The sequence below is a fragment of the Oryx dammah genome, unplaced genomic scaffold (genome assembly GCF_014754425.2).
Source record: "Oryx dammah isolate SB20612 unplaced genomic scaffold, SCBI_Odam_1.1 HiC_scaffold_17, whole genome shotgun sequence".
NCBI classification, from domain to species: domain Eukaryota; kingdom Metazoa; phylum Chordata; class Mammalia; order Artiodactyla; family Bovidae; genus Oryx; species Oryx dammah.
In genome coordinates, this window is record NW_024070201.1 from 79,744,240 (window position 1) to 79,863,337 (window position 119,098).

Consider the following 119,098-nt stretch of genomic DNA (forward strand, 5'->3'; position numbering starts at 1 on the left):
GGGAATCTGTGCTCTGTGAGCACTTTGAAAGTTTTAAAAAGTAGAGTATAGGCACAAGGCATTGTTTCTGGATTATCGAGTCTGATATCCATTGACATTTATAATTCTCCTATCTGTATAAAAATTCCCTAACACCTCAGTTTTTAATTTCTTATTCTAAATCCCAGAGATGAAGATAAAAAATCTGCAGCCCAGTCCCAGGTCCAGGTGTTGACTGAACGTAACATGTGTGGCACACATAGCGTGCACACGCACACGTGTGAGCGTGCCTGTGTGTGCTCTCACTTTAATAAAAATATTGGATGTTTGCTTCTCAGATTCTAATCAGAATATCATAATGTAATAAATAACCATGCAGGCTCTTCACTTCAGGAAGCCCACAGAACCTTCTCGAGGGGCTAGTTAATATTAGCTTCTTTTTCAATTTAATAAACCCATTTAGCTTCCATATGGTGTAGAGCATTTCTAAAAGGGCAATGGTACCATAGTTTTTTCCACAACAAAAACAACGTGCTGGCAACTTCCCTGGTGATGCGGTAGTTAAGAGTCCGCCTGCCGCTGCGGGTGACACAGGTGTGATCCCTGGCCTGGGAGAATCCCACGCGCTGCGGAGCAGCTGAGCCCGTTCGCCACAACTATTGAGTCTGTGCTCTAGAGCCCGTGAGCTGCAGCTACTGCGCACCACGCCCTGGCTGCTACAGCCTGAACTTCTAGAGCCCGTGCTCTGCAACTCGAGAACCACCGCAGGGAGAAGCCTGTGCACACAACCAGGAGCAGCCCCTGCTCCCCACAAGCAGAGAAAGCCCGTGTGTGCGGCAAGGAAGACCCCGCGCAGCCAAACACAAGCAGGTAAACTAAAGACACACTGCGCTCTGACACAGTGTTGAACATACTGGAGAGACCCGCTGTTTACCGAGCGCTCTCACACACACGTAGGTGACCGTACTGGAGCCCTTTCTTTCTGCAGATGATGGTGGAAAGAAGGCTCAGAGAAGTCTCCCTTCATTGCACGGGTATCTACCCAGCATCTAGCTTACTGTCCCGAGGGGCATGAGGGTCTACACACGTCCCAGAGCTCTCCAGCTAAATTAGAGTCAGTCAGACTCGTGGGGGGTTACTAGAGTTTTACAAGGGAGTTACTTCAAGCATTTCTCATGGAGTGAGTCAACAGGCACGAAGAATGGATCAACTTCTAATTGTTTGGCCAACAAGAGGGAACCATGAGAACTACTGTTCTTGCTTTTGTCTTGGAATTTATGGACGAGATCCATGGCATTTCTTTTTTTTTTTTTTTCAGGTTTTAAAACTTTTTATTTGCATATTAAAAAATTGTGCATTCCAATAATTAAAATCATTTGAACAACAACAACAACAACAAAAAAAACCGGCACTCTGATTAAACTGCATTTTACAGCCCGCAGAACACCTTGGACCAGCTTTTTACTCTAGATTTCACTGTTGTCCCACCCAGCTTCCTCCTTCACCAACATGCAAGTTTTTTTCCTTCCCTGCCAGCCACACACGCGATGGGAGAGGCAGGCCCGCCCTACGTAGTCAGTGGTTCTCCATCCTTTGATGTGAAAAGGGGTAGCACAGTCATTTAAACTCGATCCAGCCTCTTTGCATCTTACAAAGTTAAACAACTAAAAGAAGTAAAATAAGAAGGCAATGCTTGTGGAATGTAGAGTGCATGCTGGCAGCACACGCTTCATTACGACTTGCCTGCTTGCTTCTCCTGTTGAATCGTTTCTTTGGAAGGCAGTGGATTTTTCTCTTGCGTTTCCGTTTTCTTCAATTTCGACTTATCGAACTTCTCCATTTCAGCCATATCGAGTTTGTCAGAGGGTGCAGAGCGAACTGCGATCGAGTGAAGTCGGGTCTGCGCTGTGGCCGCCGCCGAGTGCCCCGTGGTATTTCTATGAATGTTGCCACCGTAGTAAATGAACCCCCATTGTGGCTTAGTCAAGTTATTTTCAAGTCTGTTATTCTAGACCATGCTGTGACAAACATCCTTAGTCATACCATTTTGGTACTGTTTTGGTATTTCTATTGGGCAAATTCCAAAGAAAAATCACTGGATCAAAGGGATGTTCATTTAAAATCATTTTGCCTCATAAAATTGCATACAACTAGCCTTCACCAACAATGTATGAGCACGACTGTTTATACACACCCTTTCTGAGAAAGGATGTGAAAGTTCTTTTAGAGCTTTCCAATTTGACAGGTGAAAAACCGCACCTCATGTCATGTTTATAACAGGACTTTAATACAGAATTGCCTCTGACTCAGTTTGACCTGAGGCCCCAAGGTATGTGATAATTCCTGTAATTCAGATCGAGGAGTTGAGCTTCCTAGTCTGGACTTATTAATATAAAGGAGCTGATAGGGACTGGCTTTGCTATTCTTAGCTACTCACTCTCCTCTCGTGTGTAGTTCGTTACTCAGTCACGTCCAGCTCTTTGGGAACCCATGGACTGTAGTCCGCCAGGCTCCTCTGTCCATGGGATTCTTCAGGCAAGAACACTGGAATGGGTTGCCCTTTTCTTCTCCAGGGGATCTCCCTGACCCAGGGATCAAACCCCCGTCTCCCGCATTCCAGGCAGGGTCTTTACTATCTGAGCCACCAGGGAAGCCCCAGTCTGTAAGAAGCACCAGAAAAATTAAAAAAGGCAGGGGAAACTGGTGACTACAGTAAGGGTTTCTCTGGACAGAGTTGATATGCTGTGAGTTTCACTTCCCTCCCGGCTGGCCAGGGATGAAGTGCTCCGTGAGGCTCAGTGAGCACCAGTTCAAGGTCATCTCGTTGACACAAGACTGGGAAAGTCTGTGTCTGGAGGCCGACCAAAGCAGCCTGCGGCTTCAGAGGAGAAGGAAGTGGCCACGTTTGCACTGATGTCAAGTCAAAGGTGTGGCCGTGCTGTTGGCCGGAAGTGGACCCCCGTGCAGGGCGCAGTTCGAAGCTTTCTCGCGTCCCGGCCAGCAGGACCCCTTAGAGAGGCGAGAGGAGAGAAGCCAGAGGAGTGGTACCGGTGGATGGCCAGGGCCAGCGAGAGAGTTACAGGCAACAGTCAGCTGTTCAGCAGAGGTGGACGTGCCGCAACAAGGCACCTGAGATGCCCTCCGCAGTCAGTGTGTGTGTCCTCTGAAAGCCCCGTGAAACACCACGAGGAGAAGAGTATACTTTAAAGTGTACCCCGGGTGACTTCCCTGGTGGCCCAGTGGTTAAGACTTTGCCTTCCACTACCGGGGGTGTGGGGTTGATTCCTGGTCGGGGGGCGAAGATCCCACATGCAACCCGGGCCAAAAAACCAAAACACAAAATGGAAGTAATATTGTAGCAAATTCAATAAAGACTTTGAAAATGATCCACATTAGAAAAAAAATCCTGAAACAACTATCTCCGACCCAGTGGAATTCTGTAACAAAGTATCCCAGACTGGGTGGCAGAAACAATAGAAGGTTACTGCCCGGAAAATCCCATGGACGGAGGAGCCTGGTGGTCTGCAGTCCATGGGGTCACTAACGGTCGGACACAACTGAGTGACTTCATTTTCACTTTTCATTTTCCTGCATCGGAGAAGGAAATGGCACCCCACTCCAGTGTTCTTGCCTGGAGAATCCCAGGGATGGGGGAGCCTGGTGGGCTGCCGTCTCTGGGGTCGCACAGAGTCGGACACGACTGAAGCGACTCAGCAGCAGCAGCAGCAGCCCGGCTGTTCTGGTGCCCAAGTGTGCAGTCAAGGTGTCAGCCGCCTTGGTTTCTCCTGAGTTGTGGCAAGGGTCTGCTCTAAGCATCTCTGCTGGGCTGGCAGATGGCCGTCCTCTGCCTGTGTCTCTTCATATCGTTTTCCCTCTACGTTGGTCTGTCATGTGTCCAAAGCCCCACTTTTTATAAGGACACTAATCTTATTGGATTAGGGCATAACCGTGGCTACCTCACTTTAACTTGATTTCCTCTGTGAAGATCCTCACTCCAAATAAGGCATTTTTAGGTATTGCTGGTTAGGACTCCAGCTTACCTTTACTAGGGGGAGAGGAGGGTACAGGTCAGCTCCTAGCAGGGGCCATGACTGTAAGCCATCCCAAAGGGGTCAGAGGTAAGGAGGGGTCAGGGGCAGGAAAGGTCTTAAGTGTTGGTACATGTGCAGAAATGAGAACTAAAGGCCCCTCCCCTTGCTTCCATTTTTGTTTTCACTGCTCTCTCTCTGGCTGAAACTGAAAGAGGAGAGCAGCTTTACTTTTAAATGCAATTCCAAGTTTCAATCATTACACTGTTCTGGACATTTTAGTTACTGAAGTCAATATGTTTTCTGTGACTGGGACTGACAATACAACTCTTTTTTTTTTTTTTTTTTTTTAAATCAAGGAGTGTGGAGAAAACGCAACAAAACGGCCTTCCAGAGTGAGTCTGGATAAGCAGTAGCAGGCTAAGCTGTAGCTGATTTCCGACGGCACTCTCTGGGCTCTGCGTAGTGGCATTGCTTGCATCCCAGTTACACACTCTGCACATTATTTTTGGCTGCACCCTGCTGCGTTCGGGGGTTCCCTGACCGGGGACTGAACCTGGGCCCCTGCCTTGGGAGCGCAGAGTCTTAAACACTCAACCACCAGGGAAGTCCCTAATTTGCAATTTAAGAAAATTACTAGAGATGATGAACTGTTCTCATCTTTTTGGTTTCATATCTTTTTGTCTGTTTTTCTGTATGTGTGATTCACTTTTTTGTGTGTTTTCAGTTTCAATCACACTGTTCATTTTTTTTCTTCCAGATTCAAAGCTGCTTGTTGTGTATATTAACTCCTGTTCAGGTGTATGTGTTTTGATTTTTTTCATCTTTCAGCACGTCCTTTAACTTTTTTGAGGCGTGATGATTATAATTTTTTAAGCAGTAAAATCTACCAGTAATTTTAAGAGGTTTTGAGACTGATCATATGATTATAAGGGATAGAGGTAAGGCTCTAACACAATTCTTTTCCAAGTTGAAAATCCTCATTTGATATGTGACTTTATAATGTACTAAATTCCCACGTTTTCATTTTTTGAGTTCCTTCTGACATCTCACTCCACTCCCATAGTCTCTCTGTTCTGAAGCCAGTGCCGCAGTGTTTTAATTATTGTTACTTTAGTACACATTTCTACACGTGTCTGGTCAAGTTCTTCACTTTTGCACTTTACTCTGCGAAAAAATATTATGGCACATTTTGCATGCTTGGTCTTCAAGATAAAATTTAAAACTGTTCTTTTCTTTTTTTTTTCATTTCACGTTTATTTTATTCCTCCAGGTATATTATTAGGTCCTTTGAAAATATGAGAGGGTAGGTTTTTTATTTATTTTTCTTTTTAAAAAAGTTTATTTATTTTTAATTGAAGGGTAATTGCCTTACAATGTTGCTCTGACTAGAGATTCCAATACTACGTTGAATGAAAGGGATGAGAATGGGCATCTTTGTCTTTCTGAGCTTGGAGGAAGTGCTTTCAGTTTTTCATGGTTGAATAAGATGTTGGCTGCAGGACTGTCGTATACAGCCTCCATCATACTGGGGTCTGCTCCCTCTATTTCCACTTTGTTGGTTCCATAGTATTTTTGAATGGGGGATAGTATTTGGCAGCAATCTTCCTTCTTCTTTCCCTTGCATCTTCACAAAAGTAGTTAGGCACAACGGACCCCTTCCTGACTACTTCTGAACTGTGGTGTTGTAGAAGACCCTTGAGAGTCCCTTGGACAGCAAGGAGATTAAACCAGTTAATCCTAAAATAAATCAACTCTGAATATTCATTGGAAGGACTGATGCTGAAGCTGAAGCTCCAATACTTTGGCCAGCTGATGCGAAGAGCTGACTCACTGGAAAAGCCCCTGATGCTGGGAAAGATTGAAGGCAGGAGGAGAAGGGGACGACAGAGGATGAGATGGTTGGATGGCATCACCAACTTGATGGACATGAGTTTGAGTGAACTCCGGGAGTTGGTGATGGACAGGGAGGCCTGGAGTACTGCAGTCCCTGGGGTCGCAGAGTTGGACACGACTGAGCGACTGAACTGAACTGACCACTTCCTGTGGGAAGCAAGCTCAGCCTTTACCAGCCATGACCACTAGAGGTCACAAAAGCAGTTAATATAGTCACTGAAACACCGGAATGCAGTCTGGAGCATCAGCGGTTATGCAAAAATAAATCCACACTGATTGCATTTAATTAAGGTACCTTCTCAAAGTGGAATTGTGATTCCTCATAGCAGACTCATTGCCAGCCTCACTCCCCTGTCCGCTACCCCTGCCAGTACAGATGAACACAGGTAATCACTAGTGTGCTGAGTAACATCAGTCGTGTAAACCCTCTGTGACTCTGTGGACTGTAGCCCACCAGGCTCCTCTGTCCCTGGGATTCTCCAGGCAAGAATACTGGAGTGGGCTGCCAGGCCCTCCTCCAGGGGGTCTTCCCGACCCAGGGATCACGCCCACGTCTTATGTCTCCTGCATTGGCAGGCGGGTTCTCTACCCCTAGTGCCACCTGGGAAGCCCACTCAGTACTAGGCAGGTAGTTAAAATGAGGTTTTCATACATGAAACCAGCCTAGGATCCTTGCTCTTTGCCTTCCATGCCCCTCTTTTGCCTTCAGTGTCAATCATTAGAGCAAATGTTGGGTGCGGGACTCACACACACACACACTTTCCTTTGTGTGTGCGTGCAATTGTTGAGAAAAGGTCGTCTTGGTCTGATTTTTAGTTTTTGGCTGTGCCATGCAACATGTGGTATCTTACTAATAGTTCTTCGACCAGGGATTGAACCTGTGTGCCCTGCATTTGGCAGGATGCAGTCTTAACCGCTGAACCATCAGGGAAGTCCCAAAGTCATCTTTGTTTAAAATTTCCCCCCATTTTTCACTGCTCAACTATTATGCGTTGAATGGAGAAAACTTAGAAAACAGAGAAACAGACAAAAATTGATCACTAATCATTCTATGATGCAGAGGTAACCACTACCACACCCTGGGATGGATGGTACTCGGATGCTGTGTGGTCTAATTTCTTCCCTGGGCTATGCATGGATGTCTTTTCATGCTATCAAGCATTCATCTTCAACATGAATTGTAGGGACTTTTAGGATCCCATCGTGTAGACCCACCGGGGTTCGCCCGTTTTCTCTGTTTTTGGATATACAGAGGGCTTCCGTCTTCCCCGTGCTGCAGACATTGTGATATGCATGTGTGTGCGCGCACTCAGTCGTATCCGACTCTTTGAGACCCCGTCGTCTGCCAGGCTTCTCTGTCCATGGAATTTTCTAGGCAAGAACACCGCAGTGGGTTGCCGTTTCCTACTCCAGGGGACCTTCCCGACCTAAGGATCGAACTCGTAAAAACTCGCAACAAATTAAAGAAGAAACGTGCATGGGCGTTAGGTCGTGTCAGTTGTCTGACTCTCTGCAACCCCGTGGACTGTAGCCCAACAGGCTTCTCTGTCATGGGGTTCTCCAGGCAAGAATACTGGGGCGGGTTGCCGTTTCCTATTCCAGAGGATCTTCCCGACCCAGAGATCGAACCCACGTCTCTTACGTCTCCGGTGTCGGCAGGCGGGTGCTTTACCGCCAGCGCCACCTGGGAAGGGCATTTTCCGCCACTCCCTGAGGGCTTCTTCCAGGACGGTGAGGGTCTGGCCGTTGTCTGGGATCCTGTGACTTCCCTGACAGCTGTGAGGGGTGGGGACCTGGGCCTGCTGGCCGCGCTTCTCTCCTGGGGGCCAGACTGCTGCCAGAGGGCAGGTGCTTGCTCCGAGATGCCAGCAGGGGTGGCCCGTGGCGCAGCGGCAGTTAAGTCTGCCCGCGTCCGGGGTCCAGTCTTAGGAAGTCTGTTGAGGGTGCACAGCTAAGGCTTCTTCTCTAATCGTCCCAGCTGCCTTTTATAAAAGTTTATTTTTAAATGTAAAGATAATTGCTTTCCAGAATCATGTTGGTTTCTCCCAAACATCAAGATGAATCAGCCATAGGTATACACCTGTCCCCTTCCTCTTGAATGTCCCAACTCTCTCCACATTCCACCCCCTAGGTTGTTACAGAACCGGGTTTGAGTTCCCTGAGTCACACCCAGCTGACGTTTTGATTCTTATATGTATGTGTCCTTTCATGCTTTTCCCCTTCCTATAAATTTCAGAATTGGGAATTTTGGGGGTCAAAGTGAGTATATCTTAGGTCTTCTGATACATGTTTTCATATTCTTCTCTAGAAAGTTTGTACCAATATTGACTCCAACAAGCAGAGTTCAGAGTTTCATTGTCTTAAATTTTCCTCCCAAAGATCTGTAACTACTCCAGTGTTCTGGCCTGGAGAATTCCATGGACTGTATAGCCCATGGGGTTGCAAAGAGCGGGACATGACTGAGTGACTCTCACTTTCACTTTTCAGGTGCGTATGTGTACATATATATACATATGTAGGATAGGGTGAGGTTATCGATACATACCTATATTTTACATCCAAAATATTATATGTATTATTTATGGAGCACAGTTACAGATATATATCTACCCTTAATATATGACACATATTATATGCTAAATGTATATGAATATTAAATATAACTATGCATAAATATAAATTACATAAAATATATTTGAAATGTGATTTACCCAGAATAAATATTGGAAATGGAAGGGGAGAGTTGTGATATAACATCATTGGTCTAGTTGTGAACCTTCTGGGAGTTTCATATGGAATAGTTTTTGTCACATGTATGGATGAATGTATTTGTGTGTGTGTGTATATGTTTATAACAGGTAATTTGACAAGGAGTACTCGGTATAGATATAAAAAGTTTTTTTAAAGATTTCCTTTATAGAAGAAAAGACTGTGTCAGTTCAACAATCAAGAAAAGATCAGAATGGCTTCTGATATATCAGCCGGGGGCCCCTTTTCCCTCACCCTACATTTAAATGTCTCACCATCATGGTCGTGAAAAACCAGACTTCTTTCACGGGTCACAGACGTTGAGACTCCAGCGATTTGCTTCATTTATTTTACATTGCGGTTTCCATATTTTAACCAGTAATACGGTAGCGTCGAAAATACCCACTTTGGGGGGGCATAGATTTCAAACGATGTGAAAAGACACTTCCAGCCATCCGCTGGGGGACGTTTGGTGGAGGCTGCGGCCGCCTCCTCTTAGTACTGTGTGAAGTTGGCTGTGATGTGCTCGTGGTTGAAGGGTACGTAGTCAGCGACTCCTGCAGAGAACACCCAGAAGTGACCACGGTGCCCGCAGTGCCCGCGGCCCGCCCGCCTCCCGCAGGCCCCACCCGTTACACTGGTTGCCAGTGGGCTGCCGAGTCGCTCCGTCGTGTCCGACTCTTGGTGACCCCACGGACTGCAGCCCGCCAGGCTCCTCTGTCCACGGAGTCTGCAGGCAGGAGCACTGGAGTCAGCTGCCATTTCCTTCTCCAGCTGCGTCTCTCAGGCCTCCTGCATCGGCAGGCGGGTTCCTCACCACTAGCGCCCCTGGGCAGCCCCTTACACTGGTTAGGGGTAGGGGAGCCAGACCCCACTCCAGTACTCCTGCCTGGAAAATCCCAGGGACGGAGGAGCCTGGAAGGCTGCAGTCCATGGGGTCGCGAAGAGCCGGACAGGACTGGGCGATTAGCAGCAGCAGCAGCAGCAGCACGGCCCCAAGGTCACCATCGAGTTGACCAGTATGAAGGAAGCATGGAGCTGAGATTGTGAGGTCTTGTTTTTCAGGCCCTCAGCTGTCACGTGGAGCGAATCTTTGCCCAAGCCCCTTAGATTGTGCCAGCCCCCTTCCCTCCTATATACAAGCGGACTATGAGTATTCATGCTGAAGAATTATTTCCAGGATTAGAGGGAATGACTGCCAAGTGTCTAATACAACATCTAACACATAATAAATGTGTAGGGAAGTTGTGACTATGGATGCGCTGTAGGTGCGCCAGAGTTAGAGCATTCAAGTTGGGAACTCACACACTTTGGAGGACTTAAAGAAGGTCAGCTGGCTGAGAATTTTGTCTTTCTGGGCAGGGAACACAGATCAGGACATAACTGATGATTAAGTTTGAAGTAACCAGGCGTCAGAAAGCTTGACAATTCCAGGCCCAAATCGTTTTGGATCTCAGAGGACATTCCCCACCCCCGACCCCCCCAGAGAAGAAAAGTAACTAGCAGACAGGAGAATAAGCCTGACTTAAGTTTCCAGGGCAATTAAAGAGATGGAAACTCTGAGAGGAATAATGGACAATAGTGATACGCAGTTTTGAGCAAATAGGAGGCAAAAGGCAGTGACCTTACTCCTCTCTAATCCTCAGTTCAGTTCATTTCAGTTCAGTCGCTCAGTCGTGTCCGACTCTTTGCGACCCCATGAATCACAACACGCCAGGCCTCCCTGTCCATCATCAACTCCCGGAGTTCACTCAGACTCACGTCCATCGAGTCCGTGATGCCATCCATCCATCTCATCCTCTGTCGTCCCCTCTCCTCCTGCCCCCAATCCCTCCCAGCATCAGAGTCTTTTCCAGTGAGTCAACTCTTCACATGAGGTGGCCAAAGTACTGGAGTTTCGGCTTTAGCCTCAGTCCTTCCAAAGAACACCCAGGGCTGATCTCCTTCAGAATGGACTGGTTGGATCTCCTTGCAGTCCAAAGGACTCTCAAGAGTCCTCTCCAACACCACAGTTCAAAAGCATCAATTCTTCAGCACTCAGCCTTCCTCACAGTCCAACTCTCACATCCATACATGACTACTGGAAAAACCATAGCCTTGACTAGACGGACCTTAGTCGGCAAAGTAATGTCTCTGCTTTTGAATATACTATCTAGGTTGGTCATAACTTTTCTTCCAAGGAGTGAAAATTAGAGATACCAAGGGAACATTTCATGCAAAGATGGGCTCAATAAAGGACAGAAATGGTATGGAGTTAACAGAAGCAGAAGATATTAAGAAGAGGTGGCAAGAATACACAGAAGAACTGTACAAAAAAGATCTTCATGACCAAGATAATCATGATGGTGTGATCACTCATCTAGAGCCAGACATCTTGGAATGTGAAGTCAAGTGGGCCTTAGAAAGCATCACTACAAACAAAGCTAGTGGAGGTGATGGAATTCCAGTTGAGCTGTTTCAAATCCTGAAAGATGATGCTGTGAAAGTGCTGCACTCAATATGCCAGCAAATTTGGAAAACTCAGCAGTGGCCACAGGACTGGAAAAGGTCAGTTTTCATTCCAATCCCAAAGAAAGGCCATGCAAAAGAATGCTCAAACTACTGCACAACTGCACTCATCTCACATGCTAGGAAAGTAATGGTCAAAATTTTCCAAGCCAGGCTTCATCAATACGTGAACTGTGAACTTCCTGATGTTCAAACTGGTTTTAGAAAAGGCAGAGGAACCAGAAATCAAATTGCCAACATCCGCTGGATCATGGGAAAAGCAAGAGAGGTCCAGAAAAACATCTATTTCTGCTTTATTGACTATGCCAAAGCCTTTGACTGTGTGGATCACAATCAACTGTGGAAAATTCTGAAAGAGATGGGAATACCAGACCACCTGACCTGCCTCTTGAGAAATCTGTATGCAGGTCAGGAAGCAACAGTTAGAACTGGACATGGAACAACAGACTGGTTCCAAATAGGAAAAGGAGTACTCCAAGGCTGTATATTGTCACCCTGCTTATTTAACTTCTATGCAGAGTACATCATGAGAAACGCTGGACTGGAAGAAACATAAGCTGGAATCAAGATTTCTGGGAGAAATATCAATAACCTCAGATATGCAGATGACACCACCCTTATGGCAGAAAGTGAAGAGGAACTAAAAAGCCTCTTGATGAAAGTGAAAGAGGAAAGTGGAAAAGTTGGCTTCAAGCTCAACATTCAGAAAACGAAGATCATGGCATCTGGTCCCATCACTTCATGGGAAATAGATGGGGAAATAGTGGAAACCATGTCAGACTTTATTTTTTGGGCTCCAAAATCACTGCAGATGGTGACTGCAGCCACGAAATAAAAGACGCTTACAAGGTCACGTGACTCTAAAATCTTTCTTATATGCTTGGCTGCGATTCCACAGATTCTGACAGGCCGGATTTTGTTAAATTCATGCCACGTGCTGGGGAAATATCTCTCTTGCTGTGGTCGTGGACAGTGAAGCAGCTCGACCAAGCTTCAGTCTGACCCTGCTGTGCCTCTCCTGACTTCACAACTGTGTGAAGGGATGGTCGCATCTCTGGGAACATCGGGTTAACTTTACATCATCCTTAGACAAAGTAGACTAGTGCTCTTTAAGGCAGAGACTATTTTAGCGTTTGTGCAAACACTTTGGAGATAGTTAAGGTTTTTGCTGAGTCTGAGTTTCATTCTTTGCAATTTCTCCAAGCAAGCATTCTTCATTTTGGCGATTTTTAAAAACACTAGTGAAAGAAGGTGAAAGATGGACCCTGAGGGAAGCTGTGGACGTGATTCCTGCTCCACCACATTCTACGTGTGTGCCTGGGGGGAGTCTCTTTTTCTTTCTGAGACAGTTTTTTTCTACTTAAAAGGAGAGTCACTAATACCTACAGGGTTGATGTGAACAGGAAATGAAATAACATCACGGCATTGATAGCTGTTATTTTTATCCCTCTCACCGATCTCCTCTGGCTGTGAGTGTGCTGTTCTTTCGTTTCACGCATAGACGTCTTTTAACCCCAAAGTGGCCATCTTCTTAGATCACACACTTGTTTTTTTTTTGTTTATGTCTTTCTGTTTATGTCTTTCTCACATCTGCTTTTTCTTTCTTTAGCTCTTATTACTTTAGGTCAATCCACTTTTCATCACTGAATATTTTTTTTCCACTAGCTCAGAGTGATGTTAGAATTCTTGATTTTTTTATTTGTTGTTTTTTCTGAGCCACATAGCATATGGGATCTTAGTTCACCAATCAGGGATCAAACTCTCGCCCCCTGTAGTGGAAGTGTGGAGTCTTAACTGCTGGACCACCAGAGACGTCCCAGGATTCTTGATTTTTTAAAAAAACTATTTTAAATAACTACTCATTTGTTATCCATTTGTCCATCTAACATTACTGTATATTCATGATATATGTGCATACGTACTTGCAAAGCTGTTATATATACAACTGTTGTATGTACACACACTCTCACAATTATTTACTGACTAAATAAATGAATGAATTAAATATGGAGATGAAAGAATTTAGACTTCAAACAGTGGGAAAAGTGCCTACATTCCTTTTCTTCACTCACCTTCTATTAAAGGTGTTTTGCCACTCAGGAATTGCCAATATGTCTTGTCATTAACATTTCCAGCGATATTGTTAATTGAAGAGACCTCAAGTCCCCAGGATGTCATTGTGGTTTCAAACCTGTGAGAATAATATCATATGTGATTAATGCCTCGCTCCAAGTCAGGTAATAAGAAAAGATGAAGGGCCAGAGACTTTCTAAATGCTTCAAAGATCAGAAAAAGATGCCTGAGAGAGAAAGTGCAGATGACTAATGAGCAGACCATTCACTTCACTTGGAATTAAATAAAAGTACGAATGGGTTTTCAAAAACATCAATAAGCAAATTAAAAAATGTTAATGTCCAACAATGGGCAAAAAAATTAGATGAGTGATGGAATAAATATCCAAGATTGACTCTTTGGCAGTTATAAAATTCATATTTTTCAATACTTTCAGTGACATGGAAAAATGCTTATGCAATAATATTAAGTGAAAATGTCGGGTACACATTGGATGAGAGATATTTATCTATCTCATGTATGTATGGATCACAAGTATTTGTAATACACATGGAGAAAATACCTGTAAAATTATACAAAATACCAACAGTGATTAGGTTCTGGATTGACTATGGATGCTTTGTTTTCTTCTTTATGCTTTTCCCCCCACAAAATTTCTCCTATATATATTTACTACATTACAGTTAGAAAAATAAAATTCAGGCAACATTAAAGCTAAGATTGGAGAGGAAGTAAAGTATATTCAGAAGACTGTTGGCAAATTAAGTATTCTAGAAATGAGATCTTTATCCTGACCTGTTCTACAGAAGCTGGAGAAGTTCTGGAGCTGGTCTGCGAGCTGCAGACACGTGTACTTATCCTAACCCTGCGCAGCCGCTGCCGAGTCACTCATTCGTCAATTCCTTGGCCTTTGTCAGTCTTTCTCCTGGACGTCTCTCTGCAGAATTTGGATTAGGTCATCTTTCCTCTGAAAGGAACTCATCTTTTCCTCCCACGACTTAGCATCTTCCCCTTCCTCCCCTTACAGCTTAGCATCTCCATATTTCCCTGCTGTTTCCTTTTCTGCAAACTATAAACATTCCCCAAAGCTTAATGTTCTCCTTCTAATTTTATTTTTCCCCCCAGTTGGGCAGTGGAAAGAACGTGGGCTTCGGAATCAGTCAAATGTGGCTTCAGATCTCAACTCTACTAGTGACATGTTTTGTGATCTTCAGAGCATTACTTAACGATGTTGGATCTAAGTGGTTCCATCTGTAAAATGGGAAGAACTCTGTCTCAGGTTTCAGCGGAAGCACTGTATCTGCACCTACGACACTGTCCTTAACTTCCATCATCGCCTCCGTCGGATGAGAACCCGGTCTCCTTTGCTTACCCTGCCTTCTTTTTCTAGGACTTCTTTTATACCTCCCAAAGCTTCCTGATGACTCCGTTTCAAACTCAGACAACTGAACTTGTCCAAAGGGATTGTTTTTCTCTGAAGGATATTCTTTCTTCCTGACAGTCCCATCAACAGTTCTGAAGCTTCTTTCTCTTGCCCGCCCCCCCGCCCCCACCACCAACGTCCAGCCCCTCACAAGCCCTCGGGCATCTTCCTTGGCATGAGTGCGTTTCTCCTAGATAAAGTCCTCCTCACTTTGTATAACAGCTCCGTTTCTGTGGTCACGCCCTGGCTTTCCTCCTAGTCATTCATTCTCCAACCCAATTAACGTTTTGCAACACTTTTCTTTCTCAAAAACTTGCAACGCTTCACCACACGGTGAAGTCCCATTTCCTCAGCCTGGGATTTCGGCCGTCTTTGGTGTCACTCAGTTTATCCCCTTAGGCACCGTTCATTTAGTTCAGTCCTGTATTCTGTCTCTAGTCAAGCTGGTTTATTCATTGACCCTAAATTCCTTGCTCAGTTCTGTCTCAAATGCTTCATCCTCCTCTAAGCGTTAGAGGAATTTATACCCAACACTCGTGAACTCTGGGGTGACAAAATCCCCTCTTCTTGGAATAGCATTCTTTCATATCTGCTGTGTAAGCCCTCTTCTTCGAGGCGATCCAAAAGCCACGAGACTTCCTTGACCCTTCTAATCCACTCTGTGCTCTCTCTCCTTTGAATTCCTGTTTTGAAAACTCCATTATCATCTATTTAATTTTTATGAGGGCCTTTCCTCCTTACTAGATCACGGGCATCTCGAGGGGCTATTCGATAAAGATTGGTTACTTTATAAGAAGGGGAAAAAGCAGGAATTTGAGGAAGGAGAGAGAGAGAGAGAGTGGCAATTCAGACTGAACTTGGAAGGAGCGGCAAACGTCACTGGAGCACTCACTTGAACTTGGGGTTTTGGCGCTGTGCTTCCTCTAGGACAACAAGCAGCACAGATCCTTTCTTCACACTAACACTGATGGTCACGTTGAAGAGCAGCTCCACACCCCTCAGCTGGTTACTTATGGTGTAGACGACAGTGATGTTGGAGGCTGAGGTGGGAACAGGGCTGGGAAAGTCGGGCTGAGTTTCGGACTGAGTTGGTTGCACCTCTTGATCTGTGAAGAGCACAGAGGCCAAACTCAATAAGGATTGTGGAGTTCGCAGTCTAGGTGCAAAATCTCTGTTATTGGCAGAGCATCCCAGAAAGCATTTCAAGAAATAACAATGGTTCTGTGTCTTTTGTGGAATGTTCTGAGAAACTTGTGTGATCTATGAAGCCGTCTCCCATCCTAGAGAAATGGTCACAGCTGAAGAACCGACAGCTCCCTTAATAATGAACGTTTCTTTTCTTAAAAGAATTGGTGAGATGAAGGGAGGACTGTAAGCCCTGAGTCACATATTGTACACGGCACTCCCTGTTCACCTGGGGCTTTTTGTTAACCCAAAGAATCTGGAAGCAAAGGTAAGATGTTTCAGACCATTTAACAAAATCCCTGGGTATCTAGTGTGGAATCCTAGGAAGGACTCTATGCCCACCTTGTTCAAGCTGGGAAATCTTTGGTAAGCAGCCTAAGGAGTTAGGTGAGTGTGGCTGTGTTTGGTACAATTGGGATTGGATTGCTTAACTGTGCTCTCTGTAGATTCTGTCCTGAGACTGACAAGGAGCTTGCTAATCACTGCTTGTACCAGGAAGTTCAAGCAATGTAAGAAGAATCATATTTTATGTTAGTATGTGATTAGAAAGAAATATATAATATCTCTGTGCCAGGTTTTCACCCCACCCCTGTGGTGCGCTGTGAGCATATTTTTATATCTCTAAGTCTTGACTGTAAAGTCAACTTTGTTCTTCTCCTGAGCTTCCCAGGCAAACTCAATGATTGGTCAGACTTTCTTTGCTTTTGCACCGTGTGACGCTTCTATTTCTACTCAATACTTCTTTCTTTTTAAAGATTTTTTTTTGATGTGGACCATTGTTTAAAGTCTTTGCTGAATTTGTTACAATTCTGGTTTCATTTTATGTTTTTTGGCTGCTAGGTGTGAAGGGCAGGGAAGCCTGGCATGCTGCAGCCCATAGGGTTGCAAAGGGTCAGACATGACTGAGCGACTGAACACATATGGGGTCTTAGTCCCTTAATCAGGGATCGACCCTTCACCCCCTTCATTGGAGGATGGAATCATAACCACTGGAGTGCCAGGAAGTCCCTACTTAATATTTATTTCACTCTTCCAAATGCTGTAGTTTTTGACTGCATTTTATCTCCTGGCTTTGCGAAGAGCAGATATGATAAGATAGCATCATGTTTGGTGTGCTTGTCAAACGGATGAAGGAAGTCATGCGAATTTGTTAGGAGCATGGACCGTCTCTCTCCACCAGCAGCCCACAAGAGGCCTTACCTATAGTAGGTGCTCAATACATGTGTGCTCAATGACGTGGACATGGGACTGAATTCCAAGGGCAGGACAGCACGGCTGCATGCTAACACGCAGCTCTGGGGGACCGGACGTCAGATGTGGCTCTGCCTGCCTGGAAGTCACAGGTATAACAAGCCCTTATGCCACTTACAATTGGCCCAATTAGGTCCACCTGTCATTCCTGGCTTAAGACGCCACTTTATAGGGAGAGACAGATGTTCAGAGTCCTTACCAGGGCTGCAAGACACTTGGGGCACGTCTAGGTAGGTCTTGCCTTTCAGTGAAGGCAGGATTTGGGCAATGGACATGGGGTTTTGGAATTTCCCCTCCTTGATCTCGTCCAGTACAGTGTCCACGGTCTGCTGGCAATCCCACTGCTTGTTAGGCCTCTCAGGTGTCACGGAGAGAGCCTGGAGCCAGGGGGAAGAGACACACACACACACAGAGGTTAGGTATAGCTGAGACACACACACACAGAGGTTAGGTACAGCTGAGGGCTGGCCTTTATAACTCCTGTAACGGTTAGACTCGGTCACCGATCTTTGTGATCAGCCAGAGGTTCCGGACGATGTCTGCCTCATTCCTGGCTATGTCCCCACTGCTTAGTGCAGTGTCTGTCACGTAGCAGTCCCTCAATAAACATCTGAGCTACAGTTAGACTGAGGCTTCCCAGGTGGCTCAGCGGTAAAAAATCTGCCTGCCTATGCACGAGAGGCAGGAGACCCAGGTTCAGTTCCTGGGTCGGGAAGATCCCCTGGAGGAGGACACGGCAACCCATCCCAGTATCCCTGCCTGGAGACTCCCAAGGACAGAGGAGCCTGGTGGGCTGCAGTCCATGGGGTCGGATTGAGCTGGACACGACTTGGGGACTGAACGACAATAACACTTACGTCCAGGGAGTGCTATCAGGGCGGTGGTACTTGCTCACGGTACTTAGATGAAGAAGGGCGAGGAGAGCTGGCAAAGCAAGCGTCTGGGGAGCTCTCGTCTAGGACAACCTGGCCGTCTCACCATGTGAGACCTCTTCCGCTCTCTGCTCTGCACACCCTTCCGGGTACTGGCCCCTCATTTGATCAGACAGGACCACCAGCCAGAGGTTCCTTAGCCCTGGCCACGGCGGAAGATGCAGGGGTGGGGCTAATCACCGCGTGCGTCCTCTTGGTGACGGTGATTCATGGACTCATGCGCCAATCAGAGTCCTTCGCTGATATACAGACACCCGGAGGGAGAGGCCTCTTCTCTTCTCCTTCCGGGTTAGTAATCACTAAGGCGTTAGTGAAAGAGGAGAGTGAGAGAGCTGGCCTAAAACTCAGTATTCAGAAAACTAAGATCATGGCATCGGGTCCCATCACTTCATGGCAAATAGATGGAGAGACAGTGGAAACAGTGACAGACTTTACTTTTTGGGGTTCCAAAATCACTGCAGATGCTGACGGCAGCTATGAAATGAAAAGACGCTTACTCCTTGGAAGGAGAGTTATGACCAACCTAGACAGCATATCAAAACGCAGAGACATTACCAACCTTTGCCAATAAAGGTCTGTCTAGTCAAAGATATGGCTTTTCCAGTTGTCATGTATGGATGTGAGAGTTGGACTATAAAGAAAGATGAACGCCGAAGAATTGATGGTTTTGAACTGTGGTGTTGGAGAAGACTCTTGAGAGTCCCTTGGACTGCAAGGAGATCCAACCAGTCCATCCTAAAGGAGATCAGTTCTGAATATTCACTGGAAGGACTGATGCTGAAGCTGAAACTCCAATACTTTGGCCACCTGATGGGAAGAACCAACTGATTGGAAAAGACCCTGATGCTGGGAAAGATTGAAGGCAGGAGTAGAAGGGGACAACAGGATGAAATGGTTGGACGGCATCACCAACTCGATGAACATGAGTTTGAGTAAACTCTGGGAGTTGGTGATGGACAGGGAGGCCTGGCGTGCTGCAGTCCATGGGGTCACAAAGAGTCAGACATGACTGAGCACCTGAACTGAACTGAACTGAAGGCACTGGTGACCATCTTTCTCAGACACTTTGAAGAAGCAGGGGAGAAGCAGAAAAATCAGGACTGAGAGATGATAGAGTGATCCCTAATGTCTTATTTGAGACCTTTATTCTGACTAATTCTGAAATCACCTGGATCCTCTAGTTTATGTGAAATAGTAACTCTCAGTTTTGTTTTGTTTTTTTCCTTAAGCAGAAATTGTTGGGTTTCTGTTATTTGCATAATGATTCTTGATGAATACACTGTACAAGTCGCTCTACTGAGTCTTCTATCTCATTGGTAAAATAGAAACCATAGCTCCTGCCCTACCTTTGGAGTGGTCATTGGAGGATCAGATGGGATGCTATGCAAAAGCATTTTTTTTTTTAATAAAAAAAATTTTTTTTTTAACCAAGTCTCCTGGGATCTTAGTTCTCCAACCAGGGGTGGGATCGGTGCCCCCTGCAGTGGAAGCGCAGAGTTTTAACCACAGGCCTGTGGAGGAAGTCCCTGCAGCAGCGTTTTGTGATGTATGGTGTGGAAGCTGTCCTTCCGTCTCCCTCTCTTCAGGGTTGTACTGGCTGCAGCCGCCAGAGCATGTTAATGTGCTGGCGTTGCTGACAACTGATTCACCTGAAGCTTCGAATGAAAAATGGGAGATGGGAGAGGGGAGCCAGACGTGGATGTGAGCTGGAGAGAACAGTGTGAGAAGCAGGCAGTTCTGACAGGCACTGTTGACGTCCACAACCACAACAGTGGCTCTTCCCAGAGTCCACTTTACTGGGATCTGTGGTTAAAGGCCATGTTAGGTTTTCCCAGACACCACACCTTGTCTGCTAGCCACGTTCCCCTCCCAGACCCCGCTAAGCGATCTGTATCCCTTTGGGATAAAACATCACGAACACCAACTCTTTAGAAAGGAGTGATGCATTAAGCAAAAAGAGAAGGGGGCAGCAGAGGATGAGATGGTGAGATAACATCACTGACTCAGTGGACACGAATCTGAACGATCTCGGGAAGACAGTGGAGGACAGAGGGGCCTGCTGCGGCGCGTGGTGCTGCAGTCCGAGGGGTTGCGGAGTCCGACACGACTCAGTGACGGGACAGCAACATCAATGCGCTACTTGTTAGAAGTCAATAACAGCTTGGCAGCAGAAGTTTACAGCTTGGCAGGAGAGCTTTACCTCTCCAAGTTAAGTTCTTGCCAGAGGAACCTTGAAAGCATTGGCATGTTGATGGAAGAAGGATCAAGGATTCAGGAACAGAGGGAAGGCCCCATGAGTGCCCCTGGGAAGCAATGTGAGTGATCTAGGTCACTTGAAGGGCAATGATAGCAGGCAGAGGTGACTGAAGGCTGCAGAGGAAGCTTAATTCACCTTATTCCCTTGGGAGAGACCACAATTATTAAAATCCACATTATATCTGTAATTCTTTTATACCTTTGCTATGATGGGGAAAATGAAATCCCAAGAGAGTCATTTTCCCATATTTGCCCAAGATTGTGGTCAGTCTGGGCAAGCTCAAGTTGTTAGAGCTTTAGAAACCTTGATGCTGAAGCTCCAATACTTTGGCCACCTGATGCGCAGAACTGACTCATTGAAAAAGACCCTGATGCTGGGAAGGACTGAACGCGGGAGGAGAAGAGGGCAACAGAGGATGAGATGGTTGGGTGGCATCACCAACTCAATGGACGTGAGTTTGAGCCAGCTCTGGGAGTTGGTGAAGGACAGGGAAGACTGGCGTGCTGCAGTCCGTGGTGTTCGACACGACTGAGAGACTGAATGGCAACAGAAACACTTGGCTTTCGACACCAGAATATTTCAGATTAGAACAAGTTTATATAGTAAACACCTGGTGGTTTCAGACTTCAGATTGCCTGGGTAAGAAACTGGCGTGATGGGGTTAGGCAGAGGCAAGAAATCCACCTGACCTTTGATATTTGGATATGAATGAGGCCCTGCCTTTTTCCAAGGACAACGTCAACTCTCAGGTACAACTTATCACTGTGTACCTTGCCAAACTGACAAACCGAATTAGCAAAAGCAAACACCTGTCTCTCTGGCACTAAGGAGAGCAAGGTTATCGTAAGTGAGTCATGAACAAAACACCATAGATTTCTTCCAGACTTCCTTTGTTCCACTACAAAGCTTTCTAGACCAGAGCCCTGGGAATACTCTTGTGTGATTCAGCCAGTAAAACAGTGTTTTGTTCTCTGGCAAAATTCCACTGACCGCAACATGATGTAGAAACTGATTTTATTTTCATTAGTTGGTTCCATGGCACACAGGGGATTTTTATCCACTCTTATGTGTAACATGAAAGAACTTCTAGTCTATTTATGCCCTTTGCTGATTTTTATCTTAATTTTTAAAATATTAAAAAATTGAGATGTAATTGAGATGGAACATTATATTCGTTTCAGGTGTACTGTTTATCGTGACTGCAGTATAGTCTAGCCATCCATTGCCACACATGGTTTCACAGTGTTTATACTGTGATGAAAATGTAAGATTGACTCTCTTAGTAACTTTTAAATATATTATATAGTATCATTAACTATAGTCACCGGGCTATACATTGCATTGCTAATTTAATATACAGAACACCAAAGCCTTCTGTACATCCTCCTGCACTAATCCAGAACTAAATTAGATTTAGGGCTGGCATCATAACACCGTGATTCTGTTTCTTTATTTTTTATTGATGTATAGTTGATTTATGGGCTTTCCAGATGGCTCAGCTGGTAAAGAATCTGCCTGCAATGTGGGAGAGCCGGGTTTGATCCCTGGGTTGGGAGGATCCCCTGGAGAAGGGAAAGGCTGCCCACTCTAGTATTCTGGCCTGGAGAATCCCATGGGTTGTATAGTATTATTTTAGTTTCAGGCATATAGGATAGTGCTTCAGTATTTTTGCAGATTATACTCTATGATAGGTTATCACCAGATAATGGCTATAAAGCCCTGTGAGCACAGCATAGCCTTGTTGTTTGTCTGTTTTATACCTAGTAGTTTGCCTCTGCTAACCCCATGCCCCTGATTCGTCCTCCCGCTCCTCTCTCACTTTTGGTAACCACAAGGTTGCTCTCTGTGTCTGTGAGACTGTTTCTGTTTTGCATATACATTCACTGTATTATCTTTTAGATTCTACATGTAAGTGATGCCAGACAGCGTTTGTCTTTTTCTGCCCGTTTAACTTCACTAAGCATAAGATTATGATTCTCTGGCTCTTGGGCGTTCCATGTTGGCAAGGCCATGGTGCAGTTTTTCTCTTACTCCTATAGGGCTCAGAAGGGAAAGAATCCGCCTGCAATGCGGGAGAACCAGGTTTGATCCCTGGGTTGGGAGGATCCCCTGGAGAAGGAAATGGCTACCCACTCCAGTATTCTTGCCTGGAGAATCCCATGGACAGAGGAGCCTGGCGGGCTACAGTCCACGGGGTCGCAAAGAGTGAGACAGGACTGAAGCGACTTCACTTCACTTCACTTTATAGGGCATTTCGAGGTGATTTGCTGCTCTGGTTGGTTCTCTCTCCCTGCTATGTTATTGGAGGCTGCTGCCCTAATCCGTGGAGGGAGGTGTGTGTGTGTGTGTGTGTGTGTGTGTGTGTGAGAGGTTGTGTTTGGAGCTATATCAAGCAGCATCTTACAGCATCCGAGCCCGAGACTCTACCCAGGGCAACACCGCACAGACTGTAGACTGGATGGCCGGACGCGTCTGGCGTTGCCATGCAGTAGGGATCTTTGTGAGGCTGAGTTGACATCAAGAGAGTAAAACAGCTTGACAAAGATTAGATATCTAGGCAGCTTTGGCTTATTTTCATTAATCCTTTTGAATATGATCCCACATTTTTTTGGGATCACGATACCAGGCTGATAAAAGAACATTTGATTGGCAAGATGGAATCAGAAAAGTCAATGTAACTTGAGGACTTACTCGAATAACCTTAGTTTTTAAAATATACCAAACTCTCGTTCGAAGTCATTTCACTTGTGTCTGAGGCACTTTTCGACCCCGTGGACTGGAGCTTGCCAGGCTCCCCGTCCCTGGGACTCTCCAGGCAGGAACACCGGAGTGGGTTGCCATTTCCTTCTCCAACGCGTGAAAGTGAAAAGTGAAAGTGAGGTCGCTCAGTCGTGTGTGTCTGACTCTAGCAACCCCAGGGACTGCAGCGCTCCAGGCTCCTCTGCCCACGGGATTCTCCAGGCAGAACACTGGGGTGGGGGCCATGTCCTTCTCCAGGGGACCTTCCCGAGCCAGGGATCGAACCTGCATCTCCTACGTCCCCCGCATTGGCAGGTGGGTTCTTTACCACTAGGGCCACCTGGGGATTTTTATGAACAAACTGATCATTATTAGTAGTAAATGAATACATTTCTTGGAGTTATTATTTTTCCCCAGGGAAACAAAGAGCGTTCATGTATATTTGTTTTTATACTTTACCGGTGAAGTAGAGGGGAGTTAAGGCTTACCTGCATTTTTTGGGTGGGGGGCAGGCATGTGGGGCCTATTTTCCCGACCAGGGCCTGGACCCGCCTCTCCTGCAGGACGCGTTTACCTGCATGGCGAGGCCGGTGCTGTAGATGTCTCCGATGATGCCATTGTCTCGGATCCTCGTGCTGATAGACTCCACGATCTTCTTTAGCAACTGAGAGAACAGGGCACGGTACCCATCCTCTGAACCTATGGGGATCCTGTTGTACATACAGGTCAGAGCCAAGGTCGCCACTGCGCCTGCGTCTGTGAATCACAGCAGAGGGTAAGACCACCCGTCCACACTTTGAACAACCAACATTTTACTGTTGGACTGCTGCGTTCAATGGGGGCTTTCCTAGTGGCTCAGTCGGTAAACAATCTGCCTGCAGTGCAGGAGACCGGGCTTGAGTCCCTGGTCAGGAAGATCCCCTGGAGAAGGAAATGGCAACCTCTGGCACTCTTGCTGGAGAATTCCATGGAGAGAGGAGAGGGGCAGGCAGCAGTCCATGGAATCGCAAAGAGTCGGACACGACGGTGGGGCTAACTTCGGTTTTTCCCTTTGCTGCGTTCAGTAACCTCCCTGACCCTTCAGGACAGCCTGTGAGACAGGCTCTCTGATTGTGTGCATTTCAGGGAAGAGGGTATGGAGACTCAGAGAGGTCAGGGAACCGCCCAGGGCGGCATAGCTGGTAAGGAGCAAGGGCCTGAGAGCGGCGCCGCAGGACGCCACGGCTCACGCCTCGAATGAAAGCCGACTGGCAGCGTTTTCAGCCCCACGTTGCATGTCCCAGCGTTTATCTGTCAAAAAGTCAGCGCTTGGCAAATCCCAGCCGTCCTCACTTCTCAGCGAAGCCTCCTCCGTCATCCCGGCCAACAGGCGCCGTCTCTCCTCTGAACTCCTCCAGCATGCGCTGTTTGGACCTGCTTTGTCCTCTCTGCCCTCTCTCCTTACCCGGCCGGGAGCTCTCGGATGGTGGCGGGGGAGCCTGCCTTCTCCGGGGTACCCCGTACAGGGGTCCTCGGCCCTTTCCTTCTTATTATGTGTGAACTAAATGGACAAACTCTGGCACAGTGAGACCAGAACAAACCAGAGACTCGCCAGATGGCATTTTTTCCTCACTAATCTTTTCCTCCGCACCCTAGTCTCTACCCCAAAGTTGTGTCATCTCGCTGAGGATGACAGTGTTGGCCAAGAAGTCCCAATTTCCTGAACTGGCAGAGACGCCCCAGCCATGAGAAGGTCCCTGATGAGAAACAGAGGCCAGTCTGTGTTTGACCCACAGGTAAGATACCTGAGCAAATACCGACCTGAGTGTTGGTCTAGTAGGGACTGAAATGAGAGAGGTCTCTGAAGCAGCATATGTAAGGGGTGAAAACGTGAGCTGATGCTGTTGCTTCGACAGTGGCGGAGGAGAAAAGGTGACCACAATGAGGGACCTCACAGAGGGCATTGTGCCGAGAAGGGGTCATTATGTGTGATGGGGGAGGAGACAGTGTCCATTCACAGGCAGCCTCGCAGGATGCAGGAAGAAGGTTCCAGTGCATCCTTGAAGGAGAGCGTCAAGGCTTTAAGGTTCAGAGAGGAGCTGTTTAATGTCAAGAGAATGTTTGGACATTGTAAGGAGAAGCCCTGAGAAGAATAGAGTGTGGACGCATCAGTTCAGTTCAGGCGCTCAGTCGTGTCCGACTCTTTGCACCACAGCACGCCAGGCCTCCCTATCACCAACTCCCAGAGTTCAGTAGGGATTAAAGAGGAGGCTCAGGGTAGGGCTGAGTCTAGACATTGGTTTAATAATTTAACTGCTGTTGGGACAACTCCTGACTTGGATGACATGCTTATTGGTTCCAGTGGAGATTCTGGAACTGCCAGGCACATCAAGGTTTGCCCTGGTTTTCTGTTTTCCTTCTCTCTTTCATGTGTACCTTATGTTTTATTTATCCCTTGCACGTCCACCGCGTGTCTGCCCAGCATCTCTCACCTGCTGACCTCTTCCTGGCCCTCCATCCTCCTCCATGGAAAGCACCCCCCACCACGGTTCCCCCAGTTCTACCCTCAGTGACCTTGGTGTTCCAAGCTCAGGGAAGTGTTTGAAACCAGTGACTTACCCACATCAAAGGGAGAGGAGTTGGCCAGCAGGGTCTTGGCAAAGCGGGCTGCTATGGGTAAGGTCGTCTCTGGGTTGTTCTGGCACAGTGCCAGGATGGCCAGACTGGGCCCATAGAAGGTGGAAGCATAGGAATCGAGGCCTTGAGAGAGGACAGGAGCCTGCGTAAGACTAAAGTTCACCATAAGGAAGGCATTTGTGAAAAAGGAAAAGCCAGACTTTTGAAAAGGACGTGGCTAGAAATCCTGTCCAAGAAGAAAGATGCTGTATTGGCAAGAGACAACTCCTGCGTCTCAGAACAAGAATGGCACCTGGCAGGGAACCGAATCAAAGGGAGGCTGCTGTCTGCAGGGGAAGGCACGCATCAGGTCCTCCCGGGAGGGCAGTCTTTTCCAGTTGGCTGGACCGAAGTGGGGATCTCACATGGCGATTATCAGAGTGACCTGAGTGGAGGAACCCCAGGTCTTTTCCCTCCACGTCCACCCTCCCCTCCTTCTCTTTAAGATTTAAAATTCTCAGGAAGGGCCATTGGCCTCATTTCCCCAGTCCCTTCTGATGAGGTCTTACTGGAAGGTGTCCAGTTCTCCATTTGGGTCCGAAGAGTCGATATTTTGTCCCCAGGGTCTCGGCAGGAGGAGGTGAGGGCCATGATGGTGAGGGCGAGCTGACCAGCGGTCAGGTCTGTGGAGGAGAGAACAGTACTGTTAAACAAAGGCATTCTCAGAGGGGAGAGCTCCAGTGGTCAGGCTGAGCTCTCTGCTTCTTTCCATGTCATTTTGATTTTTTAAAAAATGATGTGATCAGATAGTTTTTTGACCTTTCTTAAGGAAAGAAGCATGGGAAGACTCTGTAGGAATGTTTAACCTGGTGACTTCTATGTGGTTTGACCACCTCATTCGGATTTCCTGGTATCTGTTTAGAAAAGCAGCAAGAATACCCTGCAAGTTCATATGGAAACATGTCTAGTTACAAGACGCTTTTAACTCTACTCAAGTTTCTCTAACTTGGACCTCAAGGCAACTCCTGTGAGGTAGGCAGAACAGAGATTTTATTGCTTTTGTTATTATTGGTGTTCGTGTTTAAAGTGTTTATTCTTTTTGGTCATACCATATGGAATATGGGGTCTTCGGTTCTCCCCCAACCAGGGATTGAACTTGCGTCATCCTGCATTGGGAGTGTGGAGCCTTAACCACTGCACCGGCAAGGAAACCCTGCTATTAGTGTGATTGTTACTCGAATGACCTGCCTTTTGTGAGCGACGGAGGTGAGGTTGGTGGGAATCTGTGAGCCCTTCAGGGTCCCAGAGTTAGTAGGTGGCAGAGTCAGACCTGGAAGCCTGCTCATTTACGTTTAATCTGAGCTCTTTCTGCCTTGCTGCCCTCCTATGTGAATGCGCCAACCCGAGTTTCCATCCTTCCGGGGATGCAGGGAAAGGTGCTTGGGTGACTTAGGCACCGTCACAGGTAGCGTTGGGGTGGAGGGACTTGGGGAGGGGGTCTGGGAGTGGAGGTTCAGGGAGCCCGCCAAGGGGCTCTGGTTTCTCACCGGCTGTGTCACTGGCCATGAGATCAAAAGTCAGGAGCTTCTGGGCCTCCACGTCGAAGGCTCCTGCCAGGTTCATGGCAATCAGGATGCTGGGATTCGGGAAGGTGGAGTTGATCACCGAATTCTCCATGACAGCTTGGATGCCATCGACCCAGGGCTGTTCTGCTGAGGGAACAGCTGCGAAGGGCAAAGCCATTTACTAAACCCCTCATCCTCACTCTCTCTTCGCAGAAATGCTTTCTGCATCTCTTAGGAGAAAGCGTCTTCTAGCTTTGGTATCCTTGGGGGTACCCGCATTGGGGGTGATTATTAAAGAGAAATGGAGAAAACACCGAGGTTTCCTTTTGAGGCCAGTTCGTCCCTGCACACGTGCTTAGTCACGTAGAAGTGTCCAACTCTTGTGACCCATGGCCTGTGGCCCGCCAGGCTCCTCTGTCCATGGGATTCTCCAGGTGAGAAGACTGGAGTGGGCTGCCATGCCCTCCTCCAGGGGGTCTTCCCAACCCAGGGATCGAACCTGAGTTTCTTGCATTGCAGGCAGATTCTTTACCATCTGAGCCCCCGAGGAACCCCAGTTAGTCCCTACATCTTTCCAAAGAACTCTGGTCTTTAAGAAAGTGATTTTTTACTTCCGACATCAAACGCTGTGGCTCACAGACATTTCACGCTGTTTCCAGCATGTTCCCAGAAATCACTGATTCCCTTGCATCCATCCTTTTCTCACTTTTGCATGAGATGTAAGAAGGATCTGGGCTATGACCTGTCCTCAGCAGGCTCCCAGCATTCTTACCACCAGTGGTTCATGGTGGTAACAGTCACTGAGGGTCTCCCCCCGAATCATCAACCATCATTCCTGCAACAGCATTTCAACCTCTCTTAATGTAAAATGCAGAGACTTGCCTCTCAGAACTCAGGCCCCTAAGTCGGGAGAGATGAAGCGCACAGACTCACACCCTGCAAAGGGCCCCGTCACGACTGCTACTTTCAGGCTCATCACTAGATGCCAGTGTCTGAGCTTTTTGCCAGTACCCAGGGTAACCACTTCCTGACCTCCCTGGAAACAATGCCCTACTCACAGCATGAGCTTCGGGTCTGGGTGCTGGTCCTCGTCACAGCCCAGAGAAGGGTCAGGAGCTGGAGGGCAGCCCGGGCCATGCTTCTGCCTCCTGGCGCGTCCCCGTCTCCTGTCCCCGAGTCCCGCTGTGTGCAGGCGTCGTGTTTCCCTGCTTCCCCTTATATATGCGGCTCTTTGTAAAGCAGCCTGCCTGCTCCCCAGCCCAGCCACTCCTAAGCGCTTATTCTGTTTGCTCATGCAAGCTTGCCTACTCCAGAGCCTCCAAGGCGTCTGAAGGTCATGTCTCGGCAGCAGTCAGAGGAGACGCTTGGGACTTCGTCTGCGATGAAGGCCAAGTGTCCTTTACTAAAGTCCCGGGAGGCTGGCTAGTGTGCGAGTCTTAAGGGGACTTTCTCCTAAGCCTTTCATACCCAGAAACCTCTTGGCTATTTTTCAGCAACCATTTCATTGAAGTTGGGGTGATTCCTAAGGCCCTACCTCACCTACAGTTCATGGGGTTCTCATGGCAAGAATACTGGAGTGGTTAGACATTCCCTCTTCCAGTGGACCACATTTTGTCAGAACTCTCCCCTATCACCCATCTGTCTTGGGTGGCCCTGCACAGCGTGGCTTCATTGATTTATGCAAGCCCCTTCGTCACAAGGAGGCAGTAATCCACGAAGGGGAAACTTGGGCAAACTCTGGGAGGTGGTGAGGAACCAGGAGGCCTGGCGTGCTGCAGTCCGTGGGGTTGCAAAGAGTTGGACACGACTTGGTGATGAACAGCAACGCCTCACTTACAACGCCTCGGGGGCACTTGTTTTACGAGAAGTGCTCTGAGGCTCTCAGGTAGCATGGGCCAGGTGAGGGCTGGCTTTATGCAGTGAAGTAAACCATCACGATTTGGGTTCCAGCCCATGGGCAAACAACGGACCGCAGTTCCCCAGAATTTTTTATTTTTTAATTTCTTTTTCCTACCTAGGGAAGAAAGCATTTCAAACACCCAAGGATTTCAGATGTTGTTTTTTAAAGTAAGTAATTGGAAAACGTGGAATCAATGAACTATATTAAGCAATATGTATATATTAATCTTTTTAGGATTGTGGCTGTATAAGAAAGCAAAGTAAGCCTCCCTATCATGGAGAACTGAAAATAATGAGATTATGAAGGAGGGAGCTATGTTTTTTCTTTTCTAACGACCTATTTTTAAGTAGCTTCTTTTAGGAGGCCATTCTCCAGTGACTCCCAACTTAAAATAAGATTCAAAGGCCTTCAAACACCCTCCGGCCCTGTGAGGTCTGCCCTCTGGCTCCCTCCTGGACCTCACCTCCATCCACTGCCCCCTTGCCCTGGCAGCTTCTGCAGCACCTCTTGTTCCTCGCATCCGTCGGCCCCCTTAGCTCTCGCTGTCCCCTCTGCCCGGGACATCTTCACTCCAAATACTGCACGATGGCTCCCTCGCTTCTTTCATCACTCTGCTCCGAGGTCAGTTGGTTTTGGTTTTAATTTTCTTTATTTTTTTCACTTTTGTGGTGCTGGATCTTGGTTGCCGTGCGGGCTTTTCTCCTGCTGCGTCGAGTTGGGGTACTCACTGCTGGTGGTGTGCGGGCCTCTCCCTGTGGCGGCCTCTCTTGCTGAGGAGGGCGGGCCCCGGGGCACGTGGGCTCAGTTGCTCTGTGACACGTGGGATCTTCCCGGATCAGGAATTGAACCCCTGTCCCCTGCGTTGGCAGGCGAATTCTACACCCCTGGGCCACCAGGGAAGCCCGAAGGCCAGCTTTTATTTGTTTTCCGTTTCATGTTTCATCCTTTCAATGGTAAACTTTCAGTTGGAGTACAGCTGCTTTACAAGGCGCTCGTTCCTGCTGTACTGCAAAGCGAATCAGCCACGTGTGTGTCTGGCTCCCGCCCTGGGGTCTCCTTCCACAGGTCACCGCGGAGCTTTGAGTGGAGTTCCCTGTCACAGGTCTGCTCTCAGACCCAGGCCCCTGCGTGAGAGACGGCCTCCCCCGCCACCCGCGGCCCCGTCTGCCACAGGCCCTGCCCCTGGTCACACTGTGCGCTCCATTCACTGTCTGCCTCCTTCCCCACAGGAGTGCCGGCTCCGTAGCGCCAGGGGCTTCCTCCATTCTGTCCACTGCTTGTCCCAGGTACGTGAGATGCTACCTAGCTCCTAGTCGGAATCAAAGGAACCCTTTACAAGCTTTAAATTTTGTCTTTTTATTGAAATATAGTTGATTTACGACATCGTGTTAGTTCCTGGCGCACAGCGGAGCGACCCAGTTATACATATGTGTGCTCTTTTTCATATTCTTTCCCATCATGACTTGTTACAGGGTATTGAACACAGTTCCCTGGGCTACAATAGGGCCTTTACCTGTTTTATCTATAGCACGTGCATCTGCTAATCCAACTCCTGAGCTATCCCTCCCCACCCCTTATCCCCCTGTGGTAATAGTACGCTTGTTTCCTAAGTCCCTGAATCTGGTCATGTTTTGTAAATAAGTCTATTTGCATCACATTTTAGATTCCGCATATAAGTGATCTCATGAGCTATTTGTCTTTGTCTGACTTAGTGTGATCATCTCTGGGTCTCTCCATGTTGCTACAAACAGCATTATCAAATGAACACTTTTTGAATGAGTGAATTAATGAACAAATACATAGCATAGGGGATAAAGCATTTTTTTTCTTTCTTGGAGAAGTCGGTGGTGGTGTGGGGTGAGAACACAGGCTACGTATTAGGGTGTGATACACGTCTAACATCATCTTATGTTTCCACCTCCTGGCGTTCATGCCCTTATATAATCAGTCCTCTTGAGATGGTTGGATGGCATCACCAACCCAATGGACATGAGTCTGAGTAAACTCCAGGAGTCGGTGATGGACAGGGAGGCCTGGCATGCTGCAGTCCATGGGGTCGCAGAGAGTCGGACACGACTGAGCGACTGGACTGACCTGAGCTTCTCTATGAGTTGACCTTGCTTCTGATAATCATAATACAGCAGAAGTGATGGGATGAGGTTGCGGAAGACCAGCTCCATCTGGCTTGCAGTCCCTGGCTCTTCCTGCTTCTTGCTCTGATGAAGCAGCTGCTGTGTTCTGAGGTTCCTTATGGAAGAGCCTGTGTGGGGAACAGCTGAGGGCATCTTTCAGCTCGCAGCCAGGCAGGGCAACAGGCACATGAAGAAGCCTGAAAGCAGATTCTTCCCCAGTTGAGCTTTGAGATGAAGGCAGACATAGCCAACATTTTTTTTTCTTAATTTTTTAAAAGTTGATTTGTTGTATTTTCATTTCTATTCAGTTCAAAATTTTTGTGTTTGTTTTGGCTGCACAGCATGTGAAATCCCAGTTCCCTAATCAGGGACCAAAAACATGGCCCCTGCAGTGGAAGCTCGGAGATCCAGCCACTGGGACTCGAGGGAAGTCTCTCCAGCTGACATCTTGATTGCAGGCTCATGAAAGACTGGAAGCAGAGGACTCGGGCAACCTGGCCCTCCATTCCTCACCCAGAGAAACTGAGATAACTGTTGTTGTTTTAAGCCATTAAGTTTCAGGGTGTTATGCAGCAATAAGTAACTAATACACAGGATTCGGTGGGCAGTATTTCGGGCTGCATGGTGGAGAGCCTTGTGCACCATGTGAAGGAGTATAATAAAGTCTGACACTGTTTCCACTGTTTCCCCATCTATTTGCCATGAAGTGATGGGACCAGATGCCATGATCTTCGTTTTCTGAATGTTGAGCTTGAAGCCAACTTTTTCACTCTCCTCTTTCACTTTCATCAACAGGCTTTTTAGTTCCTCTTCACTTTCTGCCATAAGGGTGGTGTCATCTGCATATCTGAGGTTATTGATATTTCTCCTGGTAATCTTGATTCCAGCTTGTGTTTCTTCCAGTCCAGCGTTTCTCATGATGTACTCTGCATAGAAGTTAAATAAGCAGGGTAACAATATACAGCCTTGACGTACTCCTTTTCCTATTTGGAACCAGTCTGTTGTTCCATGTCCAGTTCTAACTGTTGAATCCTGACCTGCATACAGATTTCTCAAGAGGCAGGTCAGGTGGTCTGGTATTCCCATCTCTTGAATAATTCTCCACAGTTTATTGTGATCCACACAGTCAAAGGCTTTGGTGTAGTCAATAAAACAGAAATAGAAGTTTTTCTGGAACTCTCTTGCTTTTTCCATGATCCAGCAGATGTTGACAATTTGATCTCTGGTTCCTCTGCCTTTTCTAAAACCAGCTTGAACATCAGGAAGTTCACAGTTCACGTATTGCTGAAGCCTGGCTTGGAGAATTTTGAGCATTACTTTCCTAGCGTGTGAGATGAGTGCAATTGTGTGGTAGTTTGAGCATTCTTTGGCATTGCCTTTCTTTGGGATTGGAATGAAAAACTGACCTTTTCCAGTCCTGTGGCCACTGCTGAGTTTTCCAAATTTGCTGGCATATTGAGTGCAGCACTTTCACAGCATCATCTTTCAGGATTTGAAATAGTTCAACTGGAATTCCATCACCTCCACTAGCTTTGTTCGTAGTGATGCTTTCTAAGGCCCACTTGACTTCCCATTCCAGGATGTCTGGTTCTAGGTGAGTGATCACACCATCATGATTATCTTGGTTGTGAAGCTCTTTTTTGTACAGTTCTTCCGTGTATTCTTGCCACCTCTTCTTAATATCTTCTGCTTCTGTTAGGCCCAGACCATTTCTGTCCTTTATTGAGCATGTCTTTGCATGAAATGTTCCCTTGGTGTCTCTAATTTTCTTGAAGAGATCTCTAGTCTTTCCCATTCTATTGCTTTCCTCTATTTCTTTGCATTGATTGCTGAAGAAGGCTTTCTTATCTCTTCTTGCTATTCTCTGGAACTCTGCATTCAGATGCTTATATCTTTCCTTTTCTCCTTTGTTTTTCACCTCTCTTCTTTTCACAGCTATTTGTAAGGCCTCCCCAGACAGCCATTTTGCTTTCTTGCATTTCTTTTCCATGGGGATGGTCTTGATCCCTGTCTCCTGTATAATGTCATGAACCTCCGTCCATAGTTCATCAGGCACTCTATCTATCAGATCTAGTCCCTTAAATCTATTTCTCACTTCCACTGTACAATCATTAGGGATTTGATTTAGGTCATACCTGAATGGTCTAGCAATTTTCCCTACTTTCTTCAATTTCAGTCTGAATTCGGTAATAAGGAGTTCATGATCTGAGTACAGTCAGCTCTTGGTCTTGTTTTTGTTGACTGTATAGAGCTTCTCCATCTTTGGCTGCAAAGAATATAATCAATCTGACTTCAGTGTTGACCATCTGGTGATGTCCATGTGTAGAGTCTTCTCTTGTGTTATTTGAAGAGGTGTTTGCTATGACCAGTGCATTTTTTTGGCAAAACTCTATTAGTCTTTGCCCTGCTTCATTCCGCATTCCAAGGCCAAATTTTCCTGTTACTCCAGGTGTTTCCTGACTTCCTACTTTTGCATTCCAGTCCATTATAATGAAAAGGGCATCTTTTTGGAGGTGTTAGTTCTAAAAGGTCTTGTAGGTCTTCATAGAACCGTTCAACTTCAGCTTCTTCAGTGTTACTTGTTGGGGCATAGACTTGGATTACCGTGATATTGAATGGTTTGCCTTGGAAACGAACAGAGATCATTCTGTCATTTTTGAGATTGCATCCAAGTACTGCATTTTGGACTCTTTTGTTGACCATGATGGCTACTCCATTTCTTCTGAGGGATTCCTGCCCGCAGTAGTAGATATAATGGTCATCTGAGTTAAATTCACCCATTCCAGTCCATTTTATTTCGCTGATTCCTAGAATGTCGACATTCACGCTTGCCATCTCCTGTTTGACCACTTCCAATTTGCTTTGATTCACGAAGCTGACATTCCAAGTTCCTATGCAATATTGCTCTTTACAGCATCGGACTTTGTTTCTATCACCAATATTAGTGAAATGCTCGAGGAATGTTATTCCATTGACCTTCTTGTCTGTTTCTGAGATTGAGGCCATTTCTAGGAGACAGCAGTGTTACTACCTTCTACTTAGAGACCACTGACTGGGAGAAACTCATCTTTCTCTGCCAGAAATCGAGGCTAGCTGTGCTAAAGGGAAGTGTTGGAAAGCACGGTCCATAAAGTGAGGTTTGATACTTTGCCCACTCAGAATTAAAAGACAATTGCAAAGAAAATGACTTTCATGCTGTGATGGCATAGTATTTGATTCCATGTAGATATACTGAGGAGATTAATTTCTTATACCACTTTTGGGAAAATCAGTCTAAAGAAATTGGGTAACAGGCAAACTTGGCCATGGAGTACAAAATGAAGCAGGGCAAAGGCTAAGAGAATTTTGCCAAAAGAATACACTTGTCACAGCAAACACCCTCTTCCAACAACACAAGAGAAGACTTTACACATGGACATCACCAGATGGTCAACACTGAAATCAGATTGATTATATTCTATGCAGCCAAAGAGGGAGAAGCTCTATACAGTCAGCACAAACAAGACCAGGAGCTGACTGTGGCTCAGATATGAACTCTTTATTGCCAAATTCAGACTTAAATTGAAGAAAGTAGGGAAGACCACTAGACCATTCAGGTATGACCTAAATCAAATCCCTAATGATTGTACAGTGGAAGGGAGAAATAGATTCAAGGGTTTAGATCTGACAGACAGAGTGCCCGAAGAACTATGGATGGAGGTTCATGACACTGTGCAGGAGACAGGGATCAAGACCATCCCCATGGAAAAGAAATGCAAAAAGGCAAAATGGCTGTCTGAGGAGGCCTTACAAATAGCTGAGGAAGGAAGAGAAGTAAAAGGCAAAGGAGAAAAGGAAAGATATAAGCATTTGAATGCAGAGTTCCAAAGAACAGCAAGGAGAGATAAGAAAGCCTACCTCAGTGATCAGTGCAAGCAAATAGAGGAAAACAACAGAATGGGGAAGACTAGAGATCTCTTCAAGAAAATTAGAGATACCAAGGGAACATTTCATGGAAAGATGGGCTCGATAAAGGACAGAAATGGTCTGGACCTAACAGAAGCAGAAGATATTAAGAACAGGTGGCAAGAATACACAGAAGAACTGTACAAAAAAGATCTTCACGACCCAGATAATCATGATGGTGTGATCACTCATCTAGAGCCAGACATCCTGGAATGGGAAGTCAAGTGAGCCTTAGAAAGCATCACTACAAACAAAGCTAGTGGAGGTGATGGAATTCCAGTTGAACTATTTCAAATCCTGAAAGATGATGCTGTGAAAGTGCTGCACTCAATATGCCAGCAAATTTGGAAAACTCAGCAGTGGCCACAGGACTGGAAAAGGTCAGTTTTCATTCCAGTCCCAAAGAAAGGCAATGCCAAAGAATGCTCAAACTACCGCACAATTGCACTCATCTCACACGTTAGGAAAGTAATACTCAAAATTCTCCAAGCCAGGCTTCAGCAATACGTGAACTGTGAACTTCCTGATGTTCAAGCTGGTTTTAGAAAAGGCAGAGGAACCAGAAATCAAATTGCCAACATCTCTTGGATCATCAAGAAAGCAAGAGAGTTCCAGAGAAACATCTATTTCTGTTTTATTTACTACACCAAAGCATTTGACTGTGTGGATTACAACAAACTGGAGAATTATTCAAGAGATGGGAATACCAGACCACCTGACCTGCCTCTTGAGAAACCTGTATGCAGGTCAGGAAGCAACAGTTAGAACTGGACATGGAACAACAGACTGGTTCCAAATAGGAAAAGGAGTACGTCAAGGCTGTATATTGTCACCCTGCTTACTTAACTTCTATGCAGAGTACATCATGAGAAATGCTGGACTGGAAGAAGCACAAGCTGGAATCAAGATTGCTGGGAGAAATGTCAATAACCCAGATATGCAGATGACACCACCCTTATGGCAGAAAGTGAAGAGGAACTAAAGAGCCTTGTGATGAGAGTGAAAGAGGAGAGTGAAAAAGTTGGCTTAAAGCTCAACATTCAGAAAACGAAAATCATGGCATCTGGTCGGTCCCATCACTTCATGGCAAATAGATGGGGAAACAGTGGAAACAGTGTCAGACTTTATTTATTGGGCTCCAAAATCACTGCAGATGGTGATTGCAGCCATGAAATTAAAAGACGCTTGCTTCTTGGAAGAAAAGCTATGACCAACCTAGACAGCATATTAAAAGGCAGAGACATTACTTTGCCTACAAAGGTCCATCTAGTCAAAGCTATGATTTTTCCAGTGGTCATGTATGGATTTGAGAGTTGGACTATAAAGAAAGCTGAGCACCAAAGATTGGATGCTTTTGAACTATGGTTTTGGAGAAGACTCTTGAGAGTCCCTTGGACTGCAAAAAGATCAAACCAATCAGTCCTGGGAGATCAGTCCTGAATATTCATTGGAAGGACTGATGCTGAAGCTGAAGCTCCAGTACTTTGGCCTCCTGATGTGAAGAACTGACTCATCAGAAAAGATCCTGATCCTGGGGGAAGATTGAAGGCAGGAGGAGAAGGGGCAACAGAGGATGAGATGGTTCAACAGAGATGAGTTTGAGTAAGCTCAGGGAGGGAGTGAAGGACAGGGAAGCCTGGCGTGCTGCAGGCCGTGGGGTTGCAAAGAGTCAGACATGACTGAGCCAGTGAACAGTCTTAAGCCATTATTCTCCAACTTCACGTAGACTGTAGAGTCTATAAAGATATCTGATAGCGGGCACCCCGTGACAGAACCGTGGAAGTCCCCCTGCCTCTAACTGAGTTTTCAGGATGTCACGCAGACCCCAGAGGATGGAATCGATTGTTGTCCAGCTGAGAACTCTTTCACTCCCAGTTCATGAAGACCAGGGCAGAGTTGAACCTGAGAGTCGACGATCAGTGCCCGCAAGCAGTGAGCAGGAGGAACGTTCAGGCCCTGACCATAAAGCAGGTTGGCTGGTGGTGGGGAGGGAAGAAGAGAATCTTGAAAACACAAGGAGAAATGAGGGAGATGTTGCTGAACTAAGTTCCCTAATTCGGCCTGCAGGTCTCTTCCTTTTGGAAGCTATTATCACATTTTTTAAAGATTTTTGTGTGTGTGTGTGTGTGTGTGTGTGTGTGTGTGTGTGGACCATTTGTAAGGTCTTTATTAAATCTGTTATAATGCTGCTTCTGTTTTCGCCATTTGGCCATGAGACACGGGCGGCCTTAAGTCCCCACCCAGAGATCGAGTCTGCGCCGCTGTGCTGGAAGGTGACGTCTCAGCCTCAGACCGCCAGGGGCGTCCCGTGCAGGCGACTTTAAGTGGGTTGCTTTGTGCTTCACCTGAAGTACCTTTGGCATCTTAAAGGCGTCTCTGGTTCGTACCTGGATGTGCCCACAGCTCAGGTACTCAGTATACGGTGTAACCCAGTTCAGGTTTAGACATGATTCAACTTTTTTTAATGTAAGTTCTGCTGAACTGAACATTGGAGTCATTTCTTTTTTTGCATGTGGATTTAGTGATGTGCCTATGAGAGTGATTTTCATGGTGCAATAGGAGAAGAAATAAGAAATAAGATTTTCATGGTGAAATGAAAGAAGTGGGACCTAGGGGAGGCAGCTGGCGATGGGGATGAAACGGTTCCTCAAAGCTTGTGTGCTGACTTTTATGGATAGGCCTCCCATTTTACTTCATCCAGGGCAGTATTTTTCCCTCTACCCACCCACTGTATGAGGCCAACGTGTCTCCTCAGCTCCTCCCTTGCCCCCGGGTCTCAGAGACCTCAGTCTCCCCGTGAGCCGCCTCCTCGATCTCACTGGTTGCTGCTGCACCATTTGACTTAGAACCTTCTCTCCATCTCCCCCAGTTGCCCAAGGTCACCTGGAGAGTTAGCAGGGGAACTGTGAGCAGAACTCAACTTCTTAGACAGGGGGGTCTAATCTTTTTCGCTTCGCTTCCTCCGGAGGTAGTCTTCCCTCTAATAGTAATTCCCTTTGGTATTAAATGAGTAGAGCGTGCTCTTTTTGTGTAGCTGTTGGTCTTTTATTGGACACTCAAAGAGAGAAGTAGAGGTTACTGAGGTGCTGTGAGGATTGAGATATAAATGAAAAGGAACCTGTAAGATCAATTTCCACATAGAATTGTCCCACAAAAGGCTCAGAGCCAGCTGAGGAAGGTTTGAATTTATTAGTATTTGCTCCAACGAACCTCCAAATTGTCTCCATTTTGGACAACATGACTCCCAGCTCCTGAAAAGGAAGAAGGAGACGTGGGTCCAGTGATTTGATCACCAAATCATCAAATAATGGATTGGGCTCTCCCAGACCCTTGGAGAAGGAAACGGCAACCCCCTCCACCACGTGTTCTTGCCTGGGAGATCCCACGGACAGAGAAGCCTGGCAGACTGCAGTCCATGGGGTCCCAGAGAGTCAGACCCGACTGCGAGACAGTACACTCTCATACCCTTGGCGTGTTCCCCCCGAAGCACACACACTCACATGCGACCGCTCCAGGCGCCTCACTCTGCAGGGCTGTTTCTCGTCCTCCCCCTTACCTTGGGTCAGTGGCTGGCCATTGCTCAAAAGTTTCCAGTAGGTTCTGTCCTTACTGCTGGCCCTTATGCCCTGAACAGAGGTGACGAAGGGGCCCCACGAGGTCTCCTCCACTGTGAAGCTGTGGGGAACAGCGAGTTGGTACATGGATTCAGGATGTTCAAAGGCAACTGTCCCGGGGGCTCTTCTTTTATGCACCTAAGAATCACTGGGAGATATTACACAGACCTCCCGGCCTTCTTCCCAGATACTTGATTCTGGAGATCTGGGCCAGAACCAGGAACCTGCACGTTTTATCAACATTCTAGGCCATTCTGAGGCAGGCAGTCTACAATCCGTGCAAATTATAGAAACACTGCCTGTGGTTTCTGCCCCTCTCTCCTGCCATAGTAGACACTTTGCCATCAACGGTTCCTAATCTTCTACCCAAGACAGTAACGGTTTGAAGATGCTAAACAGTCAAGAAAGTGTTAGCCAGTTGTCCTAGAGGTACTCAGGAAAAGGAAAGGATAACGTAATAGCTCGTGTTTACTTATTAAGAAGTGACACAATCGACATTTGTTTCATAGTCTTTAGTCAGATTTTTCTGTCTTCCTGGGAACACTTGAAAACAGGCTTTATAAGGACATATACACACAGATACATGTTTTCCTCTATGTGATTTTCTCTGTTGCATCTTAGAGCATGTTATTAGACACAATAAATGCCAGTTAGGCTTAAGGATCCATTTAAGCCGTATTTTTCAGAGGTGAAGCCAATATCTGCATTTTAATATTTAACCTCTCTAGGCCAGGGAGCCTTAACTGAGGAGTCCCTGAATCTCCTATAAGGTGGAGGCGGCCTGGAGAAGCTCCCCAGTCTCTGTGAAACCTCAGATTTAAACAACAAGTCTTGCACTCACAGGTTTAGAGAATGAACTCATGGTTACCAGGGGGAAAGGGTGGCTGGTGGAGGTGGGGTGGCGTAGGCTGAGCATTTGGGATCGACATGTACGTGCTGCTGTGTGTAAAACAGACCAACAGGGGCCTGCTCACAGCACAGGGAACTCTGCTCAGTAGTCTATAGTGGCCTAGATGGGAAAAGAATTTGCAAGAAAATAGATGCTTGTATGGGTATCTGAATCACTTTGCTGTATACGTGTAACTAACACATGATTGTTAATCAGCTACACTCCAATATAAGATAAAAAAACAACAAATGGCACCTTTATGCATTTGTTCACTTTCTGGGATGAGAATTCCACTCAACTGACTTTCAAAGGGGTCAGTGATTAAAAACCAATTAAAACCCTCTATTCTAGACACAAAATGTGTGACTTAGATTCTGTTAATTGAAGGAGTTCTAGTGACAGAAGAGAGACCCCTGGTACTTATTTGTCTGTCTATTAATATCTGCTATGTGCTGGAAGAGGAAATATTTCCCCTCCCTTTTTAAAATCCATGTGCTGTGCTATGAGGATGAGCAGCGAAGCTACTAACTGAGAAGTGTTTTAAATGTACATTGTACGCTGGTGTGGATGTATTCCTGCTGAGTCATAATCACATTAAATTCCTTAACCTTAGGTTATCTATTGGGCTTCCCTCACAGCTCAGGTGGTAAAGAGCATGCCTGCAATGCAGGAGAGCTGGGTTCGATCCCTGGGTTGGGAAGATCCCCCGGAGAAGGGAAAGGCTCCCCACTCCAGTGTTCTGGCCCGCAGAGTTCCATGGACTGTGTAGACGTACCGAAATAGAGTCTTATTTTTCTCCTGAGCAGCCTTCATCACGTCGAGGAAGACAGAACCCTTTCTCACGGTGACTTCGGTGTGACTTGTCTTGTTGATTCGCACAGAATATTTGACTAAGATATTCAAGGGTGCAGTTGTGGGTGGCACAGTATCAGGCTTTTCGGTGGAAACGCTGAATTTGACTGGCAGAGACAGGAAAGTAGAGGAGAATTATTATTCAGAAGAATAAAAACGATGTCAGAGTCTGCACACCTCTCCAACCCTATGCAACAACTCTTTCCCCGTTAACGCGGAAGAGGGTTTATACCAGGAGCCCGGATCAGCAATCGGGGGGTGGGGGGTGAGTCTCTCAGACAACTAAAGCACAAATTAAAACCAGATACTCACCGGCTTGTGAAGGCTTGTGTTTGCCTCAACTTCCAGCTGTTGCAGCAAATCAGTTGCCCCATTTCCCGTTTCTCACAGAGGTTCCTGATTGGTTTTTTTTTTTTTTGCATTGGTGCAGCATACAATAATGCCCCACCCCTTTTCTTTTCTTTTTTTGAGTGCTTGCTGATTTTTTTCCTTTTTGTGATTTTAAAAAATAAGTCATTTATTAATGTGTTTGTTTTTGGCTGTGCTGGGTCTTTGCTACTGTGGGCCTTCCTCTAGACGCGGTGAGTGGGGTGGCTGCCTCTAGCTCTGAGCTGGGAACGCTCCCTGCCCCTTGCTGTGGCTTCTCTGGTTGTGGCACAGGCTCCGGGGCACGTGGGCCCTGGGCGTCGCGGCGCGTGGGCGCTCCTCAGCACGTGGGGTCGTCCCGGGCCGGGGACTGAGCCCGGATCCCATATGACTGAGCCACCAGGGGAGGCCCCGGCCTTTTAAGTTTTTACTGAAGTATTGACACATTGTGTTAGTTTCACAGGTGAAACACGACTCGACATTTATATGCATGAGGAATCGATCAGCACTGTGACTCTAGTAACCATCTGTCACCATACGAAGTTACTACAATACTGTTGACTGTATTCTGGATGCTGTACAGTATATTGCCATGAAGTATTTATTTTATGACGGGAAGTCTGTCTCCTAGCATCCTTCCCCTATTTTTCCCAACCCCTGCCTTTTTATTTGTTAACATTTATAGAGAGCGTTACGTGCCAGGGGCTGTGTGCTATTTTGCATGAACTATCTTCTTCAGTCCTTACTAGCGCCTGCTACATACATTGTCATTGGCATCTCTTACAGTAGAAAACTTTTAAGCTTAGGGTTTTGTCTAAGTTCCCTAAACCCATACGTGGCTGAACCAGAAATGACCAAGACAGAAGGAAAAGTCTCCCTTCTTTATACCTTGTTGCAAAATCAGTGGTTTGATGAATGGTTCAAGCTGTAATTTTCTTATAACACTGCCACATTCTTTCCCGTTGACATCATGTCTCTGGGTGCTCACGCATCGAGCCCAGTGAAAAGCCGGAGACGTTATACTTTTTAGGTTGAGAATGCTGCTCAGAAAATCTCTCTGCAGTCAGAAAGCACCTCTTGAGAGACTGACACCCTTTAGTCACTTTCCAGCTGGCTTCATGGCAAAGAATCTGCCTGCCAAAGCAGGAGACACAAGAGACGCTAGTTTAATCCCTGGGCAGGGAAGATCCCCTGGAGCAGGAAATGGCAACCCACTCCAGCATTCTTGCCTGGAAATTTCATGAGCAGAGGAGCCTGGTGAGCTACAGTCAGGGGGTCCCAAAGAGTGGGATACAACTCAGCAAGCACGTTTGTCCGTTAATCAACGCTGCCTTGTTGTCAGTGTTTGAACCAGGAACAGCGTCTACTACCCTAATAAAGACAAATCCTCTGGCAGGTTTGGTCCCCGATGGCATGGAGGCTGAGTTCTGTCTGGGAACTGTTATACTGTTCCCAGACAGGTTTAACTGGTTACTTCTGGTTCCCAAGGACATCTCAGCCTTACACACTTTGGGTGTTATGCTGAAAGGCAAAACTGTTCATTAGTGCTATACCTGGATTGTGGCCACAAGAAGGGTTGATGACATCCAGATAGGTCTTTCCCATCAAGGCAGGTAAGATCTGGGCTGCAGCAATCGGCAGGTAAATTACTCCCTGAGAAATGTTGTCAAATACTGCACGTAGAGTTTCTCGGCAATTTCTTTCATTTTTGTAATAGTCCGATGAGACAAAGAGAGCCTAGTGTGTGTGTATGTGTGTGTGTGAGAGAGAGAGAGAGAAAGAGAAAGATGGGGAGAGAATGAGAATGAATGGGAGAGACTTCACATTGTGGGAAAGCTTGAATCTAATTTAGTAAATCTTTTTTGTACATTGACTACATGGGAACCACCTTAGACTGCTAAGGTACCTTTCAAGAAGCTTATAAGCTAGTTTGGGTGGGGAGGTGGGGATTGTTTAATCACTCAAGCTTTCATAGCATCAGTGAGAACAGTCTTTCTCTACCGTATTTACTCTTTATTGCTGACACTGAAACCATACGAGATAGTCTTAACTATGAGATAGTGTTAACCAAATAGCGTTAACAGATTCTTGTAAAGGAATCCCTAAGATGAAGGCCCTAAGACCGGTGTCTCCAACCCCCAGGCCCACCCGGGGGACGGCACAGCAAGGGGTGAGCAGCAGGCAGATCAGGGAAGCTTCCCTTACTCCTCCCCATCGGCCGCCTTACCTCCTGAACCTCCGCCTGCATTACTGTCTGAACTGTCCCGCCCCCACTTCTGCAGAAAAATGGAATTGTCTTCCATGAAACTGGCCCCTGGTTCCAAAAAGGCTGGGGACCTCTGCCCTAAGAGAAGGGCTTCCCTGGGGGCTCAGCTGGGAAAGAAGCTGCCCGCAGTGCGGGAGACCTGGGTTTGATCCCTGGGTTGGGAAGACCCCCTGGAGGAGGGAATGGGAGCCCACTCCGGTATTCTGGCCGGGAGAATCCGGTGGACAGAGGAGCCTGGCGGGCTACAGTCCGTGGGGTTGCAGAGTTAGACACGACTGAGCGACTAAGCACAGCACAAGCCTGAGAGAAGCGTCTAGCAGCACGGTCTTCCTGAAGGGGAAGAGCTCTTACACATCAGTGAGACGGAGGAAGGCTCGGCAGAGAAGGCGGCAGGCGAACAGGGCTCGGAGCTGTGACGGCGTCTCAGTAGGGACACACGGAGGTGAGCATGTGACTGAAGGGGACAACGTAGGGACGGCCAGGGCCGGGCCTGTTTGTGGTGAGAGGGTCTGAGTTTCAGTAAGACCCCCAGAGGATGCCTCTTGGCTTCAGAGGACCGGTGTAGAGAGGACGCACAGAGCATGGCGGGAGCCAGCCTGGAGAAGAGCGTCGGAGCCGGGTCGGCAGGCCCTGAAGGTCCTGGGGTGGTTGCTGGACAGTGGGAAGTCTAAGAGGTTCTTGAATAGAAACTCTCCAGGCAGCAGGTGTAAACTGGACTCAAGGGGCAGCATTACAGGGTAGGAAAATTTAAGAGGGTATTAATTAATTTCCTGGGAAATCCCATGGATGGAGGAGCCTGGGGGCTACAGTCCATGGGGTGGAAAAAGTTGGACAGGATTCCTTGACTAAACAACGACAAGAGTAAGACAAGGACTAAGGTGGACTGAGCTTGAAGACGTTGTTCTGCAGTTCCTCGAGGAAGGGCAGTTCCCCTTTCTGTCTTTTCTTGAAGACTCTTAAAGGTAACCAAGTGGTCAATCAGGGTTTTTTTTTGTGTGTGTGTGAGTTATTAAAAACAGCACAAAAAGAAAACTCATTAGGGACTTCTCTGGCGGTCCAGGGGCTAACACTCAGTAGGGGGGAGTGGTTGAAACCCCGTGCTCTGAATGCATGGAGCACAGGTGTGATCCCTGGTCTGGGAATTAAGATCCCACATACTTTGGGGCATGGCCAAAAAATACATAAAAATTAAACAGGTCACCCTAAAAAAACTCATCACATGATATCTTCTTTTATAAACAGCGTGCTGGGTAAGCAGCTCTTGATGCTGCCACGGATGAATCCCAGCTGTAGGCTGACCAAGACCGAGCCCGCGCTCCACACCTGAACTTGTGTGTCACCAATTGGTGTGGGATGTAAGCATTAGTACTTTCTAAAAGCTCCTCTCCTCTAGGTAAATCAGATGTGCTCCCAGAGCAGGAAGCCACTGCTTCATGTTAATTTCTAGCATAGCAAGTGTAAAGAGGAGCGACAACACGGACAGCGTTTAAGACTGGACCCTTATTTCCATCGTCGTCACCTTGTCGTTTTCCGTAGGCGCCCAGTGCCGCTGGGCTGAGCCCTCTGATCTTCCTGAATTACGGGATGCACCTCTGCGCTTTCGTCCTTGCTTCTTTTCTCCCTATGAAAATCCTCTCGTCCCGGGTCAGCCTGGCAGACCCCGATTCATACCAAAGACTTGGTGAGATCCCTTTTTCCCTATGTGCTTTTCCTCATCTCTTCTTGTATCTACCCCTTAGAGTTGAGCTGATCAGTGACTAAACTCAGGAATAAATTCTTGGTCTTCAAAGAACACACACAGGACAGTGCAAGCATTGAGTGTGAGTTCTGACACCAACTGTTTTGGTCCCATCGCCTCTCCATCACTCGTTGGCGTTGTTCTCTTGGGCGATTGGCTGGTACTCTGTGATTCATGCTGTTATTCTAGGAAATGGAGGTAATAATTCTTTCTCCATTGGGTGGTTGTACACTGGTGACTTCATGTCAATAATTCTCAGCTGCTGTTACTGCCGCTGCTACTTCTTATTTCCGTAACAATAACGTGATTTGGGAGGTAAGACGAAACACTGAACAACGGTATGTGGTAAAAAGAACAACAAAGCAGCCTGCAGCAGGCACTAGCATTGAATGCAGGCAGGAAAAGCTGCACAGAAACCCTGGGTGTGGAGGGTAAAGGAGAGGGGTACCTTTCAGGCAGGGGAGGGAAGCATGTGATTAAAACAAAGTCAGGTGGATAGTTAGTCCTCAGGAGACCAAGAGGGAAGGAGGAAGATGCTGCTTTCTGCCATGACCCCGCTCTCTGTCTCCTGGCTTGCCTTCTGACTTACCTGCATAGCCTCTCCCGTGCTAAATATGTTTCCAAAGAGGCCCTGTTTTCCCTCGGCCTGGATCTTGTTTGCCAGTGATGCTATGTAACCTCTGATTTTACCCTTTGTATTTGCGTCCATCTTCTTTTGTGTATTCCTCTGCACACACGTCAGAGCAAGAACAGCCATCGCTCCAGTATCTGTCAGGAAGCAAAACACTGGTGACCGAGTGACTAACCCTCCTGGGTTCACCCTGGACTGAGTGGTTTCCTGGTACGTGGGACTTTCAAAACGAACAAAGGAGGACTCCAGGCAGAACGGGGTGCTTGGTCATGCTAGTTAACGATGCAAGAGAAGAATTTCCAGAGACAGTAGTCATCCTCTCGCCCTGACCTCTCAAGTATGTCAAGATTCCTTCCTTATGTGGGTAGCCATGAGCCTTGCACGCAGGAACTCGCATCTGGGTCATAGAAACACAGTCGGTTTGTCGTGCAAACACACAGTCTGCTTTTAGGTCATGGGTGTTCTCATCTTTTTCATCTTTCAGCCACGTTGGCAAAGAAATTGAGAAAACTGAGGATGATACACCAAACAAAAATGTCTCTACCTTTCCAAGTTTTTCCTTAGACTGATTTGCAAATAGCACTTAGGAGAACTGTTTATTCAATCAACACCCTTAATGGGGAGGATATGGCAAGAGATGAGAAGAATGAGGATAAGACCTGTTTTTCTGGCTCATTTCTTGGTTCCTTCTGTTTTCTTTAGGTCTGTTGCCTTCCCTCCCATAGAAAGAGAAACATAAGAAATTCACATTATCCTTATTACTCTGAGACACTGGATGGTGACTTTCTTAGAGCTTCTTGGAGAAAAATGAGTTTGTGAATCTGTCTAAAAGGGACTCCTTTTTGGATGTGTAAGCTGATCCAGTGGGAAATTTCTGGTCCTTTTCCATGATGGATACACACGTTATTGATCAAAATATTGCTTCTTACCACTGGGGAGAGTGTACTGTTCAAGTAAGCCCACGCATCCAGCTGATTCCAGTGGGTTAGAGAAAGATGCCAGGTTGAGATAGGTGAATTCCGCCGCATCCCCTCTCTCTAACATTTATGCTTCCTGAGATATCTTATCTGATAATCCTCATGATCTATCCTCATTTTACAAGTGGGAAAATTAAAGTTGAGCACTAACATCCATTGGCTACTCAGAGAAAAGGGGGAGAAGGAACTGGGCCCTTTTACTGTACTGCACATCTACAAAGAGGCTTAGAAACCATCCAATATCCATTCTTCTAAAAAAATCCTCTTCTGAGAAGACTAGGGTAGTGAGGAAAGAAAAAACTCAAGTGCTTATTGGTAGAAAAATATAAAAGACAAGGCCTCCTGATGCCCATGTCCTTGAAACCAAGGGAACTGGGTTTAATGACTTACCTACTGAGAACTGGTCCTCAAAATAATAGTTCTTATTTTCAGGAGTGAAGTAATAAGTCACACTGGTGATTGAGTATCTCCCGTTGAACAGACACAAGGCCAACAGGGCCAGACTGAGCTGGTAATAGTTAGTCAGTGGGCTGCCGCCGTGCGCCTCTGTCAGGGAGGGAAGGAACAGCTTATTCACGCAGGGGGTCCTGGAACAGTACATCTTAAGCTTATTTCTACCTACTCTGTCTCCAGTTCTTTACACTGAAAGAGAGGCGAATAAGCAAGGGGAGAGATTGCTCAGAGAAACAGCAAGCTTGAGGCATTAAAGGCTTTTCAGGTCCACCACGGGCTTCCCTGGTGGCCCAGACAGTGCAGAATCTGCCTGCAATGCGGGAGACCTGCGTTAGACCCCTGGGTCAGGAAGGTCCCCTGGAGAAGGGAACAGTTTCCCACTCCAGCCTTCTTGCCTGGAGAATCCCACGGACAGAGGAGCCTGGCGGGCTCCTCCATGGGGTCGCAGTCAGACATGAGTGAACAACTAGCACTTTCACTTTCAAGGGCGACCAAATTCAGCTCAACTCCTTTTATTTTATGCCTGAGGCAATTTGGCATTAAAGAAATAAAAATACTGTTCTCCCAGCAACCCCGCTCCTGGGCATGTACCCTGAGAAAACACTGGTTCAAAAAGATATGTGCACCCCAGTGTTCGTTGCAGCACTGTTTACAATAGCCAGGACATAGAAGCAAGCGACAGAGGAATGCAGAAAGAAGGTGTGGTACACATATACAGTGGAATATTACTAAGCCATCAAAAAGAACAGAATAATGCCATTTGCAACAACATGCATGGGCCTAGAGATTATCATACTGACTTAAGTCAGCACAGAGAGACAAGCAGCATATCCTATCACTTATGTGTGGAATCTGAGGAAAAGGTACAAACGAACTTACTTACAGAGCAGAAGTAGAGTCACGGGTATAGAAAACAAGCTTATGGCTATACCGAGGGATAAGAGGTGGGGAGGGATGAATGGAGGCTGGGACTGACACACAGACGGTCACATCCAGCTCCTGGCAACCCCGTGGACTGTAGCCTCTGTCTGTGGGATTCTCCAGGCAAGCATACTGGGGCAGCAGTGGCAAGACTGCACCCAGGCCTGGCACATGGTGTGTGCCCAGTCACTCAGTCATGTCTGAGTCTTCACAGCCCCCTGGACTGTAGCCCTCCAGGCTCCTCTGTCCTTGGGATTTTCTAGCCAAGAGTACTGGAGTGGGTTGCCATTTCCTTCTCCAAGATTAAGCCATGTCTCCTGCATTGCAGGCTGGTTCTTTCCCGTATGAGCTACCAGCCCATAGCCACACTACTGTATATAGGATAGATAACGAACACGGACCTGCTGTATAGCACAGGAAAGCCCACTCAACACTCTGTAATGGCCTGTCTAGGAAAAGAGTCTAAAAGAAGAGTGGGCAGATGGCTGTTAATATACAACCAATTCATTCTGCTGTGCACCTAAAACTAAGACAATATTATAAACCAGCCACATTCCAATAAAAATTAAAAAGAATACTGTCCTGATGTTCAGATGGTTACAGAGCTAGAACTGGAACCCAGAAACGCGTCTCACTAGTAGCCGCGGCGCTCAGCCTGTGTTTCGGCGCTTTGGCCATCTTTGTTCTTGTACTAGAATCATTAAGTGTGCACTTTGGTACTTATGACACAATGTCTCATCTGGATCAGCTATTTCTGGTGTAGTCTGTTCAAAAGCCAAGCTTCTGCAGAGAACTGTCACCTGTGTGTTTGCATGTGGGTGTGTGTATTTATCATCACCCAGGGCAAGTAAGCTTGACGTAGGGTCAATGCTTAATTGAACATATTGGACAAGAAAACTCAAGACACATCTGAAAGAAAGAAGAAGGTGCAATGGTCTCCGAAGGTGCAGTGGGATGAATGGAGGGAAGAAGAGAAGGATCGAGCAGCTAGAAACTGCACACAGCTCTCAACCAGTGGAGGGGAGACAAAGACACCCAGGGCCTCTGAGCACGTTATTCTCACCCATGTTCTGAATTTCTGCTTGGAATTTGGCTCCAAGTTTGCTAACCAGACGAGCACCACGTATGAACTCTCTATCCTGATTTTCACATGCTCCCAAAGCCAGAATATCCAAGGCAAGCTGTCCCGAGGTTAACTCCATCTCTGAAAAGGAAAGTATTCAAGTTAAATGAGGTGCATGTGTGTGATTTTTTTGCCTCCTGCCTTCCTTGCGACTTATATTGCTGTCACTATTTTGTCCTGTTCTACTCTTTATTAACGTTTTACTCTCCTCTTCTTTACGCCGCCCCTCCCCCAAACAGAGCCTTTTCTAGCAGTGCTGTATAAATGCAACCTAGATCTTAGTCTTTCCCATGAAGTTGCAGGCTCTTTTTGGGATCAAGAAATCCTTGAACAAAGAATAGAGATAGATAAATAATAAAGCCTTGGGATCTTCCTCCTTGAGGGTGCCGTCTCACCAGGATAGGGATAATTGACTCGTATTTAAAATATCCGAATTCTCAGGCTCCTCCTATCCTCACAGTAATATCGTTGGGTAGGGAGGGGTGGCTGTGTCTTCCCCTTATACTCAATGTTGGAATGAGAGTTCCAGTGTGGACTCGGGGCTCAATTCCAATCCGTATCTCCACAACTCGGAGGTCACCTCTCTGCTGTCAGCTTCCTTGGTTGTGGCCCACACTCTTGTCTGGTCCTGAACTCAACTTAATGATGTAAATCTTAATGGATGAGAGTGTGTGATTTCTTTTGCTTTTCCTATTTTCAGGGCCCAAAGAAGGAAAGCTTCACTCTACAGTAAGCGGCAGGGGATTGAGAGTTTGAGGTACTTTTTGTCACCTCAATTAAAAAAATTTTATGTGAACTTTATTTTGAAAAAACCCCACTACATACTTGGACTAGATTAAAAAACAATTAGGTAACATTGGTTTATAACATTATATAAGTTTCACGTGCACAATATTTTATTTCTACTTCTGTTCATCTCAAGTTTTCTACAGCTAAGATGGGTGTACCAGGGATGACCTGGACACACACTTTTTAGGACTCACTGGAGATCGTCTTCATAGATGGGTACGCCTTTCCCTAAATATTCCGGGGAATATAGGCACTCACCTCTGCTATTTATGTCTTCTTTGATTTGTTGACTCAGCTGTTGTTCTAGGCTTTGACTCTTAATCCCAACAAGTCTGAAGGTCATCAGGACGTTGGCATCTTGGAACCCTTCGGTGTACTTTGCGTTTAGCATCGTGTTTATCAGAGGTTCTAGATGCCAGAAGTTTGTTTCATTTACCCCTGTGGAAGGGAGAGAGGAAATAAGAAAGACACACATAGAATATTAGGGCCAAGAGCAGGAATGGTATTAAAATATTTAGTAGCAGATATGGCAGAGACACAGACCCACTTGGTGGCCACTGGCAATGTTGCTGGAATGAGACAAGGGAGGTCTGGAGCCCCACTCTGCCATGTATTGTTTTTTTGCCAACCAGCATGTTAATGTCTAAACAACTAGATCAGCCTTACCAATACACATCTTCCGAGGCCCCGCCTGTAGCCCAGTCTGCTTTCTGGATTCAGTCATCTTCTCCTCCGTCTTCTTCTTATTCACCTGGGTTAATGCTGACAGGAAGGAGAGAGAAGAGAAAGAAGGCAAAAGTTTTACCTGTCATTAGTGATTGACCCCAGAGCTGCATTGCCTGATTGCCCAATTGGCCAGGCATCAAGATCAAGGCATTATTCAGCAGGGAGGACCCTTTGAAAAACCTTCCAGTTTTAGCCTACAATGTGTCCAAGTCCCAGGGGCAAGGATGGAGGGAGTCCTTCTATACTGTGGAATTAAAAAGAGAATCCAGAGCTCCCAAGAAACCTGGAGGAGAAGAAGAATTAACCATCACTGAAAATATTTCTCAGCATACTTTGACCATCACCTAAGAAAATCCTTCCCATCTCCAGATTATCTCATGGGTTTGGGGAACAGTGAAAAGTCTGTGAACCTTGGGCTCAGCAAGATGGTTCCTGGGGTCTTCATTCCTTAACTTATAACTGGGGGTAAGTTATGTAACTTTCCTGACTTCAAGAAGTCAAGAAATAGCCAAAGATAATGGACAAGAAACCACCAAATAAGCTATAAGATACTGTATGTGCTATTACTTCTAGCTAACTCGAATTTCTGTCACTATCCTTAGCGAGTCCAGGAAATGTTATTTTTCTTGCCCACCTACCTTGAATAGCAAGAGTTAGGAAGACCTGAACGGAGTGATTGAAAAAGGTCGTGGTTTGTTACGGGCATAATTGGACAATTGTGAGTCACCTCTGAGATTCGGCTCAGCAGATTTTTTGGCACTTGAAATAGACTTCTTTAGTTCCTGGTAAAGGAACAACTCAGGTCAACTTCCTTAACTACTAAAAGCAAAGTTAATTATTTTGTACTGTGAATGAAACCTCAAAAGCCTGATGGAGAACCCCTGTTCTTATGCCACAACTGAGGAAATGACAGGCCAGGAGAAAGAATTAAGAGCTGGCAGATTCGGAGCTTTCATCTTTCCACTGTGGGATGGCTTTCTTCTTGTAGGCTAGAGAGACCAGGGAGATATAGCTGCAGCTGGTGCCACACAGTAGCGTTACCTTTGGCCTGGTTTGAAGCTCAATTCCATGGTAAAGAATTCCAATAGAGAAATTATGAACTTGTGAGCTATATAATACTTTAAGAAATCACCTGCTTCAACAACCTTCTTTGGTTATTCCTCATTTATGGATGAAGCTAAAAGGATTCATGGGACTTCCCTGTCAGTCCAGTGGTTAAAATTCTGTGCTTCCAAAGCAGGGGGTCCAGGTTCGATTCCTGGCCAGGGAACTAGATCCCACATGCCACCACTAAGACCGAGCACAGCCAAATAAACAAACAAATAAATGTTAAAAAAGCACTGGTTCACTCAGTTACTAAGGGGTCACACTAGACCTGAGACCAGCTTTTCCTTTACTCACTTAGTATTTTTTAATAGAATCACACAGTTTCTGGAGCCTCTACCCTAAGGAGAGATGACGGCTTTTTACCCATGTCCCGTGGGGAAGAGTTGAAAAGAGGAAGATGTACAGCTTAGAAGATCTAAACTCGGTCAGGACAAGAGAGCAACCTTCATTATTTGAAAGACATTATTAACATTACTTTTTTCTGTGTAGTTACAAGGAGTTAACCCCAAACCTCTGGGTTGAACTTCTTAAAAATAGATTGTATCTCAAAGTCACAAGATATCTTTCCACGATCTGAAAACTTTTCTGAGGTCATGAATTTTCTGTTCTTAAAAATGAAAGAGAAAAGACAGTCCCTTGAGAGGGCTGTTGTGATAGAAAGGATCTTAGCCTAGGAAGAAGAGTGAAACAAGTTCGTACTGGATCTCTGAGCCCTCTTAGAATAACACGCATCGCAGAACTGTCCTCACCGTCTCCTGTCACCCTTTAGGTCACTCATAGAGCCCAGCGGCATCCAGCATCAGAACCGGGCCTCTTCTCAGGTAACTACACAGTAGCCTCCAGGAGACTGCCATAGCTCAAAATGCTCCAAGTTTAGAGCAACTTTAGCTCGAAGCATACTCACCATGCATCTGGCATAGTTGACTTGGAATAAGAGAGAAGACTAGCAGCCCCATTAGGGCGAGCTGGCGTGACGGTCTCATCTCTCCAGCCGTGCTCGGGAGTGGTGCGGCTGGGCTGGCTCTTTATGGGTGATGGACAGAGGGTACTGGGAGCTCCTCCTTCCGTTTGCCTCAATCTCTTTCACTCGAGCAAACATTGAGTAATGTCAGGAGGTGCGGTCAAGTGCTTTTGCCCAAATAACATAATAAACCAGGAAGACTTGAAAGGTATGGCTGGGGAGAGTGAGGAAATAACATTTCTTTGTTTCCCATCTTAAATCATTAGGGTTCAAATTCCCTTCAGTCCAACGAGAATAAATGATGTGAATGACTGTTTTCAGTAATGTTCCCTCTTTCCCATCTCACTCTGGATGTAGAAGCAAATTATGTCTCCTGAGAGACTAAATGTGATGGGGGCAGGGCTTACAACATATAAAAATGGAAGCAGAAGTTGTAATCCTGAAGTTGGAACAGGCAGGATTGGGGAGCTTGGCATATGGGAAGGTCTTTGGCATAGTTCTTTTTTTTAGTTTTTAAAATATTTTAGGCATAGTGGTTTTTGACCTAAGATTTTTTTTTTCCCAAGAGTTTTCCCTGAGAGTTTTCTGGCCCAGGAGGAAAACATTGAGATATACATCAGCTGTGGATTTTGAGTGCCAGGAAGGATGCTACATGCCATGTGTAAGAAATGTCCATCCTAGTTCCTCCAAAAACTATTAACAAATACTCTGGCTTTAAAATGTTTGCTCAGGGTCAGCAAGGTGGTGGAATACAAAGTCTCTGATCTATCCCCCCACAGAAATGGTAATTTTAGCAGTGATTCATGGACAAAAGTTCCCACCTGAAAACTTTAGGTTTCAGGTAGGATGTTGTAAAACCCCAGTGGAGTCCTTGAAGAGGGCTGTATTGAGAAAGCAAACCAAAGGAAACGGACTCGAGTTTCCAAAGAAGCAGGCAAATATGACACCACCAGATGAACCGGTAAACAGGCCTGACAGATGTACGCGAAACACAGGCAGGAAGAAGCTCCTTGACGTTGGTCTTGGCAATGATTCTTTTGGATATGACACCAAGAGCATAAATAGTAAAAAGAAAAATAAACAAGCAGGACTATATCAAACTGAAAAGCTTCTGCATAGCAAAGGAAATCATGGGCAAAATAAGGAGGCAGCCTAGAGACTGGGAGAAAAAGTATTCATTAGATACTTTATATCTGGTAAGGCTGTTGTTGCTGTCGTTCAGTCGCTATGCTCTGTCTGACTCTGTGACCCCATGGAGTGTAGCACGCCAGGCTCCTCTGTCCTCCACAGTCTCCAGGAGTTTGCTCAAATTCATGTCCATTGAGTCAGTGATGCTATCTAATCATCTCATCCTCTGCTGCCACTGTCTCCTTTTGCCTTCAATCTTTCTCAGCATCAGTCTTTTCCAATAAGTCAGCGCTTTGCATCAGGTGGCCAAAGTATTAGAGCTTCAACGTCAGCAATAGTCCTTTCAATGGATATTCAGTGTTGATTTCCTTTAGGGTTGACTGGTTTGATCTCTTTGCAGTCCAAGGGACTCTCAAGAGTCTTCTCCAACACCACAGTTCGAAAGCAGCAGTTTTTCGGCACTTAGCCTTCTTTGTGGTCCAATTCTCACATCTGAACATGACTCCTGGAAAAACCATAGCTTTGACTAGACGGACCTTTGTCAGCAATGTGATGGCTCTGATTTTTAAACCTAAATGCTGTCTAGGTTTGTCATAGCTTTTTGTTATGAAAAACAGTATGGCATTTTTTTGTTTGTTTTGTTTTTAATTTAAATTTATTTATTTTAATTGGAGGTTAATTACTTTACAATACGGTATTGGTTTTGCCATACATCAACATGAATCTGCCACGGGTGTACACGTGTTCCCCATCCTGAACCCCCCTCCCACATCCCTCCCCATACCATCCCTCTGGGTCATCCCAGTGCACCAGCCCCGAGCATCCAGTATCCTGCATCAAACCTGGACTGGCAATTCGTTTCATATGATATTATACATGTTCCAAGGCCATTCTCCCAAGTCATCCCACCCTGTCCCTCTCCCACAGAGTCCAAAAGACTGTTCTGTACATCTGTGTCTCTTTTGCTGTCTCGCATACAGGGTTATCGTTACCATCTTTCTAAATTCCACATATATGTGTTAGTATACTGTATTGGTGTTTTTCTTTCTGGCTTACTTCATTCTGTATAATAGGCTTTTTCTTAAGAAATCAAAGAGAGAACTATTGTCTGATTCAGCAATCTCAGTTTTGTGTATACATCCAAAGGAAATGAAATCAGTATTGTTACAGAACTCAGGCTCTGTTGCTTGTTGCTCAAGAAACCTTATTGAGAGACAAGTGTTGGGTAAAGGAAAAGTAGCTTTATTTTAAGGAAGTTTGCAACCTGGGGAGATGGTGGACTACTGTCCGAAAGAACCAACTCCCAACCCCCCAGGTGGGATCTGGGATTTACAGAAGAAGGGAAGCAGGAAACGGCTGCAGGCCATGTGCTGGGGCTATGCTGCTCTTCTCATCACGAGATGCCTTGCTGATGTTGGAACCGAGTGTGGTCCTTACACTGTCCAGATCAGCACATTTTGTTCTATGGGTCAGTGGTCATATATTTCCCGAAAAACAGGAGCAAAAGAAGGAAGAAAGCAAGAAGGTCTAAGTGAAACAGGAACCAGTCCGCCAAACCCCTGAGCTTTAACTATTAGCAATTCTTCGGTTGTGAAACAAGCATGATTACAGTACCTCAAAGTGATTTCTGTATCCCTATGTTCTTTGCAGCATTGTGGACAATAGCCAGGATTATGGGTCAACCTGTCTGTCAACTGATGAATGAATAAAGGAACTGTGGTACACACACACACACACACACACACACATGCACACACGCACACAGACACAGACACACACATGCATACACATGCACACACACGCACACACACACGCACACACACATGCACAAACAGGCACACACACGCGCACACAGATGCACACACACGCACACACATGCGGACACATGCACACACACACGCATACACACACATGCACACACATGTGCACACACAGGCACACAAACACGCACACACACATGCACACACGGTTACACACATGCACACACACGCACACACACACGCACACACATGCGGACACACTCGTGCACACATGCATGCACACGCACACACACACACACTCAGGCACACACACACACATGCGCACACACACGCACAGACACAGACACACACACAAACACACCCGCACACACACACACACATGCGCGCATATAGACGCACACACACGCACACAGGCACACACACACGTGGACACACACATGCGCACACACACACAGGGATATTTTTCAGCCATGAGAAAGAGGGAAATTCTGCCATTTGTAACAAAATGAATGGGTCTTGAGGGAATTATGAAGTGAAATAAGTTAGAGAAAAACACACTGTACGTATCAGTTATGTGTGGCATCTAAAAAGAGTCACACTCACAGAAGCGGATGGTAGAAGGGTAGTTGCCAGGGGCTGTGGCTTGGGGGCAACAGGGAAATGTTGGACAAAGGGTGCAAGCTTTCAGCTATGAGATGAATATGCTCTGGGGATCTAATGTACAGCATGGTGCCTGTAGCTACTATTAGATTGTAAGCTTGAAATTTTGCCAAGAGTAGATCTTACATGTTCTCCCCCTCACATACAAACAATGGTGACCATATGAGATGATGGATTTGTAATTACTTGACTATGGTGATCATTTAATAATACATGTGTATATCAAATCATCTTGTTGGTCACCTAACTGTATATATACAACTTTTGTCAATAAAGTTGGGAGAAATAGAATCTATCAGCTTAGCTATGGACTTAATTATGACATCCTTTCCTCCATTTTCTCCCTCTGCTAATGCTCATGTGGTGCTTGTCCCTGGGTTTGCCTCAGTTCCCATTTTCAGTGGACAGGGTCACTTACTGGTCATATCCTACCCGCTCTGTTCATTTTGTCTGTATTACTTGCACAGTTCTCCAATCTCTTCAAAATACGATTTTAGAAATGCGTCATGCTTTCCTAGTTACTATATCAGGAACAATGTCCTGCAGCTACCAACTACTTTCTCATTTCTGTCTTAAAACTATTCTGTTCAGACCTGAAACCCCTACCCCTTCTCTGAACCTGGGGTGTGGCGGGGTGCTCAGGTCACAAGGTCACATGTCACTTCCACACTGCTGTGTTCAACATGCCTTTAAAATTCTCATTTACCTCGCCTGACAATTGATGACTCTTTTTCTCCTTAGATACTTACTCTAACAGTCTGGAGCACCATCCTTTTACAAAGTTTCCCCCCTAATTTTCTGATTGATCCTTTTTGGTTTTCTCCCACTGGTGTACCCTAAGATGGCTGATTTTCTAAAAGTTGTAATATTCTAGGGTTCAGTTCCCATAATTCTTCTTTTTCCTTTAGTGATCTCATTAAATCTCAAGGCTTTTTTTTTTTTTGATGTGGACCATTTTTAAAGTCTTTATTGAACTTGTTATAATATTGCTTCTGGTTTATGTTTTGGCATTTTGGTCACGAGATATGTGGGCTCTCACCTCCCCAAATAGGAATCAAATCTGCACACCCTCTGCATTGGAAGGGAAGTCCCTAAATCTCAAGGCTTTAAGCAACACCTGGATATGAATGTTTGTAAAATTTATATCTTCATACCAGAGACCTGCTTAATTCTAGACTTGAATTTGAGCTTGGTCATATAAATTACTTGGGTCCACAGGAAGTCAAAGCTATAGTTTTTCCAGTAGTCATGTACAGATGTGAGAGTTGGACCATAAAGAAGGCTGAAGGTCAAAGAATTGATACTTTTTAAGTGTGGTGTTGGAGAAGACTCTTGAGAGTCTCTTGTACAACAAGGAGATCAAACCAGTCAATGCTAAATGAAATCAACCTTGAATATTCATTGGAAGGACTGATGCTGAAGCTGAAACTCCAATACTTTGGCCACCTGATGAGATGAGTGCACAATTGTACTCATCTCACATGCTTGCAAAGTAACGCTCAAAATTCCCCAAGCCAGGCTTCAACAGTACATGAACTGTGAACTTCCAGATGTTCAAGCTGGATTTAGAAAAGGCAGAGGAACCAGAGATCAAATTGCCAACATCCATCGGATCATCAAGAAAGCAAAAGAGTTCCAGAAAAACATCTACTTCTGCTTTATTGACTACGCCAAAGCCTTTGACTGTGTGGGTCACAAAAAACTGGAAAATTCTGAAAGAGATGGGAATACCAGACCACATGACCCACCTCCTGAGAAATCTGTATGCAGGTCAAGAAGCAACAGTTAGAACTGGACATGGAACAACAGACTGGTTCCAAATTGGGAAAGGAGTACATCAAGGCTGTATATTGTCACCCTGCTTATTTAACTTATATGCAGAGTACATCATGAGAAACGCTGGGTTGGATGGAGCACAAGCTGGAATCAAGATTGCTGGAAGAAATATCAATAACCTCAAATATGCAGATGATACCACTCTTATGGAGAAAAGAAGAACTAAAGAGCCTCTTGATGAAAGTGAAAGAGGAGAGTGAAAAAGTTGGCTTAAAGCTGAACATTCAGAAAAGTAAGATCGTGGCATCCAGTCCCATCACTTTATGGCAAATTGATGGAGAAACAGTGGAAACAGTGGATGACTTTATTTTGGGGGGCTCCCAAATCAGTGCAGATGGTGACTGCAGCCATGAAATTAAAAGACACTTCCTCCTTGGAAGAAAAGCTATGACCAACCTAGACAGCATATTAAAAAGCAGAGACATTACTTTGCCAACAAAGGTCCATCTAGTCAAAGCTATGGTTTCTCCAGTAGTCATGTATGGATGTGAGAGTTGGACTATAAAAAAATAAATAAATTTAAATTAAAAAACAAAACAAACAAAAAGAAAGCTGAGCGCCAAAGAATCGATGTTTTTGAACTGTGGTGTTGGAGAAGGCTCTTGAGAGTCCCTTGGACTGCAAGGAGATCCAACCAGTCCATCCTAAAGGAAATCAGTCCTGAATATTCTTTGGAAGGACTGATGTTGAAGCTGAAACTCTAATACTCTGGCCATCTGATATGAAGCACTGACTCATTGGAAAAGACCCTGAGGAGAAGGGAACAACAGAGGAGGAGATGGTTGGATGGCATCACCGTCTCGATAGACATGAGTTTGAGCAAGCTCTGGGAGTTGGTGATGGACAGGGAAGCCTGGCGAGCTGCAGTCCATGGGGTCGCAGACAGTCAGACACGACTGAGCACCTGAACTGAACTGAACTGAACTGATGCGAAGAGCTGACTCATTGGAAAAGGCCCTGATGCTGGGGAAGACGGAGGAGGGGATAAGAGAGAGGACGAACTGGCTTGAGGGCATCATCAACTCAATGGACAGGAATTTGGGCAGACTCCGGGAGACAGTGGAGGACAGAGGAGCCTGGGGTGCTGTGGTCTGTGGAGTTGCACAGAGCCGGACATGACTGAGTGAACACCAGCCCGTTCTGAAGTCTTTATTGAACTTGTTACAAAAGTGCTTCTCCTCTGTGTTTGGTCTTTTGGCCTCAAGGCACGTGGGAGCTCACCTCTCGAAGCAGGAATTGAATCCACACCCTCTGCACTGGGAGGCAAAGTGTTAGCCACTGAACTGCCAGGAAAGCCCCGAAATCTCAAGGCCTTAAGTGATACCTGGACATGAATGTCTGCAAAGTTTATGTCTCCGGACAGGAGATTCTGCCTGATTCTAGGCTTGAATTTGCGCTTGCTAATGTGAATTGCTTGGGTCCACAGGAAGTTAGAAAATGTGATGAAAGAGGACGGTTGAAAAATTGCTTTTGCACTGAGTTCTGTTGTGTGAATCTGAAGACCTACTATGTGTGGATAAAGCTGGCCTACTGGAAGGACCATATGGTGAGGAACTGAGACAGTCTAGCTGTCTGTCTGCCAACTCCTGAGTTGGAGAGAGGTGATTTCAGATCATTTCACATCAGCGGAGCCAACAAATGAAGAGAATAACATGAACAACTATTTAGCTAAACCCAGAGCAGCTTGCTGACCCATGCCTTTAAGAGAACGATTGTTGATCCACTAGGGTTTGGAGTTAGCTATGCCACAGTATATAACCGATACCATGCTTAGATTTTTTTCCAGTTACATAGTTCAAGCAATACTTTCATGAGCTGACCATCCACTTCATTTCTAGCTACTTCATTATTCATTAAATGATGTCTATCAGGCAAAACACTCTCATCATCACTCTGGTTCTGCTACTAATTATAGTGATCACTCCAATCTTGTCTTTGATGGTTAAGTACTGTCATCTAATCGTGGCTAATTTAGGATCCCCTAAAGCGTTCAGTTTTCTCCTAACTTGACCACATTTTTAAAAAACAGATTTTTTTTGGGGGGGGGAGATAATTTACATCCTATACAATTCAGCCATATAAGGCAATTTCAACAGATTTTGGTTCAGAGGTCTTCCGTGGATTCAGATAGTACAGCCATCACCACAATCAATTATAGAACATTTTCACCACTCCAAAAAGATCCTTTGCCCATATTTACATTGGATCATTTATCTTTTCAGTATTTTGTTGCAGAGTTCCTTGTATACTCTAGATACAAGTCCCTTATCAGATATATGATTTGCAAATAACTTCTCCCATTCTGTTGGCCGTCTTTTCTACCGGAACTCTACAAGCTGTGGATATAACTGATGTTCCAATTTGAGACACATTTTCCCACATACTTCTTTAGCAATAGCACCGACCTCCACCCTGAGTGTCCTCCTTATTTTTCTTGACTGCTCCTTCTTTGTACTCACTATATATATTTAAACTTTAAATGCTTTATGTTCTCAGAGCTTTGTATTAAACTATCATTTTTTCTCATGCTACAAATTCTAGTGTTCTCACATCCAGGTTGAATCCTTTAAATATTCAAATATTTCCCAAATTTTCATTGCTGTCTTAGATTCCCTTCTGAGCCCCAACTTATAGCCAAATGTTTTCTCCACATTTCTGCTTGCATAACTCATAAGAATCTCAAAATTAGAATATCCAGAGTTGAAATCTTTTTCTTCTACTGCTGACTTGTTCCTTCTTTAGTGCGACCGTCTTTGCTGTGCTGCCCTGGGGGCTCAGACATAAAGGGTCTGCCCACAGTGCGGGAGACCTGGGCTCGTTCCCTGGTTGGGAAGATCCCCTGGAGAAGGGAACGGCTACCTACTCCAGGATTCTGGCCTGGAGAATTCCATGAATAGAGGAACCTGGTGGGCCACAGTCCATGGGGTCGCAGAGAGGCGGACACATGTGAGTCTTTCATTTTCATTTCACCATCTTTGCTATTTAGCAGCTGTGTGATCTTAGGTACGTGCCTTAACCTCTCTGAGTCTCCGTTTCCTTGTCAGTAAACTGTAGATAATAATAGCTCTTGTCTCCTAAGATTTGTAAAAATCTGATTGGTTACCATAAGGGTGATTAGAATAGTACCTAGTATGTAAAAGACGATGCATAACTGTTAACTCGTTTTCTCACTAATAACTATCAACTCAGTTGTATATACCTGAAATCTCATTGTCAAGCCTGGCAACCTCTGTCTTCCTTAATCACTGATCTCATCAGTGTCAAACACTGTACCTTGAGGAGCCTGCATCCTTCAGCCTTTGCTGCCATGACTCTGCTCTAAATTACCATAGTTTCTGCACCCTCACCATAACTTCCATATTTTTGTCTTAGCCACTTGCTCAGTTCAGTCGCTCAGTCGTATCCGACTCTTTGTGACCCCATGGACTGCAGCACGCCAAGCCTCCCTGTCTATTACCAACTCCCAGAGTCCACCCAAACCCATGTCCATCGAGTTGGTGATGTCATCTAACCCTCTTGTCCTCTGTCGTCCCCTTCTCCTCCTGCCTTCAATCTTTCCCAGCATCAGGGTCGTTTCCAATGAGTCAGTTCTTCATATCAGCTGGCCAAAGTATTGGAGCTTCAGCTTCATCATCAGTCCTTCCAATCAGTATTCAGGACTGATTTCCTGTAGAGTGGACCGGATTGATTTCCTTGCAGTCTGAGGGACTCTCAAGAGTCTTCTCTAACACCACAGTTCAAAAGCATCAATTCTTTGGCACTCAGCTTTCTTTATACTCCAACTCACATCCATACATGACCACTGGAAAAACTGTAGCTTTGACGAGATGGACCTTTGTTGGCAAAGTAATGTCTCTGCTTTTTAATATGCTGTCTAGGTGGGTCGTAGCTTTTTTTCCAAGGAGCAAGCATTTTTTCATTTCATAGCCACTTGTACACCCTTCCAATTCATTCTCCATCCAACTGCTAGAGCAGCAATTCTCAAACTTGGCCAACATATAGACACCACTTAAAGGAAAGGATTCTCAAGGAACATGGTTTGACATACACTCCCCAAAGGCTTTTAACCTATAAAATGGCAGTTTTGAATTTCCCTCGTTGAAGAGATATTTTATCATTGTGCTGACCTAGTTTGAAAATGTTCTTTAAATCCCCTTACAATCAAAAATATGTCTGTGACTCTTTGGGCTTGGAGTATTCAGTTTCACACCTAAACCCATAACTTTTCAAAACCATATTTCTGATTATTTGCATCCTGGTTAAAACCTTGAAGGCTTCTGTTGCTCTTGAATAAAACTCCATGTTTTACTTTTTCATTTTGAGTCTGGTTTTATTGAAATACAGTTATTTACAATGTTGGATTAATTTCTGGGGAACAGCGACGTGACTCTGTGTAAGTACATGCAAACATTTTTAATGCCCTTTTCTGTTATGGTTTATCCCAGGATATCTAACAGAGCTCCCTGTGCTGCCCCGCAGGACCTGCTGTTCGCCTACTCCACATGTAATAGTGGCTGCTACCAAACAGACTCCCACTCCTTCTCTGGCCCTCCCCGCCCCGTGGCAGCACGAGTCTGTTCTCTGCACCTGTGAGAGCGCCGTGCTTTACGCGTGGCCTCTAAAGAGCTGTGCCTTCTGGCCTTGGCCTGTCTCTCCCGCGTGCCCTCACTCTCCGCATGTCAGGTCGCGGCCTCACTCTCTCCACTTTTTCTGTTGGGCCACGTTTCTTCCTGCCTCAAGGCGTATTTGCACGCGTGCCTTTCCTCCTTAGAATGCTTGCTTTCACGTGGTGATGCTTCTTGTTCTCTCCACTGGCCCGCTCCTGTGTGAGTGCCTGGTTGCTCAGCCGTGTCCCACGCTTTGGGACCCCATGGACTGCAGCCCGCCAGACTCCGCTGTCTGTGAGATTCTCCAGGCAAGAATACTGGAGTGGGTGCCATGTCCTGCTCCAGGGGGTCTTCCTGACTCAGGGATCAAACCCGCGTCTCCGGCATCTCCTGCTTTGGGAGGCAGATTCTTTGCCACTGAGCCACCTGGGAAGCCCAACCTTCAGCTTAACTACCGCAGTATTTGACCCCGCTGTAGGTTCAGTCGTGTCTGACTCTTTGTGAGCCCACGGACTGTAGCCTGCCAGGCCCCTCTGTTCATGGAATTTTCCAGGCAATAACACTGGATTGAGTAGCCATTCGCTTCTCCAGGGGATCTTCCAAACCCAGGGATCTAACTAGGGTCTCCTGCATTGCAGGTGGATTCTCTACTGTCTGAGCTGCCAGTATTTTCAGTTACCTGTGATCCCATAGTATAAAAATGGCAAGTGGAAAGTTCCAGAAATAAACAACTCATTAGGTTAAAATTGTGTGCCCTTCTTCATAGCGTGAGGAGCTCTCACGGTAGCTCCGTCTTGCCTGCACCTGGCCCACCCTTTGGCAGGTGTCCCTGGCCCATCAGTCGGCAGCCAGCAGGGTTCCCAGACTGACCGTCATGGTATCACGGTGCTCCTGTTCGAGGAGCTCTTGGTTTATTTAATGGTGGCCCCAAAGCACCAGGGTAGTGATGCTGGCCATTCCCGCATGCCAAAGGGAAGCTGTAAGTGCTTCCTTTAAGTGAACAGATAAAAGCTCTCGGCTTAATAAGGAAAGAAAAAAAATCGTATGCTGAAGTTGCTAAGACTGACAGCAAGAACGAATCTTCTACCCGTGAAGTGGTGAAGAAGGAAGAGAAACTCGTGCTAGTCTGGCTGGCACATTTCAACCTGCCAAAATTAAGGTCACAGAGCACACAAAGCGCTTCGCTAAAATGGCAAAGGCATAATGTTTGTGCAGGATATTCTGAAACAGAGAGAGACGGAGAGACCACATTCACGTACTTCTTACTTTGGTATGTTGTTGTAATTGTTGTATTTTATTATTTCTGTTCTTAATCTTTTATTGTGCCTAACCTATACATTCGGAGAAGGCAATGGCACCCCACTCCAGTACTCTTGCCTGGAGAATCCCAGGGACGGGGGAGCCTGGTGAGCTGCCGTCCATGGGGTCGCACAGAATTGGACACGACTGAAGTGACTTAGCAGCAGCAGCAGCAGCAACCTATACTTTTAACTTTATTCTACATGCTGTGCTTAGTTGCTCAGTCGTGTCTGACTCTTTGCGATCCCATGGACTGTAGCCCCCCAGGCTCCTCTGTCCATGGGATTCTCCAGGCAAGAAACTGGAGTGGGTAGCCGTTCCCTCCTCCAGGGGATCTTCCCGACCCAGGGATCGAACCCAGGTCTCCCGCATTGCAGGCAGATTCTTTACCATCTGAGCCCCCAGGGAAGCCCAACTTTCTTCTAACAATGTGCATATAGAGGAAAAGAGTAGATATGGAGTTTGAGACTATTCTCAGTCTCAGTCTTCCACTGGGGGCTTGGGACACGTCCCCTGTGGTGAAGGGGGGCTGTACTTCCTCAGGGTCGCTCTCTCTGCCTCCTAAGACTCGGTTGTGTTCCCCTGTTATCGACTGTCTGGGTAGTCGGTGCTTCCCTTTGCAGCACTTATGAGAATTACAATTAGTTATCTGCAGAATTATTTAACTGTGTTTATTTAATGTGTACCTCTCTGCCAGACTGTGAGTTCCTCAAAGGCAAGGTTATATCTTTCTTCTTTTTCTAATTTTATTTCTAATCGGGGCGATAACCGCTTCACACTGTTGTGCTGGTTCCCGTCACACAGCAGTGTGACTTGGCCACCAGGATGCATGTGGCCCCTGCCGCTTGGAACTCCCTCCCACCTCACCCCATCCACCCCTCTAGGTCTTCACAGGGCACCGGATTCGAGCCTGTCATGCAGCCCCTTCACGTTAGCTAGCTATGCACACATGTGCGTGCTTCCATGCTCCTCTCTCAGTTCACCCCGGCCTCTCCTCCCCTCACCGTGCCCCCAAGTCTGTCCTCCATATCTGCATCTGTATTCCTGCCCTGCAAATAGGCTCAAAACCTTTCTTGTTCACCACTGTATCTCCTGTTGCACCATGCAAAATGCCTGCCATGTGAGAGGTTGTCAAATATTTGCTGAAAGGAACTGCCCCAGATGCTTAAGCCAAATAATAAATTAATAACATGTATTGGCTGATAATTGCATTGGAATACATGTTATATGTTTACTAGAAAATAAAAGACTGAGGTGGCTTCCAGCAAGACTGAGAGAGCATTCAGGCTGCAAGCATCTGAGGTTTGGAGTCAAGGTCACCCATTACTAGGAGTCATCTATCACTTGGTATTTGTTCATCTAATCAAGCACATCCACTTGAGATAATCTGTACTCTGAACTCCTTTTGTTCTGCTTCTGTACATGTTGATAAATAGGACTTACGTAATTCTGGTTATTTGCTTGATTGACTAGAAGTGAACATTGAGGAGTGAGCCAAGATATCTAGTAAAACCCAGATCCTTCAAGGTCATTGGCTGAGCTACACAAGACCTTAAGAGCTTCCAGGTTCAGTTCAGCCGCTCAGTCGTGTCCGACTCTTTGGGACCCCATGGGCTGCAGCACGCCAGGCCCCCCTGTCCATCACCAACTCCCGGAGTTTACCCAAATTCACGTCCATTGAGTCGGTGATGCCATCCAATCATCTTATCCTCTGTCATCCCCTTCTCCTCCTGCCTTCAATCTTTCCCAGCATCAGGGTCTTTTCAAATGAGTCAGTTCTTCACATCAGGTGGACAGAGTATTGCAGTTTCAGCTTCAGCATCAGACCTTCCAATGCACATTCAGGACTGATCTCCTTTAGGATGGACTGGTTGGATCTCCTTGCAGTCCAAGGGACTCTCAAGAGTCTTCTCAACACCACAGTTCAAAAGCATCAATTCTTTGGCACTCAGCTTTCTTTATAGTCCAACTCTCACATCCATACATGACTACTGGAAAAGCTATAGCTTTGCTGAAGAAGCTGAAGTTGAACGGTTCTATGAAGACCTACAAGACCTTCTAGAACTACTGAGATTGTCAATTCCCAGGCAGGTTGATAAGTAGCCCGGGGGTCCCCAAGGAGAGAGGGGTCTGGGATTCTCAAGGAGGAAGAAAGGACAAACATCTTTTTTCCCTCTATGTTCCTTAGTCACATAAAATGGTTTTTTTCTTTAAGTCTGAAACTGATGATTACACAACAAACAACTCCGTTTAAACTCTGTACTAGGGATTATACAACAACAATGTATCCTGCTTGAGGACAGTTTCTCCTTCCTGAAAACCCTGGTATTTTAGAATGTATATTATGGGAGTAGGTCTGGTAGTTCTAATCCTATTGCCTTAAAATGTAAATTGTGGGAGTGGATCTGGTAAAATTTTCATAAACTTGAGACATTCTTTTCATTTATTGTAATAACTAATTAAAAAGTATATAACTCCTTTGCTAACACTAGCTAGGGGTCATTCTCCCCCTTCTGATGTCTGTGTCAGAAGCTTTCTTTGTCCCTTTTATACTTTAGTACAACTCTGCTATACAAAAGCTTTTGAGTGATCAAGCCAGGTCCCTGGTCCTGAAGCTAAATCTTCTTTGGAGATCAACAGTCTGACACCTTTCACGGTAAGCAATCAGTTCAGTTCAGTTCAGTCGCTCAGTCGTGCCTGACTCTTTGCGACCCCATGGACTGCAGTGAGCCAGGCCTCCCTGTCCATCACCAACTCCTGGAGTTTGCTCAAACCCATGTCCACTGAGTCAGTGATGCCATCCAGCCATCTCATCCTCTGCCACCCTCTTCTCCTTTTGCTTTCAATCTTTTCCAGCATCAGGCTAGTGTGAGAGACTCTTTTCTTTCAGCCACTGATAATATGTAAATGAATGAGAATGTCTGCGTTTCAGCAAGACTTTTTAAAATCGACACTGAAATTTGAGTTTCATATAATTTTCATTGTGGGGCTTCCCTGGTGGCTCAGAGGTAAAGAATCCTCTCCTAATGCAGGAGACATAGGTTTGATCCCTCGGTCGGGAAGATCCCCTGGAGGCGGGCATGGCAACCCACTCCAGTATTCTTGTCTGGAGAATCCCATGGACAGAGGAGCCCGGCGGGCTACTGTCCACAGGGTTGCAAGAGTTGGACACGACTGAAGTGGCTGAGCACGCATAGTTTTCATCTGTCATGAGATACTCTTCTCTTGGTTTGATTTCACCCACTTAGCTGCAGCCCTCCTCTCTGCATAGCCTAGTTCTATATTTTACACAGTACATCTTTGTAGGGTGAGCATCTGGCAGGTTTATTTTGTTTTATTATGCTGCAAGTGCATTAAGCTTTTGATAACAGAGGTATCCTCTTCAAAGACGGAGATCTCGACTAAACACACTGCAGATGGGGTCAGTCCTCACCTGTGGCTGACTTAAACAACTGACCATTTGGCCGCTTCAATTCCTGCTCTTCTGCTATAAATTCATCTTTAAAGGGTGTGTCTGAAGAAAACCCTGGGTCCCCCATCAGGGATCCCAGTGCAAGCAGACCTCCAGGTCCAGGCTCTCTCTCCCTTTCAACTAGACATGCTGAGTACCCTCCAGGACCTGTGAGTAAGAACCCTCATCTTTCAAACTTTCCAGATGGTTACTGCTGAGGGAACCTCGCAATCCTAAGAAAGACCACAGTGGTGGGCCAGCCTCCACCTTGGCTCTGCAAGGGGAGACGCCCGTGGGAAGCGTGTCTAGCCATCTCCTCACTGTCCTGGGGAGGGCAGGAGGCAACCAGGCTGCAGGCGTCACCCTCGAAGCTAATGAGGGATGTGTGTTCATCCCGCAAGAAAGAGCAGGTGGGAGTGTCCGTGAACCGAAATGGAGACATGTTGGAAATGGAAAGCACAATAAATACTTTACAGTAAGACTTTTGGCATCACTATTGCTCTTCTCTCAGGTCACACCCAAAATACTCATTTCAAGCAACAGTTTGACTTTGACCAGCCATATGTGGCAGTGTTTCATCGGCATCTCTAAGCGGAATCTTTCTCTTTTTTTAAAAAGTCCTTCTTCGTAGCATTTTATAACAGCTAATTTTCATCCTAAACTTATTCTTGGCAAGTTGTTGTTGCTCAGTTGCTCAGTCATGTCCGAATCTTTGCAACCCCACGGACTACAGCACTCCAGGCTTCCCTGTCCTTCACCATCTCTGAGAGTTTGCTCAGACTCATGTCCATTGAGTCGGTGATGCCATCCAACCATCTCATCCTCTGTAATCCCCTTTTCCTCTAGCCCTCAATCTTTCCCAGCATCAGGGTCTTTTCAAATGAGTCAGCTCTTCACATCAGGTGGCCAAAGTATTGGAACTTCAGCTTCTAATGAATATTCAGGGTTGATTTCCTTTAGGATTGACTGGTTGGATCTCTTTGCAGACCAAGGGACTCTCTAGAGTCTTCTCCATCACCACAGTTCATAAGCATCAATTCTTCAGCACTCAGCTTTCTTTATAGTCCAACTCTCACATCCATACATGACTACTGGAAAAACCATAGCTTTCACTAAATGGACCTTTGTTGGCAAAAGTGAAAACCCTTTGTCTTTCCTTTTTAACCTGCTGTCTGTGTCTTTCATAGCTTTCCTTCCAAGGAGCAAGCGTCTTTTAATTTCAGGCTGTGGTCACTTCTGCAGTGGTTTTGGAGCCCAGAAAATAAAATCTGCCACCGTTTCCACTGTTTCCCCATCTATTTGCCATGAAGTGATGGGACCAGATGCCATAATCTTAGTTTTCTGAATGTTGAGCTTTAAGCAAACTTTTTCACTCCCTTCTTTCACCCTCATCAAGACCTGATTCATATTAATGTTTGACAGAAAACAACAAAATTCTATAAAGCAATTATCCTTCAATTAAAAAATAAACAAATTTTAAAAATTAAAAAAGGAGGTCTTTAGTTCCTCTCCAATTTCTGCCATTAGAGTGGTATCATTTGCACATCTAAGGTGGTTAATATTTCTTCCTGCAATCTTGCTTCTAGCTGGTGCTTCATCCAGCCTGGCATTTGCATGATGTACTCTGCATATAAGTTAAATTAGCAGGGTGACAATGAACAGCCTTGACGTGCTCCTTTCCCAAATGTGAGCCAGTCTGTTGTTCCACGTCTGGTCTGCACTGTTGCTTCTGACCCACAGGTTTCTCAGGAGACAGGGCAGGTGGTCTGGCACTCTCATCCCTTTAAGAATTTTCCACACTTTGTTGTGATCCACACAGAAATTTTAGCATAGGCAGAGAAGCAGAAGTAGATGTTTTTTTGGAATTCCCTTGCTTTCTCTATGATCTGAGGAATGTGGGCAGTTTGATCACTGGTTGCTTTGCCTTTTCTAAATCCAGCTTGTACATTTGGAAGTTCTCAGTTCATGTACTGCTGAAGCCTAGCTTGAAGGAATTTGAGCATGACCTTACCAGTATGTGAAAGGAAAGCGATTGTCTGGTAGTTTGAACATTCTTTGGTGTTGCCCGTCTTTGGGACTGGAATGAAAACTGACCTTTTCTAGTCCAGTGGCCTCAACTCTTTCCAAATTTGCTGACATACTGAATGCAGCACTTTCACAGCATCATCTTTTAGGATTTTACACAGCTCAGCTGGAGTTCCATCACCTCCACTAGCTTTGTACATAGTGATGCTTCCTAAGGCCCACTTGGCTTCACACTCCACGGTGCCTGGCTCTACATGAGTGAGCAAGCATCACGGGTCTCCCGATCGTCAAGACGTTTTTGGTACGGTTCCTCTGTGTTTCTTGCCACCTCTTCTTTATCTCTTCTGCTTCTGTTAAATTTCCGTGTCTGCTCTTTTTTGTGCCCAATCTTGCATGACATGTTCCCTTGATCTCTCCAGTTTTCTTGAAGAGCTCTCTAGTCTTTTCCATTCTATTGTTTTCTTCTACTTCTCTGCATTGTTCACTGAAGAAGGCTGTTCTCCGAAACTCTGCATTCGGATGGATATATCTCTCCCTTTCTCCCTTGCTTTTCACATCTCTTTCTTCAGCTACTTGTAAAGCCTCCTCAGACTACCCCTTTGCCTTCTTGCATTTCTTTTTCTTTGGGATGGTTTTGGTTACTGCTTCCTGTACAGTGTTACAGACCTCTGCCCGTAGTTCTTCAGGCGCTCTCTCTACCAAATCTAATTTCTTGAATCTATTCATCACCTCTGCTGTATAATCATAAGGGACTTGATTTAGGTCATACCTGAATGGCCCAGTGGTTTTCCCTAATTTCTTCCTCTTAAGCCTGAATTTTGCAATAAGAAGCTGCAGTAAAGATCCATCCCCTTCATGGATCACAGCCCTCTAAAGGGGCTTACATAACTCAGTGAAGCTATGAACCATGCCATGCGTGGCCACCCAGGATGGATGGGCATTAGTGGAGAGTTCTGACAAAACAGGGTCCACTGGAGGAGTGACTGGCAAACCTCCCCAGTATTCTTGCTGTGAGAACCCCATGAACAGTATGTAAAGACAAAAAGAACTTCCTGGACCCTTTAATGGAAAAATTGAGAGTCAACAGACATGATGAGCATTTCAAAGAACACTCATATGGCATCAGTTTCTTGGTTTAAATATGCAGAAGCCTCTCATGACATATGAGGGAACTTCCATTCAGAATTTCTGTGTTCCATCAGGTGTCTGCAGATAGACGTTTTTAACTGTCCTGCAGTACATTCCAAGGAGCTGAACATGGATTTTTAAGTTGTATCTGACATGGAAGACTTCCTAGTGAGTCCCACAGAGCAATTAGCTTCTTCTTTAACTGTTGGCAGCCTCTGATTAAATGTCAAGTTTCAGAGAAGGCCGGGTTTCAGCCGCAGATGGTGTGTATCAGAGTAGATTGTACATCTCTTTAGTTTTTCCCAGTTGAAGTTGAGTTGATTTACAATGTTGTGTATCTCAGGTGTACAGCAAAGTGATTTAGTAAAACACACACATGTATATGTATTTTTTTTAGATTCTTTTCCCTTGTAGATTATTATAGACTATTGAGTATAGCTCCCTGTGCTATATAGTCAGTTCAGTTCAGTCACTCGGTTGTGTCTGACTCTTTGTGACCCCAAGGGCTGCAGCATGCCAGGTTTCCCTGCCCATCACCAACTCCGGGAACTTGCTCAAACTCATGTCCATCAAGTTGGTGATGCCATCCAACCGTCTCATCCTCTGTCGCCCCCTTCTCCTCCTGCCCTCAATCTTTCCCAGCATCAGGGTCTTTCCCAAAGAGTCAGTCGTGTGCTATACAGTAGGTCCTTCTTCTCCTGTTCTATATACTAGATATACACGATTCTATAATAATGTACACAGCCTCATCCACTAGTAGGCAGGATGCCTTAGACCCCAAACCCGTAACCTCCCCTGGCCGTGGCTTGGTCCACAGACAGCCGGGACCTGGCCTCAGACACCAGTGTGCAGACACTAGACCCAGAAATCATGCTGCCAAACTCAGCTGATAAAACAGGCTAATCAAAGGGTTTTGGGGGAGGGAGAGAAAAGAGCAGAAAAGGCACGGGCATAAAAGGAGCATGATAGAATAAAAAAGGAGACAATACTTTGATATCTATACTTCCACAGTGATTGGCATGAGGAGCAAATGTTTCCTAGGAAATATTGCTACAGCGAACATAAGGAATGGTAGAAAGTCTGAACCTATAGCACAACAGTCCCCCCGAAGCGAAGTGAAAGTACTGTGTCTGTACAAGAACAGATGAAGAAATGTTTATAGCTTTATTCATGATAATCTCAAACTGGAAACAGCTTAAATGTCTACTAACTCACACATGGTTAAACAACTAGTGGTGCAGTGATTCCATGGAAGACTCCTCAGCTGCAATGAGAAGCTTCGGTCACCCGTAACAGTCCAGACTGAATGAATCTCAAAAGCATTATGCTAAGTAAAGGAAATAAGACACGAAAGAGTACAAACTATGTGATTCCATTTAAATGACATTTTGGAGGGCGGTCCCAAGACAGCGGAGGATAGGACGGGGAGACCACTTTCTCCCTCACAAATTCCTCAAAAGAACATTTCAACGCGGAGCAAACTCCACAAAACAACCTCTGAATGCAGGCAGAGGACATCAGGCACCCAGAAAAGCAGATCATTGCCTTCAAAAACAGGTAGGAAAAAATATAAAAGACGAGAAAAGAGACAAAGGAGGAGGGGAGGGAGCTCCATCCTGGGAAGGGAATTCTAAGAAGAGAGGTTTCCAAACACCAGGAAACACTCTCCCTGCTGAGTCTGTGGCGAGCCTTGGAAACACAGAGGACAACATAACAGGAAGGAAAAACAAATAACTAATTAAAACCAACAGATTACAAGCCCAACAGTAACTCCCCCAGCGGAAAAGCCGCGCAGACGCCTGCAGCCGCCACTAGCAAGTAGGCGCAGGGCAGGGAGGCGGGAGGCGTGGGCTGCAGCGCTTTGTAAGAATCGGGCAGGAACGCCCCACGTGTAACCAGAGCGACCGAACTTGGGCCAGCAAACCAGACTCGGGGAGAGCTACCACGCAAAAAGCCCGACCATAAGACCCCGCCAGGACCGCGCACAGAACAAAGGACGGAACGGAAACAGCCGGCGGCAGACCAGCCCCCGCCGGGGGCAGGCAGCCAGAGCCGTAAGGGCTGGAAAGGGGCAATCGCAGCCCCGGAGAGACTTTACCGACCAAACTGCAGGCAGGCTTCTTTGCTGAGACTTCTGGGGGTGCTGGGCAGTCACCATCCGCCTCACAAGGAGCGCCAGCAGTGCACCCAGAAAACCGAGCAGCAGAGACAGAAAAGGCGACAAGTCGCGGCGACCGAGCTCACCAAACGCCTGAGCTACTCGGTCCTGGGAAGAGCACAAAACGCAGTCCCAACCGAGTCTGTGCCTCTGAGGGCTACCTGAGCGCCGAACCTGAGCGGCTTGGACCGGGGAGGTGCACACAGCCTGGGGCCGGCCTCAGACGGTTCCCGGCTGAGCACCGTGGAGCCGGAGCGGTGTGTGCGCCGTGAGAAGGGACGGGTCCAGCGGGGCTGAGACGCTGTGTGCCCACGACAGTGCTATTGGTTTGCAGCATCCGCCCCTCCCCACAGCGCGACTGAACTCGTGAGCCTAAAAAAACAAAAAAAAAGTGTCCACCACCGCCCCCCTGTGTCAGGACGGAATTCAGCCACTGAAGACACCAGCAAACAGAAGTTAAACAGAGGGAACCGCCTCGGAAGTGACCCTACACGGCCCACAACATCAGAGAAGGGCCAGATGTATCTTTACTATTTTTACAATCATTCCCTTTTTTTTGTCTTTTTCTTTCTTTTTTTTTTTCTTTTCTTTTTTCTCTTTTTTCTAACTTTTTTTTAATGTTGTCTTCTATTTCTCCTCTAATTTTTATCTCTATAACCTACTATTACTTTTCAAAAAAAAGACTCTACTTTTTTAAGGCAAACACCATATATAGTCTTTGTGTGGTTGTTGTTGGTGTTTTTTAATAATTCTTGTGGCTTTTTTTCTTTTTTTTTCTTTTTTCCTTCTGCTTCTTCTCTTTAATATTGTACTTTTGAAAATCCAACCTCTACTCTAGATTTTTAATCTTTGCCTTTTGGTTTTTGTTGTCAATTTTGTACACTTCAAAACCCAAACTGCACTACCCAATTTTACCTGACAGCGAGATTACTGGCTTGACCACTCTCTCCTCCTTTTGGACTCTCCTTTTTCTCCACCAGGTGGCCTCTGTCTCTCCCCGCTCCCCCCGCCCCCGAACCCCATCTCTTCTATATCCAACTCTGTGATTCTCTGTGTGTTCTAGATGGTGGAGAACACCTAAGGAACGGATTACTGGCTGGACCTGTCTCTCTCCTCTTCATTCCTCTCTCTTACCCTCCTGGCCACCTTTGCCTACTTCCTCCCTCTCCTCTTCCCTGTATAACTCCGTGAATACCTCTGAGCGGTCCAGACTATGGAGCGCACATAAGGAAGTGACTATTGACTAGCTTGCTCTCTCCTCTTTTGATCTCACCGCATCTCATTCCAGTCACCTCTAACTACCCCCTCCCTCTTCTCTTCTCCATGTAACCCAGTGAACCTCTCCGGGTGTCCCTCAATGTGGAGGAACTTTTCATCTTTAACCTAGATGTTTTATCATTGGTGCTGTATAGATGGAGAAGTCTAGAGACCACTGTAAAAATAAAACCAAAAACCAGTAGCAGGAGGCTTAAGTCCAAAGCCTGAGAACATCAGAGAACTCCTGAATTCAGGGAACATTAAGCAATAGGAGCTCATCAAACGCCTCCATACCTACACTGAAACCAAGCTCCACCCAAGGGCCAACAAGTTCCAGAGCAAGACATACCACGCAAATTCTCCAGCAACACAGGAACACATCCCTGAGCTTCAATATACAGGCAGCTCAAAGTTACTCCAAAACTTTTGACGTCTCATAACCCATTAGTGGTCACTCCACTGCACTCCAGAGAGAAGAAACCCAGCTCCACCCACCAGACTTCCAACACAAGCCTCCCTAACCAGGAAACCTTGACAAGCCACTGATACAACCCCATCCACAGTGAGGAAGCTCCATAATAAAGAGAACTACACAAATTACCAGAATATAAAAAGGCCATTCCAAACGCAGCAATATAACCAAGATGAAGAGATAGAGGAATACCCAGCAGGTAAAGGAACAGGAGAAATGCCCACCAAACCAAACAAAAGAGGAAGAGATAGGGAATCTTCCTGAGAAAGAATTCCGAATATTGATAGTGAAAATGATCCAAAATCTTGAAATCAAAATGGAATCAGAGATAAATAGCCTGGAGACAAGGATTGAGATGATGCAAGAAAGGTTTAACAAGGACCTAGAAGAAATAAAAAAGAGTCAATATACAATGAATAACGCAATAAATGAGATCAGAAACACTCTGGAGGCAACAAATAGTAGAATAACGGAGGCAGAAGATAGGATTAGTGAAATAGAAGATAGAATGGTAGAAATAAATGAATCAGAGAGGAAAAAAGAAAAACGAATTAAAAGAAATGAGGACAATCTCAGAGACCTCCAGGACAATATGAAATGCTCCAACATTCGAATTATAGGAGTCCCAGAAGAAGAAGACAAAAAGAAAGACCATGAGAAAATCCTTGAGGAGATAATAGTTGAAAACTTCCCTAAAATGGGGAAGGAAATAATCACCCAAGTCCAAGAAACCCAGAAAGTTCCAAATAGGATAAACCCAAGGCGAAACACCCCAAGACACATATTAATCAAATTAACAAAGATCAAACACAAAGAACAAATATTAAAAGCAGCAAGGGAAAAACAACAAATAACACACAAGGGGATTCCTATAAGGATAACAGCTGATCTTTCAATAGAAACTCTTCAGGCCATGAGGGAATGGCAAGACATACTTAAAGTGATGAAAGTGATGAAAGAAAATAACCTACAGCCCAGATTACTGTACCCAGCAAGGATCTCATTCAAATACGAAGGAGAAATCAAAAGCTTTACAGACAAGCAAAAGCTGAGAGAATTCAGCACCACCAAACCAGCTCTCCAACAAATTCTAAAGGATATTCTCTAGACAGGAAACACAAAAAGGGAGTATAAACCCGAACCCAAAATAATAAAGTAAATGGTTACGGGATCATACTTATCAATAATTACCTTAAATGTAAATTGGTTGAATGCCCCAACCAAAAGGCAAAGACTGGCCGATTGGATACAAAAACAAGACCCCTCTATACGCTGCTTACAAGAGACCCACCTCAAAACAAGGGGCACATACAGACTGAAAGTGAAGGGTTGGAAAAAGATATTCCATGCAAATAGAGACCAAAAGAAAGCAGGAGTGGCAATACTCATATCCGATAAAATAGACTTTAAAACAAAGGCTGTGAAAAGAGACAAAGAAGGCCACTACATAATGATCAAAGGATCAATCCAAGAAGAAGATATAACAATTATAAATATATATGCACCCAACATAGGAGCACTGCAATATGTAAGACAAATGCTAACAAGTATGAAAGGGGAAATTAACAACAACACAATAATAGTGGGAGACTTTAATACCCCACTCACACCTACGGACAGATCAACTAAACAGAAAATTAACAAAGAAACGCAAGCTTTAAATGATACATTAGACCAGTTAGACCTAATTGATATCTATAGGACATTTCACCCCAAAACAATGAATTTCACCTTTTTCTCAAGTGCTCATGGAACCTTCTCCAGGATAGATCACATCCTGGGCCATAAATATAACCTTGATAAATTCAAAAAAATCGAAATCATTCCAAGCATCTTTTCTGACCGTAATGCATTAAGATTATATCTCAATTACAGGAGAAAAACTATTAAAAATTCCAACATATGGAGGCTGAACAACATGCTTCTGAATAACCAACAAATCACAGAAGAAATCAAAAAAGAAATCAAAATATGCATAGAAACGAATGAAAATGAAAACACAACAACCCAAAACCTGTGGGACACTATAAAAGCAGTGCTAAGAGGAAAGTTCATAGCAATACAGGCATACCTCAAGAAACAAGAAAAAAGTCAAATAAATAACCTAACTCTACACCTAAAGCAACTAGAAAAGGAAGAATTGGAGAACCCCAGAGTTAGCAGAAGGAAAGAAATCTTAAAAATTAGGGCAGAAATAAATGCAAAAGAAACAAAAGAGACCATAGCAAAAATCAACAAAGCCAAAAGCTGGTTCTGTGAAAGGATAAATAAAATTGACAAACCATTAGCCAGACTCATCAAGAAGCAAAGAGAGAAAAATCAAATCAATAAAATTAGAAATGAAAATGGAGAGATCACAACAGACAACACAGAAATACAAAGGATCATAAGAGACTACTATCAGCAATTATAGGCCAATAAAATGGACAACGTGGAAGAAATGGACAAATTCTTAGAAAAGTACAATTTTCCAAAACTGAACCAGGAAGAAATAGAAAATCTTAACAGACCCATTACAAGCACGGAAATTGAAACTATAATCAGAAATCTTCCAGCAAACAAAAGCCCAGGTCCAGACGGCTTCACAGCTGAATTCTACCAAAAATTTCGAGAAGAGTTAACACCTATCCTACTCAAACTCTTCCAGAAAATTGCAGAGGAAGGGAAACTTCCAAACTCATTCTATGAGGCCACCATCACCCTAATACCCAAACCCAACAAAGATACTACAAAAAAAGAAAACTACAGGCCCATATCACTGATGAACATAGATGCAAAAATCCTCAACAAAATTCTAGCAATCAGAATCCAACAACACATTAAAAAGATCATACACCATGACCAAGTGGGCTTTATCCCAGGGATGCAAGGATTCTTCAATATCCGCAAATCAATCAATGTAATTCACCACATTAACAAATTGAAAAATAAAAACCATATGATTATCTCAATAGATGCAGAGAAGGCCTTTGACAAAATTCAACATCCATTTATGATAAAAACTCTCCAGAAAGCAGGAATAGAAGGAACATACCTCAACATAATAAAAGCTATATATGACAAACCCACAGCAAACATTATCCTCAATGGTGAAAAATTGAAAGCATTTCCCCTAAAGTCAGGAACAAGACAAGGGTGCCCACTTTCACTGCTACTATTCAACATAGTTCTGGAAGTTTTGGCCACAGCAATCAGAGCAGAAAAAGAAATAAAAGGAATCCAAATTGGAAAAGACGAAGTAAAACCCTCACTGTTTGCAGATGACATGATCCTCTACATAGAAAACCCTAAAGAATCTACCAGAAAATTACTAGAGCTAATTAATAAATATAGTAAAGTTGCAGGATATAAAATAAACACACAGAAATCCCTTGTATTCCTATACACTAATAATGAGAAAGTAGAAAAAGAAATTAAGGAAACAATCCCATTCACCATTGCAACGAAAAGAATAAAATACTTAGGAATATATCTACCTAAAGAAACTAAAGACCTATATATAGAAAACTATAAAACACTGATGAAAGAAATCAAAGAGGACACTAATAGATGGAGAAATATACCATGTTCATGGATCGGAAGAATCAATATAGTGAAAATGAGTATACTACCCAAAGCAATTTACAAATTCAATGCAATCCCTATCAAGCTACCAGCGATATTTTTCACAGAACTAGAACAAATAATTTCAAGATTTGTGTGGAAATACAAAAAAACTCGAATAGCCAAAGCAATCTTGAGAAAGAAGAATGGAACTGGAGGAATCAACCTGCCTGACTTCAGGCTCTACTACAAAGCCACAGTCATCAAGACAGTATGGTATTGGCACAAAGACAGAAATATAGATCAATGGAACAAAATAGAAAGCCCAGAGATAAATCCACACACATATGGACACCTTATCTTTGACAAAGGAGGCAAGAATATACAATGGAGTAAAGACAATCTCTTTAACAAGTGGTGCTGGGAAAACTGGTCAACCACTTGTAAAAGAATGAAACTAGATCACTTTCTAACACTGCACACAAAGATAAACTCAAAATGGATTAAAGATCTAAATGTAAGACCAGAAACTATAAAACTCCTAAAGAAGAACATAGGCAAAACACTCTCCGACGTAAACCACAGCAGGATCCTCTATGATCCACCTCCCAGAATTCTGGAAATAAAAGCAAAAATAAACAAATGGGATCTAATTAAAATTAAAAGCTTCTGCACAACAAAGGAAAATATAAGCAAAGTGAAAAGACAGCCTTCCGAATGGGAGAAAATAATAGCAAATGAAACAACTGACAAACAACAAATCTCAAAAATATACAAGCAACTTATGCAGCTCAACTCCAGAAAAATAAATGACCCAATCAAAAAATGGGCCAAAGAACTAAATAGACATTTCTCCAAAGAAGACATACGGATGGCTAACAAACACATGAAAAGATGCTCAACATCACTCATTATTAGAGAAATGCAAATCAAAACCACAATGAGGTACCACTTCACACCAGTCAGAATGGCTGTGATCCAAAAATCTGCAAGCAATAAATGCTGGAGAGGGTGTGGAGAAAAGGGAACCCTCCTACACTGTTAGTGGGAATGCAAACTAGTACAGCCACTATGGAGAACAGTGTGGAGATTCCTGAAAAAATTGCAAATAGAACTGCCTTATGACCCAGCAATCCCACTGCTGGGCATACACACGGAGGAAACCAGAATTGAAAGAGACACATGGTACCCCAATGTTCATCGCAGCACTGTTTATAATAGCCAGGACATGGAAACAACCTAGATGTCCATCATCAGATGAATGGATAAGAAAGCTGTGGTACATATACACAATGGAGTATTACTCAGCCGTTAAAAAGAATACATTTGAATCAGTTCCGATGAGATGGATGAAACTGGAGCCAATTATACAGAGTGAAGTAAGCCAGAAAGAAAAACACCAATATAGTATATTAACACATATATATGGAATTTAGAAAATGGCAATGATGACCCTGTATGCAAGACAGCAAAAAAGACACAGATGTGTATAGCAGTCTTTTGGACTCAGAGGGAGAGGGAGAGGGTGAGATGATTTGGGAGAATGGCATTGATACATGTATAATATCATGTAAGAATCGAATTGCCAGTCTATGTCTGATGCAGGATACGGCATACTTGGGGCTGGTACATGGGGATGACCCAGAGAGATGTTGTGGGGAGGGGGGTGGGAGGGGGGTTCATGTTTGGGAACGCATGTACACCCATGGTGGATTCATGTCAATGTATGGCAAAACCAATACAGAATTGTAAAGTAAAAAAATAAATAAATAAATGACATTTTGGAGAGAACGAATTGTAGAGACGGAAAACAGAGATTGGCTGTGGCCGGGAGATCAGTTGGCGGCAGCGAGGTACTGACGCCTGGGAACATTTGGGGTGGTGGAGATGCTCTGTATCTTGATTGTTGTGGCGTTAACAGGAGTGTCTACATTTGTCAAGATTCTTGCAACTGTGCACTTTTTCAAGAGTGACTTTTATTATTTGTGAATTTTACCTTAATTTTTAAAAAGTAAAAAAATTATAATTAATATTTAGACTGAAAAAGAAAGCTGAGCGCCAAACTTTAGTACCTTATAGAAGAGTAAAGGGATATAATCGGAGAAGGCAATGGCACCTCACTCTAGCACTCTTGCCTGGAAAATCCCATGGACAGAGGAGCCTGGTAGGCTGCAGTCCATGGAGTCGCTAAGAGTCGGACACGACTGAGCGACTTCACTTTTACTTTTCACTTTCATGCATTGGAGAAGGCAATGGCACCCACTCCAGTACTCTTGCCTGGAAAATCCCATGGATGGCGGAGCCTCCAGTCCATGGGGTCGTGAAGAGTCGGACATGACTGGGCGACTTCCCTTTCACGTTTCACTTTCATGCATTGGAGAAGGAAATGGCAACCCACTCCAGTGTTCTTGCCTGGAGAATCCCAGGGACGGGGGAGCCTGGTGGGCTGCCATCTATGGGGTCGCACAGAGTCGGACACGACTGAAGTGACTTAGCAGCAGCAGCAGCAAAGGGATATAATAACCACAGCAATGCATCAATGTTTACAGTATTCAGAATATTGTACATAGTAATAAAGAGCTATGAACAGACGTTCTGAGGACAGCTAGAAAACCTTAAATCTGTCCTGTAGTTTACATGGTCACTCCAGTAAGTCCGGGGGCTTCTAGAACTTCCAATGTAGTAGGTGAGGAGGAGAAGGTCTTGCTTCACCTTCCTGCTATTTCCTATGCTGCCTCTTGAACTATTTCATGCCCCAGATTGAAATATATTCTCACTAAGATATCCATATTAATGTACTTATTTTTTTTATAGTGCTTAAAATGTAGTTTAAATGTGTGTGTGTGTGTTTCCCCCCAAAGTACTCTGGGACTTCTCCGGTGGCCCAGGGGTTAAGACTCCACCTTCAATGCGTGGGATGTGGGTTAGATCCCTGGTCAGGGAACTAAGATCCCACGTGCCTTGGAGCAACTAAGCCCACGAGCCACAAGTACTGAACCTGCGCTTTTTGGAGCCCATGCGCCGCAACCAAAGGTTCTGTGCGACACTCATGTAGAACTTGGGCATTGCAATTAAGATCTGAAGTCAAATAAACAAAGAAATAAACTTTAAAGATGCTTAGAATAGAAAGGGAGATTTTTCTCAGGGTATGGAGAGTAGTTAGGGATTTATTACAAATTAAAAAATAGAGAAAAGGTCATGAAAACCCAAAAATAGAGGCTCAAGAGCAGAAGGAAGAAAAATTATCTAGAGATCAAGGAAGCCACTTTTCAATGCCTCCATCCTTACCTGGAAATGACTGCTCTCCTAGAGATTTATTCAGATGATTTTAAGATTTAAAGCATATATTCCTTTACCAATTTGCTAACAATTTGCTAAGTGTTTTTGCAGATTGGCAGATGTGAAAATTGGAGACATTGGCCGACCTGTGCACAAGCCTTGTCTTCATTTATACTGGCCTTCGGCACTGCCGATCTGGCCGGCAATATCTAGGAAGTGATGTTTTAATGTGCTTTTTATCCTATTGTACATAAAACTTCACAAGCATAATTATTAAAATTGTAGATATTTGTCTCTATTAATACTCTCAAGTGGAACATAAGTATTTGGTAAGCTCTTAAATTGAAAAAATGTTAAAGAATTATATTTCTTTTTTGTTTCTCTCCCTATCCACTTGTGTTATCAGGTACCAGGTCTGCCAAGTTCTGGAGATGTAAAAATAGAGGGAGATGGTCCTGCTCTTGAAGATCTCATCATTTGGTGGGCTTTACTTTTAGAAGAGATGGTGAATGTAGTGACAAAATCAACATAATGTCGAGGACAGTTAAATGCACTTATCTAATCATTTCAAATCTCTGTAAATTTCTGCTTCCCATGTTCTAGCAAAACAGAACAAAAAAATCACTGAACTTGGGGAGCCGGTGTTCTAGAGAGAAGCAAATAGAAAGCATCTGAAACAGATACTCATTGAGGCTCCTTTTCCTAGCGACATTTTGGATTTCTTATTTTCACTTGCATCTTCTCTTTTGAAGAAAGGAACTTGAATGCCATGAGAATATCTTCAAGCCTTGCTGAAAATTATTTACAAAATAGCATCACTGGTAATGCCCGAGAGTTTGCAGACTTTCGGCTGCGCCCAGGCCTTCTAAATCGTTATATGTATTGTCACATGGTCTCCAGGTGATGTGTTCGCTCTTTAAAGTTTGAGGAGCACTGTTGATGGTCATCAACTCAGCCTGTGCTCTGAAGGCAAATCCTTTAGAGCAGTGGTTCTCAAAGTACGGTCCCTGGGCAGTATCAGTATCATCTGAGAACTTGTTAGGAATGCAAATTCTCATGTCTTACCAAATCAGTAAAATGGGGCTCAGCTAGCTGTGTGGAGCTTCAGTAAACTCTACACGTGGGCCTGATGTCTGCCAGTTTTGAGGACCATTATTCAGAAGTTGGTTGGTAAATTAGGTTAAAGTAGGAGAAATCAGTCTTGTAAATCCTCACACCTAATTCCTCAGGGCTTCGCCTTCTCAGGTGCACAGGATAATTGAACTCTCTTACAGTCATTATTTTTTTAGTGTTCAAACATGGAGATAGATGTTATAGGATCATGGAATTTTAATAAAGTAAACATTAGTGCATAAAACAACCCCATAATTGAAGATTTAGACTCTAAAGAAAATGAAATAGAGCCTTCTACCGATCTTCCATCATATCTAAAAGACCTGCCTCCTATGCTTTGATAGTCATCATTACAATTTCTGCATGAGTTTTACAGGCGTTAATGTAGGCTTTCAAAATTCACTGTTCCAGGGGAACAAAATATTTGAATAAAAAGTGTTAGGTTTCAGGCAATGAACCAATGATATATTTATGGCACGTGTGTGCTGCCCAGAGCTGGTAGCTGATTTTTCACACCTGAGTGTGTCTTTAGCCATTTTGGCATATAAGTCTGCTGCTCCTAACTTCCCGTTTCTTGAGTGGGATTTCATTTCCAATCTCAGCCAATGAAGCCTTTCTTGGGATTAAGAGGACTCTTAGTCCTTTTCTCTTTGACATGGACTTGTGCTGGAGATTGGTCAGGTATAACATATTTGCAGAGGAGGGTTTTTTTTTTTTTTTAAGTGTTTAAAGGTGGAGCTTTCAATGTGACTTTTGAATTATTCATGATTTTGGTCTCATTGAATCCTAGCAATAGCTGAGGATACATATAGTGAAAGAGGTTTATTTTAGATGCTTGGTCTTGAGATGTTTTCTGAGACTCAAGAGTCTGCCCCAACTTGAGAGTTGCTTTTCTCAACTCCCCTTCTCTTCTGACCCCTTTCAGAGCATGTCAGATTCCTGGGGCTCAAATACTTGAAGTGGGTTGAACGTAAGGAGCATGGGGGTGGCCTGGAACATAAGGAGACTTCCATGGGCTGCGGCAGGACCTCAGGACTCTGGAAGGAAACCTTACCTAGGACTCCGTTGTTCTTGACATTATTCTTCATAAATCCATTGTGTCTGAGAGGAAGAATTCAGCCCTTCCTATGTGGAACGATCAGTTGTCTTGGTTTTCCTTCTGCTTCTCCTGTTTTAGCACTAAAGTCTTCCTTCCTGAGCAAATGGGATGGATGACTGCCCCATGCACGAACTTCTGTTTGTCAGTTTCTGATGCCGAACTTTCAGAATTTCCATAAGAATGTAGATGTTCTCATCAAGTTATCTGTTTCACAAGGCCACCCAGATCTGCTGTGTGAGTACCTGTAAGGATCATAGTGTGTTTATTGTATGCTTTTCTTTCCTTTGCTTAGGAAATATTTAAAAAGACTACAATAAAATCACATAAATACTCATTGACCCACTCTCCAGGTTTATGAAATCCACAATAATTGGCTACACTTGCTTCCATTTTAATTTCTGGTAGAATCAAAATTCAGGTAAAGCGGAAGTCCCCATGGCCGCCCTTGACTCTCTTCTCTTCCCTCTTTGCCTAGATGGAAGCTTGGTCATTTGGCATTTCTCTATGGTTTTATAATTTTATGTCAAATAGATGGATCATAAACCTGTGTTTCGCAGGCACTCAAAACTTTTACTTCGGTTTCATCCTGCAGCTTTTGTGGTTGTTCAGTGCTATTTAGAGGTTTATAAGTATAGGCTTGGTTTGCCTCTTCTCGGGCATGCTATTGAGTGAACCCATCATAGATCGTCTCCGTTTTCCTGTTGACAGGTAGAACACGCCCATGTCTGTCTGTTGCACGTACTGTCTGTACTTGGGCATTTTGTTTTGCACGCCCAGGATCATGAGGCCACGGGTGTGCGGGTCGGAGAACCAGCTGTCTCTTGCTCCATTGTTCTCTGACGTGGTGTGACAGTTTAGTGTTCCCAGCAGAACGGTAGCTGTTCTCATTTTCACCAGCACTTGGTGCTTGGAGATATCTTACTTTTTGACAATCTGAGGGGAAGATAAGAATAACTCAGGCTGAATTTTTTTCTGAACTTTTAAATTTTTCGATGATAACAGATTCATATGTAACTGTGTAACACTTGGCAGTTGTATAAGACATGATACAGAAAGATAAGTGTACCTTTTACTCAATTCCATCCATGGTAACATCTTGCAAAATAGACTGCAATATTACTTTAGGAAGTTGACATTGCTACAGCCAAGTCACAGAACATTTCTGTCCCAATCAAGAGTCCTCAGGTCGCCCGTTGACAGTCACATCTACTCTCCTGAATTCCACATGCTGCCTCACTTCCCTCCCGCCTCAGCCTCTTAGCTCTGGCAACTAGACATCTATTCTCCATTTCCCGAATCTTGTCATCTCAAGATGCTCCCTAAACGGAGTCATACAGTATGTTAGTCCCAGGGACTGGCTTTTCCCATCCAGAAAATCCCGTGGAGGCCTGTCTACATTGTTGTGCGTGTCAATACTTCCTCCTTCTTTGGTGATGAGTAGTGTTCCATGGCATGGTTATACCATCGTTTAACCATTCACCCACTGAAAAGCATCTGGATGTTTCTAGTTTTTTGTTATTATGAACAAAGCTGTTATAAACATGCGTGTCTATATGTGTGAATGTGAATTTTTATTTTCCTGGGATAAATGAAGTTCAGTTTCCAGACCATACGGTTTTGTTGCTGTTCAGTATCTCAGTCGTGTCTGGCTCTTTTGTGACCCCACAGACTGTAGCCTGCCAGGCCCCTCTGTCCTTGGGGTTTCCTGTGCAAGAACACTGGAATAGCTTGCCATTTCTTTCTCCAGTTCATCTTCCCAACCCAGGGATCAAACCCACGTCTCCTGCACTGGCAGGCAGATTCTTTACCAGCGAGCTGCCAGGGAAGCCTGGGTCATACAGTAGTCATATGCTTAGGTTTTAAAGAAACTGAGAGACTAATTTCCAGGGTGGCAATATTTTCCGTTGCCACCAGCAACGTATGAATGGTTCAGCTTCTCCACAGCCTTGTTGACATTTCATGTCATATTTTTATTTTAGCTACTCTGATAGGTATATAGTAATATTTCTTGTGATTTTATTTTATTTATTTTTTACTTTACAGTATTGTATTGGTTTTACCATACATTGACATGAATCTGCCATGGGTGTACAGGTCCCCATCCTGAAGCCCCCTCCCACCTCCCTCCCCATACGACCCCTCTGGGTCATCCCAGTGCACCAGCCCCGAGCATCCTGTATCATGCATTGAACCTGGACTGGCGATTTGTTTCACATATGATAATATACATGTTTCAATGCCATTCTCCCAAATCATCCCACCCTCTCCCTCTCCCACAGAGTCCAAAAGACTGTTCTATACATCTGGGTCTCTTTTGCTATCTCAAATACAGGGTTATTGTTACCATCTTCCTAAATTCCATATATATGCATTAGTATACTGTATTGGTGTTTTTCTTTCTGGCTTACTTCACTCTGTATAATCAGCTCTGGTTTCATCCACCTCATTAGAATGGATTCAAATGTATTCTTTTTAATGGCTGAGTAATACTCCATTGTGTATACGTACCACAGCTTTCTTATCCATTCATCTGATGATGGACATCTAGGTTGCTTCCATGTCCTGACTATTATAAACAGTGCTGCAGTGAACATTGGGGTACACGTGTCTCTTTTAATTCTGGTTTTATCGGTGTGTATGCCCAGCAGTGGGATTGCTGGGTTGTAAGGCAGTTCTATTTTCAGTTTTTTAAGGAATCTCCACACTATTCTCCATAGTGGCTGTACTAGTTTGCATTCCCACCAACAGTGTAGGAGGGTTCCCTTTTCTCCACACCTTCTCCAGCATTTATTGCTTGTGATTTTAATTTATATTTAAATAATGGCTAATGATGTTGGCTAATATCTTTTCATGTGCTTATTTGCAAACTGTGCATGCTTTCAGTGGAAAGATTACAGGTTATATAATTTTCATTTGGTTGGTGAGTTTTCAGTATCCTCTGAGGGCCCCTTTTAGTATTCCAAGTCAACTAAGAAGATTTATGTTTAGTGAAGACCACATAAATAACCAGCTTAACTGTTTATATCTCACATCCTACCCAATCCAGTAATTTTAGGGTATTGTGATATTCTTCTAGAACCTAGCCCACGTAGAAAATTATATTAGAAAATGATTCTCTTTCTCGGATACAAAAATTACTGTCCAGTTATATTTTGAAGGGAAAAGAGAAAGCACTACAGACACTCCGTTTCTGTAGAAGCATCAGTCAGTTCAGTCGCTCAGTTGTGTCCAACTCTTTGCCACCCCATGAATCACAGCATGCCAGGCCTCCCTGTCCATCACCAGCTCCCAGAGTTCACTCAAACTCACATCCATTGAGTCCGTGATGCCATCCAGCCATCTCACCCTCTGTCGTCCCCTTCTCCTCCTGCCCCCAATCCCTCCCAGCATCAGAGTCTTTTCCAATGAGTCAACTCTTCGCATGAAGTGGCCAAAGTATTAGACTTTCAGCTTTAGCATCATTCCTTCCAAAGAAAACCCAGTACTGATCTCCTTTAGAATGGACTGGTTGGATCTCCTTGCAGTCCAAGGGACTCTCAAGAGTCTCCTCCAACACCACAGTTCAAAAGCATCCATTCTTCAGCACTTAGCTTTCTTCACAGTCCAAATCTCACATCCATACATGACCACTGGAAAAACCATAGCCTTTACTAGGCGGACCTTTGTAAGCAACGTAATGTCTCTGCTTTTCAATATGCTATCTAGGTTGGTCATAACTTTTCTTCCAAGGAGCATAGTTGCTCGGTTTTAGTTTTTTGGACAAGTCGTTATTGCTTCATCAGCCCTTAGTTCATCCTTTTACACATCACAAATCTGTGCATAGAAACGTGGAAACAAGGGCTTGCTTAGAGGAGCTTCAGTTGAACACGGGAGATCAAAGATGCTCTATGCTGCTGCTGCTAAGTCGCTTCAGTCGTGTCCAACTCTGTGTGACCCAACAGATGGCAGCCCACCAGGCTCCCCTGTCCCTGGGATTCTCCAGGCAAGAACACTGGAGTGGGTTGCCATTTCCTTCTCCAATGCATGAAAGTGAAAAGTGAAAGTGAAGTCACTGAGTCGTGTCCAACTCTCAGCAACCCCACGGACTACAGCCTACCAGGCTCCTCCGTCCTTGGGATTTTCCAGGCAAGAGTACTGGAGTGGGGTGCCATTGCCTTCTCCAAGATGCTCTATACTTCATAGCAAAAATGGTATAACATATTGATAGTTACAGTCTTACGATGCCAGCTCTTTTCAATGATTTTGGAGAACTGGATCAGAAGATTTTATTTCATATTGAAGGATGTATGTTTGTATGGGTATTTTCAGAGGATGAAGTAATCTGCTGAGACCATCTTTAGCAGAATTGCTCAGCTCTAAGACTTTTTTTTTAGCTTAGCAGCAGAATGCTGCTGCAGCTCGTGGGGTTGCAAAGAATCAGTCATGATTCTGTGTCTGAACAACAGAAGGATGTTCTCTTTTTTTATATTAACTGTGCTAAAATTTTCTGGGCTGATCTGTGTAACAGCAACACTAACAGAAAGTTTCTCTTTTCTACTTCTTAGCTATGAAAGTACGCTGCAGCTACTTTTGGTTCTATGCCAAGATTAAACCCACACTATTTCACAATTTGTACATGAATCCTGATGAAGCATTTTTAGGAGATGACTGCCCTGTAACCTACGTTTCACCAGATGCTCATTATGAATTTTTCTACTATTCTAATAAATGTGGCATCATAACCAAAGTAAGAGGAATGGCTATTTTACCTAAAATCTGGATGTTTTATGGTTCCTTCAATAGCCCCCAAACCAGAAGTCATTAAGTTTTTATCTATAATATAGCTGGACTGACTTCTCTAATAGTTAGATTCAGGACAGAGAAAGTTAATGAAAGAGATGACAAACACCTATTTTCTTATTGGGTAATAACTGCAAACTCTAATGTGAACCTTGTAGATATTAAATTCAATTGGTGACAGAAAAGTTAGGAAGATGGCAAGTTAGAAAGTTTCCACATCTCACAAGTTTACCGTGTTACACTGCAGTTTATAAAGTGATATATTAAGTCTATAAAGTTCAGCCTGGTGCGATCAGGAGGAGATAATGCAGTTAAGCATCAGAAGGTTTCAAAGCAGATGCTTCACATTCTCCAGCCCCGCCCAGTCCCGCTCACCAGAGGCTTTGACGGGCCTTACTGGGCTCAATCAGCTATACACACTGCTAGAACAAGTTTGATTGGGATTTTGGCTTAATTTAAAAAATGTTAGCAGCCTAGAAAAATTCGTTGTAAAATTACCTGCAATTTTGCTCCCTATCCCAAATGGAATATTAAATAATAGAATTTTTCCAGTCTAGCTGAATGTCAAATATTGGGTTCCACAGAAAGCAAAATTTAAGGTGGAGTTGAGCGTACAAGATGTTTTATTAAGAAGTATCTATTTTTACGCCAGCACCATCATGTTTTGATTACTATAGCTTTGTAGGATAGGTTTTTTTCCCAAGAGGAAATCGTTCCGTTGATACAGCTATAGATTCAGTGTGTCTGTGGGAGGGACTCCGTTTAGGATCATCTTACGCCATCCTGAACCAGATGGAGTGTAAATCGTGATGCCCCCAGCTTTGCTTTTCTCTGTTGCTTTGACTATTCAAGGTTTCTGCAGTCAATACAACTTCAGGGTAGTTGCTATTTCCTGTGAAAAGTATCACTGGGGTTTGGATAGGGATTGTATTGACTCTATGGACGGATTTATGGGTCTTTCAACAATATTAATTCCTCGGATCCACAATCATGGCATAGCTTTCCATTGTTTGCCTTCAATTTCCTTCACCAAAGCCTTGTGCTTTTCAGCATTAGATATTCTACTTTCTTAGTTAAATTTATCACTAAGGATCTTATTTTTTGATGCTATTGAAAAAATGGGACTTTCCCCTTTATTTTTTCCATATATTTTGTTGTTGTTGTACAGAAACACAACTAATTGCCCTGGGATTTATAGTGAGTAGAGGCAGCTCCCAGATTCCAAAGTGCATTCATATGAGCTTAAAGCTCATACTCTCTACGACTAAGCAGTATTCCAGTTACAGCAGTGTTTCTCAAAAGGAGGTATAAGCAAAGTTTCTTGAATTTGAATCACAAAGATCTTTTTTCATTCGGTTCAGGAGTACTGGTTGCCTCTTCTACACAAGCATTCTGCCGGATTTTAATGCTTGTGTCCATTTAGAAGATGGCTTAGTTTCCCATGAACGGATGTTGACTGTGGTCACTTTTAGAGAGCTTGAAGGATCCACAACTTCCTATTCAAGTAATTATTAAGTTTCCTGAGGCTCTTGAGACAAACATCTGCTTAAAATCCTTCTTTGTCCCTTTAGACTTTCCAGGAGACTCTTCTGCTTCAGACTAAAATCAAGTATATCTCAAGTAACTCCGGAGACATAGCTGAAATGCCCGTGTCCTGTGTCGTCACGAAGCAAGCATGGTAGGCCAGGCTCCTGCCCAGGCTCCCGGCTCCATCTTAGTCCCCAAGATGAGAAACCGACCCTGAGAGAGGAGCAGGCATAACTAGGGGGCAGAAAAGACACAACCCTATTGGTGACATCAGTTTGTTGTTTCCTGGCCCTATATATTTCAGAAGTTATTTCAATTGTCTTCTAGGAAAAAAAGTAGCCTGCCAGGCTCCTCTGTACATGGAATTTTCCAGGCAAGAATACTGGAGCAGGTAGCCATTCCCTTCTGCAGTGGATCTTCCCGACTCAGGGCTTGAACCTGGGTCTCCTGTCTTGCAGGCGGACTCTTTACCATCTGAGTCGCCAGGGAAGACCTATATATATAACCAGGAATACTGAAAACCGGAATGACGATTTTTTGTGGGGTGGGATACAAGTGTCAGAATCACTGAAAATCTGGTATATCTTAACCAGATCTTAATCAAATCTAGCTATTTTGAAGTGTGAACCCACAGTCAAGGTCCCTGAAAGAAATAAGAAAAGTCTAAATGATCGTGTATGAACTCACTAAAGATTCAAGGTCAGCATGCTGGACTCAAGATGTAGGGAGAGAGATGGAACACACTAGAACAGAATCCATAGGTTAAGATTAATTTTTTTGGTATCTTACCAACTTTTAAGAAAACCTGTAATAATCAAGCATTTTAGATCATAGCAACTTTGATCAGGTCTTGGCAAACTTCTGATTGTTGGTAGGACTTTATTTGGATAATTTTTCTGTTAGTTTCTTCTGGTTAAAGTCTTGAACTGAGTTGTTTTCCTCTCAGTGATTAGAGAAGAGCCTTACTACATAGTTCTTCTCATAGATAATAACGATAATAAATAACAACTAACGGTTATTAATCACCATATTCCCGTACTGTTCCAACACTTGTATAAATGTATTTGTTCTTCATGACAGCTCAATGAGATAGATACTATTATGCCAATTTAGGGGTAAGGAGGTTGAGGCACAGTGAAATTATTTACCTGAGATCATTTTCTGGTAGATGGTAGAACCAGGAAGTAAACCCAGAGTTTGGTTTCTAACCCCATGTTACTCAACACCACAAACACCACCTTTGATGTTCTGGAACAATAAGCAGAAATCAATCCATCTACTAGTCATAGGAATTTGGTCTGAAGTTAGTCTTGCAAACAGTAAGGTCTGAATAGATCTTAGACTCATGTGATATTTCCATATTTTCTTCTCTTACTTTAGTATGTACCCTTTTAAATTTCTTATCTTTTTTTGTAGCATGTACCCTTCGTCAAATGAAACTGAAAGTGGAGATGATGAAACCAGCTCTGAAGACATGGAAGTTGCTTATGTATTGCAGTCACAGTAAGGGTCCTCAGAACTGGCGTTTCATGATTTTGTCCATGCGTGTCCTAGACAAGAGCCAATACAGTTGGCAAGGAAATGTCCCCTGTTTGTATTAAGGCATTTTGTGCCTAAAAGGCTTCCAGTTCAGGAATGGGCACTCCATGCATTCCTTCCTGTGTGTGTGGGAGGTGTTGCTGATCATGTGCTTTTGTTAACTTCCAGGGATCCCATTTAAGTAAGAGCTGTCCTTCTGGAGTATCATATGAAATTCCATGATAAATGCAAAGATGAAAGAAATATCCATCAATTCCAACATCAATGGAGTTCTGAATCTTAAAAAAAAAAGTGTCAAACTCAACCTACAAAGTGAAGGCTTAGATGCCTTCACCAGGGTAATCCCTGGTGATGTGAGTTCAGAAGTGCCGTAATCCTGGGTGGTTACTTCTTCCAGGAAGGACTGAATACCTTCAGGCAGTACTGTTCTTTCTCCTTGAGCCACATCTGAAGGGATATTAAGATAAATCCACATGCATGTTGATTTGGGGTTATCCATAAGAGGTGGAGCTATGCAACAGAAAGTATCGGGATAGTCTTAGAAAATTTCGGTTGTACCTCATAGTTTAGGGAGGCCAAAGTATCCTTGTTCACTTAAACACACATTGCACTTGAATCATTACACACTTAAGGATATTGTCCCAAGGGTAAAATGTTTTCCTTTCTCTTGAATTTTCCTCTTTCACTTTTAATCTATACCCTCTCTCCCATCCACACCCCCACACATATAAGCTGCTTTATTACTGATGAATAACAAGCTCATTGAAATAGTTAAATAATGTTTATATTGGGACTAATTTTAAATTTTCTTCTATTTCAGGAATAATCTGAATACTATATTCTCTCTGTGTGCCAAATGATGTAACTTACTGGAAGAGAAGAAATGAGATCTATGTTCAAAGGCAACTTCTGAAATTGACTGTTTAGGACTGAAGATTTAGTGTGCGGTTTTAAAGAATCAAAGAAGCTGGCATACAACTGAATGATACCCAACTGTCTATTTCAAAAGTCTAATTTTTGATTTTAAATCAAATGGCATGTTGCCTTCTTATCTTTTTTTTTTTTTTTTTCCCAAAAAGACACTACCCCTGCTTTTAACTCCATGGAGACTTATTTATGAATAAAGTGTGTTCTATTACCTGTCTGTAATTATTGAAGGGCTATGTCATTTTAAGCTTTGACGCTCACTATAAAGAGGTTTTTAAAGGCAAAATGACTAATTCTTCCCTGCTTGGTGGCTGATTCATAAGCTTAGCTAAGATTTAGAACTAGTTGGGTCATTTATTCATTTCATGAACATGCTCTCATGGAATTTACATTTTGGTAGGGGACAGACTATTAAAAAAATCATATTCTATAAATTCCAGGAATGGGGTAAATGCTACTTAGGAAAAACGCCTGGCAGAGAAGAGAGATTGGTAATATCTGGGTGGAAATGCCTGCCTGGAAGGTGGCTGGCAGAAGCCTTGAAGGGCGTGAGGGAGTGAGCCGTGCAGGCCCGGGAGGGAAGGTTCTCCAAGACTGTAGAGATGATGGCTGTGGAGTCCCTGCGGACTCCAGGCCCAGAGGGTTCACAGCAAGCAGGCGAGTGCAGTAGGAGGGGGAAAGTGCTAATAAACGAGGGGAGTGGAGAGGGGTAGGTCAAACAGCCTCTCAGAACTGACCTGACAACCTTGGTTTTTACTTGAAACAGAAGGGAGAGTCACTGGAAAGTCTCAGAGTGACGAGATCTGACTTGGGGTTTGTTTTTTTTTAACCGGATCGCCCTGGCTGCTGCGCGCAGAACAGACACAAGGGGGCGCAAAGGCCGAGCTGTTCAGTCGCTCAGTCGTGTCCGACTCTGTGACCCCATGGCCTGCAGCCCCCAGGCTCCTCTGTCCACGGGACTCTCCAGGCAAGAAGGCTGGAGTGGGCTGCGATTTCCTCCTCCAGGAAAGGCTGAGTAGGGAAACCAGTATTAATGTCGGTGCCCTTGAGTGGGAGGGTAGGGGGCCTTGGTAGACCAGTTCTCAGAGTTCTCATCTATGGGCGATCTTTCCCTTCAAGGGACTAGACAAATGTGGAGAGTCTTTTTTTTTTTTTTCCTTGCAAGGAGAGGTGGTGGTAGTGGTGATGTGTTACTTAAGACTACAGGGTGCCGGCCAGCGACGCCTCTAAACATTCTACAGTGAGTTACACAGCACTCCCTACCTCCACCTCCCCCCACCCCCCCCAAAAGAGAATTCCCTGGGTGGAACTTGAGAGCCCTGGGTTAGATAGAGCAGTGGAATAAACAGAAAGTGCTCAGATTTTGAAGAGATATATACCTGCATAGATATATCAATATAATCTGAGAAAGATTGGCAAAGAGTTGGATATGAGGGTATGAGGGAGGAATCCAGGCAACTTTATGATGTTTGAACTCCTGGTAGGAGTACCAGACCACCTGACCTGCCTCTTGACAAACCTGTATGCAGGCCAGGAAGCAACAGTTAGAACTGGACACGGAACAACAGACTGGTTGCAAATAGGAAAAGGAGTACGTCAAGGCTGTATATTGTCACCCTGCGTATTTAACTTATATGCAGAGTACATCGTGAGAAACACTCGGCTGGAAGAAGCACAAGCTGGAATCAAGATTGCCAGGAGAAATATCAATAACCTCAGATATGGAAATGACACCACCCATATGGCAGAAAGTGAAGAAGAACTAAAAAGCCTCTTGATGAAAGTGAAAGAGGAGAGTGAAAAAGTTGGCTTAAAGCTCAACATTCAGAAAACGAAGATCATGGTATCTGGTCCCATCACTTCATGGGAAATAGATGGGGAAACAGTGGAAACAGTGTCAGACTTTATTATTCTGGGCTCAAAAATCATTGCAGATGGTGATTGCAGCCATGAAATTAAAAGACGCTTACTCCTTGGAAGGAAAGTTATGACCAACGTAGACAACATATTAAAAAGCAGAGACATTCCTTTGCCAACTAAGGTCCGTCTAGTCAAGGCTATGGTTTTCCCAGTGGTCATGTATGGATGTGAGAGTTGGACTGTGAAGAAAGCTGAGCACCGAAGAATTGATGCTTTTGAACTGTGGTGTTGGAGAAGACTCTTGAGAATCCCTTGGACTGCAAGGAGATCCAACCAGTCCATCCTAAAGGAGATCAGTCCTGGGTGTTCATTGGAAGGAATGATGCTGAAGCTGAAAGTCCAATACTTTGGCCACCTCATGCGAAGAGTTGACTCATTGGAAAAGACCTTGATGCTGGGAGGGATTGGGGGCAGGAGGAGAAGGGGACGACAGAGGATGAGATGGCTGGATGGCATCACCGGCTCGATGGACATGGGTTTGGGTGAACTCTGGGAGTTGGTGATGGACAGGCAGGCCTGGTGTGCTGTGATTCATGGGGTGGCAAAGAGTCAGACAGGACTGCACGAGTGAACTGACTGATTTCCTCTAGGTCCTTGTTAAATATTTCTTTCATCTTCTCAATCCTTGTCTCTAGTCTATTTTTCTGTAACTCCATTTTGTTTTAAAGATTTTGGATCATCTTTACTATCGTTATTCTGAATTCTTTTTTCGGGTAGACTCCATATCTCCTTCTCTTTTGTTTGGTTTTGTGGGTATTTATCACGTTCCTTTTTCCCTGCTGAATATTTCTCTGCCTTTTCATTTTGTTTAGATTGCTGTGTTTGTTTAGATTGCCGTTTAGGTTACAGAAAGGGTGCCCTTTCTGTAGGGTGGCAGTTCGTGGCTCCACTTCATTGTGGAGTCTGCTGCCTGTGGGTGGGGTTCGACTAGCGGCTTGTCAAGGTTTCCTGGTTGGGGAGCTCGTGTCTGTGTTCTGGTGGCTGGAGCTGGATCTCTTCTTTCTGGAGTGCAGTGGAGTGTCCGGTAGTGAGTTTTGGGTTGTCTACGGGTTTGGCAAGCCTTTGGGCAGCCTGTCTTTTAATGCTGAGGGCTGTGTTCCTGCTTTGCTGGAGAATTAGCATGGTATATCTTGCACTAGAATTTGTTGGCTCTTGGGTGGAGCTTGGTTTCAGTGTAGGTATGGAGACTTTTGGGTGAGCTCTTGTCTATTAATGTGCCCTGGAATCAGGAGTTCTCTGAAGTTCTCAAGTTTTGGAGTTAAACCTCCTGCCTCTGGCTTTCAGTCCTTCTGTTACAGTAGCCTCAAGACTTTTCCATCCATACAGCACAGATGATAAAATATTTAGGTTAATGGTGAAGCAGTTCTCCACAGCGAGGGACACCCAGAGAGATTCCTAGAGTTTCATGGAGAGGAGAAGAGGGAGGAGGGAGATAGAGGTGACCAGGAGGAGAAGAGGGGGAATCAAAAGGGGAGTGAGCAATCTAGCCAGTAATCAGTTCCCTAAGTGAAAATGGATACCGAAGATTAGATTCTTAAAGGTACAAAATTGATAGCAAATACCAAAAAGCAAAGATTAAAAATCTAGAATAGAGGTTAGACTCTCAAAAATACAATATAAAAAATACCAAAAAAATCAATCACAAAAATTTAAAAAATATATGAAATTTGCTTTAAAAAATAGGGTCTTTTTTGGTAAGGTAATAGTAGGTTATAAAAATGAACATTAAAAGAGTAATAAAGAACTTAATTTTTTTTTAATTAAAAAGTGATAATAGTAAAAATATACCTGGGAATTTCTCTGGAGCTGTTGTGGGCAGTGTGGTGTCAGTTCAGTTTCAGATATTTCCTTGTTCCAGCTTGTACTTGTTCTCAAGGTCTAGAGGTCCCCTCCAGGGCACACTCAATGTTAACTACAGGGTTTTAATCCGTTGAACCTGTCACTTCCAAGCTGTTCCCTCTTCGTTGTTTATTTTGGCTTCCTCTGTTTGCAAGCCTCTTCAGTGTCTAATTTCTGTCCTGACACAAGGGGGAGAAGGTGGTCACTTATTTAGCCTCCCTTGTTCAGTTTTATTGTTGGGAGGGAGGGACACTGCCAACAAACATCACTGGCGTGTTTGTGTGGGGAGAGTTCCCAGTGTGTGGACCACACTGGGTTTGCCCCAGCTCAAGGCAGCATGTGCTTCCCGGGTCGACACTGCTCAGGCTCCAGGTTTCTCTGCAAGGGTACTGTCCCAAGCGGGCCCTGAATTCCGTGCACTTCCCAGGTCTAAGCTTCTCGGGTTCTCGGGCACTCCGCCAAGGCACAGACCTGGGGGGGAGTGCGTTCTGTGCGCTTCCCAGGCGCGAGCAGCTCAGGCTGCTCGGCGAGTGCACTGTCCCAGGTGAGCTGCATGTCTTCAGCTCCCCAGTGCCGGCCACTCGGTTTCCCGGGTGTGCTGTGAGAGCACCGTCTCGGGTGTGCCGTGTGTCTCCTCTGGGGAGCGGATCTCAGGCTGCGACCCTCCTGGTGGATGTGAACCCTTCAGGATCCCAGGAAAGTGTGGTTAGCAACTAGGAGCCTGCGCACAGTTTGCTGGAGGATGCTGTCTCTGGGGCCGAGATTGCCCCTCGCCTTCTGGCTCTGGCTGTTGCCTGCCTGCCCTTCTGCCTCTGGCTGGCTCTCTTTTGCTATTCTCTCAATCCTTTGTTTTGGGAAAGTTCTCTGTCTCTATTTTGTTTTGTCTCTCTGACCATCCCTCAGTGTGGGTTGCTAGCTCACCTTAGGTCCTTCAGATTGTCCTCAGGGCATTTAGGCCTGGTCCTTACCCTAAGCATGTAACCCACGCCTCCCTGTCCAGCCCCCAGTTGCTAGTGGCAAACTCAAGCATCTGGGCTACTTCTCTGCTGGCAGTTGCAGTTAGACAATTGTTTTTATTCTGTGGGTTTTTTTTTTTTTCCCTCCCAGTTATGTTGCCCTCGGAGATTCCAAAGCTCTCCACAGACCTACCTGTGGGAGGGTTTCCTACTGTGTGGAAACTTCTCCTCATGACTCCCTCCCAAGGACAGGTCTCCATCCCTCACTCTTTTGTCTCTCTTTTTGTCTTTTTTATTTTGTCCTACCTACTTTTGAAGAAAATGGGCTCCATTTCTGAGTGCCAGCATTCAGAAATTGCTTTATGGAAGTTGCTCAGCATTCAAATGATCTTTTGATGAATTTGGGTGGGGGGCGGGGGGAGAAAGTGGTCTCCCCATCCTATTCCTCTGGCCAAACTTAATTTATAAATATTTACTAAAATTTATAAATATCTTAAAATTTGACATGCTATTTTGTGAAATTTATAAACATATAAACCAGTAATGGCTCTAGGTAAGGAATGCATTGGCTACGCTTGGGTCATTACAGTATTTTACAGGTAAACCTCAGAGAGATTGAGACTTCGGTTCCAAACCGCTGCAATGAAGAGAATTCTGCAATGAAGTGAGTCACATGGATTTTTTGTTTCCTAGTGCATATAAAATTTATATTAACCCTACACTTTAGTCTATTAAATGTGCCATAGCACTGTGACTAAAAATAAGTACATATGCCTTAAATAAAAAATACCGCATTGTTAAGAAATGCTAACCGTCATCTGAGCCCTTACCAGGCACACCAGCAACACAGATCACCATAACAAATATAATAAGAAAGAAACATTTATAGATACTGTGAGGATTACAAAAATGTGAAACAGAAATGAAGTGAGAAAATGCTGTTGGAAAAATGGCACTAACAGACTTGCTTGATTTAAGGTTGCCACAGAGCTTCCGTTTTTTAAGGTAATTTCTGCAAAGTGCAATAAAGTGAGGTTTACCTGTAATAGGTTCTGTGGTGTAAAATTGATGCCCTATTTCCCAACTCCTGTATTCCTTCCTACTTCAGCCACAGTGACATATCTCAAGAACTTTAATGTAACAGTTTCTTTTCATTTCTCTTTTCTATTTTTAAAATTATGAAAGTATAATACGTTTATAGGAGATTTGGAAAATTCAGAACAAAGTTACATACAGTTCCCCTATGTATTGAAATCAACAGAATATGTTCTCTTATCACTGGAGGTATGTTAGGCATCAATATCGAGAGCTGTTTGAGAATAACCCACGTATTTCAGGTAAAATGTGACATTTACCAAGAGACGTCTTTGACTCAGTCACTGAAAGCCTCAATGAAGTTAAAAGACTAAAAATAACTCAGAGGATGGTTGCAGAGAAGAAAGAATTTAGGTGCAGAATTAATACCAAAATCAGTGAAAGAAAATGAAATTATTAGTCACTCAGTTGTGAATCTTTGTGACCCCATGGACTCTAACCCTCCAGGCTTCTTTGTTCATGGGATTCTCCAGACAAGAATACTTGCCTAGAGAGTGGATTGCCATTCTCTTCTTCAGGGGATCTTCTGATCAAAATCAGTAATTAATATCAAAGATACTTTAAAAATTCCATGTATTTGGAAATTAAATGTCCACTTTTAAATGATGGGTGTATCTAAAAAAGCCACAACAAGGAAAATTAGAGAATATTTGTAACAGAATAAAAATGAAAAGAATTTACCAGAATTTGTTGCATGCAGCTGAAGCTGGTCAGTGCAACTAAATTATGTAAGTTTCTTATTTGTATGACTGCTGTTTCTTTTCCTTCCTTACAGGAACGGTTCCTCTCTTGTTGGAGTATGTAATTTTTTTTTGAATCCTTTGGTTTTAAGTGAAAGAATTAACCCTTAATTCTAGTGCATAGGACAGTCTTACTAATCTTGGTCCTCTGGCTTCCTGAGGATTGCTCTGCCTCTTACAGAAGTTGAACTTAGTGCCTACAGATAGCATCATTTGCCTTTGTAATAAAGTTCTTTTTAAAATGAATTTGTTCTCCTGTGCATGTTTATGAGCAGTTTGGGGGAAAAGGAACTTCCCAGACTTTTAACTTCATAATGGAAGCAATTTTTAAAAATTTCTATATATCTGAATAGTTTTTTCTCTTCTTTGAAGAAACCTGAGGTCCTGACTTGCAAGGCATTGTAGAGTTCTAGGCAATTGCATCTCGTGAAGTATACAGGCTTGCTCACCACCTAATGCTCTGGGGGGCAGTTGAATAACTGTTCTACTGCAATAATGATTCTCTAATTAATCCCTCTGTCAATTCCTTCCAGTAATGCATGTAAAATAAGGTAAAATCAGAGGTCTCTTTTTAACTGTCTCAGAAGAGGTTTCTTGTTGTTTTTGGTAAGTTGTGTCCAGCTATCTTGAGACCCGATGGACTGGAGCCTGCCAGGGCCCTCTGTCCATGGAGTGCTCCAGGCAAGAATGCTGGAGTGGGCTGCCACCTCCTGCTCCAGGGGATGTTCCCGGCCCAGGGATGAACCCACGCCTCTCGCATCTCCTGTGTGGCAGGCGAATTCTTTATCACTTGTGCCACCAGATAAGCCCATCTCAGAGCTGTAGGCTGCTTACTGTAGGTCTCATGATATGGGCATTTCGTATCCTAATCTGTTCCCTGCTCTTCACTGTTCCCTAGCTTTCCCTCTCTGCGTCACTTGCATTTTTCTATGTGATAATAATTTTAGGTCACTTTGAGAATTTAGATTTCTCTATCTCACTCATATAAAGTGCTAGTATCTTGGGAAAAAATTGTATTCGATGGCACAATTTCTGATAATTTTAAACAAAAGTTCTGAATTAGAATCTCGTTTAATCATTTGGTCATATATCTTCATTTTTCAAGCAATGGATTAAGTGACAGCATTTTCAAAAATCTTACAAAAATCACATGCTTCTAGGAGTTCTCTTAAACTTACTCTGGATTCTGAGTCAGTTGACAAAAGTAACAAGGGGGTAATAATCACAATAGTATATTCTTTATTCTCGTTAAGCTCTTGAGAACCGTGATTAGCCTTCAGGACAAAGCGAGTCTTCTCTGGAGAATTTGCCCCTTTTGGACCTTAACCAACCAACCACAAGATGGGACCATCCCATACTGTCAGACTAGGGAGCAAGGCAGATTCCCTAAGCAATCAACAAAAATCCAGGTAAGTGTGGGTGCAGAGTAACTCTCTTTCTCAATAATGCAATGAGGATTGAACTTTCTCATAAGAAATTGGATGACAGTTAAAGAGAAGCTCCTGAAATATGTCTCAAATGCTATTCCTTCTTGGGTAGTGGCATAAATAAGTATGTTTCTCCAGACCTGCTGTATCACCCTGTCACTCAATCAATCGGTCAGTTCAGTCGGTCAGTCGTGTCCGACTCTTTGTGACCCCATGAATCGCAGCACGCCAGGCCTCCCTGTGCATCACCAACTCCCGGAGTTCACTCAGACTCATGTCCATCGAGTCCGTGATGCCATCCAGCCATCTCATCCTCTGTCGTCCCCTTCTCCTCCTGCCCCCAATCCCTCCCAGCATCAGAATCTTTTCCAATGAGTCAGCTCTTCGCATGAGGTGGCCAAAGTACTGGAGTGTCAGCTTTAGTATCATTCTTTCCAAAGAAATTCCAGGGCTGATCTCCTTCAGAATGGACTGGTTGGATCTCCTTGCAGTCCAAGGGACTCTCAAGACTCTTCTCCAACACCACAGTTCAAAAGCATCAATTCTTTGGCACTCAGACTTCTTCACAGTCCAACTCTCACATCCATACATGACCACAGGAAAAACCATAGCCTTGACTAGATGGACCTTTGTTGACAAGGTAATATCTCTGCTTTTTAATATGCTATCTAGGTTGGTCATAACTTTCCTTCCAAGGAGTAAGCGTCTTTTAATTTTATGGCTGCAATCACCATCTGCAGTGATTTTGGAGCCCCCCAAAATAAAGTCTGACACTGTTTCCACTGTTTCCCCATCTATTTCCCATGAAGTGACAGGACCGGATGCCATGATCTTCATTTTGTGAATGTTGAGCTTTAAGCCAACTTTTTCACTCTCCTCTTTCACTTTCATCAAGAGGCTTTTTAGTTCCTCTTCACTTTCTGCCATAAGGGTGGTGTCATCTGCATATCTGAGGTTATTTATATTTCTCCTGGCAATCTTGATTCCAACTTGTGCTTCTTCAAGCTGAGCGTTTCTCATGATGTACTCTGCATATAAGTTAAATAAGCAGGGTGACAATATACAGCCTTGACGTACTCCTTTTCCTATTTGGAACCAGTCTGTTGTTCCATGTCCAGTTCTAACTGTTGCTTCCTGGCCTGCATACAGGTTTGTCAAGAGGCAGGTCAGGTGGTCTGGTATTCCCATCTCTTTCAGAATTTTCCACAGTTTATTGTGATCCACACAGTCAAAGGCTTTGGCATAGTCAATAAAGCAGAAATAGATGTTTTTCTGGAATTCTTGCTTTTTCCATGATCCAGAGGATGTTGGCAATTTGATCTCTGGTTCCTCTGCCTTTCCTAAAACCAGTTTGAACATCTGGAAGTTCATGGTTCACATATTGCTGAAGCCTGGCTTGGAGAATTTTGAGCACTACTTTACTAGCATGTGAGATGAGTGCAATTGTGTGGTAGTTTGAGCATTCTCTGGCATTGCCTTTCTTTGGGATTGGAATGAAAACTGACCTTTTCCAGTCCTGTGGCCACTGCTGAGTTTTCCAGATTTGCTGGCATATTGAGTGCAGCACTTTCACAGCATCATCTTTCAGGATTTGAAACAGCTCAACTGGAATTCCATCACCTCCACTAGCTTTGTTTGTAGTGATGCTTTCTAAGGCCCCCTTGACTTCACATTCTAGGATGTCTGGCTCTAGATGAGTAATCATATCATCATGATTATCTTGGTTGTGAAGATCTTTTTTGTACAGTTCTTCTGTGTATTCTTGCCACCTCTACTTAATATCTTCTGATTCTGTTAGGGCCATACCATTTCTGTCCTTTATCGAGCCCAACTTTGCATGAAATGTTGGTATCTCTAATTTTCTTGAAAAGATCTCTAGTCTCTCCTATTCTGTTACTTTCCTCTATTTCTTTGCATTGATCGCTGAGGAAGGCTTTCTTATCTCTTCTTGCTGTTCTTTGGAACTCTGCATTCACATGGGAATATCTTTCCTTTTCTCCTTTGCTTTTCACTTCTCTTCTTTTCACAGCTATTTGTAAAGCCTCCTCAGACAGCCATTTTGCTTTTTTGCATTTCTTTTCCATGGGGATGGTCTTGATCCCTGTCTCCTGTACAATGTCACAAACCTCCATCCATAGGTCATCAGGCACTCTGTCTATCAGATCTAGGCCCTTAAATCTATTTCTCACTTCCACTGTATAATCATAAGGGACTTGATTTAGGTCATACCTGAATGGTCTAGTGGTTTTCCCTACTTTCTTCAATTTAAGTCTGAATTTGGCAATAAAGAGTTCATGATCTGAGCCACAGTCAACTCCCAGTCTTGTTTTGGCTGACTGTATAGAGCTTTTCCATCTTTGGCTGCGTTACCTCTAAATGTGTTTTACCTCAATTTAAAGTAAATAGATAATGTAAAGAATCTTAATGCCTGGTGATCTGATTCTGCAGTAAGGTGAGTTGTATACCTATTTCACTGTCTATCACAGTGTAATAATAAGAGAGATAAAGTGCACAATAAATGTCATGTGACTGAATTATCCCCAAACCGTCCCCACTCTCTGTGACCCCATGGGCTGTAGCCCGCCAGGCTCCTCTGTCCATGGGATTCTCCAGGCAAGAACACTGGAGTGGGCAGCCATCCCTTTCTGCATTTTTTGGGGGGAGCTGCACAATGCTGTTAGCTCCTGCCATGCAGAGAACGCTCCTGCCATGCAGCGAACGCACCAGCCATGCACACACGCACCTCCTCCCTTTGGACTCCTCCCATTTGGGTCACCACAGCGCACTGAGGCCCAGGTCTGTACAGTATGCTCTCGCTAGTTATCTGTTTCTTACACAGTATCGGAATTTCTTCTTTAAGAAAGGGGAGGGCTTCGATTTCTGCTTATGTAGTGGTCCTGCTTGCAGATCGCACTATCAGCGAGGGCTGCAATTAGGGGATGCGTATGCATTCTGCTTCACTGTGAACACAGTTAAGAAATGTAGCTGCTGTTCGAGGCATTGATTCATTCTGTCTTGGACCACAGGTTTATTACAGTTGCTTTTTTGTTGTTTAGTCACTCAGTTGTGTCCGACTCTTTACCACCCCATGAACTATAGCCCGCCAGGCTCCTCTGTCCATTGGATTTCTCAGGCAAGAGTACTGAAGTGGGTTGCTATTTCCTATTATCGTCAAAATAAGAAGATAAGATGTAGGCCCTGTTACTCTAGCTTTTGTAAAACAGGAGGTTGTATCAGATGAGTTTGAGAATCATGTTTTGGGTTGTGATTCTAATGCCTTAGTAAATACAAGATCAATACTGGCTGTCTAAGAACAGTCTGTTTCCTTGGAAAAAAATCCTTTAAAAGTGTTTCTGTCAGTGGTGTCCATAGATATATACAGTTTGGGTTGTGATTTGCTTCTTTTCCACAATTGTTTTTGCATTTATATATTTATAGGTATAACTATAATTTTCCATGTTGTATAGCAGTTGATTGCATAAATACATTATAATTTATTTCTTCATTCTGCTGTTACTCATTGGTCTGGAGTATGTTCTTCATTCATCTCTTTTACATTACATTTCATTTAGCTTTGAACACTTGTTCATTTACCTTCAGCTAGTCGCTCAGTCATGTCCGACTCTTTGTGACCCCATGAATCGCAGCACGCCAGGCCTCCCTGTCCATCACCAACTCCCGGAGTTCACTCAAACCCATGTCCATTGAGTCGGTGATGCCATCCAACCATATATGATTGCTAATACACTTGCAACATATTGCTTTTATCTTTTTTGGTTTGTTTTGTCTTTTCTAGATTATTTGAAATTTGCTTACTTCTGTCCACTCTATTTTGTTCTTCAGTTTGGAAGCTTTGCAATCTTGTCTATTATGCCTTCCCAGCTACTTATCATACATCTGTAAATACTAAAGCTAGTAAGTGTTTGCTTTCCTTCTGAACAGTAGAAGGACTTCTGAAACGCAACTCTGGTTATCCCTTGAAAATCTCTCTTTAACGACTGTCTAGCACAGTCAGAATGCAGTACACTTTTGCTTCATTTCCAAAGGAAAAGTGACTCGATTAGGAATAGTGATTATTATTGATTTACTGAAGTTCTCAGTGCAGAGAAGAAAGGGTTTTACATTAAAACTTTCATGAAGCTTCCAGACATGGGTTTTCCCTATTCAGACGATTTCCTCTTGTGAACATGACTGTATTTGGTTCCAGTTGCTGTAAATATGAATCCTGTCTTATCCTTTTCCCTCTTTAAACTTGTTACTTGGAATGTATCACTCCTCTTCTAATGCATTGGAATTTATCGCAATACTTCTGTCCCCTTACGTGTAACCTTAACTGTATCATTCTGTTTGGAACCTAATTCCTTTAAGAGGAGACAGAGAGCTGAAAGATAATGATGTTCTTATGCACTGAATTTTTTTTCCCTTGTGAAATAACTGAAATTTACATATTTGAGGACATAATTATGCAGATATTTGGGAGAGTCCTGGTAATATGAAAACCCTTTACATGCTGTTCTCGAAGTTATTACCTTTACCAGAGAAAGAAACATTGTTTAATTAATCACAAAGTATAGTTCAATATTCTTTGGGCTTTTCCTCAAGATAAATACACAGCTGACATTTTCTCATATGATTCTTTCTGCAGTGAAAGTAAGCTGTTCCGCAGGATGGTCTCTGTTAGCCTGTGTGCATACAGAAATCAGTATATATTTGCTGATGAATTATATCTGGGATCAGGCTGCCCCATGACTCAGACACAAACATATATGTATGATTTTATATACCCTGTGTATGAATGTGGGATCAGGATAAGGGTAAGAATAATGCTTATCTGTTAAAAAATAACCTCGAAATATTTTTTTCAGAATTTTCTGCCTGATGCTAAAATTATTGTCCTGGTTGTTTTTCCTTAAGAACAAATTTTGCTTCCAGTTATAGTAAGGTAGAGGACTATGTAATTCCTTAGTTACTGAATATTGACCCTCTCCAGCCGCAAGACCTTATATATAGCACAGATTTCCAGACTGGTCAGGGAACTGATTTTAAGTTGTCTTTGGGCTACTGTTGTATTTCTCTAAAGCTTAAGAGATGGTTTAAATTCCATTCACTGTCCCTAACGTGGGAGGTCACTAGTTCTGGGAAGATCTTTCGTATTCAACAATAAATAGCCATGCTCTGCAAGGACGTGTGTGTATATGGGGACCAGAATAAAATGTGGAATAAAATCTCTAAATGATTTTGCAAGGCACAAATCTTAAAACTGTGATGTTATCCTGGGGTGTTATCTTTTCATTGATTCCCAGATGTGAACAGCTTACAGTTCATGCTACAGAAGTGTTTGGGGCCAAGGCCTAATTACAACAGTCACCTATGAAATAGATGTTGTCTTTGTTTTACACATGAGGGAGCTAGAGCTTCGGGAGGTGTTTTAACAATTTGCCCGGGGATGCAGAGCCAGTTGGTGGTTAGTTGATAATGCCAAACAAAGAAGAGTGCCTTTCAAAGCTTATGTTTGAAGCCACTCTGTTCTTTGATTTCCAAATCATCTTTCTCAGAAGAACTAGTGAAAACCTTTTTGTTAGTGAATGACAAAGATCTCTGAGTAACAGCTTAGTTTTTTCCAGGCACTTTAAGTCTACTCTCACAGATCGCACTTCTCTCTGGCCCCAGTGGGTTGTGGCGTTTTGTACGGGCCTGAAAGTCAGTAGCCGTTGCTGCAGTCTTGAATGCTTGAATGCTGTAGACACATAGTCCTATGTGTCTATGCCTCCCGTGTTACTAGAAATGTCCTCTGTTTAACCTTTGTTCTCTTGTAGGTTGTTTCAGAGGAGGTGCTCCTTTTTCAAACAGAGCTATACTTTAACCCTAGGAATATATGTTATGGCCCTCAGAAAATCCCTCTGGAGTGTTCTGCCTCTAGGTGAGTCCAGTAGACCAGATCCTCTGAATGTTAGTTTCACCTTTACTTACCAGACGCTTCTGCAGAAGCATAGATTGTAGAAACTATGACATGACTCGCCTATAAACATAAGTCCAAACACCAAATTAGCACTTAAAAATATTTTGAGTATATTTAAAAAAATTTTTTAATGTAATATTAATTTTAGAATAAAAACTGTATACAATCTTGTGGTACCTAGATTATTCTACAGTAACTGAACTGCAAAGCAAATCGTTAGTCACCTTAGTAAATGGAAGAATCAAGCATATTATCTTTCAATGTGTTCTTCATAATATTTTTTTCTGATATATTTTATGGTCCAATTCCATGTTAGGAGAGTAAATGACTAAAAAGTTAAGAGAAAACCAGATTTTCATTTTAATACTAACTCACGGACATATATGAAAGGAAAGCCTTTGCAGACTAACTTTGAATGCACTCTGCAATTTTGTAGAACTGAGAGACTGAATCCCCAAAGGACACAGTCTATCCTACACACTTTTACCACGTCACTGAAATATTTACACTGAGCACCGTAAACCTGAGGGACAAACCTTAGAGATGACCTGAAAACCACAAGAAAAATCGTCCTTGTTTTGTTCTTCAGCCGCTCAGTTGTGCCCAACTCTTTGCGACCCCGTGGACTGCAGCACGCTAGCTCCCCTCTGCTTCACTGTCTGCTGGAGCTTGCTCAAACTCATGTCCATCGAGTCGGTGACGCCATCCAGCCATCTCATCCTCTGTCACCCTCATCTCCTCGCACCTTCAATCTTTCCCAGCATCAGGGTCTTTTCCAGTGAGTTGACTCTTTGCATCAGGTGGCCAAAGTATCAGAGCTTCACCTCCAGCATCAGTCCTTCCAGTGAATAGTCAGGGTTGATTTCCTTCAGGGTTGATTGGTTGGATCTCCTTGCAGACCAAGGAACTCTCCAGAGTCTTCTTCAGCACCACAGTTCAAAAGTATCAATTCTTTGGCACTCAGCCTTCCTATGGTCCAACTTTCACATCCATATATGACCACTGGAAAAACCATAGCTTTGACTACATGGGTCTTTGTCACCAAAGTGATGTATCTGCTTTTTAAAGTGCTACCTAGGTTTGTCACAACTTTTCTTCCAAGGAGCAAGTGTCTTTTAATTTCATAACTGCAGTCACCATCTGCAGTGATTTTTGGAGCCCAAGAAAAAAATCTGTTACTATTTCTGCTTTTCCCCCTTCTATTTGCCATGAAGAAATGGGACTGGATTCCCTGATCTTAGTTTTTTGAATGTTGAGTTTTAAACCAGCTGTTTCACTCTCCACTTCCGCCCTCATCTAAAGGCTCTTTAGTTCCTCTTCACTTTCTACCATTAGAATGGTGTCTAACCTGCAGGTTAGATATGCAGGTGTCTAACCTGCATAGCTGAGGTTGTTGATATTCCTCCCAGCAATCTTGATGCCAGCTTGTGATTCATTCAGCCTGGCATTTCACATGATGTACTCTCCATATAAGTTAAGAAAAAAGCAGGGTGACAGTATACAACCTCGATGTACTCCTTTCCCTATTTTGAACTAGTCCATTGTTCCATGTCTGGTTCTAACTATTGCTTCTCGACCTGCATACAGGTTTCTTAGGAGACAGGTACAGTGGTCTGAGATTCCCATCTCTTTAAGAATTTCCCATAGTTTGCTGTGATCCAGTCAAAGGTTTTACTGTAGTCACTGAAGCAGAAGTAGATTTTTTTTAAGAATTCCCTTGCTTTCTCTATGATGCAACAGGTGTTATCGATTTGATTTCTAGTTCCTCTGCCTCTTCCAAATCCGCTTGTACATCTGGAAGTTCTCAGTTCACATGATGTTGATGCCTAGCTTGAAGGATTTTGAGCATTACCTTGCTAGCATGAGAAATGAATGCAATTATACACTTGTCTGAACATTCTCTGGCATTGCCCTTCTTTGGGATTGAAATGAAAACTGACCTTTTCCAGTCCTGTGGCCACTGATGAGTTTTCCTAATTTGCTGACATACTGAGTGCATCACTTTATCAGCATCATCTTTTAGGATTTTAAATAGCTCGACTGGAATTCCATCACCTCCACTGGCTTTGTAGTAATGCTTCCTAAGTCCCACTTGACCTCACACTCATGACTCTAGGTAAGTGACCGCACCATCGTGGTTATCCAGCTCATGAAGACCTGTTTTGTACAGTTCTTCTGTGTATTCTTGCCACCTCTTCTTAATATCTAATGCTTTTGTTAGGTCCTTGCTGTTTCTGTCCTTTATTGTGCCCATTTTGCATGAGATTTTCTCTTGGTATCTCCAATTTTCTTGAAGAGATTTCTAGTTTTTCCCATCCTATTGTTGTTTAATATGTGGAAATAGCTGACGTGGGCTTCTCAGATGGCTTAGTGGTAAAGAATCTGCTGGCCAAGCAGGAGATGCAGGTTGAATCCCTGGGTTGGGAAGATCCCTTAGAGAAGGAAATGGTAACCCCCTCCAGTATTATTTCCTGGGAAATCTCATAGACAGAGGAGTCTCGTGGGCTACAGTCCATGGGGTCACACAGAGTTGAGCACAACTTAGTGGCTAAACAACAACAGCTGACATGAAAAAAGAATTGCGCTTAGAGCAAATGTGCAACATATTTTAACACCATCAGGGTCCCTTTTTTAGAAGTGATGGAGAACTGACATTTTTTATTGTGGTAAAATGTATGTAAGATGAAATTTACCATTTTTAGGGTATAATTCAGTGGCATTAAATACAACCACATTGTTGAACACTGTAGAGCTTCCCTTTAACTTATCTTCACATGGAAAAACCAACACTAAGGAATTTAGTGATATTATGGGAAGTACCTGACCCTTAAATAGAAAATAAGATTTGATTTTGTGTACACACACACACTTTTATTCCTCTATGTTGGCCAATGCTTAGAATAATGTAAAAATGTTTAACCTAATCCCATGGGGCTCTTGCTTCTCCATATGCTACCAGATAAATAGCAATGACTAAAGCATTTCTCTTTTGATCATAATTATTATACTGTCTGCACCTATTCTTCTTAAGAAAATGAAGACTACGCTAACAAAGGTATATGATTAGATTTTTGGTGCATGAATTTTAACGCTACACACACACACACACACACACACCCCACCTCCAACACCAGTACACTGGGTCAGATAAGCTTTTGACAACTTTTATTGTTCTTAGGATCCATTTATCTAAGTCTGTTTTACTGGGGACTTTGATACTCGACTAAGGCAAGCATTACAAGTCATCTATTTCCTAGAGGGGAAAGACCCTATGCTGTAAATCCCCATATTGAAAGTGATCATGATATTAAGCAGTAGTAAAAACACCTTGGCCCAGGTTTAGATTCAGGAAGAATTGGTACCAAGGATGCCAACCCTATCTGCTTTTTGTTTCTCTTCTCTTTAGGAAGTCAGTGTGGCTGATGCCAGTTTCTACAGAAAATGAAATAAAATTGGGTCCCAGTCCCTTCACTGCTGACTTTAAGACAATGCCAGAAGAGTTAGGATTATTAAATTCTAGTCAGACTGACTCCATACTTAACTTGAAATTGGTACCATGAATTGTGTTGGAAAAACAATGGTTTTACAGACAAAAAAATTGGTATAAACCTTTCCTTAGATATCTGATCACTAAAACTCCTAATTCAGTGAAGGTCCTGATTCAGTGAAGTTATATTTTTCAGACAATTTTAGGGGTGTCTTGTTAATTTAATGTTAACTATTAGATAATCCTATTACCCATTTAAACTTTTTAGTTTCACAGAGTAGTTTCAGCAACAGGTCTTCAGTGATAATAATAGGATTTAATTGATATAAACTTCTAATAAATATTTTCTAAATCTGTTTTCTTTAATAAAAATAGAAATATACATGAATGTATAGTCTCTGTGAATGTGCCAGAGACTAAAATTTAACATATTAATTCCCTGGAGGATACTTTAACTTGTGGGGGCTTTCTTTTTATTATTCAGTAAAGTTGAGTCCTAAAAGTATTTTATTATTAAAAAAGGAAATTAGATTTATAGTCTAGAATTTAAGTAACCACCTCCTTAATTGAAATTGAAGGTCTTATTTTCCTTTATTTCTGACATGACTCTTCCACACTTGAAATAATTGAAGTGGACAACATGGAATCATCCTGCCACTTTAGAGCAATTTGCTAAAATAGATGAATATTTATCACCATTTATAATGCTGTCTTCTTTTTCCTAAAAGAGAGAGTCTACCAATATAATAACAAAGATCACTCTGATTTCAGGGACAGTTCTTGTATCAGTTACAAGGATTGAAATGTGCCATCTGTTATTCACTTGCACTTTAAAATTTGTTTATTTATTTTTTATCTGAGTTGATTTACAATGTTGTGTTACTTTCTTCTGTACCACAAAGAGAATCAGTTATCCATATACATACATCCTCTGTTTTTTTAGATTCTTTTCCCATATAGATCATTACAGTATTGAGTATGGTTTCCTGTGTGTCAACTGCTTATTGAATGTACATTTTGGATGCAATATCCTTGTGAAAATAGATTTTGCCAAGGTATTTTTCATTTGGATTTCTTTTAAAGTGCTGCTATCTTACTGCCAATAGGATGTTGTGTGTAGTTGTTCACATGCTGGGACTCCCCCTTTGGCAGAAACGTGTGTGTGTTCTGTCTGCAGCTTCTGCGTTGGCGGATTCTTCACCACTGAGCCACATGGGAAGCCACACGCACACACACACACACACACATGCGTGCGTGCACACACACACACACGTGCACACACACACGCACACACACACGCACACACGTTCCTTTCTTGTCTAATGACTGAGTTTTTATCATGAAAGGGTGTTGACTTTTGTCAAATCTAACCACTTCTGTCTAGTATAATATTGGATATTATATGGATATAAGATAGAAGTTTTCCTTCCACCTGGAAACTGATTCAGACCCCTAATTTTTTCGGATAGAAACCATAAAAGTTATAAGCATACTCACCAGTTTATTCAGTCCTTTTATTAATCTTTGTGAAGCCATCTGGTTTCTCATTAGAATACCAGGACATACAAGAATTTTAGGAATTCTATATAATTTCTAGGATATCTATATTAGCAACACTTGCCATATAGTATAACCTGAGATTTATCACTCATTTGACAATACTTCCCATGTAATTCCATATACCAAATGAACCTGATCAGGGGTCCTCTGAAGCACCCCAAAGTTAGCTATAAGTCAAAAGTGCTTCATTAGGATTTAAGAAGATTTGTCAATAAATATCAAAAGGGTTTAGAACACTCAGTCAGATAGGGTTGAAGGTCATTGTGAATCTTATTTTATTTGGAAATGAATCTTATTTTATTTGGAAATGACCTTCCTTCAACACTTGGCTTAGCACAACCCTAGAAATTCAAGGTACCCATATGTGGAGAGACTATTTTAGACAGACATTCCTAAAGCATATCAGACATTCCCAAAGCAAAACTATTCTTAATAGAGTTTATCTAAAATTTCCTATCTCATTTACATTTTCTTTCCTTAGAAGTTTCTTCACTCAAGTTACTTTCCTTGCTGAAAAATTTGTAACAGATGTGTTATATTAAACCTAGGCATAATGCTTAATGTCAATGACTCTTAGACATGTCTATATTAGTTAGATCAACAAGCAAACATTAATACTAGCTATTTAATGCTGAATATTTCCTAGTTCACAGGAACCTGAAGTTCATTTAGGTTAATTTCTTTTGGCAGGTTGATTCTTTGCCACTGAGCCACCCGGGAAGCCTTTCATTGTCTTAAAATTATACTAAATAATGTAACTTCTAGAAAGGCACGGTTTCCAAGCAATGACTTAAAAACCTGTGGAATTAAACTAGAAGCAAACACATTTAACAGATTCCAAAAGTCAGAGGCCTTAGATGGTTAACTGATTGTTTTCCTCAACGAGAGTTTACAGAGGTGTTAAGATAACATGGAGGTACTGTCTCCAGAAGAGCATAATTTTAGTAAGTATGTGCACACCTCAGCATGGGAGGGTATAGGGTAAAACCAACAATGCAAGTGTTGCTATTGAGCCACTGGATTAAGACAAACAAGCCTTGAGAAATACACCGATTTCCGAACAGTCTGCTATGGTCCCTTGAAAATGAACAACTAGACTGTTGGCTTTACTCACATAAAGATTTATTTTTTCATTTCGGAAATTAGCAACTTGAATTTTGAACTTATTTATATGATACTGCAGCACTAAAAAATCTAGCCAGCCTCCTTGAAAACACTTCCTCTTGTACTTCGGGGAAGTTGTACCCCAGGGGGAGAAATCTCTACGAATCTTCTTTGGGAAGCAGTTTCCCGTACAGTGAAGAAGTTCTCATTTTCATCCGTTATTTTCGTGCACATGAAGAGCTTAGTTGCTAAGACCTCTGTGTGCATTCTGTCTCTAATCCTGGTAACTGTTCTCTGAGGTGGGCACTAGGGTCTGAAACTCACAAGTGAGATAACCGAGCTCCCATCGTTTCTGTAATTCCTTTCTGAGCTCTTTCTACAGCTCCGAATTTAAACAAGTGCATGAAAGGAACCGCGTTTGGGAGTTTGCTTCCGCATAACTCTTCCTTTCCCTCCTTCACGGCGCTTTCTGCTCCTTCTTTTCTCTTCAGGGTTCTATTCGCAGCGGCCCTGGTTAATATGAGGCAGGGAGGGCGCAGCTTTCACCGCCGGCGCTTACGCATTTCTTTATGACTCCCGTTTGGTCTTCTCGATGTCCAGCCCCTTCCTTCAGTCCAGGGATTTCCTTCAGAACCGCTGCTCCAGCCTCCATTGGCAGCTGTCAGCTTGAAAAATATTCACAGCCTCAAGGTTGAGGGTCATGTTCTATTTGATGGGAATATTTAGGACTTCAAGCCTGATAGGCAGTGTCTCAAGAAACCCTGAGAGAACTGCTCCAAGGAGGCAGGCGGGGAGGGGAAGCCACGTTACACACAAGTTTTGCAGCAGAGGCGGTAGTCTGCACGCCAGAAGACGGTGTTAATTAAAGGAGAGCCAGATGTCTCAAGTCAAGGCATTTAGTGCTTTTCCACGTGTGAGAAGATGCAAGAGTCTGGCTCACCACAAGCATCGCTTCGGTGTGCCCCTCACCTGTCTGGGGCCACCGTGCTGTGCTTCCGGGCCTGCACGCCCTCGGGCCCCCGGCTCGCCGTCAGCGGGGGCTGCAGCCTCCGTAACACCCTTGGTTTGCTGCCGTGGCAGGAAGTGGTCTGCCTCTCACAGCCCTGGCCGCAGAGCTGCCGCACAGCACGCTTTCCCGGCGGGGGTCCCCGTTCGCATTATACCCTGTATCCCTGGGTCGCAAGCCCCCTTCCCAGGCTGTCCCCTCGGTCATGGCATCAGGCCCTCTTGCTCTTACCTGGGACCAACTCCCCACTTGGCTCCAGTCTAGAACCAGGACCTCCCCTAGGTGGCTGTGAGCTTTCTCTTTCTCGCAGACCTTCCTGCCCTGACCCGGGGGTCCTGGGACCTCCCTAGGGATCGTGTCTGGGATCTTCCCTTCCTCCCTCTCTCTTTGCTCTAATCTTCCCATCACCGATGTCAGGACATTTATTCATTTAGGGTGACAATTTGTCTTCTAAACGGGGACACCTCTGAAAGGGAAAGGAGGTGAAAGCAAAGTCCCGCAGGGAGAACAGGCAGGACCATGACCTCACTAGACCCAGAGCCTGAGTTCTGCGCGTAGTTCGACTGGTTCCCGTGTGATGCTGGGAAAGCTGGCTGACATTTCTGTGCCACTTTTTGGTTGTTTAGTCGCTCAGCCATGTCTGACTCTTTTTGTGACCCCGTGGACTGTAGCCGGCCAGGCTCCTCCATCCACGGGGATTCTCCAGGCGAGTACACTGGGGTGGGTTGCCATTTCCTCCTCCAGGGGATATTCTGTCCGACTCGGGGGTCGAACCCACACCTCAAGCCCCCTTCTATATACTTCTGTATAAAATTGGGTCGATGGTAACCTAGAACCCAGGCATTGTGAGAAGGAAAGGAGTGGATCCGTGTGAAGTACTCAGAACAGTGTCTGCTCCCTAGTATTCATTAAATGCGTTTCAGGCACAACTGGCATCCGTTTCACGTCTATGCTTGTGAACTAATCGACCATTCTGAGCCTGCGTGAACTGAACGTGATGATGAACACGACCACCCTCCCCACTCCAGACACTGAAACTGCTCCGTGGCGTCTTGAGAGGCCTCCGAAGAGCTCTAATGCTTTCTGTCTCAACAAGAATTCAGTGAGCACAAAGTGAGAGATAAGAAGTGGTTTATTAGAATAGGATGCGTATGAGGCTGAAAGCAGGTGAGTGACAGCGGGCTGCACCCGGAGAACTCGAATGGGCTACAGTTTTCTCATCAAAGGACAAATGGAGAGGGGAGAAGAGCCTCTTTCTTCCTCATTCTTGAGGCAATGTCACACTTGCCTCATCGGCTCCCCTCCAGGCTGGGCCACGGCGTTTTCTTGTCCCCACATGGTCAGGCTAGGACGGTCGTGGCACCGTGGAGAAATTATTTCAGGTCTCGGTACAATGGGCCTCTGTCGCTTTGGAACGCCACCTTTCCATAAATTATTGTTTTTATGTGTGCAGGGAGCTTGTCCTCAGACCCTTAACTTACCGAGCTCGCTGGGCAGGATGTGGGTCTCTGCCACCACTGTTTAAGTGTTTGGGGCACGTCTTAGGCTTCTGTTTCAGGGTTTTGTTGCCAAGCAAACCCGCTTGGTTCTGTGGTTAAGCAAACCTACTTTCTTGAGTAATCGTTACCTTGCGGGTCTCCCCTATATTTTCTATTTGCAGTCCCCTCGTGGGGTTAAGTATTGAATCACCTCCCCCATCAACACTGCTCTTATAATCTGATTTTGGCTCTTGTTCAGTTGCTAAGTCATATCCAACTCTGAGACCCATGGACTGCAGCACGCCAGGCTTCTCTGTCCACCATCTCCCAGAGTTTGCCCAAATTCATGCCCACTGAGTCGGTGATGTCTCTTCTTACTATGCAAATAACTTCTATCTCCAGTCCTCAAGCCTTCCCATCCACCTCCCCATGTTTCTGCTGGTGTTTCTGGTTCTACTAACGTATTAAGCAACATCTCAAAGCTGGAAGACAGTTACTCCTGACACGAGTGACCTAATCAACAGTTACCCTTCAGGAAAGCACAGTGAAACCCGAGGGGCCTCAGACCCAGATGTGGTTTGCACGCTCTGCAGGCCACCAGCAAAATATTGGCATTGACTCCTTTAAAGTGTGGTGTAAGGCAAAATCTTGCATCAAGCCTGAGCTAAAAGAGGCTTCTGTTTTCCGGGAAGGGTACTATAAGTGATCTTTATTGAGTGTCTCCTGCTTGTAATGAGATGGGCTTAAGAGAAAATAATTCAACCAAGGTCTGAAGCCTCCAAGGTAAATACTAGAGATCGCCTTTCCTGGGTGTCCATGTGTTTGTTCTCTGTGTCTGTGTCTCTGTAAATGTTTTGCAAAGAGATAGCTAATAAGAACCTACTTATAGCCCAGGGAACTCAGTGCTCTGTGGTGAAGGAAATCAGAAAAGAGGGGGTATATGTCCACAAATAGCTGATTCTCTGTGCTGTACAGCAGAAACTAACACAGCATTACAAAGCAACTCTACTCCAATAAAAGTTAATTTTAAAAAAAAGATTCCCTCTCCACAGAGAGCCCACTTTTCTTATTGTCTGTCAAAGTTGCCAGCCAGTGGGATGCTCAGCGTGTCTTCAGGGTTTTTTGTTCGGTTGCTAAACATTTAACTATGAGGATGCCTCCCCTTAGAATTTGACTGTTACTCTGATGCCATAGTGAAAAAGTGCTGGACACAATCATGCAGTTGTTTCTTTGGGAAAATGTACTCATGGACACACACGCGTGCAGACACACTTGCCTTGTGTGTGTTTGTGATCAGCTGTGTCCAACTCTTGGCAACCCCAGGGAGTACAACCCGCCAGGCTCCTCTGTCCATGGGAGTTTTCAACCAAACACTGGAGTGGGTTGCCAATTCCTACTCCAGGGGATCCTCCTGACCTGATCAAGCCCACAGCTCCTGAATCTCTTGCATTGGCAGGTAGATTCTTTACCACTGCGCCATGTGGGAAGCCACACTACGTACATGTTAGCAAGTCAAATATTCTATCTAAAGTATATACCTATTTCCCAATGGATTTTTGTTTAGCCTGGACTTTGCAATGTTAATATGAAATTAAAATTATGTCCATTTTACAGTTGTAAAAACTGAGATTCCCACTACTAGGTCATACAACTAGTAAGTGGGCAAATTTGGATTTACACCTGGCTTCCCCATGGTACTTAAACTCTATCCATTGTGATTTATTCCATAGAGTGCTATATAAATCAATGACTTAAAAAGTGTTGAACATTAAAGTAGATATCTCAAGTAGAATCTGAACTCACAAGCTGTATAAATTTGAGAAAGTTGTGTAAGCTGTCTAGGCCTCAGTTTTCTCATTTTTAAAATAGGGATAATTGGATTGTACCACGAAGTTGTTGGCAGGATTAAGTATGTTAATAAATTCACAGAAACTAGACAGTGCTTGGCACATAGCTGTGAATGTTCAATAAATGACACGTGTTATTGTCCTAGAATGTGACTCATGTTCTCCTCCTCCCATGAGAGATCGGTCCTCAGTGAGACCATCTAGAATGTGGATGTCCAGGACTGAAGAGGGCTGCATAATATGTGCGTGCCCGCAAAAGAAAGGGGCCGTCGGCACTGCTACAGCGTGAGGCGCTGTACGCAGGCCTCGTATAGCGGTCTGGCGATGCCTACTACTTCAACATCAAATGGGAGTAAGCGGTGTAAAACCTCTGCCCCATCGGTGGAGAGTTGTTTTGATATCTAGACAAAGTGGAACCCTTTCGTTGCGCTGGAAACAAAAAGCCATTATTAGTTAGCAATAAAAGGGAAAACATAAACATTTTGGGCTTCTTTTCTCTGACAGCCAGCGAGACCCCAGATGGCCTCCCCAGAAGCTGGTCGGACGGAGCTGCGGGCAGCCTGCGCGGGCGAGGCCCCCGGGCGCCAGGGGCAAGCGGCGGAGGGCAGCGCCGCCTACGCCGGGTCGCAGAACCACCCGGAGGTGCTGCAAGCTCTCGGGGTGAGTCAGCTGCAGTCGGCACATTTCGTCAAGACGGAGGGCGATAACCATCCCACGGGAAACCTTGCTTGCGTCTCCATGGGGATTTCTGAGTTACTCATCACTGGGTCGGTAATGTGGTTTAAGAAGACGGGGGCATATTTGAACCTGAAGAGGAGAAACGCGGAGGCCTGACCTCAGAGATCGCGGCTGGAGATCGGGCTTCGCCGGCCCGCGGCCCGAGGCAGGCGGGGAGGAGAGTCCCACCCAGCCTGTGACCAGCGTGTCTCCTGCACTCTGTGGTTTCTGAAGGGCTCAGTGGGGCGGGGAGCGGGGGCGATGAAGTGTCGCCCTCGGAATCAGTGGGCGTCGCAGGGACAAAGCCTTCCAGAGCAGACTCTCGCCCAGTTCATCTAGGCTTGATGTTTTGACCATTTCAAGCACTGATATCTCCTTTTTGAGGAAAATTAAAGTGATCTCTTCTCCAAATACCATATGCTGTCACTTATGAGTGGAGTCTAAACCGTGACACTAATGAGCCTACCACGAAACAGAAGCAGATACAGATAGACTTGTGATTGACCAAGGGGCGGGGGGTGGGGGTGTGAACTGGAGCTGGGGCGAGCAGACGCACACCATGGCGTTACTATGCAGGGTGGATAAACACGGTCCTGCTGCAGAGCAGAGGGACCGTATTCAGTATCCGGTAGTAAACCACGATGGGAAAGAAAAAATTAATAAAGCGACCTCTCCCCGGTGTGGACCAGCACGTGGTCATTCACGCTTTCTCTTTTTCCCTCCTTCTGCAGGCGGTCCAGATCCTGAATGGAGCAGTAATTCTGGCTCTGGGTGGCTTCATGCATTCCGTACAAAACTTGTCCCATGCCTCCAATTACTTCTTTTTCTCGGTTGTTTACACAGGTTATTCCACATGGGGGGCTATGTTTGTGAGTAGTCAAATTCCACTGACTGCATATCATTTCTTAGCTACCACTACTAGAAATGTACTTTGGCAACTTTTCCCTCAAATTTTAGGAGTGGCTTGGTAAATGTGAGATTTTTGAGGCAAAGAATGGACTGGAGTTTTGAGAATGCCATGAACATGTAAAGAATTCCATTTATCAAAATTAGCCTCATGGAACTAATATTACATCAAAATAGACATGTGTATGTCCATATAGACATTTAGATGTATAAAAGATTTTTAGAACACCTAGTCCAATAAATGAAACACATTATCTGAAGCTTGGGTAAGAATATGAGAATGATATTAAATATAAGTGAATATTATTTATATTTAATGTAAACACAAGCATAAAGATAATTATATTACATTGAATATGTGTATTGTTATATATCAAACTGGGCATATCCATATAACCTGTAAAAGGCCAGATACAAAACAAAATGAAAGTCTTATACACTTATGCAAAATTTAAAGTCATTTAAAATTGTACTTGTATTAAATAATGAGTAAAATCAAGTGTAATTTTGTGTTCTAGAATGTGAATTTGAGAAGTTTTGTACAACTACTGGTAGTTATCTGCTAATTAAGACTACATATTCCTTTCTCTGCTTCACTTCCTATTTTCGAACAGTTTATTGTTTCGGGAATTTTATCTGTCTTAGCCGGGAAAAACCCCACAAAAACACTGGTAAGTGGCCACTCGCCCTCTTTCTCTGTGATCACAGGAGCAGCAACAACTCATCCATTAGCACTAGGAGAGTAGAGGCTGGCGAGCCCAGCCGAGACCCTGAGTCTTGGGGTGGAGCGTCTTGGTTTACTGATGTCTCTCTAGGACCTAGGCTGTAGCTGGGTGTGTAAAGCCCTTTCAATGGCTGTTTACCTCGCTGAGCTGGAGCCCTAGGCACACAGCATGTGCTG

The 119,098-nt window shown here is 44.2% G+C and overlaps 4 protein-coding genes across 5 annotated transcripts in view; 2 read left to right on the forward strand and 2 right to left on the reverse strand.

The window, feature by feature from the left end:
* Positions 1-8,978: 8,978 nt before the first annotated feature.
* CBLIF (cobalamin binding intrinsic factor) lies at positions 8,979-28,316 on the reverse strand. The gene is made up of 9 exons (XM_040259468.1): positions 28,238-28,316; positions 27,162-27,338; positions 26,184-26,297; positions 25,618-25,758; positions 23,594-23,775; positions 17,291-17,468; positions 15,548-15,761; positions 13,232-13,350; positions 8,979-9,208 (listed from the first exon to the last, which is right to left on the reverse strand). Exons 1-9 carry the CDS (start codon positions 28,314-28,316, stop codon positions 9,147-9,149), a joined length of 1,266 nt encoding a protein of 421 aa, XP_040115402.1. The 3' UTR covers positions 8,979-9,146.
* A 9,864-nt stretch (positions 28,317-38,180) lies between these two features.
* On the reverse strand, positions 38,181-52,680 carry TCN1 (transcobalamin 1). Of its 2 annotated transcripts, XM_040259455.1 has the most exons (10): positions 52,513-52,679; positions 50,442-50,537; positions 50,034-50,213; positions 48,927-49,067; positions 46,880-47,035; positions 45,471-45,649; positions 42,431-42,614; positions 40,435-40,618; positions 38,713-38,831; positions 38,181-38,407 (listed from the first exon to the last, which is right to left on the reverse strand). In XM_040259455.1, exons 1-10 carry the CDS (start codon positions 52,589-52,591, stop codon positions 38,346-38,348), a joined length of 1,380 nt encoding a protein of 459 aa, XP_040115389.1. In that variant the 5' UTR covers positions 52,592-52,679; the 3' UTR covers positions 38,181-38,345. The 2 variants fall into 2 exon arrangements, with proteins under 2 accessions (XP_040115389.1, XP_040115390.1); XM_040259456.1 differs by lacking the exon at positions 50,442-50,537 and having other exon boundaries at positions 52,513-52,680.
* A 30,210-nt stretch (positions 52,681-82,890) lies between these two features.
* OOSP2 (oocyte secreted protein 2) lies at positions 82,891-92,367 on the forward strand. Its single transcript, XM_040259467.1, has 5 exons — positions 82,891-82,966; positions 87,929-88,110; positions 89,735-89,841; positions 91,107-91,193; positions 92,050-92,367. The coding sequence occupies exons 1-5, from the start codon at positions 82,891-82,893 to the stop codon at positions 92,087-92,089; spliced, it is 492 nt and encodes a 163-aa protein (XP_040115401.1). The 3' UTR covers positions 92,090-92,367.
* Positions 92,368-117,850: 25,483 nt separating this feature from the next.
* MS4A3 (membrane spanning 4-domains A3) overlaps positions 117,851-119,098 on the forward strand; it is a 7,359-nt gene continuing 6,111 nt past the window's right edge. The window contains exons 1-3 of the mRNA XM_040257753.1: positions 117,851-117,919; positions 118,023-118,160; positions 118,812-118,868. Coding sequence (XP_040113687.1) covers positions 117,851-117,919; positions 118,023-118,160; positions 118,812-118,868 — 264 coding nt within the window. The remainder of the gene's footprint in view (positions 117,920-118,022; positions 118,161-118,811; positions 118,869-119,098) is intronic.

Bases quoted from the DNA above. Each gene is read 5' to 3' on its own strand.
- CBLIF (XM_040259468.1), bottom strand. From the start codon at position 28,316: ATGGCCCGGGCTGCCCTCCAGCTCCTGACCCTTCTCTGGGCTGTGACG. The intron at 23,776-25,617 runs GTAAGTCACTGG...TGTGATTCACAG, and splicing joins CTCCTCTCCCTTTGATGTGG to ACGCAGGCGCAGTGGCGACC. The intron at 15,762-17,290 runs GTAAGGACTCTG...TGCTCTTCACAG, and splicing joins CCAAGTGTCTTGCAGCCCTG to ATCAAGAGGTGCAACCAACT.
- TCN1 (XM_040259455.1), bottom strand. From the start codon at position 52,591: ATGAGACCGTCACGCCAGCTCGCCCTAATGGGGCTGCTAGTCTTCTCT. The intron at 45,650-46,879 runs GTAAGTCATTAA...GCTTCCTGACAG, and splicing joins TGAGGACCAGTTCTCAGTAG to ATACTGGAGCGATGGCTGTT. The intron at 40,619-42,430 runs GTATAGCACTAA...TGTCTCTGCCAG, and splicing joins TTCTTGTGGCCACAATCCAG to TCAAATTCAGCGTTTCCACC.
- OOSP2 (XM_040259467.1), top strand. From the start codon at position 82,891: ATGAAGCCTTTCTTGGGATTAAGAGGACTCTTAGTCCTTTTCTCTTTG. The intron at 88,111-89,734 runs GTAAGAGGAATG...TTGTCCCTTTAG, and splicing joins AATGTGGCATCATAACCAAA to ACTTTCCAGGAGACTCTTCT. The intron at 91,194-92,049 runs GTAAGGGTCCTC...CTTCTATTTCAG, and splicing joins GCTTATGTATTGCAGTCACA to GAATAATCTGAATACTATAT.